The sequence below is a fragment of the Rana temporaria genome, chromosome 5 (genome assembly GCF_905171775.1).
Source record: "Rana temporaria chromosome 5, aRanTem1.1, whole genome shotgun sequence".
Lineage (NCBI taxonomy): Eukaryota > Metazoa > Chordata > Amphibia > Anura > Ranidae > Rana > Rana temporaria.
The window spans coordinates 378,703,050-378,847,228 of NC_053493.1; positions in this window are offsets into that span (position 1 = coordinate 378,703,050).

The following is a 144,179-nucleotide window of genomic DNA, read 5'->3' on the forward strand; positions in this document are numbered from 1 at the left end:
CATCAGTGAAAAAAAATAGAACCTGTTTTAAAATTTTCGTATGGTTAAAAAACTGATAGAAAAAAACGATCGTCTGTGGGGAAATCCATTGGTCAAAAACGCACGCATGCTCAGAATCATCGCATGTTCGGAAGCATTGAACTCGTTGTGTTTTACGTCACCGCATTGAACACAATCAGATTTTTAACCCATGGTGTGTAGGCAAAACTGATGAAAGTCGGCTTCATTGGATATCTGATGAAAAAATCCATCGTCCGTTTTCATCAGACGAACCGATCATGTGTACAGGGCATAACAGGTTTTATTCTAAGATTGCCCTGTATTTGACTCCATCCAACTTTCCATCAACTCTGACCAGCTTCCCTGTCCCTGCTGAAGAAAAGCATCCCCACAACATGATGCTGCCACCAGTGGGGATGGTGTGTTCAGGGTGATGTGCAGTGTTAGTTTTCCGCCACACTTATGCTGCATACACATGATCAGAATTTCCAATGAAAAAAGTCTGATCGTGTGTGGGCCTCATTTTTTTATAACCTAACCCTGCTTTAAACTTCTCCACAACTTTATCCCTGACTTGTCTGGTGTGTTCCTTGGCCTTCATTGTGCTATTCTTTCATCGGTTGGCTCGCCTCTCAATGAGCTGCTGAGAGCCTGAACCAGCGGCTTCCACCCCCTGCACAGCCAAGCACCCCATTGAGCACTGGAGGGGCACCGCAGAGAACTGGTGACTCATAGTCACCAGCTCTCTGCCGCCGGAAGAGAGTAAGAACTGACCAATCAGTGGTGTATGATCGCTCAGTTCTTGGTCTTTCGCCGGTGGGGGACAAATGCAGAATTGGACCAATGCTGCATCCACTTAGGTAAATATAATTTACTTTTTTTCACAAACCCCAATCTTCTCTTTTAACTATACTCTTGAAGAACAAGCCTTTTTCTGACACTTTTTGTTTACAGGTTTAATTAGTATTTTTTGCTAAAAAAAATTACTTATGACCCCCTTAGGGACCAAAAATTAGAGCTAAGCAGATTTTGGTGTAGCTGAGGCTTAGTCCATGGTGTCCATAGACCATGGGCTAAAGCAACCTTTTTCAACCAGGGTGCCCAGGCTCCCTGGGGTACTTAAGGTTTCTTTTTACTGGTGCTCTGACAAACTGCCTAAAAATTGCCCAACAATTGTATACAAGCCAGCTGGTGGATCAAGCCTGCCTTTTAGTTACTCAAAGCCACAGGTTTTCATTGTACACCATTACAACCTTCTAGCTGCCAGTGTCCTAATGACCAATGATGTCATTGCCATTATTAACATATGGAGGACATCAGCCCCTGCACAGCATCTTTGCTTACTCCTCCCCTGCCCCTCTCTGTCAGCACTAGGGTTATATTTACTGAGTGAGGGAGAAAAACTGAGAGAGGGGAGACATTGGAATACTAGTCAGTACCAGTGTAAATCACCTCTAATTGTGGGTGTCCTACATGCATGGATGTTGCTGCATTATGTAAAAATATTAGTTTCGTTTTTTCACATTTTACAATGGGGTGCCTCAAGAATATGCAGTACTTTAAAGGGTGTCCTTACTGAAAAAAGGTTGAGAAACGCTAGACTAAAGAATGGTGGCATCACTTAAAATGTAATGTCAGCATATAGTGCTGCAGTGCTGTACTCCTGTCTATTTTTATTTTTATCCACTTTGGTAAAGGAAACCTGTAACAAACAAATATGGAAGGCAGACTACGGGCACTCTACATGAAAATACTAGTTGATTGGCTGCCATGCTGACCCAGCAGCCTCAGTACAAAGCAGCGCTGCCAACCTACCAAAATAAAATTTACTGACACCCAAGTTTACTGGCACGGACACGTTTTTACTGGCATTTCCAAAAGTTACAAAATTACAGTTTTATGTATACTTTTCAGTATTTAGGCTACAAACAAGTATAATATGCAATTAGCAATGTGATTAACCACTTAAGACCCGGACCAAAATGCAGCTAAAGGATCAGGCCGGGTTTTGCGATTCGGCACTGCGTCGCTTTAACAGACAATTGCGCGGTCGTACGACGTGGCTCTCAAACACAATTGGCATCCTTTTTTTCCCCACAAATAGAGCTTTCTTTTGGTGGTATTTGATCACCTCTGCGGTTTTTATTGTTTGCGCTATAAACAAAAATAGAGCGTCAATTTTGAAAAAAATTCTATATTTTTTACTTTTTGCTATAATAAATATCCCCCAAAAATATATAAAAAAACATTTTTTTTCCTCAGTTTAGGCCGATACGTATTCTTCTACCTATTTTTGGTAAAAAAAATCGCAATAAGCGTTTATTGGTTGGTTTGCGCAAAATTTATAGCGTTTACAAAATAGGGGATAGTTTTATTGCATTTTAATAATTATTTATTTTTTACTACTAATGGCGGCGATCAGCGATTTTTTTTCGTGACTGCGACATTATGGCGGACACTTCGGACAATTTTGACACATTTTTGGGACCATTGTCATTTTCACAGCAAAAAATGCATTTAAAATGCATTGTTTACTGTGAAAATGACAGTTACAGTTTAGGAGTTAACCACAGGAGGCGCTGAAGGGGTTATGTGTCACCTAGTGTGTGTTTACAACTGTAGGGGGGGTGGCTGTAGGTGTGATGTCATCGATTGTGGATCCCTATAAAAGAGATCACACGATCGATGACACCGCCACAGTGAAGAACGGGGAAGTCGTGTTTACACACGGCTCTCCCCGTTCTTCAGCTCCGGAGACCGATCACGGGACTCCATCGGCGATCGGGTCCACTGGTCCCGCGGTCCCGGAGCTTCGGACCGGGTTGCGGGAGCCACGGTTAGGCTTAAAGATCAACGTACATATACGTTGATGTGCCCAGTCGTACCATTCTGCCGACGTATATGTGCAGGAGGCGGTCCTTAAGTGGTTAAGGGTAGATATTAAGGCAAAAAAAAAATAATAATAGTAATTTTATTTTCAATATAGTAAGTAACTCAGGGACATTACTCAGGAGGGCAACACAATCAGAATGGGCAGGTACACAGACATGAAATGACTCTCACAGTGACACTGACATCAGTGACATGACACATTCCCATCTTGATTCACAGTGACAGTCTCCCTCCATGCCAGGAGGTCCTTTCAGTCCAAACGCCACTGACAGTTCCACTCCAGGCTTGCCTTGTTCCTTTCCCACAGACCCGCACATGAGGCTCTGGCCACTCCGCTTGGCTCCCTTGCACCATGACATAAATTGACACGCTCAAGCACCGCCTTTGCCAGACCCACCCCCCCGCAGAAAAAAACAATATAAGACGGTTGGATTGTCTTGTCACAGCCATATTTTTTACTGGTAACTTTTTCCTTTGAGGCCCCGTACACACGTCCGAGGAACTCGACGTGCCAAACACATCGAGTTCCTCGTCGAGTTCAGTGTGGAAGCCGCCGAGATCTCGGCGGGCCGACTTTCCTCATTGAATAACGAGGAAATAGAGAACATGTTCTCTTTTCGGCCCGACGAGTTCCTCATCGGCTTCCGCGCTGAAAAGTGTACACACGACCGGGTTTCTCGGCAGAATCCAGCTCCGATCGAGTTTCTGGCTGAATTCTGCCGAGAAACTCGGTCGTGTGTACGGGGCCTCACTGGCATTTACTGGCAGGAGAAAAGTGCCAATTTTTTACTGGCTGCCAGTCAAAATACTGACGGTTGGCAACACTGGTACAAAGTCACCAATTCCAAACAGGTATGCCGAAAAAGTAGTTCTTTATTCTGCTCCCATCTTACTGTTTATTTAGAGAATTGAAAAAACCCCATTATCTTAAAACATTATGATACCCTGATTAATATGACAGGGAGTCTTAGATTTGTGGAAGGACTATGTTGTCTCTTGCCCTAGGAATAAAGGATTCGCACAAGAGAATAAAAAGACATTGGGGGTTATTTACTAAAGGAAAATCCACTTTGCACTACAACTGCAAACTACAAGTACAAAGTGCATTTGAAATTGCACTGAGGGGGACATGCAAGGAAAATAAAAACAGCATTTTAGCTTGCACATGATTGGATAATAAAATCAGTAGAGCTTCCCCTCATTTCAGATCTACCCCTCAGATTTACAGCGACTGCAATTCCAAGTGCACTTTCAGTGCAATTTCAAGTGCACTTGTAGTTTGCACTAGTAGTGCAAAGTGGATTTGCCTTTCGTAAATAACCCCCATTGTGTGCTTACATTTGTTGATACCCTCATTATGGAGTGTAAAGATGATATCCATACCTGATAACTCTCTAGATTTTGGATGGTATCTCCAGGTAATCAAAAACATTACTGGGTGTTTAAGCTGTAAGGACTTCCAACCAGCCTAGACACAGAGTTGCCACCTACCTGCTCAAACTGCCAATTTAGGCCCCTTTCACACCTGCGGACCGTATGTCCGCTTTTTCATCCATCTGTGTGCGGATAAAAAAGGGACACCCGCTGACACCCGATCTCACCCGCCTCCGCATTCCTCCAATTCTGCAGACGGAGAAATACCCTATTTGTCCTTCCATCTGTGGATCGGATCGGATGAACACGGACAGACGGTCCGTGTTCATCCAATCCCCCCATAGGGGGTCCGCCCTGTCATCTGCCGGCTCAGCGGGGATCAACGGAGCGATCCCCGCTGAGCAAACGGAGATTCACGAGGCGGATCATTACTGATCCGCCCCGTGTGAAAGGGCCCTTAGTGTATGCCACTGCCCCATCTGCATGCTGCTGAAACAGTCCTGTCCAGCATCAAAAGCAGGCACTCCAAACCCTGTATTGCAGCCTACAGCCAGTAGTTTTTTTCTTGATCCATGATGTTCAGCTTCTCCTTCCTAAACCATTCTAGTCCATTTGCATACCAGGGGCCAGATTCAGATAGATTAGCGGATCTTAGATCTGCGTAATCTATCTGATTTACGATCCGCCGGCGCAATTTTGAGAGGCTAGTGCAGTATTCACAAAGCACTTACATCAAAACTTGCACCGGCGGATCGTAACTCCCCCGGCGGAATTCAAATTCCGCGGCTAGGGGGAGTGTAGTATTTAAATCAGGCGCGTCCCCGCGTCGATTTAAATGCGCATGCGTGCATTGCTCACACTGACGTCGATGGTTTCGGCGTGAGCGTAACCTGCGTCAGGCCGAATTCTGAATCGACGTACGCAAACGACGTTATAATTTAAAACTCGGCGCGGGAACGACGGCCATACTAAACATAGGAAACGCCGCAGTTATCCCTGCTATAGCAGGGGTAACTATCCGCCGGAAAAAGCCGAATGCAAATGACGTGAAAAAAAACGACGGGCGGGCGTTCGTTACTGAATCGGCGGTTCTCCTCATTTGTATATCCGACGTGTAAAAAACCGAGGCGACCCCTTAGCGGCCGGCGGGAGATTGCAGCCTAAGATCCGACGGTGTAAGTCACTTACACCTGTCTAAGGGAGATCTATGCGGAACTGATTCTTATGAATCAGTCGCATAGATCAGACCGCCGGATCTCAGAGATACGACGGCGTATCAGGAGGTACGCTGTCGTATCTCTTTGTGAGTCTGGCCCCAAGTGTTTACAAAGACTGGAGAAGAAAGGAAGCACATGTGTAACAGCAGATTAAATACAGGCCATTTCAGAGGACGGCAGATGTCTATGCAGTGTTGGTGTTTCCTGAGAGGCACAAAATGATGGCAGACTGTTTTTGAGAGGGTTGTTTGGCTGCAGGGTGATAGGAGTGGTATGAACTGAAGAACAGGATTATGACAAAACTGCATGCTGCTGGGGGAAGACATTTTTTGGGGAAAAGGAATAGGCAACATTCGATGGGAGCAGCAATGTATGGGGCACAAATGGATCAGGACTGTGGTCACAATTAGCTACCTTGACTTTTTACTGCAGTAAGGGGGCAGAGAACATCTTTTTAATTATTGTGCTAATAATACAATCTCTGAGTGGTGGTTATTTACATGACATTATTACAATTATATCATTGTGTAATGAATCATGGTCCTTAACCACTTCCCGCCCATAGGTCATCCTGAAACTGAAGCAGAGATATTAGGAGGATACCTGCATCCTCCTGGTATATATTTTTTTTTTGGTGATTCCCTACCATGTTAAAGCCATTCTAGTTTCTGATTAGCCACTGGATTTCCTTTACGGGCAGTGGGAGGGGATGTCCCCCCTCCCGACACCCACCGGCGGCATCTACCATATACACTCTCTGAGTTTTCAGTTCCATTCACCCTGGAACTAACAAAACAAGGACACCCAGTAAACAATCATTTCCACGTATCATAACTTGGACAAAAAAAAAAAAAAGAACTACGCAAAAATACTAATGTACAATGTGTAAACTGCTAGATAGCAAGCATGTTAGCAAAGTACATCCAGCTAAGTTAATGTGCAAATGGGAACTATAATATATCAGAGTGTTAAAATACTAAATTAAGGCTTATGCCATTGAAAACAAACCCCTGGGGACGACAGATCAATGATCTATTCATAGCTCTTTAAAGAAAAAAGTAAACAGCAGATGTTCATTATGAATTAATCACATTTAAAAGGACTCCCTGGCGATTACAAACTTCATGAATAAAATGATGTACAGTGTGAATGATCGCCATCCCTGTGATAACTATCAAACAAAACAGATTGAACAGTTGACATTCTATCCATTCCGGTCAGCCATAATTATAACTCATCCTCTGTGTGTACATAATAATTCAGGTTTTCCTTCATCCCCCCCAGATTAACCACGCCAAGGAGAAGATCCATCGCACTGTAGATTTTGTTTATGTGGACCCTTTCATTCACTGTGAATTGGCATGTTTAAAGGGTACCTATTCACAAAGGAATGTGAACACTTCCACTGATGACTTGTTTAAGAAGATTTTGGGCTTAGACTGCTGTCATCCTTATCCTTGATTAAGCAAGCACTCAGTTAAAGTGGAGTTCCACCCAAAAGTGGAACTTCCGCTTTAAGTACTCCTCACCCCCTTACATGGCAAACTTGTAATATTTTTTGAAGGGGCAGTGGGTTCTTTGTTTTGAAGGGGACTTCCTGTCCCACTTCCTCCTTCCGCCTAGAGGGTCGCCTAGGTGACTCCTCCTCTTCCCCTAGGTGGCCCCTTCCTCTAGGCGATCTCCTGGGACACTTGACAGGTCCCAGAAGATTGCCTATCCACTCTGAGAGCGCAGCGCGACTTGCAAATGCGCAGTGCATGCCCGGCCGTGAAGTCAATAAAAATTGACTGGGGTCATCTTAAGTGTGGGCATCATGAAGCCAGACTGTATGACTTCCTGGATTTCAGCCTTGCAGATCTCGCACATGCTCAGTGCTGCACAAGCAGTGTCAGATCAGGTTTCAGCACCTGTGCTGTCCAAGTCACATGATTCTTTGAGACTGGGGAGTGCACAGACTCCTGGAAAGTTACACCCACTACATTCCCAGGAGTCTGTGCGGTGCATTAAGCACCTAGGTGCAGGAAGTGGGAAGATTAACTATTCTGCCTAGCAACAACATTTTGAAGGCATCTAAAAAAAAAAAAAAAAATTCCTAAAGGACTAATGACATTTTTTTAAAACTACTGATGTAATGTTATATTTATGGGCGGAACTCCACTTTAAGTACTCCTTGTCCCCTTACATGGCACATTTGGCATGTAATATTTTTTGGAGGGGCAGTGGGTTCTTTGTTTTGAAGGGGACTTCCTGTCCCACTTCCTCCTTCTGCCTAGAGGGCCGCCTAGGTGACTCCTCCTCTTCCCCTAGGTGGCCCCTCCCTCTAGGCGATCTCCTGGGACACTTGGCAGCTTGCAGAAGATCGCCTATCCACTCTGAGAGCGCAGCGCCACTAGCACAATCGCAGTGCACACCTGGCTGCAAAAGCTACAAGCTGTTACGGCCGGTCGCACACAGTTCCAATGGAGGTGCAGAGGAGAGGAGGGGAAGAGGAGCAGGCCTCCATCGCTGGGCTGTGGGACAGGTGAGTGACTGTTTATTAAAAGTCAGCAGCTATACTTTTTGTAGCTGCTGACTTTTAATAAACTAAAAATAGCCTGGAACTCCGCGTTAGGTTAGACTTGTTCCAGGTCAGTAAGACACAACACATTTAATCATTTTATTCTGTGAATGAAAAATATGGACTCATTTATGAACTTCTCCCATCTTCTTTATTCTTTATTATACTTTATTCTATTCTGCCAGTAAGGACACTCTTCATCGGAATAGTCCAATAATAAGACACAGGAGCATACAGGGTGGGTCTGGGCTCTTGATCAGGGAAACTCTCTGAAATTTTTCACTGTCATTTTCAACTGTACCAACTGTTATATTCTGGTACCGATCTGCCATGTTCTATTGGGACTTTCAGTTTGCTTTAGTGCATGTAAATCCTAATGCCGCGTACAGACGATCGGAAATTCTGACAGCAAAACAGTGGATTTTTTTCAGACGGATGTTGGCTTAAACTTGTCTTGCATACACACGGTCACACAAATGTTGTCAGAAATTATGAATGCCAAAAACATACAAGACGTACGACGGCACTATGAAAGGGAAGTTTAATACCAGTCGTGTTAGTAGCAGTTTGGTGAGAAATGATTCACGCTTTTCAGCCTCGTGCTTTTCAGTCCATTACAGCGTGATGAATGTGCTATCTCCATTACGAACGCTAGTTTTACCAGACCAATCGCTTTCGTCTCGTACTTGATTCAGAGCATGCCTGGAATTTTGTGCTTCGGAATTGCCCACACATGATCGGAATTTACCAGAACGGATTTTGTTGTCGGAAAATTTGAGAACCAGCTCTCAAATTTTTGTTGTCGGAAATTCCGACAGCAAATGTCGGATGGAGCCTACACACAGTCGGAATTTCCGACAACAAGCTTCCATCGAACATTTGTTGTTGGAATTTCTGACCGTGTATTCGTGGCATTAGACTCAACCTCTCTTGAGTAATAAACAATAAACTACTGCTCAAGGGAAGTCTGACACTGTTTTCCTCTACACCCATCACACGTTCAGGTGAAAGCCCAGTTCCTTTAACTGTACATGGAAAACTCCAATAATCTGGATGGCTGCACTCCGAAGAAACATGCAGATTTAATAGAAGAATGCATCAAAACTATAATTATAGTAAAATGTTTGAGACTTATGAGGCACAGCACCTTAGTAACAAATATAACATTTTATTTAATTTCCTTGTCTGTATGGGATACTCTTAAAGCGGATGTGCCACGGGAAAAATATATTAAAAGCCAGCAGCTACAAATACTGCAGCTGCTGACTTTTAATATAAGGAAGGACACTTACCTGTCCTGGAGTCCAGCGCCGATCGCAGCAGATGACGAGCCGATCGCTCGTCACCCTGCTGCTCCCCCCTCCATCCTCGGTGAGGGAACCAGGAAGTGAAGCGCTCCGGCTTCACTGCCCGGTTCCCTACGGCGCATGCGCGAGTCGCGCTGCGCCCGCCGATTGGCTCCCGCTGTGTGCTGGGAGCCGAGTGTTCCCAGCATACAACGGGGGACGGACGGGAAGGAAGGAAAAAACCCGTCCTTTGCCCGTATCGTAGGGCCGGAAGTGGGTGCAGATACCTGTCTGTAGACAGGTATCTGCACCCCCCTCCCCCCTGAAAGGTGTCAAATGTGACACCGGAGGGGGGGAGGGTTCCGATCAGCGGGACTCCACTTTAGAGTGGAGATCCGCTTTAAGTAGAAAGCAGTGCAGCGCTAAAAAAAACAACAAAAAAAAAAAAAACACATGAACAGTCCAAACGTATGGAGTACTGAGGCAAAAAATATTGACAGTAGAGAACAGCAGAGAGAGGGAGAAGACTCCTTAGGCAGTGAACAGAGTGCTAGGAACCATCAATGTGTATCCATATCAGTGTCTCCTCCACCAGAGATACAGGCCGCTCACCTTAACAAATAGACCTCTGAACAAACAGAAGGTCATTCAAGCAGTCCCTTGATATGGGTAATTGTAAAGATGAGAGGGATGTCTTCATATATAGTCCTTCACTCTGTTTGTTCAGAGGTCTATTCGCTAAGGTGAGCGGCCTGTATCTCTGGTGGAGGAGACACTGATATGGATATACAGTGATTGTTCCTAGCACTCTGTTCACTGCCTAAGGAGTCTTCTTCTTAGGCACTGCACTGCTTTCTATATGTGTTTTTTCTAAAGCCTTGTACACACGATTAGTCCATCCGATGAGAAAGGACCGATGGACCGTTGTCAAAAAACGATCGTGTCAGAACGCGGTGACGTGAAACACAATGACGTGCTGAAAAAAACAAAGTTCAATGCTTCCAAGCATGCGTCGACTTGATTCTGAGCAGGCGTGGATTTTTAACCGGTTGTGCCTACTAACGATCGGTTTTGACCTATCGGTTAGGAATCCATCGGTTAAATTTCAAGCAAGTTGTCTTTTTTTAACCGATGGTTAAATAACTTATGGGGCCCACACACGATCGGTTTTGACAGATGAAAACGGTCCTCTGGTTAACCTATTGTGTGTACGAGGCCTAAGGGCTTTTTTATATTGACCTCCAGTGTTCAGCTGCAATCGTTATGATTTGGTTTTGCACTGATTTGCTGATTTTCTTTTCTGTATACTTTTAACTAAAGTGGCAGGGTGTGAGCTGTCAGCTCTTAAGATGGTATTGCCTGCGGTTTTTTTCCCACACTGTGGGGACAGAGGACAAGGTCAACACAAGTCATGAGTAAGCTCTGATGCGTTGACCCTTTCCTCTATCCCCACATTGTTTAGGTGATGTACAAGTGATTTTATAGTTCTGATAGGCAAAATAAAAAAGTGTCACACTTTGGCCCCGTACACACGATAGAATCCATCCGCAGATAAATCCCAGCAAATGGGTTTCTGCGGATAGATTCTATGGTGTGTACACGCCAGCGGATCTGTTTCCGCGGAGAAATCTCCTCTGGGATGGATTCCAGCAGATCGAATATTTGTTGTGCTGCACAACATATCCATCTGCTGGAATCCATTCCAACGGATGGATCCGCTCGTCTGTACAGACTTACCGGATCCATTCGTCCAAAGGGATTCCCCGCACGCGTCGTAATGATTTGACGCATGCGTGGAATTCCTTATATGACAGCGTCGCGCCCGTCGCCGCGTCATAATCGCGGCGACGGCGCGACACGTCATCGGCAGAGGATTTCCGCGCGGATTTCAATGGGATGGTGTGTACACTCCATCCCATCGAAATCAGCGGATATCTTTGAGAGGATTTATCCGTGGAAACGGTCCGCTGGACCGTATCTGCGGATAAATCCTCTCGTGTGTATGGGGCCTAACACAAAATAGTGACAAATACAATACATGACAAAATCCTCAAAGAATAAGAAAGTCCCATAAGTCATAACAGTCTAACGATGAAGCTGATAAATCACTCCAAATGGATGAAATCTGGTGTTTAACATAAGTCCAATATACACCTTCAGACCGGGTTCACACTTGTCCGACAAACGCTCCGACATTGGGAACTCATGTCGCATGACGTGTGAAAATGAGGCTGGGTTCACACTGATACGACACGACAGTTATCCGACTTTCCTCCTACTTTGCACTGCGACATCAGTCCTACATCGGTCCTACATCGGTCCTACATCCATCCAACTTTCATGAATAGGATACTACTTTGATTCCACTTTGTGATATTCTGACTTGTTCTTTGACCAATCAAAACAATCCCAGTTTGAGATAAATTCATTTTACTGCTGTTGTAATCACCATGTCGGATGTCAAAAGTTGGATGGTAAGGACAGGGGGCCAAATCTTCAAAGGAGATACGCAGGCGGAACTGCTGTTTAGCCTGCGTATCCCTGTGGCTATCTTTGGAAACGATCCTCAGAAGGATTTTTCCAAAGATAGTCAGAAGATCCGACATCTGTAAGACACTTACACTGTCGGATCTTAGGATGCAGTACCGCATCCGCCGCTGGGGGCATTTCGAGTCGAAATGCCGCTTTGCGTATGCAAATGAGGACTTAGGCAGATCCACAAAGCTTTTTAGCTTTGTGTTTTCTGCATAAGTTACGTTTTGCATACGTAAAATTAGGGATGCTTTTACAAGGCCTAAACTGTTTAGACCTTGTAAAAACAAACCTTTTTTTCGATCGCCGTGTTTTTTTTAAAATTTCAAATTTTTTTTCCCGGTGCGTATTTTTTTTTTTACCCGACGCAACTTTATTGTCCCGTCGCGATCCACAAAGCCCGGCGTAAAGTACGTTCGCGCGATGCACGTCGGGAAAAATGACGTCACACGCATGCGCCGAACGTCCGGCGCGGGAGCGCGCCTCATTTGAATCGGAATCGCCCCCTTGAGCAGACGACGCCTTGCGACGGAGGCACTTAGGTTACACGGCGTGTAATTTCTAGGTAAGTGCTTTGTGGATCGGGCACTTAGGTAGAAATTTAACGCCTGTGTAACTTAACTGCTAAAAGTTAAGTTAGGCAGCTTTTTTGAGAATTTGGCCCAAGGATCCTACTTTGGTCTGACTTCAATGATATTCAATGGGCTGAAATGGGATCAAAGTCGGACCAAAGTAGTACAGGGAGCATTTTCAAAGTCGGACCGACTTGTGTCGGACCAGTTAAGAAGGGAACCATTCATTTTCACACGTCATGCGACATGAGCTCCCAATGTCGGAGCATTTGTCGGACAAGTGTGAACCCAGGCTTAATGTTTCCTTATGAGAGCTGTCTTAACTGGTCTGACAAAAGTCGGTCCAACTTTGAAAATGCTCCCTGTACTACTTTGGTCTGACTTTGATCCTACTTCAGCCCATTGAATATCATTGAAGTCAGATCAAAGTAGGATCCTTGTCCTAACCATCCGACTTGTAACATCCGACATGGTGATTACAGCAGCAGTAAAAATGATTTATCTCACACTGGTCGAAGAACAAGTCAGACTATTACAAAGTCGGATCAAAGTAGTATCCTCTTCATGAAAGTTGGATGGATGTAGGATCAATGTAGGACTGATGTCGCAGAGCAAAGTAGGATGAAAGTTGGATGACTGTCGTGTCGTATCAGTGTGAACCCAGCCTCAATGTGAATATCAAAGGAAAAAGGTCAATCATCCAGGTGTGCCTCCACCAAAGAAAGTGGACTCTAAATTACAAGAGTCATAAACACAATATGAAAAGTCCCGTAAGGTGGAACTTCTCAGCACCTTTCCTCCTTATCAATGAAAACGCTCACATGGAAAAAATCGAAATATTTCCATAGTGTAAAACTGTATACAGTATATTGATTCCCGGGACTGGTATATGCTGCCTATATGCTCATTTTTAATTGACTCTTTTTGAGTAGTTGGTACTTTAATACATTTTAAATACAGTTTTATACTATGGGAATATTTAGATTTATTTCCATGTGAGTGTTTTGTATGACCTGTTGGGGAACTACCTACCATTTCCCATATGAGAGTTCTCATTGATAGGAAGGAACGGCCCTTAAGCGACATCTTTTCATATTGCGTTTATGACTATAATTTAGAGTCCACTTTCTATGGTATGCAGCCATTTCCTATCATATGGTGGAGGCACGCCTGGCTGATTCACCTTTTTCATTTGATATTCACATTAAAGGTGTGTATTGACTTATATTGAACACTTAGGGCCAGATTCACATAGAATTGCCCTACGCTGCGGCGGCGTAACGTATCCCATTTACGTTACACCGCCGCAAGTTTTCAGCGTAAGTGCTTGATTCACAAAGCACTTGCCTGTAAACTTGCGGCGATGTAGCGTAAATCCGCCCGGCGCAAGCCCGCCTAATTCAAATGGGGCGGGGACCATTTAAATTAGGCGCGTTACCGCGCCGAACGTACTGCGCATGCTCCGTCCCTAAAATTTCCCGACGTGCATTGCGCTAAATGACGTCACAAGGACGTCATTGGTTTCGACGTTAAGGTAAATGGCGACCAGCGCCATTCACGGACGACTTACGCAAACGACGTGAAATTTCAAATTTCGACGCGGGAATGACGGCCATACTTAACATTGGCTAGACCACCTAGAGGGCAGGTTTAGTTTAAGCCGCGTATCTCTACGGAAACAACGTAAATTTACAGCGACGGGCAAAGTGTACATTCGTGAATCAGCGTAACAAGTCATTTGCATATTCTACGCCGACCGCATTGGAATCGCCACCTAGCGGCCGGCCTAGAATTGCAGCCTAAGATCCGACGGTGTAAGTCACTTACACCTGTCGGATCTTAGGGATATCTATGCGTAACCTGATTCTATGAATCAGGCGCATAGATACGCCGTCGTATCTCTGAGATACGATTGTTGTATCAGGAGATGCGCCGTTGTATCTCTTTTATGAATCTGGCTCCATATTTCTTTCATCACTTTGGAGTGATTTATAAGTTTCATCGTTGGACTTTTATCACTTATGGGACTTTATTTATTATTATTTTATTTAGATTTTTCATATATTGTATTTATCACTATTTTGTTGTAGCGCAGCAATTTTGTATTTTGCTTGTTGTTTTCAATCACATCTGGTGTTGCCAGCTGCTTATTGTTTTGATTTACCAGTGCAATAACATATAGGATTCTATTGTTCTAATAGAGCTGGATATTTCCTTTGAAGTGCAGCCGTCTGGATTTTTGGAGTTTTCCAATGGACACTTCTTATTGGCTACCCTTAGGACTGTTAAATATACGATTGAACATTTTTCTTATACAGCATATGCTTACTAATTGCAAAAAAAACACCTGTTCCCATTGCTATGATTTCAGAGCTGTCTTGTGTCATATGTACATGTCCTGCGTTATCCTAAAGAGTCTATTTAGCCCTCTCAGTTCTTTACTTGAACTATAACTGGATTAAATGTTAAATCAATAAATTATCTAAATTCATTAGCTACTTACAGACCTGAAGATTTTCCCCCTTAATGACCAGGCCATTTTTTGCGATATGGTACTGTGTCACTTTAATTGGGGATAGATTTATGTCATTTTTATTATTATTTTTTTTAGTAATGGCGGCAATCTGCGATTTTTATCAGGACTGCAACATTGCAGCGGTAAGATCAGACACTTTTGAATTTTTTTTGGGGTCATTGACATTTATATAGCGATCAGTGCAAATTATTTTTATAGCACTGATTACAGTGTTAATGTCACTGCCAGGGAAGGGGTTAACACTAGGGGACAATCAAGGGGTTAAATGCTCCCTGGGAGAAGTTTCTAACTTTGGGGGATGGGACTGACTTGAGGAGGAGAGAGATCGCTTTTGCTAATCACAAGGAACAGCAGATCTCTCTCTCTCTCCTCCTCTGTCAGAACGGGGGTCTGTCTGTTTACATTGACAGATCCCCGGCCTGGCTCTCTGTCAATGGTGACCAGCGGATATCGTGGCCACCGGCCACACGCATCGGGTTCCCGGCCATGCAGTCTGCGCATGCACGTGCCTGCTATGACTCTTAAAGGAGCCAACATACAGCTACGGCAATTTGCGGGAACGAGCCGACCTGACGCTGGTCGGCAAGTGGTTAAAGGGATTGATTAGTGTCTATGTTTTAGAAAATGGGATAGGGGGAAGGTTTGATTAAATAGATACAATAAAATAGGGCAGGGCTTACACCACTCAAAAATGCTGTGTCAGCCCACAACAAGCTGGCCAGAAGGGATCGGCTGAGATTCAAACCTTGTATGTGCAGGTTGATTGTACCCAAGTTGATTGGTCAATCAGCTTGGGAACAACCAGCCTGTGGAATTGTGCATGTGATTATTGCTAGCAGCTATTACAGACACTAGCAATAATTATCGTGTTCTCCTGGAGGGGTGGCAACGCCCCCCCCCCCCCCGGGAGGCAGGGGAGGGATTCCCTCATCAACACTGACTGTGTTGATGGGGGAATCAAGCTATTTTTTTCCCTGCAACTTGTGGTTGCCGGAAAGACAATTGCACTACTTAAGGCTTTAGGAAAGTCTCCTAATATAAATAGAAAATCAAATATTAAAGGATATTACAGAATTGTTATCGGCCTCAGTGTTGCAGTTTCCCATGTCTTTAGTTGTGGGAGACTTTAATATGTGGGCTGATGATATTCGTAATACAGAAGTTCAGCAACTTCTCCATTATGCTAATAGCCTGGGCTATACAGAGGAAGTAAGTAAACCCACCCATAGGGCTGGGCATACATTGGATTGGATATTGCATAATGGCTGTGTAACCAGGACTGATCCACCGCTAGAGGTGGCTTGGAGTGACCATTTTTTATAGGTTTTAAAATAGTGGGTAATGTACAAAAAAAAAACCTCATATACCTAATAGAGTTGTTAAACCATTTCTTACACGCAATTATTCGAAAGTGTCCGCAGATGTTTTCTCTAGAATATTTCCAGAGAATTCAGATATTAGGGCATTTAAAAAAATACATACTATTGAGGATAAAATAGAAGTATTTAACTCAGCAATATTGAAAACTTTAGATCTTCTGGCCCCAAAAATATAAGATCCCCAACAAATAACCCACTCTGGTTTAATCAAAATACTCGCACTTTAAAATGGAGCTGCAGAGCGTCAGAAAAAATATGGAGGAAAGACCCTAATTCCTTTACTAGAGAGGCATACAGATCGGCTTTGAAAAAATATAAAGCTGAAATAAAAAAAGCTAAAAAAAAACATACCTAACAGAGAAAATTAGGTTGGCGGAAAATAAGGCCGCAGAATTATTTAAAGTGGCCAATACTCTTGCAAATCCCATCTGCTTAGACATCAAGGAAGAATTCTCTCCGGAACTAAGTGAGAAGTTAGCAGAGTATTTTAAGCAAAAAATTATAGACATAAGAAAGAATATACCTGACTCTTGTTATACAGAAAGTTCTCCTGTATACAAAGGGGTACGTTTTACCTGTTTTTCGGCGGTAACGAGTGTAGAGATATTGACTATTCTTAAGTCACTCAGAGCTTCGTCTTCAGCGCTTGACCCCTGCATTGCGCAGCTGGTGAAAGACTCTGCTGTTAGCTTGGCACCGTTTATAGCAGACATTGTTAATATGTCTTTTGCTATCGGAACGGTGCCAAGTATTTTGAAGCAGGCGGTGTCTGTGGCCGGGTTTGAGGACATGGCATTGACATGGATGGCCTCATTCCTACAGAATAGGACTCAGAGGGTAAGACTAGGGACGTATTATTCAACTAACAGTTCCTTGTCCTGCGGGGTTCCTCAGGGTTCGGCGTTATCGCCGATATTATTTAATATCTACATAAGGCCGCTGTTGTATATTATTATATATATATTATTCGGCGCCATAATCTTAGCTTTCATGTTTATGCAGATGATACGCAGATTTATTTTAAGCTGCCTAAAAAGGTGGAAGTACAGGTCGATCTGGCATCCTGCCTGGAGGAGATACAGTCCTGGATGGGAGCCAATTATTTAAAGCTTAATGGCTCAAAAACGGAGTGTATTGTTATTAGCAATCAGAGCAAAACCAGTCTGAATGATTTTCCTTCCTGGCCGGTTTCGTTTATGCCATCCCCTACCCCGGCTACCCAGGTTCGGCACTTGGGAATCATTTTGGATTCCAAATTGTCATTAACTCTCCTGGCGGTATTCCCGAGCGTGACTCGGGTTGGATTTTTTCTGCTGTGATCGGTATCCCCGAGTCACGCTCGGGGTAGATATGCAGAGCCTGCAGCGTGCGCTGGCTTACATTCTCCTGGATCCAGCAATGTCACCGCGCTGTGTGAGCGAGCGGGACCTCGCTCGATTCACACAGCGTCCTCCTGTGCCGCCGATCTCCGTTCCCTGCGACGTTACGACGCACGGGAGCGGAGATCGTCGTCAAAAACGTAAACAAACACCTTACATACAGTATACTGTAATCTTATAGATTACAGTACTGTATGTAAAAAAACACACCCCCCTTGTCCCTAGTGGTCTGCCCAGTGTCCTGCATGTCATTTTATATAATAAAAAACTTTTTTTCTGCCTGCAAACTGTAGATTGTCCATAGCAACCAAAAGTTTCCCTTTATGTCAAAAATGGTTTTAGATCAGCTAAAAAACAGCGATGATAAATTATAATCACTTGCAAAATTGTGTGATAGCGATTTGTTGGGAAATTCGTCATAAAAAAAAAAAAAATAATGACAGCGACAATTCTGCAACTGAGAAAATTTCAGTGATTTTGAGTTGATTACATTATTGAATAATTTTTATTAGAATTATATTATTATTTGTTATAATTATTTATAATTATTTATTATATTATAATTTATCATTTCGTTTTTTTAAAAATGTCATACCCGGGATGCCCATTAGATTCTTGTTTGGTCAGATTTAAGTGAGTTATTCCTAAGAATTACAGGCCTACAGTATAAAACACCAAATTTCCTTGCAAATAATTGTACCGCTTTTGGTACGTAATTCCAGACAGAATCATACCGCCAGGGAGGTTAAAGCGGATGTGCCAGTATAAAAAAATATTAAAAGCCAGCAGCTACAAATACTGCAGCTGCTGACTTTTAATATTAGGACACTTACCTGTCCTGGAGTCCAGCGCCGACCGCAGCAGAGGACGAGCGATCGCTCATCTCTCTGCTGCTCCCCCCGCCATCCTCAGTGAGGGAACCAGGAAGTGAAGCGCTCCGGCTTCACTACCCGGTTCCCTACGGCGCATGCGCGAGTCGCGCTGCGCCCGCCGATTGGCTCACACGCTGTGTGCTGGGAGCCGAGTGTTCCCAGCACAAAACGGGCGACAGACGGGAAGTCAGAAAAACCAGTCTTTTGCCCGTAGCGTGTGGCCGGAAGTGGGTGCAAATACCTGTCTTTAGACAGGTATCTGCACCCCCCTCCCCCCTGAAAGGTGTCAAATGTGACACCGGAGGGGGGGCGGGTGCCGATCAGCGTGAGTTCCACTTTAGGGTGGAGCTCCGCTTTAAAGTCGCAGGTGAATCAGGTGGTGAGCTTATGCTATTACCAACTGAAACTTCTGCGTTCTACACTGCATTTTATTGACGAGGTGGAAAAAGTCCACGTGATTAATGCTTTTATTGGTAGTCGGCTGGACTACTGTAATGCGCTATACACGGGGTGTCCAAAAACCCTTCTAGATAAGCTTCAGCTGATCCAAAATGCCGCAGCTAGGTTATTAACTGGTGTGGGTCGTCGGGAGCATATTACACCATCTCTGAAAACCCTGCATTGGCTACAGGTTGCTGAACGGGTTTTGTTCAAAGTGGGTTGCATCGTCCACAAAGCTATCCATAAGATAGGCCCAGGGTATCTACAAGAAAAATTTACCTGTTATGTTCCCAACAGAGCGTTGAGATCTGCTAATCAGGCTAATTTGACTGTCCCCAGGTTTAGAAGAACTAGATGTGGGGGGAGGACACTGGATGCGCAGGGATCAATATTTTGGAATTCTCTACCTCTATATATAAGATGTGAGAAGGATTTATTAAAATTTAGGAAGTTTTTAAAAACTTTTTTATTTTCTCAAGTGTATGGCCCTAATTAGGGTAAGATATTAGTACTTCAGTTTTTAAATGTTTAGTATGTGGTTTTATATCATTATCGTACAGTAATAAGAGATTTTGGTTGTATTTGTATATGTCGGTTCTATGAGCGCATCGAGGCCTTTGGGTAATGACTGCGCTCTCAATAAGCATTTGCGCTCCCTTGCATACACACGATTGTGAAACAAATTCTCCAGCAAAGCGCGGTGCCGTACAACACGTACAACGGCACTATAAAGGGGAAGTTCCATTCGAAATGGTGCCACCCTTTGGGCTGCTTATGCTAATTTCCCAATCTCAAAACTTGCTTCTGAGCATGCACAGTTTTTTCCTCCTCGTTAAAGCCTACAAACTACGAGACAAAATAGAGCAGGTTCTAAATTTTTAACGGCCATTTTTCGCATCGAGAAAAATGCTCTGGAGCCTACACACAACCGTTTTTCACGACCAATTAAAAAAATTTGCATTTTTCTTGTCTTGAAAAAGGGTCTTGTGCACGCGGCATTAGAGTTGTAGGAGGAAATTAGACCACCCATCAACAAAAAACCTAGATGGGTAAACCCAAAAATCATAAGTTGACAGAGTTACAGAAAGAGAAGCAAACCTAGGACTGCAAGACAAGATATTCCAATATTATAATCTCAAACCGTTACGGGGAAAAAAAAAAAGGTTTTCTTGTTTTCAAATTGTAGAACTGTTAGGATGAAGTGCTTTTCATTACTAATGGAGACCATCTGCTTTTGTTCAAAATACCCAATGCTGCATTAGTGTTATTTCTGAACTGAAGTCAGGGCACCCTTATTTAGAACACGTTTAAGTAGGCTTTACAGACCTCTGTTGCTGGTTAAGATGGAAATGTGTTCATGCAGCTATTCAGGAAAACTGTAGTCAAAATCATTAATGTACCTTGATTCGAGATTATATAATAATAGCACAGTCTATAGAAAGGGCTGTCTTGCAGTGTGCGCTAATTTAATTTCATATTCTCTCCTTCTTACATGTGTCAGAGAATGAAGTGCAGAGACGGAATATTAATTCCATGTCTATTCTGTGTATTGAAAAACAGTGATGAATTGTCCTGACCTTTTCAAACTGACTGGCAAGGAAAGCAACGTGTTTTCACTGCATTTTCCGTTATAAATAATATTTTCCTTTTACGGCAGCGTCTGTGTAGCAGATGAAGTTATCACCGATAAATCACGTCCATGTTTTCCAACAAATGTTTCCGGTGAGATGCAAATAATGTGTTATATTTGCGGTGTCATGGTGTCGTAATGGAGAGATGAACGGTAAACTGTGGAAGAGCGTTGGATAGAACGCTTCGCCTGCGATGGCATTTTCTTTTATAGATTTCTGGTGTGCCTAATTAAACACTTCCTCGTACTGGGTAATAATGGAGATGAAACATTTGAGCAACAACTTCATATCAATCTTTCAATGTCGAGCAGTCTCGTAATATATTCTGTATTCACTGCAGATCTCCCGTTGTCTGTCTTATGGGATTGGTTTTCTCACACCCACACAACTGTTGCTGTTCAGTAATTATTTTAGGAAGGGGATTAATCTGATTTGTACAAAAAAAATAAAAAAATAATCAGCAGCCCACTAAGATTTTAACCTTTAAAACCCCAACACTAAAATAAGATCAGATTGGATCATTGATTTAGGGGCACTCTGAAAGTACTCCATCATTTCTTGGGGAGACATAGAAGCCACACGTAGGGGCCATCAAATGTAACCTTAGAAAACATTGGAGAATGCAGGAATCCATCATACCCATAAGTATGTCAGATGCAGATTCTTTGTAGCATTGTAGCCCTTGAAATAGGTCTGAGTCGCTCACCAGAAAGGTAAGTTCTTCCTCTTCTGTTGGAGAAATAATTAAAAAAAAAATTGTAGTGACATAGATGCTTTAACCACTTAAGACCCGGACCATTATGCAGGTTAAGGACCTTGCCCCTTTTTGCGATTCGGCACTGAGTCGCTTTAACTGACAATTGCGCAGTCGTGCGAAGTGGCTCCCAAACTAAATTGGCGTCCTTTTTTTCCCACAAATAAAGCTTTCTTTTGGTGGTATTTGATCACCTCTGCGGTTTTTATTTTTTGCGCTATAAACAAAAATAGAGCGACAATTTTGAAAAAAATGCAATATTTTTTACCTTTTGCTATAATAAATACCCCTCAAAAATATATATAAAAACTTTTTTTCCCTCAGTTTAGGCAGATACCTATTCTTCTACATATTTTTGGTAAAAAAAAAAACACAATAAGCGATTGGTTTGCGCAAAATTTATAGGGCCAGATTCACAAAGAGATACGACGGTGTATCTACAGATACACCATCGTATCTCTGACTTACACTGGTCCTATCTATGCGCCTGATTCATAGATAGGGCTTAGATCCGACAGTGTTACAATGTGTTACACTGTCGGATCTTATTTTCGATTTAAAAATGGCGCCAGGGGCGTTCCCGCTGATTTACCTTGAATAATATGTAAATCAGCGAGATACGCAAATTCACGAACGTACGCGGACCCGACGCAGTCTTCTTACGACGTTTCCGTAGCGGCTTTCTCGTCGTATACTTACCCCTGCTTTTATCAGGCGCAGCCAATGTTAAGTATAGCCGGCGTTCCCGCGTCGAATTTGAATTTTCTAACGTCGTTTGCGTACGCCGATTCACAAACACGCGCGTCGCAAGTCACGCTCACGTCGAAACCACTGACGTCCTAGTGACGTCAGTGGGAGCAATGCATGCCGGGAAATTCCCCGGACGGCGCATGCGCATTTAAATCGGCGCGGGAACGCGCCTGATTTAACTACTTGCCGACCGCCCACCGCCGTTATACGTCCTCACTTTAGAGATGAATATCTCGGTAACGGCAGCAGCTGCTGCCACAATCGAGATATTCATCTCTTCTGTGGGCGGCCGTGTTAACGATAATGGCGGTCTCCGCGGCGAATTCGCCGCGAGATCGCCGTTATCGGTGGCGGGAGAGGGGGCCCCCCCTCCCGCCGCTGTCCCGCGCCCTCCGCCGCTTACCGGAGCCGTCGGTAGCGGCGGAGGAGATCGCGACCATCCGGCAGCTGAGCGGGGACGAGACTGAAGGAAAAATCTCCTTCGCCCGTCCCCATAGCTCCGCTGGGCGGAAGTGACGTCAAAACGTCAGTCCCGCCCAGCGTCTTAAAGAAACATTTTTTTTTTTGTCATTTGAAAAAATGACATTTCCAAATTTTTTTTTTTTTTTTTTGCATTTAAGCCCAAATATGAGATCTGAGGTCTTTTTGACCCCAGATCTCATATTTAAGAGGACCTGTCATGCTTTTTTCTATTACAAGGGATGTTTACATTCCTTGTAATAGGAATAAAAGTGATAATTTATTTTTTTTTTTTTTTTTTCAGTGTTAAAAATTCTAAAATAAATAAAAATAAATGCGAAAAGCAAAAAAAAATTTTTTTAAAGCGCCCCGTCCCGACGAGCTCGCGCGTAGAAGCGAACGTATACGCGAGTAGCGCCGACATATGAAAACGGTATTCAAACCACACAAGTGAGGTATCGCCGCGATCGTTAGAGCGAGAGCATTAATTTTAGCCTTAGGCCTACTCTGTAACTCAAAAAATGCAACCTGTAGAATTTTTTAAACGTCGCCTATCAAGATTTTTAAGGGTAAAAGTTTGACGCCATGCCACGAGCGGGCGCAATTTTTAAGCGTGACATGTTGGGTATCATTTTACTCGGCGTAACATTATCTTTCACAATATATAAAAAAATTGGGCCAAATTTATTGTTGTCTTATTTTTTCATTTAAAAAAGTGAATTTTTTCCAAAAAAAGTGCGCTTGTAAGACCGCTGCGCAAATACGGTGTGACAAAAAGTATTGCAATGACTTCCATTTTATTCTCTAGGGTGTTAGAAAAAAAAAATATATAATGTTTGGGGGTTTTAAGTAATTTTCTAGCAAAAAAAAATGGTTTTGTCTCGTAAACACCGACTCTAAAAAACAGGCCCGGGGCTAAAGTGGTTAAATAGTACACTCCCCCTAGCCGCGAAATTTGAATTCCGCCGGGGGATTTAGGATCCGCCGCCGCAAGTTTGGAGGTAAGTGGTTTGTGAATTAGATCTTAAATCACGTAGATCGAGCGGATCTATAGATCCGCTGATCTACGTGAATCTGGCCCATAGTGTTTACAAAATAGGGGATAGTTTTATTGCATTTTTATTAATATTTTTTTTTTACTACTAATGTCAACGATTAGCGATTTTTTTCATGACTGCGACATTATGGTGGACACATCGGACAATTTTGACACATTTTTTTTTTTCACAGAAAAAAGTGCTATAAAAATGCACTGTTTAATGTGAAAATGACAATTGCAGTTTAGGAGTTAACCACTAGGGGGCACTGTAGGGGTTAAGTGTGACCTCATATGTGTTTCTAACTGTAAGGGGGTGGGGCTGGATGTGTGACATCATCCCTATATCAGGGAACAGACAATCGATGACTGCCACAGTGAAGAACAGAGAAGGTGTGTTTATACACACCTCTCCCCGTTCTTCAGCTCCGGTGACCGATTACAGGACACCAGCGGCGATCGGGTCCACGGGTCCCACGGGCGTGGTCACGGAGCTTAGGACCCCACCGCTGGGCATAAAGAGACACGTACAGGTACGTGATTGTGCCCAGCCGTGCCATTCTGCCAACGTATATCGGCGTGAAGGGGTCCTTAAGTGGTTAAAGTGGTATTAAAGCTTTGTTTCTTATTGTTAAAAATTAAGAAACATGTTATACTTACCTGCTCTGTGCAGTAGTTTTGCACAGAACATTTTCGATCCTCTTCTTTTTGGGTTCTCCCGCCAGTGCTCCTGGCTCCTCCCCCTTGAGCAGTGACTCTTGCCCTGGGGGGCACCGCTGCATGCTTGCTCCCGAGTTGCTGTTCTAGGTGTCCATAAGACACATAGAGCTGCAGCTCTGCCTCGCCCCCCTCCCCCGCTCTTAGTTACATAGTTACATAGTTACATAGTTAGTCAGGTTGAAAAAAGACACAAGTCCATCCAGTTCAACCACAAAAAAATAAACAAACAAAATAAAAAAACACAATACAATCCCATTCACCCAACTCCATACCCACAGTTGATCCAGAGGAAGGCAAAAAACCCCAGCAGAGCATGATCCAATTTGCTACAGCAGGGGAAAAAATTCCTTCCTGATCCCCCGAGAGGCAATCGGATTTACCCTGGATCAACTTTACCTACAAATCTTAGTACTCAGTTATTTTATGTACATTTAGGAAAGAATCCAGGCCTTTCTTAAAGCAATCTACTGAGCTGGCCAGAACCACCTCTGGAGGGAGTCTGTTCCACATTTTCACAGCTCTTACTGTGAAAAAACCTTTCCGTATTTGGAGGTGAAATCTCTTTTCCTCTAGAGTGCCCCCTTGTCCTCAGTGTTGACCGTAAAGTGAATAACTCAACACCAAGTACACTGTATGGACCTCTTATATATTTGTACATGTTGATCATATCCCCCCTAATTCTCCTCTTCTCAAGAGTGAATAGATTTAGTTCTTCTAATCTTTCCTCATAGCTGAGCTCCTCCATGCCTCTTATCAGTTTGGTTGCTCTTCGCTGCACTTTCTCCAGTTCTCCGATATCCTTTTTGAGAACTTTTGCCCAAAACTGAACTGCATATTCCAGATGAGGTCTTACTAATGATTTGTACAGGGGCAAAATTATATCTCTGTCTCTGGAGTCCATACCTCTCTTAATACAAGAAAGGACTTTGGTCGCTTTGGAAACTGCAGCTTGGCATTGCATGTTATTATTGAGCTTATGACCTACCAAGACCCCCAGATCCTTCTCCACTACAGATCCCCCCAGTTGTACTCCCCCTAGTATTGCCTCACTTGCTGTGATTGACAGCAGAGGGAGCCAGTGGGCTGTCCCAGCCAATGAGGTGGGAGAGAGACAGACAATGCCATTATGCATAGAATGCACAAAACTAAAAAAAACTCAGCCCTTTCAACCACTTTAAGTACATTCTTTAATGCCATATGTCCCGTACACACGATCGGAATTTCCGATGGCCTAAAATCCGATGGAATTTTTCAACGGAATTCCGTTCAAGCTGTCTTGCATATACACTGTCAGACCAAATTCCGACTGTCCAAAACTCGGTGACGTAAAACACTACGACAACTCGAGAAAAAATTAAGTTCAATGCTTCCGAGCATGCGTCGACTTGATTCTGAGCATGCGTGGGTTTTTTCTCCGTCGGAGTTGCACACAGACGTTATGTATTTCCTATCGTTTTTTTTTTCCATCGAAAAAAATAAAAAACATGTTCTATTTTTAAACACCAACGGAAAAAAAAGTCCGATGGGGTTCACACATGATCGGAATTTCCGATGAAAAAAGTCTGATGGACTTTTTTCATCGGAAATTCCGATCATGTGTGAGACCCATCGGACTTTTTTCCATTGGTGTTTAGAAATAGAACATGTTTTTTAACCTGGGCTTAACCTGGGCTTAAGTAGAACTTAAGCCCAGCCGTGGGGTCCTAAACTCTGTGACCGCGCCCGTGGGACCCGATCGGAAATTACGATCGCGTGTATGCGGCATAAAAGGGCAATTCCTATGAAAACCTTTTTTTTTGTGACGGAACTTTTGAACCACCATCAGATTATTACTGCTATATGAGGCCCTGTTAGAGATATTTCTACTCACTCTGTGAAGGAAATGATGGAGAATCTGTGATAGGGATACAGGCAGCAATTAAAAAGCATAAGGTTTCAGCCTACTCTACTTAAAAAAAATAAATAAATAAGGTTTTATTTCTGTCTGTGTTCATTTTAGAGATTTACCCTCCCTTTCTGTCTGTTTAACCCATTGAGGTTGATTTACTAAAGGCAGATAGATTGTTCACTTTGCAAGGGAAGTTTCATTTTGCATGAAAATGTTCATGAGAGTTTAGGGAATGTGTTGAAATTTCACATTGAAAAGAATAACCAATGATGTTCAAGGAAACAAAATCCATTTTGGCTTGCACATGATTGGATGATGGAAGTTAGCAGAGCTTCACTTCATTCAATCTAAATCTCTTGCAAAGTGAATAGTCTTCTTGCTTGGATTACAATAACATTTTAAAATGGGTTTGTCCTTCTCCAGATGTATCCACATTTAAAAAAAAAAAGGGTTTGGCTGAACATTCACTTTAAATGTTAGGTAGAACTATAGGAACATTTTAATTTTTTTTAATTTTGGATAGAGCACGGGACGGTTATAATCTGTGCCCCATTGAGGAGATTTCCATTCACTTCCTGTCCCATAGCCAAACAGGAAGTGAAAGCAAAACTGTGCAAATTAAGGGAATTTCATGGTGGCGCCCAGGTCACCAAAACTAGTGTCGCCATTCTAAAATTTCTGGAGACAACCCAAAATTGGCGATTTTCTATTACTTTAATTTAATGATAATGGTAAACAGGACAAATCGAGAGGGTGAATCTTCTTAAAGGGGTTGTAAAGTCAGAAGTTTTTTTTAATCTAAATGCATTCTATGCAAAAGCCTTCTGTGTGCAGCAGCCCCCCCAGCACCCCCTAATACTTACCTCAACCCCATCTCTCTCCAGCGTTGTCCATGAGTCCCTCGGCCATCCAAGACTCTCCCTCCTGATTGGCTGAGACATAGCAGTGGCGCCATTGGCTCATGCGGTTGTCAATCAAAGTCTGTTAGCCAATTAGGATAGGTGCCGAATGGCAGCTTAGTGTCTGAATGGACACATGGAGCTGCAGTTCGGCTTCAAGTTCCCCCATGGCGAGCTGCTTGCTGTGGGGGCACTCAACAGGAGGGAGGGGCCAGGAGCAGTGAAGAGGGAACAGAGAAGAGCAGGATCAGGGCTACTCTGTGCAAATCTATTGCAATAGAGCATGTAAGTATAACATGTTTGTTATTTAAAAAACAAACAAAAAAGCAAGACTTTACAATCATTTTAATGGGGGCACAGACAGCATTAAAAACTGACAAGCGTTCTAATGCCTCTCCACTCAAACCAAAACTAAAAATAAAATGTTGCCTTTAGTTACACTTTTAGACCCGGTTCACACTGGGGCGACACATGCAATGGAACCATTCTAATAGAAGCGAAAAAGGTTCCTGTACGACATCGGGGGCGGCTCGGGGCGACCTGCATTGACTTCTATACAGAAGTCGTTTTGCAAATCGCCTCTGAAGTCGTGCCGCTGCTGTGTGAACCGACTCTAAGAGTCGGTTCACACTGGGGCGACACGACTTCCAGCGCGACTTTCAGAGGCGACTCCGACACGACTTGAGCATGAACCACAGGGCGATCTGGGGCGATTTACAACACGACTTGAAGTCGTCTCCAGGACAGGAGACTTTCCAGTGGCCAATCAAACAACAATCAGCTCTAGGGGAGGGAGGGGGAGGGAGGGGTTTGCCTGAGAAATGTATGTTATCTTCCTGGAAAGTCGCTTCAGTTAAGACAGTGATCAGACTTGGATCAGACTTGGATCAGACTCCATTGAAATTAATGGGTACAAATCGCCTACAAGTCGGATTGAAGTAGTACAGGAACTTCTTTTGAAGTCGGAGCGCCTCGAGTCGTGTGTATTAAAACAGCTCCCATTCACTTGCATTGTTTTTCTCGACAGCGCGACTTGGGACGACTTGAGGCGACTTCAAGTCGGATCCCAAGTCGCCCCAGTGTGAACCGGCTGTTAAGCTTGATGAAGCAGGGCTAATGCTTCTCCCAGAAGAGGATTTGGTTCAACATAGGATCTCTGCAGTATTTGTGGAACTGGCCCGGTTATGGCCCGTACAAGCATGGAGATTGTTAAATACATATTATTGATAGTTCTTTGTATTCTATATAAAGTTTACTGGAACTTTTAATTCTGTTTTACAACGTCTTGCCTTGAAACATTACGCTTGCCTGTAATGGTGCACAAAACAGTATGAAATTTAAAACCCATACAGTTTAATGTGTTTTCTGCTTTCGTTTTTTTTTTTCTAAACATAACTTTTGATCTAATTGAAGAATAAAAAGAACATTCTTTCTAGTCTGTTGGTTACTTGTCCTTAATTAAAAAATGGATGGTTGATTTCTCATTATTTATCTTTCTAAGCCAACTCTAAACATCTATTTATACGCACGGGAAACAGAGTCAATTATACGGAGCAGACGGATAAAGTAAGAACAGAAAGCCACCACTTAATCCCCCAAGCAGAGTATAGCTTTTTAAGGACGAGTGAAATGGAGTTTGATCAAAGTAGAAAATGCACAACAATGCATTGTAATCCTTTGTCACGCCGGTTCTGGTTGTCATTCATTCTTGTACAATATGTTTTAATGGTTTTACAGATCTCTTTCTTGGTAATTGTCTGAAACCTTGATTTTATAGAATCAGTCAGAAAACATTCACTTTTCCCTTTGTATTCTTGTGTCTGTGGTTTCTGGTAAACAGCACGTCCAGCACGTCACACATATATTTAGCCATAAACTATTATATGCTTCATTGCTCCTGGCCCGTTGTGAAGGTGAATGAATAGGGTTAATTTAGCAAACATTATTAAGAACGCAGTTACTTTTTTAGCTGTGGGGAAAAAAAGACATTTTGGAAAATTGGCACAACTATTTTTAAATACATTACAGGGGTTGTAAAGGAAAACATTTTTTTTCACAATAAGCATTCTTTACCTGCAGACATTCCTCTTCACGGCTCCAAATATTCCTCAGTTGTGAATATTTTTACATTTCTTAACCATAGTAAAATTGTCATTCAAAGCGTGACAGTGCTGAAAGCTGAAATTTTGCCTGGGCAGGAAGGGGGTATATGTGCCCAGTAAGCAAGTGGTTAATATCACTTTGACCACTTCAATACAGGGCACTTCAAATCACAATTGCACGGTCATGCAACACTGTACCCAAATAATTTTTTTATCATTTTCTTCTCACAAATAGGGCTTTCTTTTGGTGGTATTTAATCATTGCTGGTTTTTTTTTTTGCAAAAAAAAAAACTATTTTGAAAAAAAAATTTAGTTTTTCTTAGTTTCTGTCTGAAAATTTTCTTAAATAAGTAATTTTTCTCCTTCACTAATTTGCACTGAAGGGCACTGATGAGGAGGCACTAATATGCAGCATTGATGGGCACTGATACAGTGGGGATCGAAAGTTTGGGCACCCCAGGTAAAAATGTGTATTAATGTGCATAACGAAGCCAAGGAAAGATGGAAAAATCTCCAAAAGGCATCAAATTACAGATGAGACATTCTTATAATATGTCAAAAAAAGTTAGATTTTATTTCCATCATTTACACTTTCAAAATTACAGAAAACCAAAAAATGGTGTCTGCAAAAGTTTGGGCACCCTACAGAATTTATAGTATGCACTGCCCCCTTTGCAAAGCTGAGACCTGCCAGTGTCATGGATTGTTCTCAATCATCATCTGGGAAGACCAGGTGATGTCAATCTCAAAGGTGTTAAATGCCCAGACTCATCTGACCTTGCCCCAACAATCAGCACCATGGGTTCTTCTAAGCAGTTATCTAGAAAACTGAAACTGAAAATAGTTGACGCTCACAAAGCTGGAGAAGGCTATAAGAAGATAGCAAAGCATTTTCAGATGTCAATATCCTCTGTTCGGAATGTAATTAAGAAATGGCAGTCATCAGGATCAGTGGAAGTTAAAGCAAGATCTGGAAGACCAAGAAAAATATCAGACAGAACAGCTCGCAGGATTGTGAGAAAAGCAATTCAAAACCCACGTTTGACTGCACAATCCCTCCAGAAAGATCTGGCAGACACTGGAGTTGTGGTACACTATTCCACTTTAAAGAGATACTTATACAAATATGGTCTTCATGGAAGAGTCATGAGAAGAAAACCTCTTCTACGTCCTCACCACAAAAATCAGCGTTTGAACTTTGCAAATGAACATATAGACAAGCCTGAGGCATTTTGGAAACTTTTTGGATGGTAACTTGATGCCATCTGTGAAAAAGCTGAAGTTAAAGAGAGGATGGCTTCTACAAATGGATAATGATCCTAAACACATCTCAAAATCCACGGGGGATTACATCAAGAGGCGTAAACTGAAGGTTTTGCCACGGCCTTCCCAATCTCCTGACCTCAACATAATTGAAAATCTATGGATAGGCCTTAAAAGAGCAGTGCGTGACAGACAGCCCAGAAATCTCAAAGAACTGGAAGACTTTTGTAAGGAAGAATGTCTAATCTGTAATTTGATGCCTTTTGGAGATTTTTCCATCTTTCCTTGGCTTCGTTATGCACATTAATACAAATTTTTACCTGGGGTGCCCAAACTTTCGATCCCCGCTGTAGGTGACAATGGTATATAGCACTAATGCGCACTGATAGGCGGCACTGATGGGCACTGATATGTGGCACTTATGAGCAATGATGGGTGGCACTGATGGGCAATGATGGGTGGCACTGATGGGCAGGTGCTAATGGGCACTGAAAGGCAGCACTGATTGGCATAACTGATGGGCACAGATTGGCCTCACCGATGGGCACAGACTGGTGTCACTAATGGGCACAGACTAGTATAACTGATCTGCACAGACTGGTGTCACGAATGGGCACAGAGTGGCATCACTGATGGGCACTGTTGGAGCTGCATTGTAATAAGGGCCCTGATGATCAGAGCCCTGATTACCTTTACATGTCTTCCCTGTGAAAAGATACCGCTGATTAGCTCTCCTCACCTCACACTGTCAGTGTGAGGTAAGGGGAGCCCATAAAGGGCACTTCCTGTTTACATGTGATCGGCTGTGATTGGACACAGTCAATCACATGGGTAAAGAGCCGCGGCTCTTTGCCAAGACTGGGGTAATGGCGTGTCCCAGGAACACAGAACGCCCGTGATCACCATTCTGCGCGCCCCCCCGTAGGCGCGCAATCGTGTCTAACTGGGCTCCGTCATATGATGCTGTCCAAAAACAAGAGCCCCACCGCTCCACCATCATTTTACTATAGTTAGGAAATGTAAAAATATTCACAACTGCTTCTGGTTGTTTCTCAAGCCTTACTCATTCAGGTTTGCCAATCTTAACCTTCTGGAACAAGATAGCGCACATTCTAACATGAAAAAAAAGATGTGCTCCTTTTCTTCTACATTTTCTCTTGGAGTCCTGAAGCCACCACAGTGAAATCTACAGCAGGGATGTTAGTGTCTTGCTTATCAGATACTAAGGTATAATTAGTCCACAGGGAACAATAAATGGTTATCTGGTTAATAGAAACCCCAGCGCAGATTCATTAGGATCTTTCCAGATGGACATATTTGAAGAGATTTGTGTTACTGTTTTATTTCTGAGCTCTAATCCTCTATGGGTAAACCTCATTTTAGTAACCATTTCAGAAAGGGATTATAATAGTGTAAGGTGTCCTGTAATGGTATTATTTTCTTTAAAACATTCTTTTAATTAGTGTCCAGCGTACATTTTTTTCAGAAGAAAAGTACAGTATGGTAAAAGGCTAAATGTGTTTTTTAAAGTGTAATACATTGTCTGTATCAGGACGCAGTGCCCCAAAGAGCTCATTAGTGCCAATATTAGAGATGAACATATAGAGCTTTATTTTCAGCATATTCAGAGACACTAAGGGCTCAATTACATTATACACTTTAGTAATTGCATGAATTAATGTTTGTGCATTTGCGATGCATTTGTAATTTTTTGGGGGGTGTATTTTTTAAGACCCCCTTCAACTGATTTGGATTACAAACTACATTGGAGGTTGAAAACTGTGTAGTATTTTCCTGTGTTAATCTCAGCATTCTAGTATGAATTAGGGTAGGGAAAATACTATATACACTGCTCAAAAAAATCAAAGGAACACTTTTTTGAATCAGAACTGGCATATTGAACTGATCAGTTAAGTAGCAGAGGGGGAGGGGTGTATACAGAGGGGGTTGTTAATCAGTTTCAGCTGCTTTGCTATTAATTGAAATTAACAGGTGCACTAGATGGGCAACAATAAGACAACCTCCAAAACAGGAATGTTTTTTCAGGTGGAGGTGTCTGACATGTTTTTCCCTACTCAACTTTTCTGACTATTTTTCACAAGTTTTGCATTTGGCTAGGGTCAGTGTCACTACTGGTAGCACTAGGCGATACTTGGACCCTATTAAGGTTGCACAGGCAGTCCAACTCCTCCAGGATGGCACATCAATACGTGTCATTGCCAGAAGGTTTGCTGTGTCTCTCAGCACAGTCTCAAGAGCATGAAGGAGATTCCAGGAGACAGGCAGTTACTCTAGGAGAGCTGGACAGAGCCGTAGAAGGTCCTTAACCTATCAGCAGGACCGGTATCTGCTCCTTTGTGCAAGGAGGAACAGAATGAGCACTGCCAGAGCCCTACAAAATGACCTCCAGCAGGCCACTGGTGTAAATGTCTCTGACCAAACAATCAGAAACAGACTTCATGGGGGTGGCCTGAGGGCCCAACATCCTCTAGTGTGCTTTGTGCTCACTGCCGGACACTGTGGAGCTTGATTGGCATTTCCTATTGAACACCAGAATTGGCAAGTCCGCCACTGGTGCCCTATGCTTTTCACAGATGAGAGCAGATTCACCCTGAGCATATATGACAGGCGTGAAAGGGTCTGAAGAAGCCGTGGAGAACTTTATGCTGCCTTTAACATCATTCAGCATGAGAGGTTTGGTGGTGGGTCAGTGATGGTCTGGGGAAGCATATCCATGGATGGACGCACAGACCTCTACAGGCTACACAATGGCACTCTGACTGCCATTAGGTATCGGGATGAAATCCTTAGACCCATTGGCAGACCCTATGCTGGTGAAGTGGGTCCTGGGTTCCTCCTGGTGCATGACAATGCCCAGCCTCATGTGGCGAGAGCATGCAGCCAGTTCCTGGAGGATAAGGAAATGGATACCATTGAATGGCCCCCACGCTCACCTGACCTAAATCCAAAAGAACACATCTGGGACATTATGTTTCGGTCCATCCGGTCCCGCCAGGTTGCACCTGTTAAGGAGCTCAGTGATGCTCTGGTCCAGATCTGGGAGTAAATACCCCAGGACACCATCCGTCGTCTCATTTGGAGCATGCCCTGATGTTGTCAGGCATGCATACAAGCACTTGGGGGCCATACAAATTATTGAGGACCATTTTGAGTTGTTGCAATGAAATTATAACTTATAATTTTTTCACTTTGATTTTCAGGGTGTCTTTGAATTCAGCCCTCTGTAGGTGGATACATTTTCATCAAACGATGTGCCATCCTTTCATTCCGAACACATTACCCAGTCCATACCAGTATAGATATCCAGCATGAGATTTTTGCTCATTGAGATCTTATATGTAATTTTTTTGAGCAGTTTATTTGGAAGACATAAAAAAAACAAAAAAACGTGGATTTTTTCTGCTCGTCCCCTCCCCCCTTCAAGAGGCTTTCTCCACACCAAGGAGAAAGCCTCTCATTACGGTGTGTAGTTACAGACAGAAGAACAGGAAGTGAGGATTTCTCAGAAGAAATAAGGACATTTAAAAGCAAAATCAAAGGATGAGGTAAGTGAAGGAGGACTGCACTAAGGTAAAGGAAGCTATTTAGGAAAACAATTGTACCTTTACAACCCCTTTCTGAGCCTTTGCATATATGGGATCTAGGAGACTTTCCTAATTTCACTCTAGTACAGTTCCTCCACTCAGAAGGGCTTTGGGCTTTAAAAGTTCAAACGCCTTCTAAGTTGAGGTGTCGCCGCGAACGTTAGAGCGAGAGCAATAATTCTAGCCCTAGACCTGTAACTCAAAACATGCAACCAGTAAAAAAAATTTAATCGTTGCCTATGGGGATTTTTAGGTACTGACGTTTGCAATTTTGAAGTGTGACATGTTAGGTATCTATTTACTCGGCGTAACTTCATCTTTCACATTATGCAAAAAAATTTGGCTAACTTTACTGTTTTTTTTTAAAGCATGAAACAAAAAAACGCGTTTGAAAAATTGCTGCGCAAATACTGTGCAAAACAAAAAAGTTGCAATGACCACCATTGTATTCTCTAGGGTCTCTGCTAAAAAAACATATATATTATTTGGGGGTTCTATGTAATTTGCTAGCAAAAAATATAAAAAAAATTATGATTTTTACATGTAGAAAATAAACTTTATTAAAACATCTATCATCAGTTGTGACCATTTTGCAGCAGGATCAAAGCGTTACATTGAAACAGTTGCTTAAGCAACAATACAGCAATTAAGCATAAAACAATCAAGATAAGAATGATGTAGTACATAATAGTGGATGTTAAAAAGCAATAATATGGTTGCCTCACAGCATGCTCGACGCGTTTCATGAACCATCACTCATCAGGATCAAGCACCAACCATCCATCTATAAATAACATCTATATATGCATGAGTAACACTGTATTCTAAGTAGTCATAAAGTAGAGAATTTATTTGCCCTTGTACAGGCAAAGGTCCGGAATTGGTTAGTGTTACTCACAAACACGGCTGCTGTTATGAGCACAAAGCAAACAGGCCATCCCAAAGGTGTCCTCCACAGGAGCTAAAGGGGCCATACTGATGCACAATGGGTTGCAGATTGTGGACCAACCAGGGAAAGCGAAGTGTCCATAATAGGGTCACCAGTGGTCAGTTGACCATCCGGAAATTTCTATACAGAAAATAGGATATATAGTATAGTAATTTAACCACTTCAAAACCGCACGGCATAATATGACGTCCAAAAAGGGGATCGGTTATCCCGGGTGGACGTCATATGACGTCCTGTATTTTGTGCGGTGATATCTGAATGATGCCTGCACCTAGAGGCATCATTCAGATATAATTTTGTTTCGGCGGCGATCCTGCGCACCATAAGAATGATCATAGTGGCGGTTCCACCGCTTGATCGTTCTTATAGGCGGCGGGAGGGGACATCCCCCCTCTCGCCACCATCCGGTGCTTCTCCGGGCTCTCCCGTGCCATCCGGGGCCCGGAGAGATGATCGCCGTGCGCCAGATGGGAGGCATAGAGATGACTGGTGACCAGATGGTCACCATTCATCTCTATGACCCTCGGAGGCCCGAGCGCGATGTGATGACGTCACGCCTGGGTACCCGTAAGTAAACAAACCGCAATTGCGGCTAGTAAGAATGAGATCTGTGAAAAAAATTTCACGATCTCATTCTTTCCAGCCTGGAGGAGAGATGTAGGGTCTTATTGACCCCGCATCTCTCCTTAAAGAGGACCTGTCACAGACTATTCCCATTACAAGGGATGTTTACATTCTTTGTAATAGGAATAAAAGCAATCGGAAAAAAAAATGTAAACAAAAGTGTAAAAAATAAATAAATAAGTAAAAAAATTAAATAATTAAAATGCCCCTGTCCCCGGTAGCTCGCTCTCAGAAGCGAACGCACAGTCCCTGGTAAAAGCAGAATAATTAAAACAGCCCGCACAGAGCTTGTCAATAGTCCTGCAGCAGCGCTGCAAACTCCTGGTTTGATAGAGAAAATGGCTAGTGTAGAATGGCCAGATCAGATGTAGTCAGAATATGTGCTCCAATCACCAAACAGGACAATCACCACGTGGGGGGGATATAGGGTCCCCTTCGGGGGAAACACTCACCAGACGGTTTCTTTTAAATAGCGTTTCAATCTATATCTCCTTGTGTGCTGCCCTTAGATGCTGACATCTGCATACCCTTCTTACTTCTGGATCACCGTGTATGTCTTTTTACTCTCAAGGTATCGTATCCACAGATGTATAAGGGAAGGAAAAAATCCATATAGTGCAGTATCGTTTAAAAGCTTTAATGTCACCCAAAAAATACATGAACACCAATCCCCTTAAAAAACATGCGTACCAGATAGTAAATCAGTCAGGCATATATATAACATATAGATGTGTCTTTGTGCAACTCTCACTGTTAGGGTCTGGATACCTGAAGACCGCTCTGAAGGCTTTCCTGCAGTGTTTAACTTCCTGGGTTCACAGACAGTGGAGCGCAGATGTCACTTCCGGTTGGATGCTGGATCGCAGCGCTCGACGTTTCGTCCGTTCGGACTTTTTCCAAGAACGCACAGTCCCGCCCACGTATGTAAATGTCGTTCAAACCACACATGTGAGGTGTCGCCGTGTGCGTTAGAGCATGTGCAATAATTCTAGCACTAGACCTCCTCTGTAACTCTAAACTGGTAACCTGTAAAAATTTTAAAGCGTCTCCTATGGAGATTTTCAAGTAACAAAGTTTGGCGCCATTCCATGAGTGTGCGCAATTTTAAAGCATGACATGTTAGGTATCTATTTACTTGGCGTAACATCATCTTTCATATTTTACAAAGAAATTGGGCTAACTTTACTGTTTTGTTATTTTTTAATTCATGAAACCATTTTTTTTTTTTTTAAAAAGGCGTTTGAAAAATGATTGCGCAAATACCGTGCAAGATAAAAAGTTGAAATGATCGCCATTTTATTCCCTAGGGTGTCTGCCAAAAAAACATATATAATGTTTGGGGGTTCTGAGTAATTTTCTAGCAAAAGAATGATGATTTGTACATGTAGGAGAGAAGTGCCAGAATAGGCCCAGTATGGAGGTGGGTTTTAAAGGCCTGTATTGAAGTGGTTAAGTATAAATATTATATTTCATTATATTATAAGAGTATACATTTTAATGTATAACAATTCAGTATAAATTCAAAACCCAGTATATCAAATTTAAAATATATCATGGGCCTGTACATAGTACAATGCATAATAATTTATACGTAAATATTGTATATAATTATGTTACAGAAATATAATTTTTCTTTACATTTTTAGTTGTTTATTTTTAATATATTATTATATATTTAAATAATGAATGAATTAATTGTACCTATACATGATTAAACATCCAATTCAGGGCTTGATGACAGCAGGACCCTGGACCACTGGAGCAAGGGGGAGAAGATGTTGTGGGAACCAGTCTAGCAGCACAGAGAATCATATAAGTAAATCTACTTTTCCATGCTGCAATCATACAACCAGTAAATATAAGGGACTTTCAAATCTGTACCCCATGAAGTCATTAAATCAAGACAGAATACATATATGTGAAAATATGTTTTTTTTTTTATTACAATTAATATTGAAAATGCACCATACATAAATAATAAAAACATTGTATATATGACAATGAGAAAATAACCCCAGGATAATGGTCATGAGTAGTCTACGCGTTTCACAGATGTTCGACTTCTTCAGGACTCAGAATATATTCTCATATAATGGGTCATAGAAACAGAATATATCCCACAATAACTGTTCCATATTTTGTAGTGAGGAGAGGAAAGGAAAAAAATATTCCCTAAATATATATATATACATCTCCCTCTCTCTCTCTATATATATATCTATATATATAGGGAGAGAGAGAGAGAGAGAGAGAGAGAGAGAGAGAGAGAGAGTGTCAGGGGATATTTTTAAACTATGGCACATCCTGTCATAGTTTACTCCACCTCAGTCCAAAGTTCTCCTTGACACTGGCTGTTCCTACACATAAGTGCTCATGTATGGGGCTGTTCAGGGAAGCAGCTCCAGTGTCCGAGGTGGCCCCATATAGGTTAGTAAAATAATCTATCTATCTATCTATCTATCTATCTATCTATCTATCTATCTATCTGTCTGTCTGTCTGTCTGTCTGTCTGTCTGTCTGTCTGTCTATCTATCTATTTAGAATAAAACCTAAGACAGACTAATTTTCACATTATTAAGGCTGTAAAATCTTAATTAAACTAGTTTCAAATGTATTGGAATAATTGCTTTAAATAACTGGCTATGTCATATTACCTATTACCTAGAATAATTATTTCTAATAACTTAGTGTGCTATGTTAATTGCTTTTTAGTGCATATTAAGTATATTTCCAATATTACCTTTTAAAAAAGAAACACATAAAATTGCCATGGAAAGCAATTACCTGCTTTCCATGCCCTGGGAGAGCAGCAAATGTATAGTCCAATATTCATTGTGGTGTGTATATATATATATATATATATATATATATATATATATATATATATATATATGTATATTTAAATTTGCAGAGCTATTCATTACGTGAAAATGTGAGTACATTTTGTTCTGTGTGAATGAGGGCTAGTCTATTTTGTTTCCAGGTTGAATGATATTCATTCCTACAGTATAGCGTTAATCAGGAGATTACCACAGTATGGTCACTAGATGACGATCATAGTAAAAAAGTACTGTATTTTTTTCCTATGATCATCAGCACCATCTAGTGGCCATACTGTCGTAATCTCCCGATTAACGCTATACTGTAGGAATGAATATCATTCAACCTGGAAACAACATAGCCTAGTCCCTATTCACACAGAACAAAATGTCCTGTTTTTTTTTTTGCAGCATATACAGCATTGTGGCCACTAGATTTTCTATGAATGGCCTTGGAACATTTGATTTAGGCCCTAGTTGTAAAAAAAATAATAATTTACATGAAGTTTCAGAAGATAAATAGCTTTTTGAACATGTAACTTTCAAATCATAAGCCCCCTTGCAGATCAGAGTCCCCCAATTTATGTCAAAGATCCCCCTTCACTTAATAAGCCCCCCTTAACATTAGAGCCCCTCCCTTCACATAAAATTCCACCCTTTCACTTCAGAAGACCTCCCTTCATATCAGTGCCCCCCGCTTTCACATCACATCCCCCTTTCAAATCAGAAGCCGCCCTTCAGAGCAGAATCCCCTTTTCACATTAGAAGCCCCTCTTCACATCAGAGTCCCTCCTTTCGCATTACTTTGTTGTATTATACAGCGTTTACCGTGGAAGCATATGGGCAAGTTCTGAGTCTCCATCTAAGAGTGCACTACAAGATATGATACACCAAGATAACAGTTTTTTAATTATATTTTCAAGTTATGCGGTTAATTTTGTTAACTGCTTGCCGCAGTTATACGGCTCTCGCGCACGACTCCTGTGCACGTGCCCGGTGGGCGCGATCCCTGCCGGGCACACGCGATCGCTCGTTACAGAGCGAGGCCTGGGAGCTGTGTGTGTAAACACACAGCTCCCGGTCCTGTCAGGGAGAGAAATGCTGATCTTCTGTTCATACAATGTATGAACAGAAGATCAGTCATTTCCCCTAGTGAGGCCACCCCCCTACAGTTAGAACACACCCAGGGAACACACTTAACCCCTTCTCTGCCCCCTAGTGTTAACCCCTTCCCTGCCAGTGGCATTTTTATAGTTATCCAATGCATTTTTATAGCACTGATCACTATAAAAATGCCAATGGTCCCAACAATGTGTCAAAAGTGTCCGAAGTGTCTGCCATAATGTCGCAGTACCGAAAAAAAATCGCTGATCGCCGCCATTACTAGTAAAAAAAAAATATTATTAAAAATGCCATAAAAATATCCCCTATTTTGTAAACACTATGGGCCAAATCCTCAAAAGAGATACGATGGAGTAACTGCTGTTACTCCGTCGTATCCCTGGTCCTAACTATGGAACTGATCCACAGAATAAGTTTTCCATAGTTAGGTAGAAGATCCGGCATGTGTAATTGAATTACACTGCCGGATCTTAGGATGCAGTACCGCATCCGCCGCTGGGGGCATTTTGTGTCGAAATGCCGCCTCGGGTATGCAAATTAGCACTTACGGAGATCCACGAAGCTTTTCTGCTTCGTTTTTTCTCCGTAAGTATTAAGTTGCATACGCAAAATTAGGGCTTCTTTTACATGGTGTAAAGTTAGTACACCATGTAAAAGCAGACCCTTCTGTCTAGCGACGCGTTTTTTTTTCAAATTTGAATTTTTTTTTTCGCGCCGTATCTTTTTTTTCCCGACGCAACTTTATTGACCCGTCGCAATCCACAAAGCCCGGCGTAACGTAATTTCGCGCTATGCACGTCGGGAAAATGACATCACGAGCATGCGCAGTACGGCCGGCACGGGAGCGCGCCTCATTTAAATGGGAATCGCCCCCATGAAATGAGGAACGCCTTGCGCCGGCGGAATTTAAGTTACAAGGCCAGAAATTTCTAGGTAAGTGCTTTGTGGATCGGGCACTTAGGTAGAAATTTTAAGGCAGTGTAAATTAGAATTTCGCCGTTACGCCGGGTCTTTGTGGATTTGGCCCTATAACTTTTGCGCAAACCAATCAATAAACGCTTATTGCAATTTTTTTTTACGAAAAATATGTAGAAGAATATGTATCGGCCTAAACTGAAATTTTGTTTATATGTTTTTGGGGGATATTTATTATTTGCAAAAAGTAAAAAATATTCATTTTTTTTTTAAATTGTCGCTCTATTTTTGTTTATAGCGCAAAAACTAAAAACCCCAGAGATGATCAAATACCACCAAAAGAAAGCTCTATTTGTGGGGAAAAAAGGACGCCAATTTTGTTTGGAAGCCACATCGCACGGCCGCGCAATTGTCAGTTAAAGCGACACAGTGCCGAATCGCAAAAAGTGCTCTGGTTTTTGACCAGCAATATGGTCTGGGGGTTAAGTGGTTAAAGTATTTTTTTGGTGTCTGTTAGTTATAGTAGACATTGAACTCAAAATAAAGAGACATCTTTATATCAACAAGAAAGTGGAAATATAATTGAATGTATTTTTTAAATAATCTCAAAATATGTATGTTTATTTTGAAGTAAATAGATGAGAAGGTGAAATACCTAAAATCTGTCTTTAGGCTCCTACAGGTTCATGGGCTGACAGATGCTGTGTGGGGTCCATACAGAAGCACACAATAACCACTAGAGTATCTATTCACAAAGCACGAGGATTTGAAAAAGGTAAAAGCAGTTTTTGTTTATGTAAAAATGGCAACTGTTTATGATACACAGTCGTTTTGCAAAGTAAGTGCCGGTTCACACTACCGCGACTTGGGATCCGACTTGTGTCGCCCCAAGTCGCGCGACATGAGAAATTCAATTGAAGTGAATGAGAGCCGTCTTAATGTACACTACTGAAGTCACTCCGACTTCAGAAAAGGTTTCTGTACTACTTCAAGGCGACCCATTGATTTCAATGGAAGTTGCCTCCAAGTCGGATCTCTGTCTTAACTGAAGCAACTTTACAGGAAGAGAAAATAGTTTACTCCGGTAAACCCCTCCCTCCCACAGAGCTGATTATTCTGTGATTGGCCACAGCCAAAGTCGCCCGTCCTGGAGGCAACTTTAAGTCACATTGTAAGTTGCTCCAAGTCGCGCTGAAGTCGCGCTGAAGTTGCCTTGCAAAGTTGCGCTGTAAGTTGGGTTGCCCATGTGTGAACCGGCACTAAATGTCTTCCATTTAGGGTTCAGTATGACTTTATTTAAGGCTGGCCATACATGGTCGAATTTTGAAAGAATTTTCTTTTAAAAATCAGAAAATTTGTGGGTTTCGTGATCCGATGGTGCCACCATTGATTTCGAAATTCGACCAACCAAACCTTCAATTTTACCTCATGTTGCTACAAAAAAGAATTTTCGTGTCTGGGAATCTTCTTTTCTTTCCAGGAATTTTCTTGCACATTCACATCTCTTTCTCGATAACATTTCTTGCATGATTCTCCCATCATTGATTAGAAAATCTTTTGTTTTTCAAAAAATGTCCAACATGTCTGATTATTAAAATTCAATGGCCGCACAAAAATTGGTTGTTGCTGTGGCCCACTAATGGTGGGAAATCCGAACCAAAATTCTTAGATAAGATTTTCTTTTTTTTGCAGCAGCAGAAGTATTGTAGACTTGTTCTGCCCCAGAGATGCACCAGGAGGTTAAAGGAAATCTACCAAAGTGAGGGGAATTCTCCTCTTAGACAGTTGTACCCATTTTAAGATTTCCCCTTTTGGATTTTCACTTGCTTTCTAATTGACAATGGTCACCAGTACATAGAAAACGGGTAAATCCCCAACACTGCTATAAAATTTTTTACTTTAACATACACTTTTTGGGCCAGATTCACGTAGAGGCGGCGCAGCGTAACGTAACCGGTTTACGTTACACCGCCGCAATTTTTCCAAGTTAGTGCCCGATCCACAAAGCACTTACCTGGAAATTTGCGGTGGTGTATCGTAAACGGGTCCGGCGCAAGGCGGCCCAATTCAAATGGGGCGGGTACCATTTAAATTAGGCGCGGTCCCGTGCCGGACGTACTGCGCATGCTCCCGTCGCAAATTTCCCGACGTGCTTAGCGCAAAATTACGACGCGCCGACGTTTTGTGAATCGCGACGCCAAAAAGCAGTTACGCCGGGAAAATTAAAACATTTAAAAAAAAATCAAAAGCGACGCGGGAAAGACGGGCATACTTTAACATAGTGGAGTAAATTTAAACTTTGTTAAAGGTGCCCTATGTTTGCGACGGGAAACTAACACTTGCGACGATGTAACGACTGGAAAAATCTTCGTGGATCGCCGTAAAATCCTAATTTGCATATCCGACGCTGGTTTACGACGCAAACTCCCCCCAGCGGCGGCCGCGGTACTGCATCCTAAGATCCGACAGTGTAAGTCCATTACACCTGTCAGATCTTCTGCCTATCTATGCGTAACTGATTCTATGAATCAGTCGCATAGTTAGAAACAGAGATACGACGGCGTATCAGGAGATACGCCGTCGTATCTCTTTTGTGAATCTGGCCCTAAGTTTTTAAGTGATTTCTGTAATCCAAAATATATATATATATATATATATATATATATATATATATATATATATATATATATATATATATATATTTGATAACTTTTAAAAGAACACATATTTAAAGTATGAGGAACTCAACATAATGAGGGTAGCCTCTTGTATAATTCCTGTCTGAGCACCCCTGGAAGATAACATAGTTATTAGACATGCGCACACTGAAATATTTAGTTTTCGTCCAAAAAATAAATTTATTTAGTTACTCCCGAAATTCGTTTTTATCTGTTTTGTTTCGTTATAAAATACATCCGTCCAAAAATCTGAATTAATTAAGGTTGAATTTGTCTTTGAAGGCTTATGGTGTCTGTCGAATGTTTAAGAAGATTCGACAGAGCAGCTAAACTCTACATTGCCGCAATAATACATTTCTGGTCGAATGTTCTGCCTACAAGCTATAGAAGAATTCTAATGTTGTATGACTAGTAATAATTATATTTATGAATTATTATTACTAGTCAACTAACATTCGTATTCCTCTATAGCCTATGGGCCGAGCATTTAAACCGAAAATGTATGATTGCGGCGTCGTACAGTTTAGCTGCTTGTCAAATCTTCTTAGAACTTTCGACAGACACCATAAGCCTTCAATGACAGATTCAACGTTTGTATGTTTTTCGCTGCTTCGTCGAATCTTCGTCGTTCATGTCGAATGGTCTACCCCAACACTGTCTCTATAATGTTGAATATTTTCTCTCTATGTCGAATCTTTCCTCTCTATGCAGAATAATCTTGGACTAATAGAACTAAGGTTAGGCACATTCGACCACAGGTTCAATACACAGATTGCTATTGTCACAGTCATGTCAAATCTCCTATCTATATCGAAGATAGGAGTAGCACTGAAAACGAAAATAAAACATTTTTTTTGTCGGATATTTCGGATTTCGGATTCTGCGCGTTTGTTTTCGTTTGTTAAAATGATAACGAAAATACCCGAAATTGAGATGAAAATGAATTCACATGTCTAGAAGTTATAAAGGCTAAAGGTTTTATTTTTTATACCTTAATGCATTCTCTTCATTAGTGTAAAAATACTTTTAGATGCAGCTGCCCCCCCTCTAAAAAAATTTCAGCGGATGCCCATGCCGGTCACACTTGCTGGTTACCAGCTCTCCATTTCTCACGTTGTGACAGCGACAAGGCTTGTATGGACAATGGTGGATGAGAAATGTAGTGCTAAAAAGGAAAACAGGGAATATGCAATAATCCTAAATCTTACATACAAATAATATGAGAGCAAATAATTAAAAGCAATCTCCAAAATATGTGAAAATGCATATATATATTTTTACGCCGGGAAAATTAAAACATTTAAAAAAAAATCAAAAGCGACGCGGGAAAGACGGGCATACTTTAACATAGTGGAGTAAATTTAAACTTTGTTAAAGGTGCCCTATCTTTGCGACGGGAAACTAACACTTGCGACGATGTAACGACTGGAAAAATCTTCGTGGATCGCCGTAAAATCCTAATTTGCATATCCGACGCTGGTTTACGACGCAAACTCCCCCCAGCGGCGGCCGCGGTACTGCATCCTAAGATCCGACAGTGTAAGTCCATTACACCTGTCAGATCTTCTGCCTATCTATGCGTAACTGATTCTATGAATCAGTCGCATAGTTAGAAACAGAGATACGACGGCGTATCAGGAGATACGCCGTCGTATCTCTTTTGTGAATCTGGCCCTAAGTTTTTAAGTGATTTCTGTAATCCAAAATATATATATATATATATATATATATATATATATTTGATAACTTTTAAAAGAACACATATTTAAAGTATGAGGAACTCAACATAATGAGGGTAGCCTCTTGTATAATTCCTGTCTGAGCACCCCTGGAAGATAACATAGTTATTAGACATGCGCACACTGAAATATTTAGTTTTCGTCCAAAAAATAAATGTATTTAGTTACTCCCGAAATTCGTTTTTATTTGTTTTGTTTCGTTATAAAATACATCCGTCCAAAAATCTGAATTAATTAAGGTTGAATTTGTCTTTGAAGGCTTATGGTGTCTGTCGAATGTTTAAGAAGATTCGACAGAGCAGCTAAACTCTACATTGCCGCAATAATACATTTCTGGTCGAATGTTCTGCCTTCAAGCTATAGAAGAATTCTAATGTTGTATGACTAGTAATAATTATATTTATGAATTATTATTACTAGTCAACTAACATTCGTATTCCTCTATAGCCTATGGGCCGAGCATTTAAACCGAAAATGTATGATTGCGGCGTCGTACAGTTTAGCTGCTTGTCAAATCTTCTTAGAACTTTCGACAGACACCATAAGCCTTCAATGACAGATTCAACGTTTGTATGTTTTTCGCTGCTTCGTCGAATCTTCGTCGTTCATGTCGAATGGTCTACCCCAACACTGTCTCTATAATGTTGAATATTTTCTCTCTATGTCGAATCTTTCCTCTCTATGCAGAATAATCTTGGACTAATAGAACTAAGGTTAGGCACATTCGACCACAGGTTCAATACACAGATTGCTATTGTCACAGTCATGTCAAATCTCCTATCTATATCGAAGATAGGAGTAGCACTGAAAACGAAAATAAAACATTTTTTTTGTTGGATATTTCGGATTTCGGATTCTGCGCGTTTGTTTTCGTTTGTTAAAATGATAACGAAAATACCCGAAATTGAGATGAAAATGAATTCACATGTCTAGAAGTTATAAAGGCTAAAGGTTTTATTTTTTATACCTTAATGCATTCTCTTCATTAGTGTAAAAATACTTTTAGATGCAGCTGCCCCCCCTCTAAAAAAATTTCAGCGGATGCCCATGCCTGTCACACTTGCTGGTTACCAGCTCTCCATTTCTCACGTTGTGACAGCGACAAGGCTTGTATGGACAATGGTGGATGAGAAATGTAGTGCTAAAAAGGAAAACAGGGAATATGCAATAATCCTAAATCTTACATACAAATAATATGAGAGCAAATAATTAAAAGCAATCTCCAAAATATGTGAAAATGCATATATATATATATATATATATATATATATATATATATATATATATATATATATATAATAGGTAAAAAGATTAAATAGAAAGTCCCAAGATTGAAAAAAAATCTTAAGGTAGGCTGATGTATAGAGTGCACCACAAAAGGATGTTGCTCAGAAGTGGAGCGACCTTGGCAGGCATGTAAGACATCAAAAATAATGTATCCTCCACCCAAGATGAGGGGTATGTACTCTTACAGGAACTAGTGGACTCGAATGTCAGCGACAATGAGTCGTTCATGCAAGAATGGTCAGATCGACAAACTTCCAGGGACGATCCAGGGAACTCCGGAATGGAATCCAGGGTATCACGCAAAAATATGGAGGGCTGGAACTCAGACGTTTAAGCAACCAGGTTGGAAGGCCACAAAGACTCTCATTAAATGGAATATGGAAAGGAAAGAGAATCCCTCCATATGGTTAAGGTCAAAAAGGTGGGTTTTATTGATAAAAGTATTCGGCCCCCTTGAACTTTGCGACCTTTTGCCACATTTCAGGCTTCAAACATAAAAATATAAAACTGTAATTTTTTTGAAGAATCAACAACAAGTGGGACACAATCATGAAGTGGAACGAAATTTATTGGATATTTCAAACTTTTTTAACAAATAAAAAACTGAAAAATTGGGCGTGCAAAATTATTCAGCCCCTTTACTTTCAGTGCAGCAAACTCTCTCCAGAAGTTCAGTGAGGATCTCTGAATGATCCAATCTTGACCTACATGACTAATGATGATAAATAGAATCCCCCTGTGTGTAATCAAGTCTCTGTATAAATGCACCTGCACTGTGATAGTCTCAGAGGTCCGTTTAAAGCGCAGAGAGCATCATGAAGAACAAGGAACACACCAGGCAGGTCAGAGATACTGTTGTGGAGAAGTTTAAAGCCGGATTTGGATACAAAAAGATTTCCCAAGCTTTAAACATCCCAAGGAGCACTGTGCAAGCGATAATATTGAAATGGAAGGAGTATCAGACCACTGCAAATCTACGAAGACCTGGCCGTCCCTCTAAACTTTCAGCTCATACAAGGAGAAGACTGATCAGAGATTTTTTGCAAGGAGGAATGGGCAAAAATTTCAGTCTCTCGATGTGCAAAACTGATAGAGACATACCCCAAGCGACTTACAGCTGTAATCGCAGCAAAAGGTGGCGCTACAAAGTATTAACTTAAGGGGGCTGAATAATTTTGCACGCCCAATTTTTCAGTTTTTTATTTGTTAAAAAAGTTTGAAATATCCAATAAATTTCATTCCACTTCATGATTGTGTCCCACTTGTTGTTGATTCCTCAAAAAAAAATACAGTTTTTTAACTTTGTTTGAAGCCTGAAATGTGGCAAAAGGTCGCAAAGTTCAAGGGGGCCGAATACTTTTGCAAGGCACTGTACATATTAAAAATTAAAACTGATCACTGAATAAAAAGCAATGTGGGGAGCTGAAAGCCAAGTCCTACGTGTTTCGTCCAAATGGACTTCAACTGGGGCATATGTTGAAACTGGTGACTGGAGCACCAGAGTGCTGGTATCAGTTGGGCAGTTGATAATGCATCAATGTACAAGATCAGATATGAGTCAGGTCAGTAACCAGGGTAGGTAGCAGGTAAACAATGAACAGCAAATGAAGAATTTAAGTCAGTAATAAGAAGAGGTTGGCAATAGTTAGTCAGAGAAGTATCACATGGACAAACATTTTCAAAAAGAGACCATGAAAATGTGGTCTCTATATCCATCTTAGTTAAGGATTCTTTTAAATTATAGTCAAAATACAAAAAAACAATGGGAATGAGAACTAATTTTTATTAATTTTTTTGAGAAAATTATGTTTAACAGACAATGCTTCATTTTAAAAGACGTGACTGTCAAGCGAATAAGGATACAGTGAAACCTTGATTTACGAGTAACGCAGTTTACGAGCGTTTTGAAAGACAGGCAACTATTTTTTTTTTTAAATTGCCTTGATCTGCGAGCGCTGTCTTGATAGTTAAGCCTTTTTTTGTTATGTAAAAAAAAAAAAAGAATTACACTCACAATGTGAAGGAGCCTGCTGCTCATCCATGTAAAGCCCGTGGGTCCCGTGGGCATGGAGCTGCAGAAAGGGGAGATGTCTATGTAAACAAGACATTTCCCTGTTCTGCCTAGTGACAGGACAGTGATCTACTGCTCCTTGTGATTGGGAGCAGTGATCTCTGTCATGTCACTTGTAGCCCACCCCCCACAGTTAGAATCACTCCCCCACAGTTTAACCCCTTCCCTGCCAGTGTTACACAGTAATCAGTGCATTTTTATAGCACTGATCGCTGTATAAATGACAATGGTCCCAAAATAGTATCAAAAGTGTCCGATGTGTCCACCATAATCTAGCAGCCAAAAATCGCTGATCACCACCATTACTAATATTAAAAAAAATATATAAAAAATTCCATAAAATGATCGCCTATTTTGTAGACGCTTTAACTTATGCGCAAACCAATCAATGTACGCTTATTGCATTTTTTTAACCAAGAATATGTAAAAGAATACATATCGGCCTAAACTGAGAAAGAAAGTTGTTGTTTTATATATTTTTTGGGGGGAAATTTATTATAGCAAAAAGTCAAAAATATTGCTTTTTTTTCAAAATTGTTGCTCTTTTTTTGCTTATAGCGCAAAAAATAAAAACCGCAGAGGTGATCGAATACCACCAAATAAAAGCTCCATTTGTGGGGAAAAAAGGACGTCAATTTTGTTTGGGTGCAATGTCGCACAACCGCGCAATGCCAGTTAAAGCGACGCAGTGCCGAATCACAAAAAATGGCCCAGTCATTGGGCAGCCAATTCTTCCGGGGCTGAAGTGGTTAAATAGATGAGCACCAACCTCTGACCACATACAGAGCTGTGTACACCAGAAACTTTACTCTACATACAGTACAGCGGCTTTAAATAGGTGAGCACCAGACTCTTTAACAATGTCAGTGTGCACATTCTTTTTTTTTTCCTTAAAACTTTTGCAACACAGTACAGTCTTCCTACCAATGTACAGTACTGTATTTTGAAGTGCAGTTTTATTTGTTTTTTGTTTGCAGTACACTTTGTACTGTATTTTTTTTGCCATAATCATTTTTATATGGATAAATGGTTGTGGAACGAATCATCTGAGTTTCCATTATTTCCTATGGGGAAATTTGCTTTGATATAAGAGTGCTTTGGATTACAAGCATGCTTCTGGAACTAATTATGCTTGCAAAGCCAGGTTTCACTGTATTTAAAAACACAAACCATGATGTATTTTGGTGCAATTTATGATATGTTTATGTAACAAGCCGAGCAACAGCCAAATTAGTGAAACACATCAATGGGCACTCTTCTATTTTGGAATCATTACTTCAGCACTTTCCTGTTAATGAAAGATATAACCTTTGATATTTAGCAGACCAGATGTTAATTGATTATGAAATACACTCAGCGGCTTGCATACCACTTGACTGTAACTTGGCACAGCAAAGACAATCCGGCTTTGCTTTCTACAAGCAATTACAGCTCAAGATACTCAGTGTTGTTGCTAGGTTGCATATTTGGTTGTTACGCTGTTTTTTTGCTTTCTAATGTTGATTATGATTATAGGAAACATTTGTCATTATCACAAACACTGCTTCCTTTTATAGAGGTTTTAATGAGTCCTAGATTTGGCACAGGAAGGGACTTTTTGCTTTCTTCCCTTACGATTTAGGAAAAAATAACAGGAAGGTAATGAAAAACGCATTTAATTGGCCTAAATGTTATTTTGGCTGTTATCTGGTCTTGTTTGGATTATGCAATGAAAACTATAAGTACGCCAATATATGGTTGCTAGATATAAAATGTTATGTTATCAAAAAGATTATCACATGTAGGGAACTGCAGATGTCAGAGGCTTTGAAAAACAATACAAATTATCCTTACCTCCTTAAGCTACCTTACCATGGGACTGAGACTAATAGGCACAGCAGACTTTGATGAAAAACAGGAACAGGATATGTAATATATGTCAATAATTATCAATATAACTAGACAGTGGCAATAGCTTTAACTGGGGATAAGGTCTTTGAAGGCATATAACATAAAAAGACATCTGCTGTTCCACACCACCTTGGGGGCATTAAAACAGATCCTTACTCTTCAAACAAACTTTTGCTCTATGCGTCACCTCCCCAACCTCACATTCAAAATAGTAACTTTTCTTTTGGTTGGCTTTGCTGTTTTTTTCCAGGTGGCCCTTCCACCATTCCGACCTAGGCCAGGATGACATATTCTGGTCTTTCATCCCCATGGGGAAAGCCCCATTACCAGATCGGTGTGTGGGAGGCGCTGTATGAACCTGGAAGAAACAGCTGGCTCAAGAAGACCAAGATAACAGGGCAGAATGCCGGCACAGACACCTGAACAGTGGATCACTGCAGGACAACACTGGATCAGTTTTGGCAGCAAATTTTGATTTCGATTTGGTCTTCTGCTGCGTACACACGCTCTGAATTTCCGACAACAAATGTTCGATGGGAGCTTTTGGTCAAAATTCCGACCATGTGTAGGCCCCATCGGACATTTGTTGTCGGAATTTCCGACAACAAAAATTTGAGCAAGGGGGGAGATTGGTGGGACTTTAAATGAAACACACTGCTAAAAATAAAAAATGTGTTTATGTTTATTGATTCCTGATACATTATTGTATACTGGTAATGACTGTAATAATAATAGCATTGGATAACAAATTAATGATTGATGTGTATACATATATATTCCAGCATAGATAAGGTTAGTAAATAAATACATATAACCATATATTGCCATAGCCACAGTAAACAGTTGAATCTTAGACATAGTTTTGCAATGTAATAGCATGTAACAGTCGTTGAGTAGCTCTACGCGTTTCATGGGTTTTCCCAATCATCAGGAGCGGTTAAAAGCAAAAATTATCTATAATAAAACATAATAATGAGAATAAGTGCCATATACCTTCATGGATGAGACAAGATGGAATGGTTGAAAGAGGGGGAATGAAACATTTCCCAAACCCTCTTACCTGAGGGTAATATAATGATATATATAGTAATGTTGACGGCTGGAGAAGCCATGGATATGCCATCTCCCCGGAGCTGAGGCTACATAGTCCAAGGTTTGGCCAACCAAACACAATGTGACAACATATCAATGGGTGTGAGACCCACGGGGCAGGATAAATAGTATTTGTAAATACTGTATAAGATTCCCAGACAGTTTCTGTGGAGGAGACAATGTATATATAAATGATACAGCCTGAAACGTGGGCGGAGAAATAGACTATAGCTCAAAGGGCGTAGAAAAATGTGAAAGCCTGTGTAGGAGAGAACCTAAACCTCACCAGGAATAGTGATATAGACAGTGCCAGAGCGAGCCCAGTAAAGGAGGGAAGAAAATGAGTGAATACCTTGGAACCTTGGAGAGGAGATAACCAGACCTTGTGCAGCCTGCACACTGTATAGAGGTAAAAGTGGGAGAGTGTTCCATCCATGAAAGATGTTGGTCACACCAGCAAACCGAGGGTATCCACCAACGTCATGTTGCGTGATCCGAGGGGGCTGCACACGTACACAAAGTCCCACCTTCATTCCCCCCTCTTTCTAAACAAAAATTTGAGAGCTGGTTCTCAAATTTTCCGACAACAAAATCCGTACTCGTAAATTCCGATTGTGTGTGGACAATTCCGACGCACAACATTTCACGCATGCTCTGAATCAAGTACGAGACGGAAGCAAATTTTGATTTAGATTTAGTCTTGTGCTGCGTACACACGCTCGGAATTTCCGACAACAAATGTTCGATGGGAGCTTTTGGTCAAAATTCCGACCATGTGTAGGCCCCATCGGACATTTGTTGTCAGAATTTGCGACAACAAAAATTTGATAGCTGGTTCTCAAATTTTCCGACAACAAAATCTGTTCTCGTAAATTCCGATTGTGTGTGGACAGTTCCGACACACAAAATTTCACGCATGCTCTGAATCAAGTACGGGACGGAAACGCTCGGTCTGGTAAAACTAGCGTTCCTAATGGAAATAGCACATTCGTCATGCTGTAATGGACTGAAAAGAATGAGGCTGAAAAGCGTGAACCGTCTCTCACCAAACCTCTACTAACATCTAACTGGTATTGAACTTTCCTTTTCTAGTGCTGTCATACTTGTTGTACGTCAATGTGTTATTGACATTCGGAATTTCCGACAACATTTGTGTGACTGTGTGTATGCAAGACAAGTTTGAGCCAACATCCGTTGGAAATGTATCTACGGTTTAGTTGTCGGAATGTCTGATCGTGTATACGGGGCATTAGTCTTTTGACTAAAATGGTATTTTAGTTTTAGTCCCATTTTAGTCATATGCAGTTGTTTAAGTTTTAGTCGTATTTAACAACTACAATTCCCATACATTGTAGTCGACTAAAATGTCCTACATTTTAGTTGACTAAAATCTCCAGTACATTTTAGTAGATTCAAAAATTTTAGCCAACTCTAAACTTTAAAATCTCAAGAGTTCAGTTAGCTACTTAAGGAACAGCTGCCCTCGTTATACTTTGCTATTTTGACATTAAATACCGTTGGTATGGCAGCATCAAGCTGCCATAACCCCGGTATTTTTAAAAATGGTGGACTGTCCTTTTTCGGATAAAAGTTGTCTCTGCGGCGGATATACAGCAAGATCATTTTCATTGGTGGCAGTAGAGGCCCTGCCCTCCTGCCACGCCCCGGTCATCTCCGTCGCTTACCGGAGCTGTCGATAGCGGTGGAGCCGATTGGTTCCTCTCCCCTCACTGCTTGGATGCTGAGTGAGGGAAAGATGGCCCCCGCTCGGCTCCATAGCATCGGAAGGCGGAAGCGACAGGTAAAAGGGAAATTATAAAAAAAAAGTTTTTTAAATGACATTTCATTTTTATTTATTTTTTTATTACATTTTAGTGTACATATGATATCTGAGGTCTTTTTGACCCCAGATCTCACATTTAAGAAGTCCCGTCATGCTTTTTTTATATTACAAGGAATGTTTACATTCCTTGTAATAGGAATAAACGGGACCCAACTTTTTTTTTAAAAGGACAGTTTCAAAAAAAAAAAAAAGGAAAATAAATAAGAAAAAAAAAAAAGTGCATGTTCCGCTGAGCTGGCACGCAGAAGCGAACGCATACGTATGTCGCGCCCACATATGAAAATGGTGTTCAAACCACACATTTGAGGTATTGCTGTGATCGTTAGAGCAAGATCAATACTTATAGCCCTAGACCTCTTCTGCAACTTAAAACTGGTAACCTGTAGAGATTTTTATACATTGTCTATGGAGATTTTTAAGGGTAAAAGTTTGTCCCCATTCCACGAACGGGCAAAATATTTAAGCGTGACATGTTGGGTATCAATTTACTCGGCAAAACATCATCTTTAATTTTTGGGTTTTTCCCTAATGCCGTATACACACGATCGGTCAATCCGATGAGAACGGTCTGATGGACCGTTTTCATCAGACCAAACTGATCGTGTGTGGGCCCCATCGGTTATTTATCCATCGATAAAAAATGTGAAACTTGTTTTAAAATTAACCGATGGATACCTAACCAATAGAAAAGAAACGATTGTTTGTAGGCACGTCCATCGGTTAAAAATCCACGCATGTCTGTAACTACACACCGTAATGCAAGCTTTCTCCCTGGTGTGGAGAAAGCCTCTTGAGGGGGGAGGGGGCGAGCAGGCAAGTCAGGACGCTCTCTACTTTGCAGATAGAGAAAAGATCTGTGTGTTAGTGGGCGTCCTGAGACTCCTGCACGGCCCTCCCCCTCAAGAGGCTTTCTTCACACCAGGGAGAAAGCCTCGCATTACTGTGTGGAGTTACAGACAGAAGAACAGGGAGTGAGGATTTCTCAGAAGAAATAAGGACATTTAAAAGCAAAATTGAAGGATGAGGTAAGTGAAGGAGGACTGCACTAAGGTAAAAGAGTTTTTATTTTTTATTTTAACGTTACACTTCTATCAAAAAAGCAATATTCTTGTAACAAAACTTGGTTTTACTTAAAGCGGAGGTTCACCCATGGAGAACACATTTTCCCCATAGCTGGATGCTCGTTTTGTCTAGGGGAATCGGCTATTTGTTTTAAAATATGATCCGTACTTACCGTTTACGAGATGCATCCTCTCCGTCACTTCCGGGTATGGGCTGCGGGACTGGGCGTTCCTTCTTGATTGACAGTCTTCCGAGAGGCTTCCGACGGTCGCATCCATCGCGTCACGATTTTCCGAAAGAAGCCGAACGTCGGTGCGCAGGCGCAGTATAGAGCCGCACCGACGTTTGGCTTCTTTCGGCTACTAGTGACGCGATGGATGCGACCGTCGGAAGCCTCTCGGAAGACTGTCAATCAAGAAGGAACGCCCGCTCCCGAAGACCCATACCCGGAAGCGACGGAGAAGATGCATCTCGAAAACGGGTAAGTACGGATCATATTTTAAAACAAATAGCCAATTCCCCTATACAAAACGAGCATCCAGCTATGGGGAAAACAGGAAAACTTAGAGAGGCGAGTACCGTATTCACAAAGAACTTGCGCCCTAAGTTACTTCTGTCTGTAACTCCACACAGTAATGCGAGGCTTTCTCCCTGGTGTGAAGAAAGCCTCTTGAGGGGGAGAGGCGTGCAGGAGTCTCAGGACGCCCACTAACACACAGCTCTTTTCTCTATCTGCAAAGTAGAGAGCGTCCTGAATTGCCTGCTCGCCCCCTCCCCCCTCAAGAGGCTTTCTCCACACAAGGGAGAAAGCTTGCATTGCGGTGTGTAGTTACAGACAGAAGAACAGGAATGCTAAAGCCTGAGTGCTTTCATACTGGAGCGGTACGCTAACTGGGCGCTCCAAAACTTCCGACAAGAAGCATCTTTGAGACACTGTAGGAGCGGTGTATACTTCCATATGTGGATGACACACATTTTTCTAGCAATAGGGATACAGTAGATGGAAAAATATGTTGCATACAGAAAAAGTAGATAAATAGAAATAAAATAAACAGGTGCAGCTCTTAAATCCCCTAATTTCCAAAATTAACTACATAATTACAATACCGTAAATGTAATTATCAATAACTTTACATAAATCAACACCCTCACAATTTAGTGCTCAGTGATGTGTGCAAAAAAAGCAAAAACACACAAAACAGTCCGAAAACACCTTCCAGTGCACTTCAAAATCCTTTGTGGATAACAATCAAATCACTGTTCAGTTTTGCAATTGGATAGTGATCACACCTCTGCCTTTTCATCCCCATTAAAGCGCAAAACATGGGAACTCCCCTTTGCTGATTAACTATAGAAGAAGACAATATGCACTTCAAAATCACTGTAGAGGCTTCCAACTCTCCTGAAGCACAGATCACCATTGATTTTCCTCAGAACCACTCCCAATTATGCCTTAGAATGTATCGTCAGTAAAAACAAAAAACATCAGTGCTCTCCATTTGTATCACATTTATTAAAATAAATAAAATATGCTACAAATGATGCTAAATGCTCACAAAGTGGCCCAAACACTGGTCTCCTTTCTCCCGGTGGCTGATGTGGCTCTCCCTCAAAAGCATAGTGACATCACAAACTGAAATTGTGACTCCGTTTAATGCGTTGTGTCCCTGATTGGACTTCAGCAGAAGTTAGGAGTCACTCTGTCATAGCACACTGTTAGGAAAGACCTCTCTCACTGCTGCCTAGGTTACAATAAACAACCTCACTACCCGATATTACTCTTTCTCTGTCCATGGACGGACACAGCTCCTTGAATCTTGACAAGTGGGTTATGTTCCTGTTCATAGGAGAGGAGAACATAACCCAAATGTCAAGATTTAAGGATCTGTGTGCGTCCATCGACGACAGAGAAAATAATTTTACGGTGAGTACAAAAAATCCTATTTTCTCTTTTTGTCCATGGACGGACACAGCTCCTTAAATCTTGACATTTGGGTTATGTTCTCCTCTCCTATGAACAGGAACATAACCCACTTGTCAAGACTTAAGGAGCTGTGTCCGTCCATGGATGATAGAGAAAGGGATTTTACAGTGAGTACAAAAAATCCTATTTTCTCTCTATCTCTCAGAGCTGGTTCTAACATGTGCATGGCTACTTAAAAAAGTGATTATACTAAAATATGGGAATACTACAATTCACAGATGTTTAAAACATGAAAGTGCCATACATAGTCCAACTGATCGCAGCCATTTTATGTGAATAACAGTTAAAAGCAAACGAAAAACTAATGGCACTTATACTCTCTGGTCTGTTCCCTGGACAAACATGTTTGGTTGAACTAGATGGATTTGTGTCATTTTTTAAACCAGACTAACTATGTGACAACTATGTGTTTTCTTAACACTTTCCGATAATAACAATAAATATTTTAAATATTATATGTATTAAAAAAAGGAACATATAAACTTACCATATCATATAGTGCTCCATGCCATAATGGAAAAAACAAACCTCTTATAAGTTAAAAAATATATTTCCATTTATGGACTACCTACTAAACTAAGCTGCGCTAATAAAACAACCAAGATCAAAATCCATATTTAGGCCCCCTGGTGTTAGGGTATGAGTGTTAAAAATCCAGATGGACTCCAATTGCCTCAGTTTTATAGTAAACTCTCCAGTATTGTTTTTATTTTTTCTTCCACCCAAAATTGTAAAACACTTGGATTCTTATTATGAAATAGTGTAATGTGATTGGGGTAGATCCACAAAGAAAGTACGATAGATATCAATAGATAGGTATCAATAGATACGCCGGCGTTATTTCAAAATTCCTGCGTCGTATCTTTGTTTTGAATCCTCAAAACAAGATACGACGGCATCTGAGAGAAGCTAGAGACTGCTCAGTCAGTCAGCCACTAGGTGGAGTAGGACGCTTCCGACGAGTCTGCTCCACTCAGGGACAAGCTAGACAGGCAGTCAGTCTGCAGACAGGTGCACTCCTCCCAGCCCCCAGCGGCGAAGCACACACCACCGCTTCCAGGACCAACCATTGTCTCTTTTCCCCTTGGCCTCCAGTAGTCCATCTCATGCCCCCCTCACAGGCTCCTTCCTTAAAGGTAAGCCCTGGTGTTTACCAGTTTGCCGCACGTCTTCCTGCCCTCTGTCCGGGGGTAGATTGCGGCCGTCCTTTTAAGGATAAAGCCGCAACTTTCCGCCCGGATAGACACCGTATCCTGTACCCCCACACTACCACCCCTACTCAGGGCACCCCTCCGCCATCTCTCCGCGTCAATTTCTGCCTTTTCGGGCGTTTTTTCAAAAAAACATCCGCGCCGGCCTGGAAAGAATAATCCGCGGCCTAGCGGTGCGCCGCTCTCCCCCCCCCCCCGGCGACCATCACCAAACTGCCCAAACGGCCCAATAAAGCCCCCCCTACCCCTGAGGAGCACCTTCTCCTCCCGGCAATCGATCAAATCCTCCCCAGCAGCACGGATCCTCTCAATCTGACAGCTCCTAGCTGGATCCTGCTGACTGATCGGCGGCCATCTTGCTACACCCAACTCCACTCTCTCCTTTCTCAATACTATTGAACTTGATCCAGGGTTCGCCCGATCGCCTCACAAGGGGTCAGGAAGGATTTTTTTTCCCTGTCGTAGCATATTGGTGTAGCACGGCCAGGTTTTTTTTGCCTTCCTCTGGACCAAGCCAGGATCGAGGATTAGTTAATCCTCCCCCCCCCCCTGGTGTTAAACGACCATGGCTAATCTGCAATATTCTGCAGAAACCATTGGGGATCTAAGGCGATTTGCCGCAATACTGCCAGCCATCACCAAAAAAGCCCTTAGAACTGAGCGACTTTTTAGAATCGGTCGACGATCGACTATCAAAAATCTCAGCCGTTTACCCCAGCTCAAGCACACTTCATGTGCTCTGATCAACACAAGATCGGCAGTAAAACACTGACTACAAATCCATGATTTCATTCTACAACACGATTTAGACTGCCTCTTTATTACAGAGAGCTGGCTCACAGCCGACTGTAACACCATTCTCGGAGAATTGGTGCCAGAAAACTATCGTATTATAACGGAAAACAGAACAGGGAAAAGAGGAGGAGGACTGGCGGTGATCCATAAGACTCATCTTGCGATCACCATACCAGCCCTTCAAAACCCTCTTCCATTCATGGAAACCCTCACTCTGCAACTGCAAACAAACTCCCAGAAGACCATCCACATTCTTCTCTGCTACAGACCACCTGGCCCAAAATCGCAGCTTTTACTATCATTGACGGACTTTATTTCCACTTATACCCTTAACGGCAAACATCTTTTGCTGCTCGGGGACTTTAATCTCTGGGCCAACTCCCCACAAGACCCCGTTGCCGACGCCTGTATTGACCACCTGGAAGGATTAGGGCTAGAACAACTAGTATGTGAGCCCACACATGCTTCAGGTCACACACTCGATCTTATTTTCAGACAAGATCTGGAAATAAAAATTTTGGAAAATGAACCGTTGCCATGGACTGATCACCATGCAATTAAATTCATTATTTCCAAATTCCCCCCCTTAACAAAAACATCAAAACCAGTGACAACACACTGGACTAGATGTCAGAAGAAGCTCCACTCGGAACTCTTCAAAACCACGTTAAGGAAAAAAATAAAAACAATTCAGCCGCATCAAACGGCTGAAGAAACACTGGATGCCATAAACACAGCCCTATTACAGTCAGCCGACTTAAAGCGGATGTGCCACTAAACAAATATATTAAAAGCCAGCAGCTACAAATACTGCAGCTGCTGACTTTTAATATAAGGACACTTACCTGTCCTGGAGTCCAGCGGTGATCGCAGCAGATGACGAGCCGATCGCTCGTCACCCTGCTGCTCCCCCCTCCATCCACGGTGAGGGAACCAGGAAGTGAAGCGCTCCGGCTTCACTGCCCGGTTCCCTACGGCGCATGCGCGAGTCGCGCTGCGCCCGCCGATTGGCTCCCGCTGTGTGCTGGGAGCCGAGTGTTCCCAGCATACAACGGGGGACGGACGGGAAGGGGAAAAAAACCCCGTCCTTTGCCCGTATCGTAGGGCCGGAAGTGGGTGCAGATACCTGTCTGTAGACAGGTATCTGCACCCCCCTCCCCCCTGAAAGGTGTCAAATGTGACACCGGAGGGGGGGAGGGTGCCGATCAGCGGGACTCCACTTTAGAGTGGAGATCCGCTTTAATAGCGCCGAAAACGTAAAACCTGCATCCGGAAAAATACCTCCAGCTGGTTCAACAACCAACTGGCGTTACTGAAGCAAGAGCGCAGAAGGGCGGAAGCTGCTTGGAAAAGAAGCACTTCAGATGAGAACCTCATCATCTACAAAGCAACAACACGAAAATACCACAAAGAAATTTTCAAAGCCAAGAAAAAATATTTTTCTGAGGCTATCAACAGCGCCCTTAATCGCCCACGCGAACTCTTCAAGCTGGTCACTCAGACCATGAATCCAGGATGTCTTGAAGCCCCCAATTCGGATACCCAAGAATTTTGCAATGAATTATCAGATTACTTCATTAATAAAATCGAGGGAATCCGGGAAAGCATTCAGCAAAACAACACCCCCCAACCACCCCCCCCATAATTATCCATACAATACCTGCAGTAATTTACCACAATTAGGTAAGTTTACGCTGGAACCCATCTCTATCCATGCCACAAAGAATATCATTGGTACTTTGCGTAACGGCACAGCGCCAAATGATATCATCCCCACTAAACTGCTGAAGGAATGCGCTGACATCTTGGCACCTCCTATCACGCAGCTTATCAACCAATCATTCAAGGAAGGCATAGTGCCCTCCCAGTTGAAAGAGGGCATAATCCTACCTATCTTAAAGAAACCCACCCTAGACCCCAAGGACCCAATTCACCGCCGTCCCATAACAGGCCTAAACGTTCTCTCAAAGGTAATGGAAAAAGTAGTGGTACAACAGCTGCAACAGCATCTAGATACCCACAACCTACTTGATCCATTTCAATCGAGCTTCCGTCCTGGACACGGGACGGAAACAGCATTGCTTAAAATATGGGACGACGCTCTTGAGGCAGCAGACGAAGGTTCTGTTGGACCTAAGTGCAGCCTTCGACACCGTAGACCACAAGCTACTTTTGACTCGGCTAGCTGAAGTAGCCAGAGACGCAGAAGGCGATTTATCTTGGTTCTCCTCTTTTTTGGACAACCGATCGCAAACAGTGAAATTAGGACCTTTCACCTCTGAGAAACGCACATTATCGTGCGGAGTCCCTCAAGGATCGCCTCTGTCGTCGGTGCTATTCAACATCTATCTTCGTCCTCTTTTTGAAATCATCAGCAGCCAAAAACTGCTTTATCATTCATATGCAGACGACACGCAACTATATTTCCGCATTTGCAATAAAAAGGATCACCACCTCAATCTAGAGACATGCCTCTTTTTGATAGAGAACTGGATGACAAAGAGTTATCTTAAACTTAACGGAGCGAAAACAGAACTTCTCCTGTTTCACGCCAAGCGTATGAAACAACCTGCAACAACTTGGACCCCCCCGCCCATTCTGGGCAAAATCATCACCCCTAGCGCCAAAAGTCAAAAGTCTCGGGGTCATCTTCGACTCCTACATGACAATGGATGCACAAATAGGGTCAGTAGTCAGCGGATCTCACCATCTGCTGCGCCTACTACACAGACTTACTCCTTTCATTCCCAAAGAAGACATAGCAGTCGTGGTGGGAGCAATTGTAAACTCCAGACTGGATTATGCAAATGCCCTTTACCTCGGACTCCCAAAGTACCAAATCGCTCGTCTGCAAGTCGTTCAAAATACGGCCGCCAGACTTGTGACTGGGAAAAAACCTTGGGAATCAATCTCACCTTCACTGAGAACCCTTCATTGGTTGCCAGTAAAAGACAGAATTGCTTTTAAAGCACTCTGTCTAACGCATAGATGTATCCATGGGAATGCTCCCCATTATAAAAGCTCATAATCCCAATCGCGTTTTGCGATCCACCAATCAAAATCTTCTTCAGATACCGAAAGCCAACTACAAATCCAAAGGAGAAAGGAGATTCGCGGTCCAGGGTCCCAGACTATGGAACGCTTTACCAACCAGTATTCGGTTGGAGGAGAACCACTTAGCATTCAGGAGAAAGATCAAAACTCATCTCTTTTGATACCAAAGGAGACAGGAATAACAAGCGCCCAGAGGCGATTAAGTTCACATGTGCTGCGTTATATACGTTTTCATTCATTCATCTGGGTTAGATCCGACAGGCGTACTTCGTACGCCTTCGGATCTTAGATGCAATTTTTCGGCGTCCGCTAGGTGGCGTTCCCGTCGTAATCCGCGTTGAGTATGCAAATGAGCTATTTCCGATCCACGAACGTACGACCGGCCGTCGCATTTTTTTACGTTGTTTCCGTTCGGATTTTTCCGGCATATAGTTAAAGCTGCTATCTGGTGGCGTACTCAGTGTTAAGTATGGCCGTCGTTCCCGCGTATAATTTTGAAAATTTTACGTAGTTTGCGTAATTCGTCCGTGAATGGGGCTGGACGCCATTTACGTACACGTCGAAAACAATGACGTCCTAGCGATGTCATTTGGAGCAATGCACCCTGGGAGTTTTGACAGACGGGGCATGTTCAGTTCGTTCGGCGCGGGGACGCGCTTCATTTAAATGAAACACGCCCCCTACCCGCCCAATTTGAATTCCACGCCCTTACGCCGCGAGAGATACACTACGCCGCCGTAACTTACGGTGCGAATTCTTTCAGGATTCAAAGAAAAGCAAAGTAAGTTACAGCGGCGTAGCGTATCTTACATACGCTGTGCCCTGCGCCGATGTCTGAGGATCTGCCCTATTGTTTATATCTGTAAAAACTTACCCCAAGGTAGATTTACTCAATGAAATAGAAACAAGCATAACTTGTTTCAAAATGCTTGACAGATTTGTACATTTACATTTTTGGATTAAAGGGCCTCTCTGCATAAATTGGCACATTTGTCAGGCTTCCTGCTGACTTCTTTTTAAGCACATTCAATTCACCTCTTGACAATTTTGTTATTGCACAATAGACAACGCTCCTTACAGTTATGTGATAGGCAGCTGACAACATTAAAGGCAGTGATTTTATTTTTGAGACAGAAAATGCAGCTTTTCATATAGAACATGAAAAAAAGCATTTATATGACTGAAGGCCATGCCACTTTTTTATGTGTTTCTCATCCATTTTAAAGTACACCTGTTATTAAAGTATATCTAATTCAAAAACCTTTTTATCATTTTGGATATAGTAGATAACGGTTAAAACCCTTATCAGTTTTCTTTTTCCGTCTGTGTCCCATTGGGGAGATACCCCATCTCTTACAGGCCAGAATCAGAATACGTTTTCCAATTGAGAAATATCCCTCTGTTTCTGTTCTGTTGGATTTTCTCTTATTTTCAGTCCTGGTGGGGATCCCAGCCTTTGCTTACTCTATCCAAAAACAGAAAAAAAAAAAAAGAAAAAAGAAAAAAACCTTGGTTTTACATACACCTTAAAAACTGTTGCTAAACTGAGTTTAGACATAAATCAGAGGCATCTTGGTGTGTCGGCACATACATTAAAATGGCTGAAACCATGTCACTCTTTGTTTTAAGGGCTGGATTTCTGTTATTTTTCCACAAACCCATCTATTGTGAGCTCTAAACAGTGGAACATGTCAGCAGATGGCACTGACCTCAGTCAGAAAACCCATGACATGGCACACAGCCGACCTGCTGGTAAAATCTTTCAGAGATAAAACCATTACCATTCCGACACAACCAGAAATATATCCGCAGAGACAGAACCATTACCATTTTGACACAACCAGAAACACGGCACATGCAACTCTAGAGCCCCATACACACGAGCGGAATTTTCGCCAGCAAAAGTCTGATGTGAGCTTTTCATCGGAAATTCTGACCACGTGTATGCTCAATCAGACTATTGCTGTCGGAATTTCCGGCAGTAAAAGTTTAAGAGTAGGTTCTCAATTTTTCCGATGGAAAAAATTCCTATCGGAAAATCTGTTTGTCTGTATGCAATTCCGACAGGGAAAAAAAAACATGCATGCTAGGAAACAATTTGGCGCATGCTCAGAAGCATTGAACTTATTTTTCTCGCCTCGTTGTAGTGTTGTACGTCACCGCGTTCTTAACGCTCAAAAGTTAAGAGAACTTTTATGTGGCCGTGTGTACGCAAGCCAAGCTTGAGCGGAATTCCATAGAAAAAAACATCCAACTTTTTTCCGACGGAAATTCCACTTGTGTGTACAGGGCATTAGTCATTGGGCAGCACAGTTCCTTAGTGGTTAGCACAGAAAACGAACAATAATTAGAACAATAAAATTGCTTACGAATACACCTGGATTAGGCGTTCAGGCAACACATTTTGGGGGTGGGATCCCTTTATCAAGCCTTGACCTTCTCAGGTTTGAGAAAGGGGGACCTGCCCCAAAACAGGCAGATGGGAGGACCAGCATGCCATGCATGGGAGGTGGGCAGATGCACACACCCAGCCATGCTCTGACTGTCATAAAAGACCTCTGGCTGAAATATAATTTCTGGTTCAGGTGCAGGTGCATACCATCTTCATAACTTTGCTGGGTCTACTAAGAAGCACTATAAGAGCAAGATTTAAATCACCATCACCACGGTGTTTGCTGTCTATCTGTCCTCTCCTACCTCTTCTAAAGAGCACTCCTCCCTCCTGTTAAGTGACTTAGTCCAGGAGTATGTGGGTGCATTTGATCACAATGTTAATCATTCTAATAAATGTAAGTTTTTATTGCACAATACAAAAGTCTGCGCACTTCCCCCCTTTCTAAATTATCCCCTCTGCAACCTTCTCTGGTGTGATTATAAGACAAGAATGATGGAGATGTGCTTAAGGAACAAAGACTAATAGCTACATTCAGAGAGAGTTAGGCCGATGTATCAGTAGATATGCCGACCTAACTCGAAATCTGCGCCGTCCTAAGTTTAAGTGTATTCTCAAACTGAGAAACACTTAAACCTAGCTAAGATACGACAGCCTGCGCTGTCGTATCTTAGGGTGCAATATTTAGGCTGGCCGCTAGGTGGCGCTTGCGTTGAGTTCGGCGAAGAATATGTAAATGACTAGATACGCCTATTTACGAACGTACGTGCGCCCGTCGTAGTAAAGATACGCCGTTTACGTAAGGCGTTTTCAGGCGTAAAGTTATTCCATCAAATAGCTGGACTAGTAATGTTAAGTATGGCCGTCGTTCCCGCATCGAAATTTGAAAATGTTATGTCGTTCGCGTAAGTCGTCCGTGAATAGGGCTGGACGTAATTTACGTTCATTTCGAAACCAATACGTCCTTGCGGCGTACTTTAGCGCAATGCACACCGGGATATGTACACGGACGGCGCATGCGCCGTTCGTAAAAAAACGTCAATCCCGTCAGGTCACTCCCATTGACATAAAACACGCCCCCTCATCCTAATTTGAATTAGGCGCGCTTACGCCGGCCCTATTTACGCTACGCCGCCGTAAGTTAGGAGGCAAGCACTTTGTGAATACAGTACTTGCCTCTCTGACTTAAGGCGGCGTAGCGTAAATACGATACGCTACGCCACCTTAAAGTTGCGGCGGCGACTCTGAATCTAGCTATAAGTTATTATGGACTTGGGTTTGTTTGGTGGTAAGTACTTCTGCCTTGCATCTCCAGTTCAAATAATGGCCAGGACACTATCTGTATAGAGTTTGCTTGTTTTCCCTGCACTTGTGCAAGTTTTCTCTAGGTACTTATGTTTACTCCCACACTTCAAAGACACATGGACCCCTTATGGAGACTATATGGTTATGCGCTAATAGCCGCAGCTGTCATAGTCAGGAAATCCCTTCTCAAAAATGCCATCCCAGTAATTGCCGGAGAGCATGCATGATAGGGAATGTTACATCTGCCCTAAATCTTTTCAGGGCAAATGTAACATTCCCTATCATTCAATTCTAAGAGAAAACTCGTCTTTAGAAATACTAAACGTAATCCTTATTCTCGAAAAATTATGCATGCATAGAGCAGAGACTGCGAGACGTGTCTTCTTGTCCAACATCAGTGCCTGACCTCATAAATGTGCTCCTGGAAGAATGGTCAAACATTCCCATATACACACTCCTAAACCTTGTAGGCAACCTTCCCAGAAGAGTTGAAGCTGTTATAGCTGCAAATGGTGGGCAAACTCAATATTGAATCCTACAGACTTATGCCGCGTACACACGATCGTTTTTCATGATGAGAAAAATGCAATTTTTTAAATTGGTCGTGAAAAACGGTCGTGTGTAGGCTCCAGAGTATTTTTCTCAACAAGAAAAATGCCCGTTGAAAATTTAGAACCTGTTCTATTTTTTCTCGTTGTTTTTCACATCGTGAAAAACGGTCGTGTATACGCTTAACTAAGGGGGAAAAAAATGCACATGCTCAGAAGCAAGTTATGAGACAGGAGCGCTCGTTCTGTCCATCCGTCGTACGTGTTGTATGTCACCACGCTATGCTAGAGCATTTTTTTTTCACGAACGTGTGTATGCAAGGCAGGCTTGAGAGGAATCACGACAAATCACGTAGAGAAAAACATTGTTTTTTTGCATGACATGAAAAACGATCGTGTTTGTACGCAGCATAAGACTGGGATGTCACGAAAATTAAAGTTCTTGTGCGTGCAAAGGCAAGTGTCCCAATACTTTTGGTAATATAGTGTGTGTGCTTTAACACTAATAGGCTAATAAAGGTATTATTTGTGACCTTTACTGAGACATTCACACTGCAACTTTATTTTTTATTTTTTTATAAATAGATTCTGTAGTATTTTAGGGTCACATAGCCTATGCTCTGCAAAGCAATCTGTAGTAGATCACTTTTTAGAGTGAGGTTAATAAGCAGCCATTGTCAGGCATTCAGGAGGCAATGAGTCTATTGAACATGCAGTATTAAATGTTCAGTGGCCTCAACCCACAGCAGTGTGAGCATGCCTCCTCTGGCTGTATTTTAGACTCTAGGTGGGTGGCCATGGGATGGTAAAGCTGCGACTCAGGTGCCTGTTTTTACTGTCGCTCCTGCGAAGAGGCCTAAATGTAATTTTGTTAAGGTGGTTCTAAAGTAAGGTGACCAGATTTTTTTAATGAAATCCGGGAACATATTATTATTATTATTATTATTATTATTATTATTTTTACTACTAATGACGGCAACCAGCGAATCTCTGCCATCGCCACCTGCCTTACAGCCTGTCAAGATAATGGAAAAAAAAAACTAAGCTAGTAGGAGCGGCGGAGTCGGGGTGTGTAATTCAGAATTTTTTTTATTTTTTATTCTGCACTGACTGTCTTTTAAATTGCCTGAGTCCCTGTTCAAATCCAATCAGGGGAAAAGACCAACTTGTTTCGGGGACAGTGTCCTCAATCCGCAGACTGTCCCCAGAAACCGGGTATGTCTGGTCACCCTATTCTAAAGGCTGTAGTTTTTTTTTACCTTGAATGCATTCTCTGCATTAAGGTAGAAAACCTTCAGAGTGCAGATTCCCCCCAGCCCCCCTTATACTTACCTGAGCCCAATCTCAATCCAGTGATGTGTATGAGAGCCGCTTTTTCCTTCCTCATAGGCTCAGACACAACAGTCACAACCAGTGAGGAGGCAGTGGGGGGGTGGGGGTGGGGCCTGAGCTGTTCTCTTTGTGTCTATGGACACACAGAGCCAACTTGGGAGTGAGCAAACACAAGTGCCCACATAGTAAGCGGCTTGCTATGGTGGGCACTCGGTAGGGGGGAGGAGCCAAGAGTCCCAGCGAGAAGAGGAAGATTAGGGATACTCGGTGTAAAATTATTGCACAGAGCAAGTACGTTTTTTATTTGTTATTGTTATTAAATGTTTGTTATTATTATTAATTTATTATTATTATTATAATTATTATTATAATTATTATTATTATTATTATTATTATTATTATAATTATTATTATAATTATTATTATTATTATTATTATTATTATTATTATTATTATTATTATTATTATTATTATTATGTTATTATTATTACTAATATTATTATTAATAGTAATAGTAATGTTTGTTATAAAATAAAATAAATTGGATTTATGATTATTTTAAGGTTTAGAGTGCTCTAAAAGCAGCACAGAAATGTATATTGATCAACCTTCAAACATTTTATTATAGATCAGTAAACATGAGTGCTTTAAATGCCCTATAGTGTCTTATTGAACTAGAAAGCATTGGCATTCATGTGAAAAATGCATATTCAAAGTGTACTCGCCTTGACAGAGCAAAGAGTTAATGAAATGAAGGCAGACTTGATGGAGATGTATAGGTTAGTGAGTCCTGACATTAGCAGTGAGATTTCTCTATGCCATTAGATGCCAGTGTTGTTCCACTCTCCTCAGTCTTAATCAATTTCATTACAATAAATATCACAGCAGGGGTTCAGCATCGACTGCAAGGGTAAGGCACTGGTAAGAAGGAAGAAAGGCAATTAATGAACTCCAAAAGCAGGCAGCTAAATAAACTCCCAAATAATCTCATAATAGCCGACAGAAATATTATGAATCACTCATTGTTGGATGCTGGCTGAATGTGAATCAAGGATTGTTTTCTGCATCTGATTTCCGAAGATATATGTGATTATAAATGTACAAAGGCTGAAATGTATGCATTAGGAGCATTTGATGTTTGGATTTTACACATTCAGCGCTATGAATACTTGTGTAAACAGCTTTGAAATGTATCCTCATGGTATGTATATAACATGCATTGTGATGTTTTAAAGTAAACGTGGCCTGACTTAAAGCGGAGTTCCACCCAAAAATGGAACTTCCGCTTTTCGGAACCCTCCTCCCATTTGAGGACCTTTCAGGGGGAGGGGGGTGCAGACACCTGTCTAAAGCCCCATACACGCGGTAGGACTTTTGTATGCTCCATCGGACAAACTTTTTAGTTTTTCATCGGACAAAAGTTCACTCTGCAAACGGACAAACTTTTCGGCAGCAAAAGTCCTACGTTGCAAAGTCCTATCGTGTGTACAGAAATCCATCGGACTTTTGTCCAAAGTACAAGCACGCATGTCCAGAACCAATGTTAAAATCAACCAACAATAGCAGAAGTTGATAAAAGGGTAGCGGTAAAGAGCAGACCACGTGATGTTGGGAAAGTTTTGGGAAAGTTTGCAGAAAAGTCCTGCGGTGTGTGTGCCCGGCCAACTCCCTTCAAACAAAAATCCACGTAAAAGTTTGTTTGAAGTCTGATCTTGTGTACAAGGCTTAAGACAGGTATTTGCACCCACTTCCGGGCATAGACTCCCGTGGGAGTCTACGCCACTTCCCGCCCCCCCTGCTGTCTCCTGGGAAACACACTGTTCCCAGGAGAGAGCGGAGACCAGTGGCGGCCCACGCATGCGCAGTAGGGAACGGGCAGTGAAGCCGCAAGTCTTCATTTCCTGATTCCCTCACAGATCATGGCTGAGCGATTGCTCAGCCTCGTCTGCCGACATCGCGGGCGTGCGACAGGTGAGTGTCCATTTTTTAAAAGCCAGCAGCTGCAGTATTTGTAGCTGCTGGCTTTTAAAAAAAAATTGGGTGGACCTCCTCTTTTTTTTAAACTAGGGCTTATTTTCAGGGTAGGGCTTATATTGCAGCCCTCCTGGAAAATAATGCTGGGCGGGGAAACAGGGTATATGTAGCCAGGTGCTGGGTTACAACTACATAGAGAAGTAGGCATCGCTCTTTGTTTGCCTCTCTCCCTCTACAGGGATTTTAATGTTATAAAAAAAGTATGTCCTATTGCACACCCCCTTAAGGCAGTAAACACTGAATGCATAGAACACAAGGAAAAGTGCCTTGTCTGTGTGGTGGGATATGTAAGGCAAGGCTGCCCAAAACAGAGAAACGCATTACTGTGTGAACAGGCCCTTAAATGAACACTATATTACCAAAAGTATTTGGACACCTGCCTTTAGAACAGGTGTGCCCAACCAGTGGCCCGGGGGCCACATGTGGCCCTCGGAGCCTTCTGATGTGGCCCACGACCTCCTGCTCTGGGATGGAGTAGAAAACTGTTATTAAATGTACGTTTTTATTACTTAAATCAGTGTGTTTATATTCGGGCATATCTGTTCTGCAGTGGTTACTGGCGTGTAGTGACATAATGTATAGTGTCCAGTAGATAATTGATATTTAGGTATTATGATGACTATAAATTGTGTTCCGCAGCAAAACACCAGGCTCCCCAGAGAGTGCATTTATTTGACTTCCAATACAGAATAAAGTCCAAATTCCACAGATGATACAAATCCAACAGAGTAATTCAAAGTCCCATTTGACTAGATCAGTTCTAGACCTGTGCCATATTCAGGGAATATACAGAGAATATTCTGAGTAACAAGATTGACCTCCAGAATTATATTCCCTATCCACTGAATAGCTGAGCAATTTGATTGGCCGTCTTTGATCTACATCCTGTCTTTCAGAGTGACAGATAATGACCCCAACCAAATGTTTCTCATGAATGAATACCCCCTCAAGTCTAATTACCATCAATAAATACTTCCTAATGTATGTAAACAATATAACCTTTGAGGTTAACGGGCCATACCTCACACACATAAGATTAACACATCTAAGGGTCTTCTGTACCTTTGATATGTTAGAATTCAGCTGGCTTGGACAGTTCAACGGAATTCCTGGTCAATATGGTAATGCATACAATATATTGTGCCATACATACCTAAACATATATATTAATATTACAACATGGCGCTGCTTTCAAACTGATCCACAGGCACAGAGAAGTGCACCTGTGGGTTACCTGCACTGAGCCATAGACTTCTATTACCAGCGAGTTTGGCATGCTGAGAGTAGAGTGGTCTCTGTAGAGACGAGTGGGCTGCTATTCACCCACTCCACTCATTGTGGCCTGCGACCGGTTACCAAGTCGCTTAAGTGGTCCTTGCTCTTCAAAAGGTTGGGCACCCCTGCTTTAGAAGCACATAAACTTTAATGACATCCCAGTCTTAGTCTATAGGGTTCAATATTGAGTTGGAAAACCCTTTGCAGCTATAGCAGCTTCAACTCTTCTGGGAAGGCTGTCCACATGTTTAGGAGTGTGTCAATGGGAATGTTTGACCATTCTTCCAGAAGAGCATTTGCCTGGTCAGGCACTGATGTAGACGAGAAGACCCGACTCGCAGTGTCCACTATAATTCATTCCAAAGGTGTTCTATCGGGTTGAGGTCAGGACTCTAGTGCAGGCCAGTCAAGTTCCTCCTCCCCAAAGTCACTCACCCATGTCTTTATGGACCTTGCTTTGTGCAATGGTGTGCAGTCATGTTGGAACAGGAATGGGCCTTCCCCAAACTGTTACCACAAAGTTGGGAGCATGAAGTTGCCCAAAATGTCTTGGTATGCTGACTCCTGAAGTTCCCTTCATGCCTTAAGAGTTCAGCCCCACACCATAATCCCCCCTCTACCAAATGATTTGGACCAGTGCACAAAGCAAGGTCCACAAAGACTTGGATTAGCAAGTTTGGGGTAGAGGAATTTGACTGCCCGGCACCTAGTCCTGACCTCAACCAAATAGAACACCTTTGGGATGAATTAGAGCGGAGACTGCGAGCCATGTCTTCTCGTCCAACATCAGTGCCTGACCTCACAAATGTGCTTCTGGAAGAATGGTCAAACATTCCCATAGACACACTCCTAAACCTTGTGGACAGCTTTCTCAGAAGATTTGAAGCTGTTATAGCTGCAAAGGGTGGACCAACTCAATATTGAACCCTACGGACTAAGACTGGGATGCCATTAAAGTTCATGTGCGTGTAAAGGCAGGCGTCCCAATATTTATGGTAGTACAGTGTATCTTAGTATAGACTCCTGGAAAAATCATTTTTGAGCCAATTAAACAAGGAAAAATGCGCATTACATTACAAAGCAATTTTATAGGCTATATTCCTTTTTAGATTAAATTTTAACAACAGTGTAGTTTTACTGACACCAATGTGGTGGAAATAGTGACCGTATTCTGAAACGAAACCATTGTTGGTTAAAAATGTTATCATTTAAATTAAAACAAAGTCCATGCCCTGTGTGCCACCATATGTTTTTTTTTACATTTAGTTCCTGTTGTATTCCTCACAATTATTGCAAAAGAAAAGCTATTTATGTCAATAGCTTGTTTGATGCCTTACAGGGCAGATGTCTGATATTTTCATATTGCTATGTGAACTTGCTTATTCAATACAAAAAGAGCAGCGTGCAAACTGCTATAACCCATAAAATAGCAGTCCATTTAAAGGAATCATCATGAAATCTGATTGGTTGTTGTGGATCACTGCACATTGACCCATCATCTTTGCTTTTTGCATTATTTTATTGACTAGGCCTGATGGTCTATGGCGTGGGCAGTTCAGCACAATGACAGCTCTCACACTGCTTGAATGTAGGTAATTGGGTACATATACTGAGTTCAGCTGTGCTTCATTCTCCAACTTCATTTTGATTTTACAGATTCAAAGATGGATACCGTATATACTCAAGTATAAGCCAACCCGAGTATAGGTCGAGGTACCTAATTTTACCACAAAAACTGGGAAAACTTAGTATAAACATAGGGAGCAGCTACTGTAAGCGGAACAGAGGGTCAACAATGCCCATTTGCAGCTTCACTGTGCCCATTGCAACCTCACTGTGTCAATTGAAACCTCACTGTGCCCATTGCAACCTCACTGTGCCAAGCTCACTGTGCCCATTGCAACCTCACTGTGACAACCTCACTGTGCCCAAACTCACTGTGCCAACCTCACTGTGCCCATTGCAACCTCACTCTGACAACCTCACTGTGCCCAACCTTACTGTGCCAACCTCACTGTGCCCAACCTCACTGTGCCCATTGCAACCTCACTGTGCCCAACCTCACTGTGCCCAGCCTTACTGTGCCTATCCTCACTGTGACCATTGGAGCCTCACTGTACCCGAGTCAGTGTACCTGAAATTATTGACATTCTGCGGGCATCCATTGTTTAAAACTCACGGTCTCCTCCTGGTCCCTTCCGTGATAGACATTTCTCAGCAGACACAGTTCCGCCTATCACGGATGTTCTCTCATCCTCGGACTCAGTTTCCCAGCAGACACTGTGTTCAGTGTTCCACCTATCATGGACGTCATCTTGTCCGAGGATGAAAGGACATCCATGATTGGTGGAACACTGAACACAGTGTCTGCTGGGAAACTGAGTCCAAGGATGAGAGAACGCCCGTGATAGGCGGAACTGTGTCTGCTGAGAAACGCCTATCACGGAAGGGACCAGGAGGAGACCGCAAGTTTTAAACAATGGACATCCGCAGCCTGTTGATAATTTCAGGTACACTGACTCGAGTATAAGCCAAGGGGGGTATTTTCAGCCTTAAAAAAAGGGCTGAACAACTTGGCTTATACTCGAGTATATACGGTAATTATTTGGTAGGCACAACCTAATATCCCATTATTGGAAGTAATCATTGTTAGCACATAGTAGCATAACACAATAAGTTACATAAATTAATGAATCTAACATGTTGCCAGTGTAAAGCATGTCTAAACCCAAAGCAAAAATGTAATACAGTAAAACCTTGGTTTGAGAGTAACTTGATTTGAGAAAAAAAAATTTTTTAAATAAATTTGAACTTGATATACAAGCGATGTCTTGTCTATAAGTAGCGTCATGTGACAGAACTGAGTATACATGGGAAGAGATGAGCCTCTAAGTGTAGCAATATGGTTACATTTAATGAAGGTACAACATTTAGCAACATATTGCTACACAGAGGCGCCTCTCTTCTCTTTTATACTCTGGAGCTCCTGCTGTATTTTGCATTGAATCACCTTGTGGAGGCTTCCATCTGTGGATGGACATTTTATGGTTACAAAATCTATCACATTGCTAAAATCTTTTTATAAAGACTATAAACTGAAATACCTATGAATAAATGATTGTGGAACAAATTATTTGAGTTTCCATTATTTCTTATGGAGATATTTGCTTTGATATACATACGAGCTTTGGATTACAAGCATGTTTCTTGAATTAATTATGCTCACAATCCAAGGTTTTACTGTATATTGCAGCTTAAAGAGCAAGTAAACCCTGATGGGTTTTACTTCCTTTTTTGCTCCCTGCAAACCCTGCAAATTAAAAGCATAATGGGCTAGGATGCAATGCATCCTAGCCCATTATGTGACACTCACCTGCAAACGGAGCCTGTGCTGCCCCCTGTGCAGGCTGCATCCATCTTCACCCCTCTTCCTTCCGGGGCCAGGGACTCTGTGTCACGGCACACGCTGGGGAAGAAACGGCACGGAGGTCTGTTTCTTCACAGCGCATTCGCCAGACGACATTGGCACACTACAAGTGAAATATCTCCTAAAAGGTGCACGTTTAGGAGATATTTCCACTACCTATCGGTAAACCTTATTATAGGCTAAATAAAAATAAATACTATAATAAAAATATGTAAGATTACATTTAAAAAAATTAAAAATGTTTTTATTCTGAAATCGGAATCAAACCATCTCATGATTAAATACATGATGCAATGAAGTCATATATTCATAACAAGCCATTAAAACAACTGACATATATCACATTCTATGTAAATTAGTTCATAGTGTACATATACATAGTAATATTTTGACATAAACAAATACATAGTAGATATTGGTTTATAAAAATCCAGACTGTCTTGACTAGTATAGAATTAAGCAAATGATTAGTAAAAAGCATACAAGATATTTAAGTGCATGATACTATTGGCATAAGCAATTTCATAAAAAATTGGGTCATTAAAGGGGTTGTAAAGGTACAATTTGTTTCCCTAAATAGCTTCCTTTACCTTAGTGCAGTCCTCCTTCACTTACCTCATCCTTCCATTTTGCTTTTAAATGTCCTTATTTCTTCTGAGAAATCCTCACTTCCTGTTCTTCTGTCTGTAACTCCACACAGTAATGCAAGGCTTTCTCCCTGGTGTGGAGTGTCGTGCTCGCCCCTCCCTTGGACTACAGGAGAGTCATGATGCTCTCTATTTTGCAGATAGAGAAAGGAGCTGTGTGTTAGTGGGCATCCTGACTCTCCTGTAGTCCAAGGGAGGGGGCGAGCATGACACTCCACACCAGGGAGAAAGCCTTGCATTACTGTGTGGAGTTACAGACAGAAGAACAGGAAGTGAGGATTTCTCAGAAGAAATAAGGACATTTAAAAGCAAAATGGAAGGATGAGGTAAGTGAAGAAGGACTGCACTAAGGTAAAGGAAGCTATTTAGGAAAAAAATGTAACCTTTACAACCCCTTTAAGATCAGATTGTCGTGATGTACCGGAATTCTAGGCGTTTCGTGGAACATGACCACTCATCAGGAGTAGGATGTAAAATGTCTTACAGACCTTATTATAGGCTTACCGATAGGTAAAAGTTAAACAAAACAGTTTACAACCACTATCAGTCCTTAGGTATGGTGTCTGTATTGGTTTTATTTTGTAGATTTTTCTTTTCCATTTATTAGCAAGACTTCTGTCTGCTGGAGGTCCTATTTTCCATCTGTCTGATGGATTGGATGGGATCAGATGAAAATGGACAAGCGGTCCGTTTTCATCCGATCTCCACTCTGCGCTCTGCTCAGTAAGCGTAAACGGACCTGTTCTCCTTGGGGATCAGCGGAGCGAAGGCGCTCGTGTGAAAGGAGCCTTAGGGTGGCTTTGCTCACCCCTGCACTGTATCAAGGAGATTTTTTAGCCTCCCTTGAATATTGTCAACCTGTGTTGAGGGTAGTGTTAGATGGACTAATAGTTTTATATATATGGAAAAAAAATGAAAATTATCTGGCACAAACCACAGTGACAAGCCTCCATCCCTAAGGCTGCGTACACACGATCAGTCCAAACCGATGAAAACGGACTGAAGTTCAGTTTCATCGGTCCAAACCGACCGTGTGTACGCCCCATTGGTCTGTAGTCATTCAGTCCAGAAACAGAGAACTTGCTTTAAAATCGGACCGATGGACGCCTGACCGACAGGTCAAAACTGATGGTTAGTACGCAAAAGCATCGGTTCCAAACTCGGGCATGCTCAGAATCAAGTCGACGCATGCTTGGAAGCATTGAACTTCATTTTTTTCAGCACGTCGTTGTGTTTTACGTCACCGCGTTGGACTTGATCGGTTTTTGAACTGATGGTGTGTAGGCACATCAGACCATCAGACCATCAGTCCGTTTTCATCAGTTTGGACTGATCGTGTGTACAAGGCCTAAGTGTTGTTCGGACAACACAGCAGCCAGGAGGCTCCCTTTGTGAGAGCGCTACAATCCCTTGTCTACAAGGTGAGATGAAGGTTTAAAGCAATTTTATCCTAATGTCAGAATCCACAAAGTAGAAATGAATGCCAACACAGCTTTAAGAAAATTAATGCCAGTTGAATAAGCTGAAGCATTCCAGGAAACACATATAACATATAGCAGAATTAAATATAGTTTGTGCAGTTATAACTATCGTATCAGTATCTGCCAAGCATGCATGCTTAGTATATCTCTTTTCAGTTGTCATTGATTTTCTGAACACAGTGAGGTTGATTTACTAAAACTGGAGAGTGCAAAATCTTGTGCAGCTGTACATAGAAACCAATCAGCTTCCATTTTTTTTTGTCAAAGCTTAATCGAACAAGCTGAAGTTAGAAGCTGATTGGCTATCATGCGCAGTGCACCAGATGTTGCACTCTCCAGTTTTAGTACATCAACCCCAGTGTTTCTCAAACCTGTCCTCACAGACCAGTAGCAGGGGCTGTTTTCCTGAATTTATGAACACTTGCTTATGTGTATTATTTAATCAAAGTTTAAATTCATATTGCAAAAAAAATGTTAAGCATAGGGTATCTTCCCATACCTATTCTGGCGCTCCTCTCCTACATGTACAAATATTTTTTTTGCTAGAAAATTACTCAGAACCCCCAAACATTGTATATGTTTTCTTAGCAGATAACCTAGGGAATAAAATGGTGGTCATTGCAACTTTTTATCTAGCAAGGTATTTGCGCAATAATTTTTCATGAATTAAAAAATCAACAAACCAGTAAAGTTAGCTCATTTTTTTATATAATGTGTTACGCTGATTAAATAGATACCCAACATGTCACGCTTTAAAATTGCACACACTCATGGAATGGCGCCAAACTTCAGGACTTAAAGGGGTTGTAAAGACAAAAATATTTTCCTCTTAAATTAAAGTCTGACAGTAGCTGATAAAGTAAAAAGTAATGTTTTGCATTATAACTAGTTTGATACCTGTTGAAATCGAGCTGTTTTATTCACCTCCGTCACTGAATCATTATTCTCACTGACTTCCTGGTTTGCGGTGCGCATTCATTCTTGCTACATCACGGCCTAATAGGAACTACAGTTCCCATTAGGCTTAGCCTCCATGCCTGTGAGGGATAAGAGAGCGTCTTCACGCAGGGCTGTAGTCATAGGGAGGGGGTGAGCACATTCTGCTTTCCACCATGCAAAACGGCTCAGATGCTGGTGGAAAGCAAGAAGAGGAGAGACAGGAAATGGCATTTTCAAACCTGGATTACTGTATTTTGGAGGTCAAAAGGAAAAACGAGGTAAGTGATATTTAAATGCTCTAGCTTACAGCAATCAATTGATCTAATAAAAAACAAACCTTTAGTGTTCCTTTAAAATCTCCATAGGCGACGCTTGATTATTTTTATTTTTTACAGGTTACCAGTTAAGAGTTTCAGAGGCGGTCTAGTGCTAGAATTGTTGCTTGCGCTCTAATGCCCCGTACACACCATCACTTTATGTGATGAAAAAAAACGACACTTTCTGTGAAGTAAAAAATGACATTTTTGAAACTTCAATTTTCAAAGACGAAGTTGCATACACACCATCGTTTTCTCACAATGATCTTGCAAAGTCAGGTTACGTTCCACCACGTTTTACCATTGAAGCTAGCTTCTGGGCATGCGTAGATGAAAAAACGTCTTAGAAAACGACGTTTTTTGCTACACACGGTCAATTTCTGTGAGGTAAAAAGTGCACTTTTGAAAAACGACACATAAAATTGAAGCATGCTTCAATTTTTTTCTGTCGTTTTTTAGAAGACATAAAACGACGTTTTTGCCCACACACGGTCAATTAAATTGACGTTTTTGAAAATGACGTTTTTTTCCATCGCAGAAAGTGATGGTGTGTACGCGGCATAAGGCCTTGTGGACACGACCGTTTTCCTCGTCAAAATCCATCAAGAAAAATGCTGGCAGAGCTTTTTTTGCCGAGGAAAACGGTTGTGTGTTTGTTTTTCATCGAGAAAACTGTCGTGGATCTCGACGAACATGTTCTCTTTTTTCTCATCGGGAGTCTCAATTTCCTTGTCGTGTTTCTCGTCGGGCTGGTTTACGACAAGAAACATGTTCGTGTGTATGCTTAGAAACACGTGCATGCTCAGAATAAAGTATGAGATGGAAGCGCACCTTCGGTAAAAGTAGCATTCGTAATGGAGATAGCACATTTGTCACGCTGTAACAGACTGAAAAGCGCAAATCGTCTCTCACCAAACTTTTACTTAACACGCAGTAACATGAGATTAGTAAAAGCAGCCCCAAGGATGGCGCCAGTGGAATCAAACTTCCCCTTTATAGTGCCGTTGTACGTGTTGTACGTCACCGCGTTTGAGAACGACAAGATTTCGTCTTGACAGTGTGTATGCAAAGAAAGCTTGACAAGATTTTTGACAAGCCTGACAAGAAACTCGTCGAGGAAAACAACGTTTCATTTACGACGAGATTCTCGGTTGTGTGTACGAGGCCTAACGCACACAACGATACCTCACATGTGTGGTTTGAACGGCATTTACATATGTGGGTGTGAGCGCAAGCTACCGGGGACAGGGGCATTTTAATTTTTTTTTTTACTTTCTTTTTTTTATTTTTACACTTTCTTTTACTTTTTTTTTTGATCACTTTTATTCCTTTTACAAGGCGTGTAAGCATCCCTTGTAATAGGAATCTATCATGACAGGTCCTCTTTATGGATAAGACCCCACATCTCTCCTGCAGGCTGGAAAGCATGAGATCGAATAAAAAATTTCACTGATCTCATGCTTACCGGCCGCGATCATGGCTTTGTTTGCATCCGCCGTCCGGGCGTGAATTCATAACATTGTGCCTGGTCCTCCAACGATCATAGAGATGACTGGTGACCATCTGGTCACCAGAAATCTCTATGGTCGTCATCTGGCACCGGACGATTCTTTTTTGGGGTCCCCGATGGGAGAGCACAGAGAAGCACCGGATAGTGGCGGGAGGGGGGATGCCGCTATGATCATTCTTGCTGTGCACAGAATTGCTGGCAGAAAATAATGATATCTGAATGATGCCTGTAGCTGTAGGCATCATTCAGATATCCCCCCTGAAAGTCAAGGACGTCATGTGACGTACCGTGGTAGGGAAGTGGCTAAAAACTTTGTATCACACCAATCAATACATATAGATAGCTACTTATTAGATATGCCATCCTAGCTTTTTCTGTAAAAACGAAGTCCCCCTCCCATGTTCTAAGCCTTCCCATTGAACAGTGAGGGTACCCATCACATTAAAGGACCAATCGGTTGGTTTAGGAAGTAAGAGATTGGTTCTTACAGGAAGAGTGAAGTTCTGTATTTACAGATTCTTCAGCTTACATCTGCAAGGCCTCTCACTGCCTGCCGATGGTGGGGAATTTTTCTCTATACTGTCACCAAAGCATTTTTCTCCCACATAATACTGACAGTGGGACATTATTTTCATCACCAAGCATTTTTTCTTTCCATAGATCACCCTTCTTCCTCCTACTGACCAATGATGCTGGAATATACTTCTATCTATTGACTGCTGACACTGGGACATTTTCCCCTTCTCATAGACTGAAAATGTAAGGGGCATTAGGGTACATACACCTAACCACTGCACTGTGTTGTGCTTTACATACACTTGACTCCATACACTATGTTGCAACTTAAACTGATCGGGCCCCTGTTTTTTATATGTTATATACTCATGGCCTCCCCGAATGTTATGATGTATGTTACAAGATTTATACGATAGACCAAGCTAAGCAGTTTTCAACTGTTTTAAACATTTTTCTTTTTCTTAGGTAATCTTATGTTGGCCATACACTATACGAAAAATTGCCTGGAATTCGGTCATTTAGACAGTATTTTTATTTTTTTGGACAGTTAATGGGCACACAATCGATAATCGTTGGGACGTTTTTGAGCCGAAAAACTGACAAGTTTGGAAATGTTCTGCCAAACTAACGATAAATTTAAAGGTTAAAGCGGAGGTTTCGCCAATTATTATTTTTTTTAAAACCAGCAGCTACAAATACTGCAGCTGCTGACTTTTAAAAAAAATGGACACTTACCTCTCCAGCGCGGCCGCAATGTCGGCAGCCAAGCATAGGGACGAGCAATCGTTTGTCGCTCGGCTGCACCCGCCGCCGTTCTTGGAAAAGTGAAGCATTGCGGCTTCACTGCCCACTTCCCTACTGCGCATGCGTGAGTAGCACTGTGCGACGTCACTGGTCCCCGCTCTCTCCTGGGAACAGTGTTTTTCCCAGAAGACAGCGGGGGGGGTGGGGGGGGGGCTGCCACACAAGAGTATTCCTGGAAGTGGGTGCAAATACCTGTCATAGGCAGGTACCTGCACCCCCCTCCCCCTGAAAGGTGCCAAATGTGACACCGGAGGGGGGAGGGTTCAGAAAAACGGAAGTTCCATTTTTGGGTGGAACTCATCTTTAATGTGTTTCCCGTCCAAACTGTCAGCACTAGGTATATGTAAAAAAACGAACAAAAAATGCATTAATTTATGTCCACTGAAAGATTTATTGGTCATTACATGATGGCACTATTCGTTTTTTCGTATAGTGTATGGCCAGCATTAGACTAAGTTGTAGTTTTTGTCATAATTCTATACAGAGCAGATGTACACTATATTACCAAAAGTATTGGGAGACCTGTCCTTACACCCACATGAATTTTAATGGCATCCCAGTCTTAATCCGTAGGATTGAATAATGAATTGGACCAAACTTTTCAGCTATAACAGCTTCTGGGAAGGCTGTCCACAAGATTAAGGATGAGAAGGCTTGGCTCGCAGTCTCCACTTTAATTCATCCCAAGGGGTTGAGGTCAGAACTCTGTGCAGGCCATTCAAGTACCTCCACCCCAAACTCACTTATCCATGTCTTTATGGATGTTGCTTTGTGCACGACACACAGTCATGTTGGAACAGGAAGGGGCCATCCCCAAACTGTTCTCACAAAGTTGTCCAAAATGTCTTGGCCAAGCCCAACCCCTGAAAAACAACCCCACACCATGATCCCCCTCCGCCAAATAATTTGGAGGGGTGGCCCAATACTTTTGGCAATATAGTGTGGATGAGCGAGTTTTGGTTGAAGGAACTTGACTGGCCTGTACAGAGTCCTGATCTCAACCCAACAGAACACCTTTTGGTTTAATTAGAGTGGAGACTGCGAGCCAGGCCTTGTCCAACATCAGAGCCTGACCTCACAAATATGCTTCTGGAAGAATGGTCAAACATTCCCATAGACACAATCTTAAACCTTGTGGTCAGCCTTCCTAGAAAAGTTGAAGCTGTTATAGCGGCAAAGGGTGGGCCAACTTAATATTGAACCCTATGGACTAAGACTGGGATGCCAATAAAATCCATGTGCGTGTAAGGGCCGGCGTCCCAATACTTTTGGCAATATAGTGTATTTAATGCTGCATGTGTGTGTGATGTACACTGCATGTAGGCTAAGACTGCGTCTCCTTAAACAACCCCATAAGTTCAGTGCAATATAGTCACACCCATGTTTTGCTTCAGCACAGCTTACACATTGCATATCTTCTATATGTTTATCTTTCCCAAGTTCTAAAGTTGGGAGAAACATGTGACCATTCAGAGCCAATCTGCTGGTCTCTCTGGCATGTTAGTAAACATTAAATATCTCTGACATGGTTCTCCACACTGAGCAGGCTCTGTGCACTCATCAATGCTTATTAGTAGGGATGAGCCGAACACGCCCCCGTTCGGTTCGCATCAGAACCTGCGAACAGACCAAAAGTTTGTGTGAACTCTAGAACCCCATTAAAGTCTATGGGACTCGAACGTTTGAAATCTAAAGTGTTAATTTTAAAGGCTAATATGGCCCAGAGGCGATTCAGTTTGCATGTGTTGCGCTATATAAGTCTCTCACTCACTCACTCAATATGCAAGTTATTGTCCTAAAAAGTGTTTGGGGACCTGGGTCCTGCCCCAGGGGACATGTATCAATGCAAAAAAAGTTTTAAAAAGTGCCTTTTTTTCAGGAGCAGTGAATTTAATAATGCTTAAAGTGAAACAATAAAAGTGAAATATTCCTTTAAATTTCGTACCTGGGGTGTATAGTATGCCTGTGAAGTGGCACATGTTTCCAGTGCTTAGAACTGTCTCTGCACAAAGTGTCATTTCTGAAGGAAAAAAGTAATTTAAAATGACTTGCGGCTATAATGAATCGTCGGCTCCTGGCAATTCAGAGAAAAGTCATTCATAAAAAAAAAAAGCGTGGGGGTCCCCCCAAATTCAATTACCAGGCCCTTCAGGTCTGGTATGGAAATTAAGGGGAAGCCTGCCGTCAATTTTTTTTAAAAAATGACGTGGGGTTCCCCCCAAATATCCATTCCAGACCCTTCAGGTCTGATGTGGATTTTAAGGGGAACTCCACCCCAAATTTAAAAAAAAATGGTGTGAAATTCCCCCAAAAATCCACACCAGACCCCTTAGCTGAGCACGCAACCTGGCCGGCCGCAGAAAAGAGGGGGGGACGAGAGAGTGCCCCCCCTCCTGAACTGTACCAGGCCACATGCCCTCAACATTGAGAGGATGCTTTGGGGGTCTGTGACCCCTCAAAGCATCATGTCCCCATGTTTATGGGGACAAGGGCCTCATCCCCACAACCCTTGCCCGGTGGTTGTGGGGGTCTGCGGGCGAGGGGCTTATCGGAATTTGGAAGACTCCTTTAACAAAGTGGACCCCCAGATCCCGTCCCCCCCATGTGAATTGGTAAATGGGGTACATTGTACCCCTACCATTTCACTAAGAAAGTGTAAAGAATTTTAAAAATAAAACACACACATCGTGGAAAAAAGTCCTTTATTAAAAAAAAAATGCAGCGGTGGTAATCCACTCTCAGTCCCCGCTCCAACGTTGTCGGTATCCTGCGACGGGTGATCTCCTCTCCACCGGGGTGCAGCGCTGAGAATATCTCTTCATCCGGGTCCGGGATCCAGAGCGCATGCATCCCCGGTCGCCTGTCTCCACCGGAGACAGCCCGGCGAATGATGAGGCTTGAGCCAGTGACAGCTCTTATATAGGCGAGGTGGGGCTACCCGTCACGTGACCCCAACAACGTTAGAGTGGAAACCGAGTGTGGATTACCACCACTTTTTTCTAATAAAGGACTTTTTCCATGGTGTGTGTGTTTTATTTTTAAAATTCTTTACACTTTCTTAGTGAAATGGTAGGGGTACAATGTACCCCATTACCAATTCACATAGGGGGGGGGGCTGGGATATGGGGTCCCCTTTGTTAAAGGGGTCTTCCAGATTCCGATAAGCCTTATTCAATAAAGCAATGGAAACATTAACTATATAAAAATGTATGTAAAAATTATGAGCTTCTAGCTGCCAAAATAATTGTATTTACTGATGTCTGTGAAACTGGTTAATGCTTTATTTAAGCTTGTATGTATCTCTCTAGATGACGTAAACTTAATCAGATATTATTACCAGCATCTTTCTATTGTGTATGAGCAACCTTTGATGTATCCTTCAAATCCAGGGAGATTGCTCATTAAAACTGAGATGTGTTGACACAGATGTTTACTGTAGTCTTTGGTTGTTCATTTGTCTAAACTTTTCCTTAGCAGCAATTGTTCTGTTGTAAGTGATGCTTTATGCAATTGAACATACCTCCCGAGACCCAGTCTGTGTAGACAGTGCAGCAACTTATTGACCTGACAGGATCCATAGGCAGCTTCAGCTCATCAAGACTTTGAGTGAAATACAACATAGTTTATTCCAGACTTGAAAGGTTACAAAGATGTTTTCTAAACATTTCTTGAATGTAAAAGAGCATCATAAAACTATATGCCTTCTAACTCTATAGGGGAGGTCTTTACAGAAACAAAAGTAATAAGAGAGCTACAGTGGCGTAGTGTGGGTTGTCAGCACCCTCTAACCCGTGGATTTTTAGCACTCTCTACTACTAGTACAGTAGTGCTGACCAACCTGACTCCTACACGACCTACCTGATCACTATACTAACCTACCTGATTCCTACACTGACCACTAAACTGACCTATCTGATTGCTATACTGACCACTACACCGACCTGATTCCTATACTGACCACTAAACTGACCTACCTGATTCCTATAATGACCTGCCCTCCTCCTTCCCCCCAGTCGCCGCAAGGTCACAATCCCTGGGATCATCATGGATGGTCTTCAGTGTACATTTAATCACTGCTGTGTCAGTGTCACTTCTGGAGCCTAAGCCGAGACTGCACCGCAACTTCTTTCTACGGAAGAGCTCACAGTCTCCTAGACAGCACAACGCAGGAGAAGAGCTGCAGGTAACCTGCCGCCTGCTGATGTGCCCCTCTGAATTTTGTGCCCGGGGCAACCCACCCTGCCCCCCCCATTCTATGCCACTGGAGAGTGAGGATAGAGAAGCAGGGAGTGGCAATGAAGGGCTGGTCTAACTAGTGCATAACAGGAGGGTAGAAACAGTAGAATATACCAAGGCACAAAACAAAGCAATAAACAACTATAAATGGGTTGCTAATGGCAGAATAGTAATCATAAGTCTGACCTTTTCTGAGTGCAACAGATATTTTAAGAGAATGTGCAAACTCTTGAGCAGGGCTAATGCAAGGATTTTTGACACCCAAGGCAAAAACCTAATTGTGATCCCCCTTTGCCCTTCCCAACCTTTTTAATGAAGTGCCCGTCAAATGCAGCTCACCAGCTCCCATCAAATGCAGCCTCACCAACGCCCATCAAATGCAGCCTACCAGTGCCCATCAAATGCAGCCTCACCAGTGCCCATCAAATGCAGCCTACCAGTGCCCATCAAATGCAGTCTCACCAGTGCCCATCAATGCAGCCTCACCAGCGCCCAATAAATGCAGCCTCACCAGCACGCATCAAATGCAGCCTACCAGTGCCCAGAAAATGCAGCCTACCAGCGCCCATAAATGCAGCCTACCAATGTCCATCAATGAATGTTTGCTTGCTTCCATTCATTCGGGAGTTGGGACACAGACACAGACAGGGGCAGACTGACAACTCATGGGGCCCCCGGGCAATAGAAGACTATGGGGCCCCCGGGCTTACAGATGGCCACCACGCCAGGAGGCAGTACAGAGGCGGGGCAGCTAAAATCTCTGGATTTCTACATCAAAAGCATGACGTTTCAGACATATCAGGGACATATGGAAAAAAAACACTGATTTTTACATACTGTCCCTGGTTTTATTGAGCCTGGCAACCTTGATGGGGCCCCCTAGTGGCATGGGGCCCTCGGGCAGTGCCCGAGAGCCCCAATGGTCAGTGCGCCCCTGGACACAGTCCTCCACCCCCGCTGTGCCTCTGACACTATGTGCGAACGGAGCAGTGGCTGCCTACTGATATGCTTGCTGAAGAGAGAAGAGAGTAGGAACACTCAGGTATGTGTTAGGGGGCCTGACGAGGGGCTGCTGCACACAGAAGCATTCACTTTGCAAAGAATACCCAATGAAGTACAAGTAAAAATAAAATAATTTAAAAAACAGTATTTTTGCTTCCATGTGATTGGATCAAGTCAGCAAAGCTTCACCTCAATCACTAAGCTAGAAGAAAATTCCTTTTCAAAGTAAACATTATCTGTCAAGACAACAGCCTATTTGCCTTTGATAAGTCAGCCCCATTGTTATCTTTCTTATTTATTACAAGCTTAAACCTCATATGTGTCAAATACAAGAACCATGGGCTGAAAATGGCCATTTCATGCGGTCCTCGCACCCAGAGGGAGTGGTGAAAGTGAGATGTGAACAGCCTGTGAAAGAGTGCTGATTCTTGCACACTGTACATAGCACAGCCCTAAACCCTGCACTCTGTATGTAGTTCACTCCTCAACACTGCTCTCTGTACATAGTGCACTTCGGAAATCTGCACTCTGTTCATAGCGCACCACTGAACTCTGCATTATGTATGTAGCTCACTCCTCAACACTGCTCTCTGTACATAGTGCATTTCAGAACTCTGCACTCTGCGTGTAGCGCACCTCTGAACTCTGCACTTTGTACTTGGCTCATCCCTAAACTCCGCACATAATGCACTCCTGGTATTTATTGCCCTTTTAAAATCCTCCTACTGTAATTTGGCCACAACAATTGTTCAATTTGATTCAGTGGGGGTGTGGTTGAGTTTCTGCACCTATTCTCTGAGAAAAAAGCCCTGCATATATTTACATAGTCTAATGCCCCGTACACACGATCGGAAATTCCGACAGCAAAAGTCCGATGTGAGCTTTTGAAGGGAAATTCCGACCGTGTGTATGCTCCATTTGACTTTTGCTGTCGGAATTTCCACCAACGAAAGATTGAGAGCTGGTTCTCCAATTTTCCGATGGAAAAAATTCCTATCGGAAAATCCAATCGTCTGTAGCAATTCCGACGTGCAAAATTCCGACGTATGCTCTGAAAGAATTTGACACATGCTCGGAAGCATTGAACTTGTACGTCACCGCGTTCTTGACGGACGAAAGTTCAGAGAACTTTTGTGTGACCGTGTGTATGCAAGTCAAGCTTGAGCGGAATTCCGTCGGAAAAAACATCCAATGTTTTTCCGACTGAAAATCAGATCGTGTGTACGCGGCATTACAGATACAACTGGCCCTTTGAGGACAACCATAGTGCTGATGCTGCCACAATGAAATTGAGGTTGACACCCCTGCCTTAAGAGATGCTGGGGCAGATCCACAAAGAGAGTACGCCGGCGTATCTAGTGATACACCGGCGTACTTTCAAATTTCCCGCATCATATCTTTGTTTTGAATCCTCAAAACAAGATACGACGGCATCTGGGTTAGATCCGACAGGCGTATGTCTTCGTACGCCTTCGGATCTTAGATGCAATTCTTCGGTGTCCGCTGGGTGGCGTTCCCGTTGTTTTCCGCGTCGAGTATGCAAATTAGCTATTTCCGACGATCCACAAACGTACGAGCGGCCGTCGCATTCTTTTACGTCGTCTCTAGTCTGCTTTTTTCGGCGTATAGTTAAAGCTGCTATTTGGTGGCGCATGCAATGTTAAGTATGGCCGTCGTTCCCGCGTATAATTTTAAAAATGTTATTTTGTTTGCGTAAGTCGTCCGTGAATCGGGCTGGACGTAATTTACGTCCACGTCAAAACAATGACGTCCTTGCGACGTCATTTAGTGCAATGCACGGTGGGAAATTTAGGGACGGCGCATGCGCAGTTCGTTCGGCGCGGGGACGCGCTTCATTTAAATGAAACACGCCCCCTACTCGCCGATTTTAATTATGCGCCATTACGCCACGAGAGATAGACTACGCTGCCGTAACTTACGGTGCAAATTCTTTCTGGATTCGAACCAAACAGAAGTAAGTTACGGCGGCGTAGCGTATCTCAGATACACTGCGCCAGGGCAGGTCTTTGTGGATCTGCCCCTATGTATTTCAGTAATACATAGAAAACAAACAGGAATTCCATTTTGAAAAGAAGAAATTACCGCTCCAGGATACCAATCAAGGGTCTCCTCACTGGATCCAAAGCCGTGTGGCAATGCATGGAATGATGCAAAATGAAGGGAAAACGTTCTGGACAGCCGCACTCGGGGGTACAAGCTGACTTGTTTCACACCAAACCTTAGTGCTTATTCATAGCTATGAATAAGCACTAAGGTTTGGTGTGAAACGCGTCAGCTTGTACCCCGTTTTCTGTGGCATGTATCCTGTGTGTTTTTTGATTTTACAATAAAAGCAATTCATTTTTGGAGTGCGGGTGTCCAGAACCTTTTCCCTTCATTTTGCAGGAATTCCATTTTGTTGTGATGGATTGTTGTAGTTTGATTTTTTCCAGTTTGGTAAGCTATTGATGATACTGTTGCTGTTGCTTGTTACTATGTATAACTGCACTATTTTTACACTCAGTAATTTTTTATAAATTTTAAGGCTTAATTTCCATGGACGTTTTTGGACGTTTTTACAGCCACTTTTCTGAGCGTTTTTTGCAGCCTAAAAACGTCTCTCCATGTTAGTCTATGGCCTCATGCCCACCATGACGTTTTTGAGCTGTAGATGGCTGAGCCGTTTTTAAGCTGCAAGAAAACCCAGGACCAGTGCATTCTGAAGCTCCAGTGTTAGGCCCCGTACACACGACCAAACATGTATGCTGAAACTGGTCTGCGGGCCAGTTTCAGCAGACATGTTTGGTCGTGTGTGGGCGCGAGCGGGCCGAATTCCAGCAAACATTTGCCCGCCGGGCCTTTTCCCAGCGGACAAATATTCCTGGACGTGTTTTAAAACCGTCCGCTGGAATCCTGCCCGCTCGGACATGTACGGTCGTCAGTACAGACCTACCGTACATGTCCAGGCGCCTGCCGTCCCTCGCATGCGTCGAATGACTTCGACGCATGCGTGGAAGCCTTTAAATGGCAGGGCCGCCCACGTCTCCGCGTCATCGCCGCGTCATCGTCGCGGCGACGACGCGGACACGCCCCGCGTAATGTTTACGCGCGGACTTCTGTACGATGGTTAGTACAACCATCGTACAGAAGCCCTCTGGCAGACATGTACGGTGAAAACGGTCCGACGGACCGCTTTCACCGTACATGTTTGCTCGTGTGTACCCGGCCTTAGAGCTGTAAAAACGGCAGACATTAAAAAACACTCAAAAACGTGCAAAAACGCTACCGCAAAAAAAAAAACATGGATAGGCGTTTTTAAACTGTAAAAAAGGCTAAAAAAAAGTGGCTGTAAAAACGTCCATGGAAATGAAGCCTAACTGGTAAATAATTTTGTCTGCTGCATCAGATGAAAGTCTTATATTTAGTTAATTATTAGTATATTAGAATAATACATGCAAGCAAAATTGGGAATACACACACAAAATTGAAGAGGGAATTAACACTGTGCTGATAAATAACGCAAATCACAGTCACTAGCAGCAATTAACCTTTTTGATTGCCCAATTCTGAGAAAGTGAAAAGAATAATGATAAAGTGTTTTCTCTATTTACAAAAATAAAATAAACTAATGAAAGAGGCAAAAAATGTTCATTTGAAGTATGCCATGCAGTAATGAATAAATGTAATTAAAGAGGAGCTGTAGTCTGCTCACATAATTTTTAATAATAACATCTTTGCCATTCTGAAGCTTCCCTCCAACCACTTTGCATATTATTTTATATATACTGTGATTCTGTACTTGTCAAAAGTGCTGCAGAAATCTCCCTCCACTGAGTCTGGTTGCAACCATTTTAAGTGGGCAGCTGAAGCTGCTGCCTGTTTAATTTACACAGACACATAGAGGCACACCTCCAACTATGCAGCCTTGCAGCTCTTATTGGCACTCTTATAACTCATCCCCAATCCCTTCATGGCAATCTCTCACGAGAGTAATGCCATGATCGTAATTTCCGTCGGAATAAACTCCGATGGATTTTTCTGACGGAATTCCGTTCAAGCTGTCTTGCATACACACTGTCACACCAAATTCAGACAGTCCAAAACGCAGTGACGTACAACACTACGACGAGCCGAGAAAATGAAGTTCAATGCTTCCGAGCATGCATCGACTTGATTCTGAGCATGCCTGTTTTTTTCTCCGTCGGAGTTCCATACAGACGAACGGAATTTCCGAGATAATTTTTTTTTTCATCGGAAAAAAAGAGAACATGTCCTCTTTCTAAATCCGTCGGTATTTCCGATGGAAAAACTCCGATGGGGCACACACACGGTCGGAATATCCAATGAAAAAAATTTGTCAGACTTTTTCCATCGGAAATTCCGATCTTGTATACAAGGCATTAGAGAGAGAGCTGTGCATGATGTCAACCAGACAAGAAACAGGAAGTGAGCTGTAGAAGGTATTTACTGGCAAAAAAAATGTTTTACTACCCAAAGTTAACCACTTCAGCCCCGGACCATATTGCTGGTCAATGACCAGGCCACTTTTTGCGATTCGGCACTGCGTCCCTTTAACTGGCAATTGCGCGGTCGTGCGACGTGGCTCCCAAACAAAATTGGCGTCTTTTTTTCCCCACAAATAGAGCTTTATTTTGGTTGTATTTGGTCACCTCTGCGGTTTTTAGTTTTTGCGCTATAAACAAAAATAGAGCGACAATTTTGAAAAAAAATAATATTTTTTACTTTTTGCTATAATAAATATCCCCCAAAAATATATAATAAAACTATTTTTTTCCTCAGTTTAGGCCGATACGTATTCTTCTACATATTTTTCGTAAAAAAAAAACGCAATAAGCATTTATTGATTGGTTTGCGCAAAAGTTATAGCGTTTACAAAATAGGGGATAGTTTTATGGCATTTTTATTAATATATTTTTTTACTAGTAATGGCGGCGATCAGTGATTATTATCTGTACTGCGACATTATGGCGGACACTTTTGACACATTTTTGGGACCATTGGCATTTATACAGCGATCAATGCTATAAAAATGCATTGATTACTATAAAAATGCCACTGGCAGGAAAGAGGTTAACACTAGGGGGCGAGGAAGGGGTTAAGTATGTTCCCTGGGTGTGTTCTAACTGAAGGGGGGGTGGACTGACTTGGGGAAATGACTGATCGCTGTTCATACATTGTATGAACAGACAATTAGGCATTTCTCCCCCTGACAGGACCGGGAGCTGTAACGAGCGATCACGGGTGCCAGGCGTTGATCGCAACCGCCCGGCACGTGCGTCAGAGGCGGGGGCCTATTGGCTGCTCGGCAAGATGACGGAGATCTATGCGATCTCGCCCAGCAGAGCCGACCTGCCGCCGTAAAACAGCGGCGGCTGGTCGGCAAGCGGTTAAAACAACAAAGGCAGAAGATTCAATAGATGAACAAATAACTGAAGGTCCGCTTTAAAAATGATTATACAATCAGTAAAGAGGCTTTAGTCCATTTTGTTTGTTGAAAGGCTGCAGTGGGACATACGGGAAGATGGGATGGGAAGATGAGTAACTAGCTCTTTCATATCATAGACCCACACATGTCAATAAGTCAACTGGTTAATCAGTTTGCTTCTCTATCCTCTGAAATAATGATTGCAGAACCTGGTTTGACAATCTGTTGATTGAGAGCTACTGGCAGATTAGCAACATGTATGAAAGCTGATTACCAGTCAATTAGGTTGTAATAATGGGAAAGTCAATGGTACCAGGGACTGGAGCATACTGTATAACATTACTTCAGGTGACCTATATGCTTTGTTTTTTTTGGATGTCTCTTTTTACTGTCCCTTGTCTGGCATCTGGTCTCCTGCTGTACATACTGGAGTTATTTTAATATATTTTCATCCCTGCAAAGTGAATGGTCACTTAGCTTAGTCTAATTATATTACAGCAGTAAGCTATGAGTATCAGTCATATTATTGTAGTAATGACATTATCATTGCTATTAATTTTATATTATATTAACACGGTATAGTGCTTAGACAAGTTATTGTCGCAGTGGCCGGAGGAATCCAGGACGTCAATAGACGTCCTGTTGGATTTTCAGAGCCACCGTGAAGACGTCATTTTACAATGACTCGGGGCTCAAGTGGTTAATTTAGGCCAATATGTATACTTCTATATATTTTTGGTTAAAAAAATCGCAGTAAGTGTATATTGATTGGTTTGCGCAAAAGTTATAGGGCCAGATTCACAGATATCTGCGGCGGCGAAACGTATGGTCTTTACGTTACACCGCCGCAAGTTTTCAGCGCAAGTGCCTGATTCACCAAGCACTTGCGTGTAAACTTACGGCGGTGTAACGTAAAGCCGTCCGGCGCAAGCCCGCCTAATTCAAATGGGGTGTGTACCATTTAAATTAGGCGCGTTCCCGAAATGACGCGAACTCCACCCCCCTGGCGGCCGAAATATTGCATCCTAAGATCCGAAGGCGTACGCCTGTCGGATCTTAGCCAAATGCCGTTGTATCTTGTTTGTGAATTACAAATTAAGATACGAAGCAGCAAATATGAAAGTACGCCGGAGTATCAGCAGATACTCCGGCATAATTTTTCTGTGAATCTGGCCCATAGTGTCTACAAAATAGGTTATTGATTTATAGCATTTTTATTATTGTTTTTTTTTTTTACTAGTAATGGCAGCGATCTGCAATTTTTATCAGGACTGCGACACTGTAGCGGACACATCGGACACTTTTGAATTTTTTTTTAAACCATTGACATACAGCGAACAGTGCTATAAATAGCCACTGATTACTGTATAACTGTCAATAACAGGGAAGGGGTTAATACTAGGGGACGATCAAGGGGTTAAATGTGTTCCCTCACTGTGTGTTCTAACTGTGGAGGGTGGGGCTAACTGGGGGAGGAGACCAATCGGTGTTCCTATATACTAGGAAGACACAATCTGTCTCCTCTCCCCTGACAGAACGTGGATTTGTGTGTTTACACACACAGATCCACGTTCCTGCTCTGTCAGGAGCAATCACGGATGCCCAGAGGACATTGCGGTCACCAGGCACCCGCGTCAGCTCCTCAGTGACGCAGCGGGCGTACGCCCCCTGTACCAGCGGTACGTCATATTACAATACGCTGGGAATGAAGGGGTTAAGGAATGTGTACTGGTGGTTAAGGATGGCGATGGCCGTCGGCTTCTTTGCAGTGCGGTATTTACCACTGTTAAAAAATACGCCGGCTACCGCATGTTTTCACTACGAAAATACCACATGACTTCATAAAAGAACTTATGCAGTATTTTATGTAATGTCGGGTGAATTGCGCTAACTTATTAAATATATATATATAAATTCCCACTCCTCTATCCCTATATGATGTATATGTGTAAATCATGTGAACCTTGTGCTCTATAGATATGGTATCTCAAATTGCTTATAAATACCAATCAAATTATACGTGCCCTCAACAATTCTTACTGCAATTTTCAAATAATAAAGTGCAATGTGCAAAAAAAATTCACATATGCAGTATTTTAGTAGTGTTTTTTAGTGAATACCAAAACTATTTTTTAAAACGCTGTGTAGTAACTTACCATATGCCGGATGTGAATGGAGCTCAATAAATGCAATAAAGAGAACAATTACAATATACTCTAAAAAAATTATATTGAGCCAGGAAATTGACCAGGTACAATGCAGTGCACAAAGAGGAATTTAGGATTAGGTATAATATTCAATATTTACAATAGAAAAAACATGTAAAATAATCCCAAAGGAATATTTAATGATGTTAAATTAAAGAAAGTTTTTATAATAATAAAAACTTCTTTAAAACCACTTAAGGCCCGCCCGCCTCCTACACATATACGTCATCAGAATGGCACAGCTGGGCACAAGCACGTACCTGTACGTCCTCTTTAAGTGCCCAGCTGTGGGTCGCGGGCACGCGCCCGCGACCCGGTCCGAAGCTCCGTGACCGCGGGACACGCGGACCCAATCGCCGCTGGAGTCCCACGATCGGTCCCCGGAGCTGATGAACGAGGAGAGCTGTGTGTAAACACAGCTTCCCCGTTCTTCACTGTGGCGCTGTCATTGATCGTGTGTTCTCTGATATAGGGAAGCACGATCAATGACGTCACATGTTCAGCCCCGACCCCCTACAGTTAGAAACACGTTTGAGGTCACACTTAACTCCTTCAGCGCCCCCCTAGTGGTTAACTCCCAAACTGCAATTGTCATTTTCACAGTAAACAATGCATTTTTATAGCATTTTTTGCTGTGAAAATGACAATTGTCCCAAAAATGTGTCAAAATTGTGCGATGTGTCCACCATAATGTCGCGGTCACGAAAAAAATCGCTGATCGCCGCCATTAGTAGTAAAAAAAAAATTATTAATAAAAATGCAATAAAACTATCCCCTATCTTGAAAACACTATAAATTTTGCGCAAACCAATCGATAAACGGATATTGCGATTTTTGTTACCAAAAATAGGTAGAAGAATACGTATCGCCCTAAACTGAGGGGAAAAAAAGTTTTTTTGTATATTTTTGGGGGATATTTATTATAGCAAAAAGGAAAAAATATTGAATTTTTTTCAAAATTGTCGCTCTATTTTTGTTTATAGCGCAAAAAATAAAAATTGCAGAGGTGATCAAATACCACCAAAAGAAATCTCTATTTGTGGGGAAAAAAGGATGCCAATTTTGTTTGGAAGCCATGTCGCACGACCGCGCAATTGTCAGTTAAATCGACGCAGTGCCGAATCGCAAAAACTGGCCAGGTCCTTTACCTGCATTTTGGTCCGGGTCTTAAGTGGTTAATTAATACCAGGAAAGTCCCAATTTCCTTTAATTTGATTTAATACTTTCACTCTTCACTCACAGCAAATGCTCCCTACAGTACTTCTTTATTGAAATGACTGACTGTCAGAACTGAAGAGAATACAATGGCACAATGCATGACAACAGATGACCTTACTAACCAGACTTGGAATGTATTTGTAGGTGCAGCGAGAGATTCATTTCTGTTAGTGGAAGTTTACAATTTAAAGGGGTTGTAAAGGAATTTTTTTTTTCATAATAAGCATCCTTTAATGCAGACATTCCTCTTTTCACTTCCTCATTGTTCGTTTTTGCTCAGAAGTTGCTCTATTTCTTCTCTGTTCTGTTCACTTCCTGCTTGTCTGATTGTTACTGACCACCGTGATGGGAGGCTTTACTGCAGTGGTCAGTGACATGCTAGCCCCCTCCTGGAAACTACATCTGTGTGGCAGGACGCTCTCTACATGTTAGAGACTTCAAGGAGGTGTGAATTACTGGGCATGCCGCAATTCATACTGGGAAATGTAGTTCTTACATGAATGAGCGCCGCAAACCAGGAACTGAATGAGAGAACAGAAACTAGAACGCCGGAGGTGATATAGATGAAGGAATTTAATAGGTATTTAATCATTTTTCTTTTTAACAGAATCATTACACTATTCTGTCTGTCTACCTTACAGACATAGGCCTGGATTCACAGAGACTTAGGCCGACGTATTTACAGATACGCCGTCGTAAGTCCAAATGAGCGCCATCGTATCTATGCGCTGATTCTTTAAATGAGTTACGCCTGAATTTTGCCAAGATACGACCGACGTAAGTCTCCGACGCCGTCGTATTTTGGGTGCATATTTACGCTGGCCGCTAGGGGCGCGTCAAATATGTAAATGAGTAAGATACGCCGATTCACAAACGTACTTGCGCCCGTCGCTGTAATCTACGTAGTTTACGTAAGGCGTTTTTCCGGCGTAAAGTTAAACCACCAAAAAGCTGGTCTAAGTCGTTTAGGGTATGGACGTCGGAACTGCCGTTGGATTTTACGTTGTTTACGTAAGTCGTACGTGAATGGGGCTGGGCGTAAGTTACGTTCACGTCGTACGCATTGAGCCGACGTATCTTAGGGAGTATTTGAGACGTGATACTGAGAATGCGTACGCATGCACCATTCGTTCGGCCATGCATTCACATGGGGTCACGCTTCATTATAATACTACACGCCCACTGCCTTGCTACTTTGAATTAGGCGGGCTTACGCCAGCCATTTTACGTTACGCCGGCGCAAGAAAGGGAGCAAATGCTTTGTGAATACAGTACGAGCCTCTCTATGTTACGTCGGCGTAGCACATACGCCGATCTCTCTGAATCTGGCCCATTAATTTTAGGCAAAAATGTTTTTTCTTTACAACTCCTTTAATATCACCATGATGGGCTCTTCAAAAAGTCTGTATTCAAAGAACTGTAACTGTTTTTATTTTTGTCCCTTTTGTTTTCCTATTAAATCTATTTTTACTTTCTGTCAACTTTTGCCTTGGGTGCCAAAACACCTCCTCACACCCCTGCCAAAGCCTATTCTCAGCCATTTACAAAGAAATGATTAGTGATTAGTGTCTGGGGTTACAGGAGGCTGAAGACTTGCAGGCATGTTGTGACAGAAGCAGAACTGGAGGTATATATGTGCTATGACAACCAGAGGAAAACTCTTCAGCGAGTGAATTACTCATCTGTTGCAAACCAAAACAATTTTTATAGTCCAAAATGCACTGCACTTTTATGAGAGATATTATGAAGTGAAGACATATCTTGCTGCTCAAATGTGGTTCACATAACGAAAGGGTCACCTACACTTTATCTTGGCTGAAGTACCGTATTTATCGGCGTATACCGCACACTTTTTTCCCCTTAAAATAAGGGGAAAACCGTGGGAGCACGATATACGCCGATACCCGCTTCCCGCGCTCAGTTTGAATGCCTGCGCCGACATATACCGAATGCAGTACACTCGGCTACATTCGGCCAGGCTCGGCTTCGCTCGTGCTCACACATAAACGTCACAGAGCGTGAGCACGAGCGAAGCCGAGCCTGGCCGAATGTAGCCGAGTGTACTGCACTCGGTATATGTTGGCGCAGGCATTCAAACTGATCGCGGGAAGCAGCGATTCGATGGGGAGACAGCGCGGGAGAAGCTGGGAGGACACCACTGAAGCCGCAGACGGACGCCGGACCCGACGAGGCCGCCGATGGACGCCGTGCAAGACACCAAAACTGTAAGTACTAAAAAAAAATTTACAGGAATTGCGGGTCCACATTAGGGGTGCGTGCTATACGCCAGAGCGCGCAATACCCCGATAAATACGGTAGTTTGCTAACCCAAGACAATATGGTTAGAAAAAAACATCAACACCAATTTATATACTAAATCACAAAACACAATCCATTATTCTACAGCTGGTGTATTTCTGTTGTAGTTTCTAGTAAAGTTGAATGATCTCATTTATACCACAGAAAGTCTTAACAAACCACAGATGAGGATTGTGGGACAGGAGGATTTTTGTGTGCCACAATAACATATATGAAAGGTCAAGAATAAATGACAATGCAATTTTATTAGTACATTCAATTCACAACACATCAACTACCTTCTAATCCAATAAGAGGGGTACATGAATCTGATATATAGGACAAGTAGATTTACATGTTTTTCTTGGCATTAAGCTTCCTCAGGATCCAAATTCTTGTCTCCAATGTTTCACGTGGTAGCTGACAAATAGCGCATACTGTTACAACAGCAATAACTAGACATGTGCAATTTGTTTAGTTCCGAATTCGTTTTTCGACAAGATTTGACAAATTTATTAAAGCGTAAATATTCAAATTAACAAATTCTTTCTGTAAATTTGGAAATTCAAAAATCCAAAAATTTGAAAAGCCGAAAATTTGAAAATACGAAAAATGTAAAATCCTAAATAACTAACTAAGTAATAATAATAATAATAACTATGACTAACTATTAAATTATAGGTATTGGAATTTCCTTTAAAATGTGGCTGTTAGTGAACATAACAAATACCAATTTTTCAGAAGTTACAAATTATCAGAAATACAGAATGCTGCATCTTAACGAATGGAATGTAATGAATTTAAAATACCGTATTTATCGGCGTATAACATGCACTTTTTTCCTCAGAAAACAGAGGGTAAACAGTGCATGTTATACGCTGATATCATGTTTTACCAATAGGGGGCGGGGATAGGACAGTCCGCCCCAGGAGCCACCCATTGGGGGGGTGTCAGGCCAGCCCTCCTGCCTCCCCTCGCCCTGGAACAATGCTCCCTGCATAGTCTGAAGTTGAGAAAAAAAAAGTCACTTGCCAGCCCCTTCTACACCGCTCCTCCTGTGTCAGAGTCATTGTAAAACAAAGCTTGTAAATATCTCTATAGCTCCGTTGTTCTGGCTGCTCTCCTCCTCCTCTGAGTGTAGCTTTGATTGGAGGAGGAGAGCGGTCACATGACCATCTGTGTAACATCAGAGGAGAGCAGTCATGTGACCAGATCAGTGAAAAAAAAACAGAGCTATTGAGGTACTGTATATGGAAGCTTCGTTTTACGATGGGAGTGGCACATGAGGAGCAGTGTGGAAGGGGATGACAGTGATTTTTTTTACTTAACTGTAGAGAATGCTGGCAGCACTGTCCCAGGAGACTGGGGGTCTTCTGGGAGTGCAGGGGGGCTGTGTACTGGATGGGAGGGATGTATAATGGATGGGGGGATGTACAATGGAAGGGGGGATGTATAATGCATGGGGCTGTATACTGGGGAGGGGGGCTGTATAATAAATGGGGGGCTTTGTACTGGGGAGGGGGGCTGTATAATGGATAGTGGATGTATAATGTATGGGGGGCTGTGTACTGGATGGGGGGATGTAAAATGAATGAGGTGGGCTGTGTACTGTAAAGAGGGCTGTGAATTTTTTTTCCCTTAAACTCCCCTCTTAAAATTGGGGTGCGTGTTATACGCCTGTGCGTTTTAATACACCGATAAATATGGTAATAATAATAATAAAAACTTGCTTTTATTATTATTATTATTATTATTATTAACAATAATTTGTTACATTTTTTGGCCCGCCGGGAAAACCGATCGTATGTATGAGGCATTACTTTTGTTTCCATCTTTTCTCCAAAGTCTCCTTCATTGGCTCTTTGCAAATAATTCCTGTGGGGGCTGCAGGGATATGTCTGTAAAGATGGAGGAACATTAACTAAAAATTCCAGTTTGGATCAATGTGAATATGCATATACTTTTTATGCATCAGTACTGGTAGGTTACACTGATGAGGCACTGATTGGCACCACTGGTGGGCATGATAGGTGGCACTCATGGGCATTGATAGGTGGCACTTGTGGGCATTGATAGGTGGCACTGGTGGGCACTGTGGGTACTGGCAGGTGGCACTAGCAGGTGGCACTGGCAGGTGGTATTTGTGGGCACAGATGAGGCAGATGTGCCTCCTTCCTCTTTGGGGCCGATGTCCCTTGCACATAAGCCGATTACTGTGGTAAGGGGCCGGGACCCGAGTCTCAGTGACTTGGTGATCACAGCGCACGCCACGTGTACCCTGCAGGGGGCGCGCACCGAGAGAGAAAAGGGGAGGTCGTCTATTGACGGCCTCCAGGAAATTCAGGTATGCGCTGTAGCCGTCATGCGTGCGGATGCCATGAGATTAAAGCAGAATTTAGGAATTATACATAATTGCATTGGTTAAGCATCAATAGCATCAACACAACAATCTTTGTTTTTACAGAGTCCCCCTGCAACATAATTGTACTGCCTGTGGATCTGCAGTAAGGTTTTTTCAATTTCCTTTAACAGGCCAAGCTTTTCAGCAAGAGTGAAAGTTAGATGGTTGAGAAAAAACTTTTAACACTGACAGGGCTGCTTACAATGGCCACCTTTTTATTAATGTATGTAAAACCTTTATCCCAATATGGAGAGAAAACTGCTTTAAGGGCTAGTTTACACTTGCTTCAAAACTTGGCTTCGGACACGTTTTGTTAAAGCTCTCTGAACGCGTCAACGCTTCTTCAATTAGCCTACAGTCCTGTTTACACCTTGTATTTGCTTGTTGCTTCGATGAGGCTACGGCTGGGCTTTGATGAGGCTTTGGTGGAACTTTGATGGGGCTTCAATGAGGCTTTGGTGGAGCTTCGATGGGGCTTCAATGAGCCTTTGGTGGGGCTTTGATGGAGCTTCGGTGGGGCTTCTGTGTGGCTTCAAGCGAGCTTTGTCATATACTTCTATGGAGGGTTTAAAGATGCTTTGAAGCACTACTAAAGCTACATGGGGTATCATTTTTGAAACAAAGCCGAAGCAAAGCAAAGGCAAGGAGTAAACAGGACTGTAAGCTAATCATTTTATTTATTTATGACAGGAGCTTTAACTAGTGTTCAGTGAGCTTTAACAAAGCCAGTCCGAAGCCATGTTTTGAAGCAAGTGTAAACTAGCTGTTAATGTATGTTGAAGACCAAGCAAGTGTAAATGAGCCCTTAGTCACTCATATAAAGTCCATCTACAGTAAATGTGCTAGTCTATTTAATACTCTCTCCACAGGTTCACAATGCTACTGTTCAAGAGTGGTAAATTGCTTGTCTATAGATACAGTGATGGAGTTAGTATAGCCACTCTCAGGCCTCGTACACACGGCCGAGAAACTCGACGGGCAAAACACATCGTTTTGCTCATTGAGTTCCTTGTGAAGCCGCCGAGGATCTCGGCGAGCCAACTTTTCCCATTGACTAACGAGGAAATAGAGAACATGTTCTCTTTTTGGCCCGACGAGATCCTCGTCGGTTTCCTCGGCGAAAAGTGTACAGACGTTTTCTCGGCAGAATACATCTCCCATCGAGTTTCTGGCTGAATTCTGCTGAGAAAACTGGTCGTGTGTACGGGGCCTAAGACAGAATGTATGTTACTGACCGGATCACCAGGTTAAATTAGTAGAAAAAGGGCCTAGTAATAAAAAAAATGAATGCAGACACCACCAAGACTTGGTAAGCTGCACTCATATGACAAAAATAAGCTGTGTCTAGAGATGAGCTCCTAATTTTTACTTGTTCAGCCATTCAACTGCAACATCATACTGAATATAGTAGCATGTTTTTTTTCCTGCTACTATATATGGCAGCTTTCTTCTTCTGCTGTCAATGATTATTAAGAAAGTTGCAGCTTCCTGCATGCACCACATATTTTAAAACTAGTGATATCACCCAGAACTATTCTTTTACTGGCCTGTGACACCAAGACCTTCCCCAAGCCATTCAAAGCCAGAGTGGGGCTGTCAGTCAAAGACCTGATTTACCCACCAATTCCTTTGGGTGGATAAGGTCCCTGATTGACAGTCCCAAACCACTTTATACTTGTGGGGAGGGCCTGGCAACCTCACACGGCATGTGACTCGCTTCAGCATAGCTCCACCCCCAGCTCAGCCGTAGTGACTGAGAGTTCCTCATCAGAAAGCCAAGTGGATACATGGCTTACAACGTACTTTTATTAACCACCTCAATACAGGGCACTTTCACCCCCTTCCTTCCTAGGCCATTTTTCAGCTTTCAGCGCTGTCCCACTTTGAATGACAATTGCGCGGTCATGCTACACTATAACCATGTGATATTTTTCTAATTTTTTTCATACAAATAGAGATTTATTTTGGTGGTGTTTAAAAACTTCTGAGTTTTTTACCCCCCCCCCCCCCAAGACCAAACATTTTAAGGGAAAAAATACTTTTTTTTTTGTTTCTGTCAGTAAGTTTTGTTAATAAGTAATCTTATTTACAAAATCTTCACTGATGGAGCAGTACCTATAGGCACTGATTAGATGGCACTGATGATATGCTTCACTTATGGGTACTGATAGGTGACACTGATAGGCGGCCCCTATGAGCACTGATAGGCGGCACTGATGGGTGGCACCGGTGGGCACTGATAGGCGGCACTGGTGGGCACAGATAGGCGGCACTGATAGGCACTGATGGGCACTGATGGGTGGCATTGATGGGCAGCAGTGATGGGCATTGATGGGCAGCTCTGATAGCCAGCACTGACTGGCATCACTAATGGCCACTGATTGCTGGCACTTGTAGGCACTGATTGCTGGCACTGGTGGGCACTGATTGCCAGAAGTGGTGGCCACTCATTGCTGGCACTGGTGGGCACGTATTGCTGGCACTGTGGGGGCTTTATTGTAATCAGGGCACTGATGATCAGTGCCCTGATTACATACCTAGATGTCTTCTGTGAGGAGATGCTGCTGATCAGCTCTCCTCTCCTCACACTCTGTCATTGTGAGGCAAGGAGTGCTGATTACTGGCATCTCCATGTTTACATGTGACTGGCTGTGATTGGAGACAGCCGATCACATGGTTTAAGAGCTGCGGCCGCAGCTCTTTACATAGATCGGGGTCACGCCGTGTCCTAGGAACATGGCGCGGCTGTTCTGGGAATCTGTCATATGACGTCCACCCAGAACAAGGCAGCAAGTGGTTAGAGAAACAGAGCATGTTCAGTGTGGGGGCAATGGTCCAGAGACTTTATGAGCCTGCATATTATTGCCACTACCAACAAGGTAGTAGATGAAATTGTCTATAGTGTCAAGTAATTTATACATATATACCGTTTTCATACCTAAACAAGGATCACAGAAAGATTATATTAATTATTAGGAAGGGTTTCCTTTTTTATTGTATTTCATTTTTTTTAATTAGTTTAGTCATCTTTTAGGCATTACTAAAATCTCTGCTCCCCAACAGAATTTTTTATGATTTTTTTCTCTTATCGTCTATGGACGGACACAGCCTTCTCAAGTCTCAAGTGGGTTATGTTCCTGTTTACAGAAGAGGACTAGGCAGAAACATGTTAGATATTTAAATACATGTTACTTTAACAAAGTTGAACAGCCCCGCCCAAGGGGCGGTCTCTCTGGACATTACCCTCCTCCCTGCAGCATGCAGCCTCAGTTTTTTTCTGCCTAGCAAAGGCGAAGGTCGTATGGCTCCCTTTGGGCCCAGCGCCCTGAGGAAATTCTTATTTTTCTTTTCTTTTATTCTTTGAGAATCTTCTATCAACTGTCGGCTGAGAGACAGGCTGGATATATAGATCCTTGTAGTCTCCTCAGTCCGGCCAGCGAGCATGAGCACACCATTGCTAAGAGGCTGGGCTGCCACGACATACCCCATGACTCCTGGGGTGGCCAGTGAGCTTTTGCTCCAGGGTCCACATGTGACTGGGCTGTGGTGTTGTCTCAGTCACAGTGGACCGGGCCGACAGCTACTCCAACGTGGTTGTTTGCCTGTCTGGAATGCGTCAGCGGGTCGTCGCATGGACGGGTAAGTACAGTCCTTCCTGCCATGGCAGATTGATATGGCTGAGCATTCCTGGGGTTAGGGGGTCCTCCTATCCTCCCTTCCCTGCTCTCTGTCATGTTTCCCTCTACTGCAAAGTTATTGCTGCTGCTGGGGTTGACCTGTGGGGGTGCTCCTTTTCCCTTCTGGGGACTGTGGGGTGTCTAAGCCTGCTTTTTTCTGTGGGGCTGTTTTTTACCACAATAGGGCCTCATTAGGCCTTCTCATCCACCATTAAGGGACAGATCTCAGCCCTGGCTGTGTTCTTCCAGCGGCCTTTGGCGGCCAATTCTCTGGTGGGTACTTTTGTGCAGGGGGTTCGTTATATACTTCCCCCCTCTTAAACCACCGCTTCCCCCTTGGTATTTGGATCTGGTGCTTTTCAGTTCTTCAGAAACCTCCCTTTGAAAACATCAGAGAGATTCATCTCTTGACGCTATCTCAGAAGGTGGCCTTTTTGGTGGCCATTACTTCTGTGAGACGTGTTTCTGAGTTGGCGGCCTTGTCTTGCAAGTCGCCATACTTGGTCCTCCATAAGGATAAGGCAGTGTTGCGCCCGCAACCTTTCTTTTTTTCCGAAGGTGGTTTCGTCATTTCATCTTAACGAGGACATTGTACTTCCATCCTTGTGTCCTCGGCCGGCACACCCTAAGGAGGTTGCGCTACATACTTTGGACGTGGTTCGAGGTTTGCAGGTGTACCTGTCTGCTACGGCTCAGTTTCAGAGGTCTGACTCACTTTTTGTGTCGGTCTCTGGTCCACAAAAGGGCCTGGCGGTCTCATCAGCCACCGTTTCTCGATGGATCAGGCAGACCGTCATACAGGCCTATGCTCTTAAGGGGCGGGCATCCACCATTACGGTCACGGCACATTCATCCAGGGCAATTGGTGCTTCCTGGGCTTTCTGACATCAAGCGTCTGTCTCACAGGTGTGTAAAGCGGCGACATGGTCGTCCGTTCACACCTTTTCCAAATTTAACAAGGTTGATGTGAGTGCATCTTCAGATACTTCCTTCAGACAAAAGGTTTTGCAGGCAGCTGTTTAAGGTTGCACCTCCTCCGCTGGAGCTCTGCGCGTTTGTGGTGAAGTTGTTTGTTTTTTACTGATACTGTTACCACCCCTCGTTTTTGACACTGCTTGGGGACGTCCCACTTGTCAAGACTTTAGAGGGCTGTGTCCGTCCATGGATGAGGACACAGCCCTCTAAAGAAGAGAAAATAGGATTTTTTGTACTCACCGTAAAATCCTTTTCTCTGTCGTCCATGGACAAACACAGCACCGACCCCTCCTTTTTAGATTTGTACTGCTTGTTACAAACTGAGGCTGCATGCTGCAGGGATGAGGGTTATGTCCAGAGGGACTGCCCCCTGGGCGGGGCTGTTCAACTCTGTTAAAGTAACATGTATTTAAATATCTAACATGTTTCTGCCTAGTCCTCTCCTGTGAGCATGAACATAACCCACTTGTCAAGACTTGAGAGGGCTGTGTCTGTCCATGGACGATAGAGAAAAGGTGAGTACAAAAAATCCTATTTTTTGCTTTGGTACATGTTCACCAGGGCAGTGCCCAGCCCCATGACATCTCTTGCCTCTAGTCAATGGTCATTACTACTTTTTAACATTCAGATCGCTTTGACTTTAATAGGGTTCACATTTTAGTTATGTTCATCTAATCTGCCCCAAAAAAAGAATCCACGTGATCTTAGCTCATTATTAGCTGTGTCATATGTTTTGCACTGTACTACTGATGGGGGCATCTTTTTAACCACTTGCTGACCACGCTACAGCCGAATGGAATCTACAGCACATTTGTCCAGTTCTGGCACCTATTGACATCCTTCCAGAACTGTGCCCGCTGCGTCGCACACCCGGAACGCTCTGTGATCGCTGTGTACTTTGGCAGCTTCATCAGCACACATCAGTGAAGGAAAATAATTACTTTTTGCAAAATTTTATAACAGAAACTAAGAACTTTTGGTATTTTTTTTGCTTGTTTAGCAAAAAAAAAAAAAAATCACATGGTGATTAAATATCACCAAAAAAAAGCTCTATTTGTGTGAAAAAAATTATACAAAATACATATGAGTACAGTGCTGCATGACCGCACAATTGTCATTCAAAATGCGACAGCGCTAAAAGCTGAAAATTGTCCAGGACAGGAAAGAGGTAAACATGCCCAGTAGGCAAGTGGTTGAATAATTACCATAAATGTACAGATAACCTGAAAATTGAAAAAAATAATACATATAATTATGTAGTTCCATGAGAATACTCTACTCTGCTCTTTGAAGCACAAATAATAACCAAAAGTTGTTCTGTTCTTGCGTTTGGGGCAGATCTTCTGGTGTTAATATGGGTCCTGAGATTTGATAGTGAGCTTCTATTATTAGACTGTTATGTTCGTTTATTTTAACAGACCATCCAAGACTCATTGATTTTAACATAAGGATTAAGCTTTACCGTCCTTTGCAGGCATATTTGACTCCTGCTTAACCAAGCCTCGTTGCTTTTCTATAATTATCATTCTGATAGTAAATGCTAAGAAACACCAACATGAAAGTGTGCTTTATTAGTTTAGTTGTCAATGAAGCTTTAAATTATCTTCAGCCTGATTCAGTATAGTGTGGATATTCTTCCAAATCTGGGTAGCTGCCATTCCAGAAAATTTTGGCAGTGTGCTCCTTAGGCGTAAAAATGGCATGAAAGGTATTTTCATCTGTGATGTAAAAGAGCATGTGGAAATCAACCATAAATAGAGAGAACATTCTATTCAGCAAATACTAAAAAAGATAAGAGCCTTCAGGCTATTCAGAGACGCTGCACTGCAGCCTGCAACTAAGACGACACTACTGGTCTAGCTCATTGCATTAGCCATTAGAAGGATATGGTTTATAGTTAGAGTTAGATATACATAGTAAAATGATTGCGGACTGAATAACTTACTATTATATAGCAGTGTGGATACAATGGAATACATTTTGATAAGGATTTTTTTTCTCTTATGCCCTGTACACACAATCGTAATCTCCGATGGGATAAAATTCCGTTCAAGCTGTCTTGCATACACACTGTCAGACCAAATTCCGACCGTCCAAAACACGGTGACGTAAAACACTACGACGAGTCGAGAAAAATGAATTTCAATGCTTCCGAGCATGCGTCGACTTGATTCTGAGCATTCAAGTTTTTTTTTTTCTCTGTCGGAGTTCCACACAGATGATCGGAATTTCCGATTAGGATCAGATGGGGCCCACACACAGTCGGAATATCCAATGAAAACCTTCCGTCTGACTTTTTTCATCGGAAATTCCGATCATGTGTACAATGCATAAAAGTGATTGTAAACAATCACCTTGTAAAGTGGAATAGACAAGTGGGTGACTAAAGCGCTAGCCAACAGTGAAAATTAAAAGTGACCAGTGAAAAACAAAATGCTGCTCAAATCTAAAATGTGCTAACAACAAATAAAGGTCTGAATAAAGAATGATGAGCGCAAACTGAAAATCTAAAAGTGAATATAAAGACAGTCCATAGGGGACTGATAACAATCAATAAAGATATGCAGTGAATTCAAAATTAGTGAAATAACCCAAAACTGATAATAAATCCAAAAATAAAAGTCCAAATATATAAATCAAAGTTTGGATAAATCAATCTAGTGTGCCAGTGATAAACAAAACTTCTGCACTTCGGGCATCAATGTGGACAATCTTGATAACTCTTTGCTTAGCCTGGGCTCGCAGTGCGCTTACCTCCAGACACTAGGTCATGCGTGTCAAGGAAATCCTCCCAAAACTGGAACAGAATCCAAACAGTGGGTAACACGTGTTGCACGGAATCTTCCCAGTGCTGAGATAGAATCGAGGGGCGTTCTCTGTATCCAATACCAGTATAGGTCCAGGCGCAGCGAAGTCGACTCCACAGGATAGCCACAAGGTGTATCAGGAGCAAATGTAGAAATAAAAAGCTCTCATGGTGAAGTATGCAAGCACTTTAAAATTTAATAAAGGTAAAAATGTGCTTACATTGAAAAAACGAATAAAACGCCAAACAGCGGCACTTCCGGTGGACGGTCAGGGTGTCACGTCACTTCCGGTCACATCTAACCTTATGCATTACGTCACGACACGTGACTTCATCGGAGGTTACTGAGTGACTAATGGATACTGCCTTATATTGATACAAACAGGAAATGGTCCAGCAGCCATTTTAGATTACAAAATGGCATTTGAACAGAGCTAGGCTGCGGCCATTTTGTAAATCACCTTGTAAAATAAATTCCATTTAAAATAAAAATGAAAGGCAAAGTTTTTTTGTATAAAGGGGAAATAACTGCGCTATTAACAAGTAAATAAATGAATTAAAAAAGTTGTCAGAAACAGAAAGCAGCAATTCTCATGTACAGTATGATATCACAAAAATACATAAACTAAAAAACAGAGTTGCACATAACCTTTAACCATTTAAGCCCCGGACCATTTTGCGATTCAGCACTGCGTCGCTTTAACTGACAATTGCGCGGTCGTGCGACGTGGCTCCCAAACAAAATTGATGTCTTTTTTTCCCCAGAAATAGAGCTTTCTTTTGGTGGTATTTGATAACCTCTGCGGTTTTAATTTTTTTCGCTATAAATAAAAATAGAGCGACAATTTTGAAAAAAAAATTAATATTTTTTACTTTTTGCTAAAATAAATATCCCCAAAAAATATATTAAAAAAACGTTTTTTTTTCCCTCAGTTTAGGCCGATATGTATTCTTCTACATATTTGTGGTAAAAAAATCGCAATAAGCGTATATTGATTGGTTTGGGTAAAAGTTATAGCGTTTACAAAATATGGGATCATTTTATGGCATTTTTATTAATATTTATTTTTTACTAGTAATGGTGGCGAACAGCGATTTTTATCATGACTGCGACATTATGGCAGACACATCGGACACTTTTGACACTATTTTGGGACCATTGACATTTTTTACAGCGATCAGTGCTATAAAAATGCACTGATTACTGTAAAAATTACACTGGCAGTGAAGGGGTTAACCTGTAGGGGCGCTTAAGAGGTTAAGTGTGTCCTAGGGAGTGCTTGGGTTGTCGTGACACGTCACTGATTGTTGTTCCCGATGACAGAGAACACGATCAGTGACATTGTCACCTAGGCAGAACAGGGAGATGTTGTGTTTACACTAACATCTCCCCATTCTTCAGTTCTGTGACCCGATCACGGGATGGCGCACGCCCGACCACGTGGCTCGTAAATTAAAGGGGACTTACCTGTATGCCCATTTGCGCAGCTATGCCATGCTGTCGACGTACATCGTCGTGCGCCAGGCGGAAACCGGTTAAAGAAGAATAATAATCATGAACATCTCAACAAATGCATTGTTAAAAAAAAAAATCGCAATAAGCATTTATCGATTGGTTTGCGCAAAAGTTATAGCGTCTACAGAATAGGGGATAGTTTTATTGCATCTTTTACTAGTAATGACTGCGATTACTGTATAAATGTGACTGTCAGTGAAGGGGTTAACCACTAGGGGGCTAGAAAGGGGTTTGGTGTGTCCTAGGGAGTGATTCTAATGGTTAGGGGCGTCGCACGACCACGCAATTGTAAATTAAAGTGACACAGTGCCAAATCGCAAAAAGTGCTCTGGTCTTTGACCAGCAATATGGTCCGGGGGTTAATGGGTTAAAATCAACAATTTTGATTTCTCCCATAGACTTTTAAAGGGCGTTTGGTCGTTTTTTGAATTTGCCGCGAACACCCCAAATTGCTCGCTGTTCGCCGAACAGACGAACAGCCAATGTTCGAGTCGAACTCATGTGTGACTCGAACATAAAGCTCATCCCTACTCCCAATATCCAAGATATAGAAATATGAAATTTCACCTCTTTTTAACCCAAAAGGTAAACAAAAAATTCTTATGCTTTGACTATTTGCTGAGAAGCATTTGATTGCTATTGCTTATTGTGCCCGTTGTTTTTAAGGGTAGAGTTTAAAAAAAAAAAAGTAAAATAGTAAGACATAAACTGATAACAAACATGCCATTATTGAACCCTCTTTCTAGTCTCATATATTTACATATGAGAAGATGAACAGTATCTATCGTTCAGCTATCTGTGATTCAAAACATAATAGCTTTGCTGCCCTAATTCCTGTTCACAAAAACCCATTATGCTAGTTGTTTGCTCAATCAACTCTACGTTTTTGTGTGCCCCAGCATAACAAAGGCTAAAAACATTTTCCAAAACTGAAAAAAGTGCCCTTTTCCTTGGACTGCGGCATTACAAAGAAAGCATACTTATGCTGCATTCTTCTTAGGCACTTAGACGACTTGAAGTGTGTTTGTACTTTTGGAGCCAAATTGGGATAATAACTACTTTATGTGTGTTACATATCCCCATTCACATACTGTAGCATACGTTAAAAAAATAACAATTGCTGCTAACCTTTTTATGTGCCTTTTTATTTTATCTAGTTTTCCCCTTCTATCTAATGTCAAAGTAGAACTACACTGCATCTGAACATCTCAAACCAAAAACCCATCCATCCATGTCTCCATGCTTTTATTTACAGAGAAATCACTCTGAAAAACAGCCCCTAACATTTCTGGCCATGGCCATCTTGCGTAAGGGCAGATGATTCATGCAGGATTTACTTCTGGAAACCCATCTACCCTTAGCTGAGGCATGCAGGCTCAAGCCTCGTACACACGACCGAGTTTCTCGGCAAAAAACAGCAAGGAACTTGCTGGGAGATATTTTTTTGCCGAGGAAACCGGTCGTGTGTACATTTTTGTCGAGGAAACTGTCGAGAAACTCGACGGCCCAAAAAGAGAGCAAGTTCTCTATTTCCTCGACGGGAATGGAGAAACTTGCATGGTCGAGTTCCTCGACAGCCTAACAAGGACCTCGACGAGGAAAACGATGTGTTTCGCCAGTCAAATTCCTCGTCGTGTGTACGAAGCTTAAGGCTAGAAAGGGTGTGCTTAGCTAGGAAAAAATGTTCTCCCATTCTGAAGACTCCTGGATTGGATGGCATAATTTTCTTAGACCTGGAAACCAGGATGTAACTGAAGAAAAGTAAAAAAAAAAAAGCTTAACCACTTAAGACCCGGACCTTTAGGCAGCTAAAGGACCCGGCCAGTTTTTGCGATTTCGGTACTGCGTCCCTTTTACTGACAATTGCACGGTCGTGCGACGTGGCACCCAAACAAAATTGGCGTCCTCTTTCCCCCACAAATAGAGCTTTCTTTTGGTGGTATTTGATCACCTCTGCGGTTTTTATTTTTTGCGCTATAAACAAAAATAGAGCATCAATTTTGAAAATAAATGCTAAATTTTTTACTTTTTGCTATAATAAATATCCCCCAAAAATATATAAAAAAATATTTTTTTCCCTCAGTTTAGGCCGATACGTATTCTTCTACCTATTTTTGGTAAAAAAAAATCGCAATAAGCGTTTATCGGTTGGTTTGCACAACATTTAGAGCGTTTACTAAATAGGGGATAGTTTTATTGCATTTTTTTTTTTTTTTTTTACTACTAATGCCTGCGATCATCGATTTTTTTCGTGACTGCGACATTATGGCGGACACTTCGGACAATTTTGACACATTTTTGGGACCATTGTCATTTTCACAGCAAAAAATGCATTTGAAATGAGAAATCTATAACAGCGTCGAGATAAAGGGGGAAAGTGGGAGGTAAATCACACCATGGAAAAAAAGGGGGGAAAGAGGAAAGTATGGTACTGGGTGGAAGGATATTGTATGAATGTTTCGAACAAGTAGAGGAATGTTATTTTAATGTAATTGAAAATGAATGTAATGAAGATGTATGATTTTATGTTTTGTATGAAAAAAAAAAAAAAAGAAGTTCTTTAAAAAATTAATAAAGAGATTTATAAAAAAAATGCATTGTTTACTGTGAAAATGACAATTGCAGTTTGGGAGTTAACCACAAGTGGGCACTGAAGGGGTTATGTATGACCTCATCTGTGTTTCTAACTGTAGGGGGTGTGGCTGTAGGTGTGACGTCATTGATTGTGGTTCCCCATATAAGGGTACACACGATCGATGACGGCGCCACAGTGAAGAACGGGGAAGCTGTGTTTACACACAGCTCTCCCCGTTCTTCAGCTCCGGGGACCGATTGCAGGTCTCCAGCAGCGATCAGGTCTTCAGGTCCCGCGGTCACGGAGCTTTTGACCGTGTCGCGGGCGCGCGCCCGCGACCCACAGCTGGGCACTTAAAAAGGACGTACCTGTACGTGCTTGTGCCAGCCGTGCCATTCTGCCGACGTATATGTGCAGGAGGCAGTCCTTAAGTGGTTAAAAAAATATATATATAACATACTTTCCTATCTATTTACTAATGATAGCAGCTTAAATCGGAGTTCCACCCAAAAATGGAACTTCCGCTTTTCGGAATCCTCCCCCCCCTTCAGTGTTACATTCAGCACCTTTCAGGGGGAGGAAGAAGCAGATACCTGTGTAATCCAGGTATTTTCTACCACTTCCGGACATAGGTCACTGCGGCAACCTACGCCACGTCCGGCGCCTACTCTGTCCCCCACACTGTCTTCAGGGAGACACACAGGTCCCAGAAGACAGCAGGGACCAGTGGGAACGCGCAGGGCGAATCGCCCATGCACAGTAGGGAACCAGGAAGTGAAGCCGCAAGGCTTCACTTCCTGATTCCCTTACAGAAGATGGCAGTGCCTCCACCCAAGAGCTGAGGGACAGATTGGCTTCGGGTGCCGACATCGCAGGCGCCCAGGACAGGTGGGGGTCCATATATTAAAAGTCAGTAGCTGCTGACTTTTTTTTTTTTTTTTTGCCGGAACTCTGCTTTAAGGATCAAAATAATACTGGCTAAGAGAGTGAAGCCTGTACTGGGCTGGCAGATCTTCATTATCAGTTGTAAACCAGACATTCACACTTTCTGTCCTAAATAAGGTTTGCCTTAATACAGCTGTCCTTTAATAATTATAATACATATAGGTAGATGGCGCATAACCAGAAGAGCACAGTCAATAATCGAAAAGTAAACGTATCATAAGGTCCATGTCAATAACCTAAAAATGAATAAATCAATAGTCCAATATAAGTCCAATAGCACTTTAGCGGCAGCAAATTCCTGAAGCAGAAGCGGACTCTGAAAGATATGTATAAACAAAAAGAGAAATGCGCCAAACTAAGTGCAGTAAGTGGGTATTTAATTCAAATAATTTGTACACAATAAGAATAGCTACTCACAAAACCAGTGATAACACAGGCATGTTAAGGAAAAACGGCTGGTCCGGTGTCACAACATGTCATTAACAGTTACAACAGGCTGGTCTCATATCCTGGTCCCCTGGGCGATGGAAATGGAGGTCCAAGGTGTTCAGGAGCCTTTGGGGAACCCCAGAGAGTACAGGAGCCGTGGATGCTGTTTCAAAAGCGGCGTGCGTTCCAGCGTGGAACGCAACGTATCGCCGTACGGCCGGAAGGGAATCTCCCAGTTCCAGTAATCTTTACTCTTCTGTTCTGCCTGGCACTGCCTTTCAACTGAAAACGTACCCTCCAGATCCTCTTCTTAACGTGGAACTTTATGTAAATTATAAAAATGGGCAAACAGTCATGATTTTTAATGCAGAAGAGACAAGCTTTATCTCTTCTGCATTAAACTTACCTACCTGTGTATCCACCCCTGTACAGTGAGCTGTGAATGTGCAGCTCACTGGAGAGATTTGGCAATGCTGAAGCTGACTGTACCCGACCCGACTTGATACCCAGAAGCTGGCTGCTTGAAGATCTCAGTGACCGGTTGAATGCTCCTGGACTTGACATAGCTGGAGCCAAGGTGAGTATAATGCCACTTTGATGTATATTTATAGTCTGTGTTCATTTTGGCCTCAAGCAAACCATCTGAGAGGCTTATCTGAGACTAGTGAGCCTGTTGTTCAGCCACAAGTAGCTGACTATTTATCCCACTATTCTGGAAACTACCATCTTGTCAATTTCACCACAGTAGTCCCACTATCCTCAATGCATTTCAAACTTAGACAGTTCTTGGAGGAGGCTTCATGACAGAGAACTGTCCAAGTTTAAAATGCATTGGCATATATATATCTGGGGATATCTCCTAAATGATGGTCACTGATAAACAGTAACCAGACAAAGTCTTTAAAGCTTACCAAAGACTTTGATATAATTGGGCTTTAAATTTTACCTGTGATCAGACCCTTGTTGGGGAGGAATCATATTAAACAATAGAAATGACTGACATACAAAAAACACTTTTTAAAGCTATAATAAACTGGATCCATATTATGTTTTATTAGACTTATTTTTATTTAATAAATCAACAACTGACATATGTTTTGCTCCAAACAAGTCTTGTAAGGGCCAGACCATGGACCTTTTATTATTAAAGCTATATAATAAAACAGACTGACTTGTCCATAAGCAAGGTTAACGGCCTTTGCGGAGGACATTTATGATTGCCGTTGTGTAAATCTGTCACACAACAATGGGTGACTTAAACAAAAGATTTATACAGCACTTTTAAGGTCTATTTTACCTCCAGGGCAAAGAATGTGATTATACTTATACACTTTTTTTGCTTTATTCAATCAGATAGAATAAATAAACAAACATATATCCCTTGGCTAAACCCTCTGGTGAATTTATTAGAAGGTTTTGAATGTGTTACTTACTTTAAGAACTCTGTTCTGCTGTAATTGTAGCACATTAGTAGGTAAAGCTTTAGTGAATAAATACATGAGCTTACTGAGGTGACACTCAATATTAACCGTGAGATATGAAAGCAGAAACCACAGATGCCCAACTTTAATATTCATTGACCGTAATTGGATGGGAAGGAACAGAATAGTCAAATATACCATTTTCTTAAACTGCTAAGATCTCATTTCAAAACATTAATGCTTACACTGATAGAGCCAATATTGCATTTTTGCATGCATATTGAAATGCACATAAAGGTCAGTTGCAGGGGGGGGTCACTTGGAGATGGAAGGGGCACATTGTGATTGTGTTTGTGCTGAAACACCTTTCCTTCCTCTCCATTCATCTTGCTGGTGCTTACCTAGGACAAATGCAAGAAGCCAGAGACAAGCATTCACTAGCAAGGCGACTGTCAAGTTGCTAGCTGCGATGTTAAGCTGCCATGCGCCAAGGGGGAGTGTGCCTTGTCTGACATCACAGCTAGCATTACAGGAAACCTAGGATAACAGGACAAAACATTAATTGTACTTTATCCCATTGGGAACTGACTAATGTAACAGAAATGTGACCTCCTAGCAGCTGTTTCTTCAAAAGTTTTGCAAGCCCAGTGATAATGTCACAGAAAGTAATAAAATACATTTTCCACTACATACTCAAGGTAAAAAAACAAAAACAAAGCTGGGACATGATCTGAAGGGGGAGAAGAGGGGTTGGTAGTAATTTAAGTAATGCCTGCACATACTCTTTAATTAGCTTAAGTTGGCTGTCGACATCTGCTCAATGAGCATTTGTTTCATCTACCATGTTTCTGCAATTTCTGTTTAATGTTTTTTTTTTGGTTCTTTTAATAAACGTTTTAATACATTATAAATGTGATTTATCCTGTGTGTTTAATGCTGCAGAATATTCTATATACAGTTATCTTCCAATATTGCATACCTCAAATCAAACTTAATTAAACACTCTATAGAATATTCTTTTATTGTAATAATTAAGTTTAAATTAAAGTTTTGTTAATACATAACATAATTGGCAATTTATAATTAACACGTTCATAATTTATTATTAACGCAGTAGCATTGTGGCTAAGTTCATAGCAATGTGATGCTAGTGCTGTGCTCATTAAAAAAATATATTTTAATGCATTTTACTAAAATAATTCAGGTTGACAATTAACTACAGGCATAGTAACCTAGGATTTTCTGCAATAATTGTACTTAGGCTTGCTGTACAATTGAAACAGCATCAGAAAAATCAGTTTCGGTACAGAAAAATCAGCATCAGGAAATTAAGGCCACACAAATTCAAAACAAATGGCAGATTGCAAAAGATAGGACAAACCCCAATAATTCTTGAAATATATTAATAGTAAAAAGGCTAGCTCTGAGCACGTAGGCCCTTTACAAAATAATCTAGAGTGGGTGACTGGGGACAAAGAGAAGGCAATTTTATTAAATACTTTCTTCTAGTTTAACTTATATAGTCGGGAAGATACTGGAGCATTTACTAAAAAAACACATAGATGAATACTTGCTGGGAAAAATATTTTAAACAACATACAGTATGGATTCATAAAACACAGAAGTTGTCAAAAAAAAAATTTCTTCTCATGAGGAGGTAAGGACTTTGCAAAAGCATTTGATACAGTTCCCCACACATGGCCAATGTGTAAGGCCTCGTACACACGACCGAGTTTCTCTGCAAAAACCAGCAAGAAACTTGCTGGGATTTTTTTTTTGCCGAGGAAACCGGTCGTGTGTACATTTTTCATCGAGGAAACTGTCGAGAAACTCGACGAGCCAAAAAGAGAGCAAGTTCTCTATTTCCTCGACGGGAATGGAGAAACTTGCCTTGTCGAGTTCCTCGACAGCCTAACAAGGAATTCGACGAGGAAAACGATGTGCTTCGCCCATCGAGTTCCTCGGTCGTGTGTACGAGGCTTTAGGTAAAGTCTGCAGGATTGGAAAGATCAGTTTGTAAATGGATATAAAACTGGCTAAAAGATAGAATTCAGAGAGTAGGGGTTAATGATTCTTACTCTGAATGGTCATCAGTTTTCAGTGGTGTACCCCAAAATTCAGTGTTGGGATAGTAACCCTTACTCTTTTTTTGTTTTTTGGATTACAATATTTTTTTTTTAAGAAGAATAAGATAGAATACATAAGCAATGTTGTACAGATATGTTGTATAAATAACATCAATGCATATACAATTATATATAGTGGAAATAATTAACAACAATAAAACAATACAAAATTAAAAAAAATAAAAAGAAAGGAAGGAAAAAGAGAAGAAATAAAGAAGAGTAGAAGAAAAGGTGGATTAAGATATGCTGGGTGTTATATGAATGGTGGATGTAACCTTATAATTTTAGAAAGCAAAGAATTATCAACATTAGGTGTGTTGGTAAAGTCAAGCCATGGAGACCAGATTTGTAAAAAGTTAGAATGGTTATCAAGTAGGATAGATGTTAATTTTTCTTGAACCATGGCGCCTATAATTCTTTGCTTCACTTCTCTAACATTCAGGAATGGGGTTCTCCAAGCTTTAGCAATAATTTGTCTTGTGGCCAAAAAAATAAAAGAGATCAATTTTCTCTCCGGTTTTCTAGAACTCATATGTGGTTTAGGTAGTAAGGCTTCCCATGGTCCTAAATGTATGGGTTTGTTAAAAATGTTGTTAATCATATCATAAATGTGTGTCCATCGTTTCTTGACAATAGGGCATTCCCACGAGATGTGTAATAAAGTTCCTCTAGAATTACACCCTCTAAAGCAAAAAGGGGAGATTGAAGGGGAAATATGCAATAGTTTTGTTGAAGTCATATAACAGCAAAGAAGTATTTTATATGCATTCTTTTGGGCTAGAGCATTAATTGAACATTTAGCTACATTGGTCCAGATTTTACTCCATTCAGTGATGTCTAAAGAATCAACTAGATCAATTTCCCAAGCAAGAGTGTAGGCAGGTTTACTAATAGAACGGGAAGAAATTTGTGAAGTGTAAATAAGAGAAATAATGCCAGAGAAATGTGGATTTAATTTGCATATTTTTTCAAAATGTGTTAAGAGGGTCAGACATGTTATTGAAGAAGGAGAGAGAAGGGTATTTATATTATCTGTAATTAGAAATAAGCATGGTGATTCTGATAGAGGACGATGTCAATGTTTTGAAAGATGAGATTGTGTTTTGATCCCTTCTAACGAAAAGAGGTCATGTATAAATTTATCATGCCACCAAATAAAATTTTGTTAAGAATCGCAGGTAAGGGAAGATGTGAAGATATTAGATGGCTAGAATATTTGAAACGGTCCCAGCAAGAGATAATGGAGTAGAGTAGGATCATCTATAAAGGGGCGTTTGGAAGGGGGAAGCCAAATTAAATTATTGATCGGGATTGGTGAACTTTGAATAATAGCGAGATAAGTCCAGATAGGGAGTTCTGAAACCGCATGAAGTAATGTAAGAGGTGCAACTTGAGCAGCCAGATAATATTTAGAGATGTCGGGGATACCAAGGCCACCAGCATATTTACTTGAGTATAATATTTGGGTTTAGATGCAAGGTTTTGTGGAACCCCAAATAAATGTAATTATCTTTCTTTGTTTAATTTTGAGAATATAGGTTGGGATGGGGATGGGTAACACTCTGAACTAATAAAGTAGATTTGGAAGGTATGACATTTTTATAGCATGTAGATGGCCAAACCAATATAAAGGATATGCATTCCAAGCAGATAAATCTTCGAAGAAGGGTGGATAATTGGCAGAGTAAATAGAATCTAAAGAAGGACAAATGTGGATACCTAAATAAGGCAAAGTGGAGGGCCATGAAATGTTTCTATTATTTTGGATATTAGTGAGGCAGCGAGAGGTGAGAGGTATTTAGGGCTTTCATTTTTTTTTCATTAACAGAGAGGCCTAAGAGAAGAGCAAATGTATTCATTAGATGAACAAGATGTGGTGAAGTGATGTGAGGAGGTGATAAGAAGAAGAATGTCATCAGCAAAATGAAGAATCTTGTGATGGATTTCAAGTCCTTAAATGGATAAATTGTTATGGATCGCTATTGCTAGAGGTTCTAAGGCTAAAATAAAGAGGATAGGGGATAAAGGGCAACCTTGCCTAGTGCCTCGCAGGATTGTGAAAGAAAGATTAAGTAAAGTGATGTGAGAAGAAGTGATAAAAAGAAGAAAGTCATCAGCAAAAATAAGAATCTTGTGATGAATAGACGATTTGAAGTCTTTAATGGATAAATTGTTACGGATCACTATTGCTAGAGGTTGTAAGGCTAAAATAAAGAGGGCATTTATCTAAGTTAGAAAGTTATCTCCAAATCCCCATTTAAAATAAATATTGCCAAGATAAGGAATCAAATGCTTTGCATATGTCAAGTGATAGAGACATAGTTAAGTGATCACATTTTTGTAAGATGAATCAATAGTAAAGCTCTATGAATGTTGTCACTGACTTGTCTCTTTGGCACAAAGCCTACTTGGTCTTTGTGGATAAGTTCACCCAAGAAGACATTGATCCTATTAGCCAAAATGTTGGCCACATTTTTGATGTCATTATTTAAAAGTGAAATTGGGTGGTAATTAGACCAAAAGTGTAAATCTTGATGAGGTTTGGGGAGCATAACAACTGAAGCTTTCAAAGTTCCTGGGGGGAAAATATGACCTTTGCATAGGAAATTGAAGAAGGATAGAAGATGGGGTGCAATGATGTCTAAGATTTTTTTTATAAAATAGTGATGTCAGGACGAGGTCTCTTATTAGATTTAAGATAATTTATAGTAGTTGTGATTTCTTGTAATGTAATTTCTATTTTCTATTTTTTTTAAATATTTTAGAGGAAGAACAGGTAGATTAACTTGGCGAAAGAATTGTTCAGCAGAGTCAATAGAACATGCAGATGTGTTGTTACAGAGTTGTGAAAGGTGTGAGCATCATTAGTGAGTTTATTTTTAGAATTGACAAGAGTTTTTTTGTAAACAACAAAGACGTTTCGCAAGCATAATGGTGCGCATATTACTCTGGGCAAAAAAAAGGTTGGTCCATCTAAGTTGTTTTTCAGCCTCATCGGTAAGGTTTTAATTTTATCAAGGTTGATGCAGTTTTGTTTTGAGGTATTCGATTTATGTAAGTTAGTTAAGTGTTATAGTTGTTGTTCTAGGTTAATTTTGCTTTGTTCTCTCAATTTTTTCCTGGTTGAAGAAATTTGTATAATATGTCCCCTTAATACAGATTTATAAGCTTCCCAAAGGACAAGAAGGACAAGTGTTGAAGAGATAGAGTCTCTGTTTATGGAAAAGTATTCAGAAGAAATGGATTTAAGTTTGTCCAGAATTGTAATGATGGATAAAAGAGAATCATTTAATGACCAGAAAGGAATTTGAGGGTAGGTATGAAGTGAGTTACAGTAAATTATCATGGGATCATGATCTGACCATGGTAAGGATAAAATCTTAGCCTTAGATGTAGAAGAAAAGAAAGAGTGAAAAATCCAAATATGATTGATGCATGTATAAAGGTTATGAGAGCTAGAAAAATATGTATAATCTCTAAGAGTGGGGTTTAATGAACGCCAAGCATCAACATAGCGAGCATTGGAGCATTGAAAGCGAATGGGATTTTGATCAGAAAGATGATCATTAGATTTAGAACAATCCAATACGGGATTAGTTACTAAGTTGGAGTCTCCACATAGAAATTTGGGGCCAGATTCACAGCCAGGCGGCGCAGCGTAACGTAACCGATTTAGGTTACACCGCCGCAAATTTTCTGGCTAAGTGCCCGATCCACAAAGCACTTACCTGTAAATTTGCGGCGGTGTATCCGGACGTACTGCGCATGCTCCCGTCGCAAATTTCCCGACGTGCTTTGCGCGAAGTTACGACGCGCCAACGTTTTGTGAATCATGACGAGTAAAAAAGACTTGCGCCGGGAAAAATATTTTTTTTTTTTAAAAATCGAAAGCGACGCGGGAAAGACGGGTATACTTTTACATGGTGTACTAAGTTTACACTTTGTAAAAGGTGCCCTATGTTTGCGACAGCAAACTAACACTTGCGGCGACGTAACGACGGGAAAAAAATTGTGGATCGCCGTAACTTCTAATTTGCATACCCGACGCTGGTTTACGACGCGAAATACCCCCAGCGGCGGCCGCGGTACTGCATCCTAAGATCCGACAGTGTAAAACGATTACACCTGTCGGATCTTAGGGATATCTATGCGTAACTGATTCTATGAATCAGTTGCATAGATAGAAACAGGGATACGACGGCGTATCAGCAGATACGCTGTCATATCCCTTTTGTGAATCTGGCCCAAAGTGCCTTTAGAATGGGTAGAGATCAAATCTAGGATATGTGTAAAGAAGGGAATTTGATTTTGATTAGGGGCAGAGTAAAATAGTACAGTAATTTCTGAGCCCCGTGCTAAACCTTGTAGAAGCAGAAAGTGACCTTCTGGGTCTGAAATGTGTTTTTTGCAAACTAAATTGTTACGTTTATGGACACTAATCAAAACTCCTCTGTGTTTAGTAAGAGCAGAAGTCAAAAAGGTAGAGAGATATGAGGGGTGAAAGAAATTTGGAGCAGATTGAGATGAAAAGTGGGTTTATTTGGAGACAGTCAATGTCAATAGATTGAGTTTTCAGAAAATTAGATGCCATACGCCATTTAGAAAGAGAGTTCAAACCCTGAACACTAAGGCCCCATACACACGATAGAATCCATCCGCAGATAAATCCCAGCAAATGGGTTTCTGCGGATAGATCCTATGGTGTGTACACGCCAGCGGATCTGTTTCCGCGGAGAAATCTCCTCTGGGATGGATTTCAGCAGATCGAATATATGCTGTGCTGCACAACATATCCATCTGCTGAAATCCATTCCAACGGATGGATCCGCTCGTCTGTACAGACTTACCGGATCCATCTGTCCAAAGGGATTCCCCGCACGCGTCGTAATGATTTGACGCATGCGTGGAATTCCTTTTATGACAGCGTCGCGCCCGTCGCCGCGTCATAATAGCGGCGACGGCGCGACACGTCATCGCCAGAGGATTTCAGCGCGGATTTCAATGCGATGGTGTGTACACGCCATCGCAGAGAAATCCTCTGAAATCCTCGAGAGGATTTATCCGCGGATACGGTCCGCTGGACCGTATCTGCGGATAAATCCTCTCGTGTGTATGGGGCCTTAGAGTTAGGATTTTAAATGACCTAAAGAAAATGAGGGGATAATAAAAGTATTAAGGAGCCCAGCAAATAATAACAAAGTAAAATAAAAAGGAGAGGATGGAAAAGAAGGAGATACAAAAAAGAGTGAAAAAAAGGAAAACAGAAAGGAAAAGAAAATTAATAATGAAAATAAAATAGTATCCCTGAACAGGGCTGTTGAAATATCGCTAGAATATGGCGAGTGAAACAAATCACATTTAAAGGGGCTGTAAAGGAATTTTTTCCCCCCCTAAATAGCTTCCTTTACCTTAGTGCAGTCCTCCTTCACTTACCTCATCTTTCCATTTTGCTTTTAAATGTCCTTATTTCTTATGAGAAATGCTCACTTCTTGTTCTTCTGTCTGTAACTCCACACCGTAATGCAAGGCTTTCTCCCTGGTGTGAAGAAAGCCTCTTGAGGGGGAGGGGCGAGCAGGCAAGTCAGGACACTCTCTACTTTGCAGATAGAGAAAGTTAGTGGACGTCCTGACACTCCTGCTCGCCCCCTTCCCCCCCAAGAAGCTTTCTCCACGCCAGGAAGAAAGCCTCGCATTACGGTGGTGAGTTACAGACAGAAGAACAGGAAGTGAGCATTTCTCAGAAAAAATAAAGACATTTAAAAGCAAAATTGAAGGATGAGGTAAGTGGAGGAGGACTGCACTAAGGTATAGGAAGCTATTTAAGGACAGTAGGCCTTTTTGGAGAAAAAACTCCACGGGGATAACTCCACTAAATGGATAAAAAGAATCACCTTAATGGAAGATTAATCTTGGAAGCGGTGAATTGCATAGATAAAGAAGGACAAAGGAATATTGTTATTAAAATATGTGTGAAACAACATTACATAAGATATTCATATTCATACTAAATATATACAGACATACCCCGCTTTTAAGTACACAATGGGGTTTATTTACTAACAATGTAAATCAGTACATACTATATATAACAACATATAGTGTGAGTATAGGTAAGCAGATGATACTGCCATAAAAGAGATGTCAAAGAGCATACCATAAGTACATATAGCAGTATAAATAAGTTTAACAATAAATATTGTCTAGTAAGTATGACAATTAGTAGACAACAGAAATATGTCTTGTGGCATAAAGTCTAACAAGCATATAGTAATTATGAAATGTATGTACTAAGTAATGTCAAATAATGTTCAATCTGTCTTGAGGTTTATGATAGAGCAGTGGTTCTCAACCTGGGGGTCGGGACCCCCTCAGGGGTCGAATGACGATTCACCTGGGGTCACCGAATCCTGAGCTGTTCCTGAAGCCCGCACCACTCTTCCAGCCTTTTCGCAGCCGCCCAGCTGGGCTGTTCCTGGAGCTCGCAGCCTCCCACTCAGTCTCTTTGCAGCATTCAGTTCACGGCATAGTTGGGGGGCAGAGAATAGAGGTCTACAAGACACCACATAGCTGGAGACATAGTGAAGTCGGAGACAGAGTAAGTAACACTACCTGTGATTACAGTTGCCATTAAAAGTCCCTACTACAGTTCTCAGATCAGCAGATGACTTTGATCAAGAGCACCTAAGTTGGCTGATCAGAAGTCCCCGCCAGCGCTGCCACTCATACCAACTCCCCGCCAGCACTGCCACTCATCCCAACTCCCCACCAGCACTACCACTCATATCAACTCCCCACCAGCACTGCCACTCATACCAACTCCCCGCCAGCACTGCCACTCATACCAACTCCCCGCCAGCACTGCCACTCATCTCATTCCCCCCACCAAGGAGTAAGAGAAGGAATAAAATCAGAGAATATATGGAAGGGAGAGGAAATGAGCAGGAGGAACAAAGAAAAAGGGAGAGAAAGATGACTATAGAGAGGGATGGGGGGAAAAGCACAAAATTAGGATAGAGAGAGATGAAAGGGAAAGAAAGGAGAACAAAAAGAGAGTGCTACATCCTAACATGTACTATAAGGTGTTTTAATACTGTACGAGTGGAGGAGACTCAGGGAGCGCTAAATGTCCCTGGATTAGGGGCGCAAATTACCTGTCTTGCCTTGGGTGCTGACAACTTATGTTACGAAAATGTTACTGTTAGGGGTCCCCACAACTTGGAAAAAAATTTCAAGGGGTCACGGCACTAGCAAGGTTGAGAACCACTGTGATAGAGGAACAATGGGATATATTTAAAAGAGGTAATAATGGGACCCTTACTTTTTAATATATTTATAAATGATATATGGTCTGAGATTAAAGGTACCGGTCCAGTCTTTGCAGATGACCCCAAGCTATGCAGCAGAATAACGCCAAACTTCAAGCCAACCTCAATGCACTGTTTAATTGGACAACTGTGTGGCAAATTAGGTTTAATGTTTATAAATGTAAAGTTATGCACTCGGGCTAAGAATATGCATGTATTATACATTCTAGGGGGGGTACAACTATGGGGGGTCAATAAACGAGAAGAATCTGGGGGTTTTGGTAGATCATACGCTTGATATAAGCATGCAATGCCAAGCTGCAGTTTCCAAAGCAAGCAAAATACTTTCTTGTATTAAGAGAGGTATGGACTCCAGAAAGAGAGAGATATAATTTTGCCCCTGTACAAATCATTAGTAAGACCTCATCTGGAATATACAGTTCAGTTTTGGGCACCAGTTCTCAAAAAGAATATCGAAGAAACTGGAGAAAGTAGAGAAGGTCAATCAAACTGATAAGAGGCATGGGGGAGCCCAGCTATGAGGAAAGATTAGAGCATGGGTCAGCAACCTGTAGATCGCAATCTACCAGTAGATCGCAAACAGGTTACTGGTAGATTGTGGTCTGGGCTTGCTGACCCACTATCCCAAAGCATCAAACAAAGTGCATGGCAGAGGGTCTACTTGTAAAGTTGGAGCTATAGTAGGGAGCAAGAGTTGCATATGCTGATGCCTTCTTTGTAGTGCTGGCTCCTCTCCCATGTGGAGTGATACCAACTGCACTCCACCTCTTATCCCAGCTAGCGGTCTCCAGAGTGGTGCCAGCAGCAGGCAAGAGGAGATCTTCAGGTCAGTGTAAAGCAATACACTGGGCATAGCAGTACAGGGCTACTTTCACACTGATGTGCTACAGTCCACCCACACCACTAGTGCAGTGTACCTGCAGCTTTCCTGTGGGCTTGCTGTGCTTAGCCACAGACTTCTATTATATCCTGCGGGTTTTGTGCACTTTCTGAATGGAGGAGTTTAGTTTTATGAAAGTGCACCACACCAGCAGGATATGATAGAAGTCTATGGCAAAGCACAGCTAGCCCAATAAAATCACAGATGCACTGCTTTGCACCTACGGTGAAGGTAAACCGCAGCACATACAGTACAGACCAAAAGTTTGGACACACCTTCTCATTCAAAGAGTTTTCTTTATTTTCATGACTATGAAAATTGTAGATTCACACTGAAGGCATCAAAACAATGAATTAACACATGTGGAATTATACATAACAAAAAAGTGTGAAACAACTGAAAATATTTTTCATATTCTAGGTTCTTCAAAGTAGCCACCTTTTGCTTTGATTACTGCTTGGCACACTCTTGACATTCTCTTGATGAGCTTCAAGAGGTAGTCACCTGGCACAGCACCCCATCACTCTCCTTCTTGGTCAAATAGTCCTTACACAGCCTGGAGGTGTGTTTGGGGTCATTGTCCTGTTGAAAAATAAATGATGGTCCATCTAAACGCAAACCGGATGGAATAGCATGCCGCTGCAAGATGCTGTGGTAGCCATGCTGGTTCAGTATGCCTTAAATTTTGATTAAATCCCCAACAGTGTCACCAGCAAAGCACCCCCACACCATCACACCTCCTCCTCCATGCTTCACGGTGGGAACCAGGCATGTAGAGTCCATCCGTCCACCTTTTCTGCGTCGCACAAAGACACAGGGGTTGGAACCAAAGATCTCAAGTTTGGACTCATGAGACCAAAGCACAGATTTCCACTGGTCTAATGTCCATTCCTTGTGTTCTTTAGCCCAAACAAGTCTCTTCTGCTTGTTGCCTTTCTTTAGCAGTGGTTTCCTAGCAGATATTCTACCATGAAGGCCTGATTCACACAGTCTCCTCTTAACAGTTCTAGAGATGTGTCTACTGCAAAAGGTGGTTACTTTGAAGAACCTAGAATATGAAATATATTTTCAGTTGTTTCACACTTTTTTGTTATGTATAATTCCACATGTGTTAATTCATAGTTTTGATGCCTTCAGTGTGAATCTAAATTTAAAAAACAAATGACGTGGTGTTCCCCCAAATATGCATTCCAGACTCTTCAGGTCTGGTGTGGATTTTAAGGGGAACTCCACCCCAAATTTAAAAATAAATGGTGTGGAGTTCCCCCAAAAATACACACCGGACCCCTTATCCGAGCACGCAACCTGGCCGGCTGCAGGAAAAGAGAGGGGGGGCGAGAGAACGCCCCCCCTCCTGAACCGTACCAGGCCACATGCCCTCAACATTGGGAGGATGCTTTGGGGGTCTGTGACCCCTCAAAGCATCATGTCCCCATGTTGACGGGGACAAGGGCCTCATCCCCACAACCCTTGCCCGGTGGTTGTGGGGGTCTGTGGGTGGGGGGCTTATAGGAATCTGGAAGACCCCTTTAACAAAAGGGGACCCCAAGATCCTGGCCCCCCCTATGTGAATTGGTAATGGGGTACATTGTACCTCTACCATTTCATTAAGAACGTGTAAAGAATTGTAAAAATAAAACACACACACCGTGGAAAAAGTCCTTTATTAAAAAAAAAAACAGCGGTGGTAATCCACTCTCGGTCCCCGCTCCAACGTTGTCGGTATCCTGTGATGGGTGATCTCCTCTCCGCCGGGGTCCAGTGATGAGAAGATCTCTTCATCCAGGTCCGGGATCCAGAGCACATGCTTAGCCGGCCGCCTGTCTCCACCGGAGACAGCCTGGCGAATGACGTGGCTTGAGCCAGTGACAGCTCTTATATAGGTGAGGCGGGCCACCCATCACGTAAACCCGCCCCCCTCTGACGCAAAGGAGAGCCTGGGCTTCCCCAGTGATGTAGTCAGAGGGGCACAGGGTCACGTGATGGGTGGCCCCGCCTCCACCTATATAAGAGCTGTTACTGGCTCAAGCCGCGTCATTCGCCAGGCTGTCTCCGGTGGAGACAGGCGGCCAGCGATGCATGCGCTCTGGATCCCGGACCTGGATGAAGAGATCTTCTCATGGCTGGACCCCGACGGAGAGGAGATCACCCGTCACAGGATACCGATATCGTTAGATTTTTTTTTAATAAAGGACTTTTTCCACGGTGTGTGTGTTTTATTTTTACAATTCTTTACATGTTTTTAGTGAAATGGTAATGGTACAATGTACCCCATTACCAATTCACATGGAGGGGGCCGGGATCTGGGGGTCCCCTTTGTTAAAGGGGTCTTCCAGATTCCAATAAGCCCCCCGCCTGCAGACCCCCACAACCACCGGGCAAGGGTTGTGGGGATGAGGCCCTTGTCAACATGGGGACATGGTGCTTTGAGAAGTCACAGACCCCCAAAACATCCTCCCAATGTTGAGGGCATGTGGCCTGGTATGGTTCAGGAGGGGGGTGCTCTCTCATCCCCCCTCTTTTCCTGTGGACGGCCAAGTTGCATGCACAGATAAGGGGTCTGGTGTGGATTTTTGGGGGAACTCCACACCATTTTTAAAAAAAAAATTGGGGTGGAGTTCCCCTTAAAATCCACACCAGACCTGAAGGATCTTTGGGATATTTGGAGGAACCCCATGTCATTTTTTTTTAATTGACGGCGGGGTTCCCCTTAATATCCATATCAGCCCTGAAGGGCCTGGTAATTGAATTTGGGGGGACCCCCACACCTTTTTTTTTTTTATGAATGACTTTTCTCTGGATTTCCGGGAGCAGACAATTCATTATACCTGCAAATGATTTTAAATTACTTTTTTTCCTTCAGAAATACACTTTGTGCAGGGACAGTTCTAAGCACGGAAAACATTGCGCTGCTTCACAGGCATACTATACACCCCCCCCCCCCATTTTACGAAATTTAAAGGAATATTTAAATTTAAAGGAATATTTAACTTTTATTGTTTCACTTTAAGCATTATTAAAATCACTGCTCCCGAAAAAACTATCGTTTTTAAAACTTTTTTTTGCATTGAAACATGTCCCCAAACACTTTTTAGGACAATAACTTGCATATTAGCCTTTAAAATTAACACTTTAGATTTCAACCGTTCGAGTTCCATAGACTTTAACGGGGTTTTAAAGTTCACACAAACTTTTGGTCTGTTCGCAGGTTCTGGTGCGAACCGAACAGTGGGGTGTTCGGCTCATCCCTAATGGACGTGATATGCTAAACACAACAAATATGTGCAAAAATTCTTTATCACAAATCCATATGTGAAAAAAAAAGTGAATACTGTAAACAAAAATACGGTGTCCAAACCTACTGCAGTTGTCTCCACATGCAATCTCCAGTGTTGTTCCATATACTCCTTAAACAGAAAGGGCCAGATTCACAAAAGAGATACGACGGCGTATCTCCTGATACACCGTCGTATCTCTGAGATACGATTGTCGTATCTATGCGCCTGATTCATAGAATCAGTTTACGCATAGACAGCCCTGAGATCCGTCAGGTGTAAGTGACTTACACCGTCGGATCTTAGGCTGCAATTCTAGGCCGGCCGCTAGATGGCGATTCCATTGCGGTCGGCGTAGAATATGCAAATGGGGGGGCGTGGCCAAGAGCGGCATGTGAGCGGACGTGTCTCACAGAGCTCCCAAACAGCACACTGCAGCGATCCTTCTCCCGGCCGAAATACCGATCGTTTCCAGAAACGGACACCACCCAGCTGTACATCAGCACTCGGTGCACACAGCGACCTGCTTTCCAGCCCGATTACCGGTATGATGACCCGTAAACAGCTCAAAGGAGATGAGCTCCCTGATTTCCAAAATGGCGCCGCGGCGGCCTGGAAGACACGCGCTGACAAACGGGACCACGGTAAGATCCCCCCCAAGACACCTAAAGCCATGGGAAAAGAGGCCCCTAAGGACATGGTGTACTATGCACAAAAACTGAACGGCCTGGCTGACCGCCCCTCGGACGAGGAGTTGGACGCCACGCCTGATATATTTAATACAATGGCGCCGGGGCCTTGCTCTGCCCGGACTTCACAGGCCTCAGCACAAGTCACACATGCAGAGAGCGCAGGAGAGGAGGAAGAGGACGAGGGTGCTGAGCAACCCACACTGGCCCAGATACTGCAGGCAGTGAATAAGTGCACGGCCACAGTGCAGACATTGCAGCAACACTTTGGGGGGCTGAAGGAGGAGGTGGGACTGATCCGACAAGACTTTCAAAAAATCAGAGAGCGCACCACTGCGGTGGAAAGTCGTGTAAGCGAGGTGGAGGACAGGATGGCCCCTCTTATTAGGGAACTGCAGGTCACGGCTAGAGTCGCGACAGCTAACGAAAGCCGTAATGAAGATATTGAAAACCGCTTGAGGAGGAGTAATATCCGCATAGTGGGCCTGCCAGAGAAGACAGAAGGCCGTGACCCCACTGCATTTGTGGAGACCTGGCTGCAAGAGGTGTTTGGCAAGGATGCCTTCACGCCCTTCTACTCAGTTGAGAGGGCACACAGAGTACCACCTAGGCCTCTCCCTCCTGGTAACCCACCACGCACCATGCTAGCCAAACTGCTTAACTTTAAGGACAAGGAAATCATCCTGAGACTGGCCAGGGAACGCCGCAATGTCCAATATAATGGAGTAAGGGTGTCATTCTACCCCGACTTCTCTGCGGAAGTACAGAGGCGCAGGGCCAAATTTGGAGAGGTGAAGAGAAGGTTGCAACGCCTGCGAGCCAACTACGCGATGTTATACCCTGCTAAGCTCCGGATTATTGCAGGAGGCAGGGCCCAATTCTTTGAATCAGCTTCGGAGGCCTCATCATGGCTGGACCAGAATGAGCATCAGATTCGACAAGCAGAGGATCCGGGTGCAGATGCGGACTGATGTGCTTCGAGTTTATGGACTGCAGAGTTTGATGGTAAGCCGGTTCATTTCCCCCTTTTTTTTTTTTTTTTTTTTTCTTTTTTCGTTTACCTACCATTGGACTGTGGGTCTATCTCTATTATTACCCACATGGTCTAAGGACCGGGAGAACAATATATGCAGAATTCTTTTCTGCACAGGAACGGAGCGAACTGACTATTTTTGCATTCTATTTCCTGATTTTGCCTGTTCCACATGCGATTTGGATCACGCGAGGAGTGCCCCTTGAGGCGCAATGTTAGGGCCACGGACTGCCTGTTGCATCCATGGCATATTGAGGGCAAAGGTTATGCCCGGCGGCTTTTGTCCGCAAAGTTGATAAGTTTGTTTTTTTGTCTGGTGCTGCTGACTCTGCTCCCCACTTTTCTGGAAGCCACTCTCTACTACCTACGCTCAGTGGAGTTCCCGCTCCGGACTTGTGCTACCTGCCACGGAACTGTACCGGGCGAGGAGACACGGACTACTACCCTGCAATGGCCCACCTCGGACTGTGTGGAGATGCCGACACAAGTAACATTTTTCTTTTTTCTTTTTTTCCCTTTTCTCAGTTTTGCCTTTTTACTTTTGAGCTCCCGGGAGCTTACCTGCTTTTCCTGGAAAACACTGTGTGATGTGACGCCATTGGGCGAGAGGGAAAGACACAGTGATCTAAGAGGCGGGTGGAGGATTGTTATGTCATGTATTGATATTATAATGAAGGAAGGATGTCTGGAATTGCTGTAGTCTCATGGAATGTGAGGGGCTTGGGAGAACCACTTAAACGCACTATGGTTTCCACCTCCCTTAGGAAGCACTTCCCGGCCATTTGTGTTTTGCAGGAGACACATTTAACTCTGGACACTAGGTCGTGGCTGGGATTTGCCTGGGCAGGTTGGACTTATCATTCCACTCACACCTCATATTCCAGGGGTGTGAGTGTATTGATACACAAATCCCTGGATTTTCACTGTATGGATTCTAAGATTGATCAGGAGGGAAGATATGTATTTCTGCTGTGTAGGGTATACCAACTGTCATTCATTCTGGCTGCAGTATATGTCCCTCCCCCATTCAGCCTGCAGGTGCTGAGGTCCCTCCTTGCTTTTCAGCTATCACATCCTGGAACCCCGCTAGTGGTAGTGGGAGATTTTAACGGGATAATGAATCCATATTTGGACAGACACCCTCCCCCGAGGGGACCCCCGGGGACGACTAGAACGGCCATGGCTAAGTTTACGGAAGAGGTGGGCTGGGTAGACCCCTGGAGACAAAAAAACCCCCTCGAGAGGCAATTCTCTTGCTTCTCCAAGACACATATGTCCTTGTCTAGGATTGACCTGTGCTTGTGCTCGGCGTCTGCCACACAGTATGTTGAGGATATACATTACCTTCCCCGGTGCGTCTCGGATCATTCCCCCGTTTTACTTTCTCTGAGGGTCAGGCCTCCTTCTACTCTTCCCAGAGCACCATGGAAGCTTAATGCCTTTTGGCTCAACCTCTTCCCTTCTCATGAAAAAATTGAGAAGGACATAGTGGCTTACTGGCAGAGACATGCAGATCATCCTGCAACAGACACTGCTTGGGATGCTTTTAAGGCCTACTTGAGGGGAGTTTTTATTGCTGAGGTGAACGCCATAAAACACAACACGACCGAACAAAGGGACCAGGTAGCTCAGATGGTGAAACGCTTGGAGGCGGAGTACATAGCTAACTCGAGGGAGGGCTCCCGGGAGGCGTGGATATCGGCTCAGGACGCATTGACTAGACTAGACGCTTCTAGAGCTGACAAAAAACGTTTTTTTTCAAAAATGGCGTTCTATGAGGAGGGGGAGCAAACGGGCAAGCTCTTGGCCAAAATAGTTCAATCACAACAGACGTCCCCATCGATTGGAGCTCTTAGAACTGAGGGAGGTAGGTTGGTGAACACCCCCGACCTGGTAATGAGGGAACTGACCAGATTTTATGCCAGTCTATATGAATCGAAGCAAACACACACTGGAGAGGAGACTCGGGACTTTCTGCAGGGGATAGAGCTACCGTGTTTAACGGAGTCCCAGGCGGAGTCCCTTGAGACTCCCATTACCATTGAGGAGATGATAGAGGCGACCAATTCTTTCCCCAATACTAAGGCACCGGGGGACGATGGCATACCAGTTGAAGTATACAAGCAATATGGGAACGTTGTGCTCCCGAAGCTGCTCCAAACTTTGAACGCGGCCAGGGAGGCACGGCGGCTTCCAGACTCTATGAGACAAGCAAGCATAGTACTCCTGCTTAAACCGGGAAAGGATCCATTGGATCCTGGTTCCTATAGGCCAATCTCACTTTTACAAAGTGATATAAAAATCCTAGCAAAAGTCTTGGCAACAAGACTGAATAAGGTGATCTCAGCGATAATACACTCAGACCAATCAGGGTTCATACCGGAACGATCTACAGCTATTAACCTGAGGAGACTATTTGTAAACATGCAATCGACGGCGGATAATGGGGGGGATAGAGCATTGCTGTCGCTAGATGCCCACAAGGCATTCGACAGCATTGAGTGGCAGTACCTGTGGGCGACGTTGTCTAGATTCGGGTTCGGGCCTGTGTTCCAATCATGGGTGCGCCTCCTGTATGACTCCCCTCTGGCGGTTATTAGGGAGGAGGGCAGAGTGTCTCCTCCCTTTCCGCTACACAGGGGGACTCGGCAGGGGTGCCCTCTGTCGCCCTTGCTGTTTGCGGTTGCCATAGAACCGCTGGCAGCACTGGTGCGCTCTAACCCCCTAATCAAGGGATTTCAGTACGGATTAATACATGAAAAAATTATGCTCTACGCGGACGATACCATGCTACTACTGGGAGATACGTCGGGTTCTCTCCGGGAGGCAATGTCGGTGATTCAGACCTTCGGGTCCTTTTCGGGACTATTGATAAATTGGACTAAGTCCGCAATTATGTTTTTGGATGCGTCGAATCCGCAGGATCGTACGCTGCGTGACATTCCGGTGGCGACTAAATTTAAATACTTGGGCGTCTGGGTCACCCCCCAACTGCTTGATTATGTCTCCCTAAATCTCACCCCCTTGATAGGCAGGATTAGAGACAAAATTAAGATATGGTCAAAATTAAAAATGTCCCTGGTTGGTAGAGTGAACCTCACGAAGATGGTATTTATGCCTCAGTTGCTGTATATTCTGCACAACACCCCCATGGTTATCCCTCTCAGGATTTTTAGAATTATTAACTCCCTGTTCAGAGTGTTTCTCTGGCTTAATAAACCTCCCAGGATTAAGCTAGAACAACTACAAAAGCCAAAGGAGGTGGGGGGGCTTGCTCTCCCGAACCCCTGGGTATACTACCTGGCATCACAACTACAACACATAGCTCGGGCTATGAGTAAGGGAAGGGGAGACCCGGTGGTCGACATAGTAAATCACATGACAGGCATGGCTAATATGGTAACTGGTCTAGAGTCGCTGCAATGTGCTAAGTCCAATAAACTTTTCCCTACATATGCATTAATGCAGAAAGTCTGGAATAAAACCCGCCAACTACAAAACATAGAGGGGTTTACCGGTCACAGTCCAATTTGGAACAACCGATACTACGAGGAACTACTGTCTCTGACATGTGGTGAGCAGTGGAGGAGGTATGGGGTTACACACTTGGTGCATATCTTCTCTGGGGGCCGCTTGCTTTCTTTTGCGGAGCTCCGAGAGAAGTTTGATCTTCCCCAGACCATGTATTTTCCCTACTTACAGTTGAGGCATGCCATCAGGGCCCAGGCTGGAAATAACTCTTGGACATTGTCCCCTGCCCCGATCTTCCACTTTATGACTGGGGTAGCTAGCTTCAGGGGCTTCATTTCAAGCTCATATGCCATGCTACTGACAGCTGTGCTGCCGGCCCTTCCCTCTAGGGTGGTGGACTCCTGGGAAAGAGATGTGGGTGTTTTTGAGGAGGAACAATGGGAAGAAGCATTATTGGCCATACAGGGAGCCTCGCTCAACGTAGCACACCGTTTGTCACAACTGTACATTGTTCTACGGGTACACTTTACCCCGGCCAGACTGCGTAAGATGGGGCTGACTGAGGATGACAACTGTCCTAGATGTGCTAGGGACCATGGTGACCTCATCCATTTAATGTGGCGGTGTCCCAAGCTGCATCTATACTGGACGGGGGTTCTCACAACACTAAACAGGGTATTCATGATTCAAATACCCCAAACCCCTAAAGTATGTATACTGGGTATTATAGAAGACATACCGCTGGAGGATAACCACAAAAAGGCAGTTGGTAGGGCCCTTTTCCAGGCCCGCAAACTAATACTAAGGCACTGGAAGGACGCGGAGCCTCCAGGGCTGGGAGAGTGGATAGCCCAGATGGGATCCACTCTACAGGCAGAGAAATACATATATCAGCACAGAAAAAGGAGGGGCAGGTTTGAAAAGTTGTGGGCCCCCTGGCTAAATTCCCCGGGTTTAGCTCCACTCGAGTTGGTGTTGGACAGATTACTAATGTAAGAGGTCAGGGGCAAGGACTTAAGACTGGATTTGGGGCACTCTGCAGGGGAGGGAGAGGGCAGGGTACAGCACAATGGAGTAATAATGGAGTAGGACCAGGAATGCGGGAGCTTGATGATACTTATACACTGCCTTTTATGTATAATGAGTTGGTCTAGTGGGCAGAGAAGGTAGCATTCCAGAAGTTTATGTGTGGATTGTTCTTTTTGTTATTTTATTATTTTACGCTTATGTATGGATGTAATACAGAGACTGAGAAATGAAACTGATGCAATTTTTGTAACCATGCATGATTATTCTATTCAATAAACATCCTTTTTTGAGAAAAAAAAGAATATGCAAATGACTAGTTACGCCGATTCACGAACGTCCGCTTTGCCCGTCGCTGTAAATTTACGTCTTTTCCGTAGAGATACGCCGCGTAAAAAAACTAAAGCTGCCCTCTAGGTGATCTAGCCAATGTTAAGTATGGCCGTCGTTCCTGCGCCGAAATTTGAAATTTCACGTCGTTTGCGTAAGTCGTCCCTGAATGACGCTGGATGCCATTTACGTTAACGTCAAAACCAATGACGTCCTTGCGACATCATTTAGCGCAATGCACGTCGGGAAATTTTAGGGACGGAGCATGCGCAGTACGTTCGGCGCGGGAACGCGCCGGCGCAAGCCCGTCTAATTCCCCGCCCCATTTGAATTAGACGGGCTTGCGCCGGGCGGATTTACGCTACGCCGCCGCAAGTTTACAGGCAAGTGCTTTGTGAATCAAGCACTTACGCTGAAAAATTGCGGCGGTGTAAGGTAAATGTAATATGTTACGCCGCCGCAGCGTAGGGCGATTCTACGTGAGTCTGGCCCAAAATCTTCAAACACTTAGTGGAAATAGATTTGTGCTCACCTCTTTGGTTGGACCTCTAAATTACACAAGGTCATCAAGTGCTTCTGTCCCCACAGATGTTAATACTTTATGTGCATCAGACACCATTACACTCTACCAAAGCATTAGGCTGATTTCTACTTCTAGAGAGTCCACTCCACTCCTACATCACAGGATCACTATATAATCGAATTGTGTTTGCTCTGGGGACAATGATGAGACCAGTGCTGAGGACAGAGGGGCTCCAGACCCCTGACACTACATCGGCTCTCACACTTTCATGCTCAAAGAGATGCATATCATGGTTCATCTAGGCTTGGTTCTTTAACTCATCCCTAGAGAATGAAAAAAATGCAATTTTGGGTTATTTGGGTTATAATATATTGGTTTTTAAACATCCCAAAAAAAAGAAATTGTGCTTTTTGTGAAATGCTAGCATAACATGACCAGCAGTTTATTTATGTTCTAAGTTCACATTGCTTTGTAAAATTGGTGAAGTTTTATACATGTTTTCCAGCCCAGAAGCATTCAATTATACTAGATTATTCGACCGTGGTCAAGAAAAGTCTATGCTAAGTGATTATCATTTATCTTACAGCACGACCTTTTATTGTTATGGATGGCATATGAAAGTATTGTGGACCAAAGACTGCATGGCTAAATATTAGCCTGTTTAAAAACAGTGTTTTTTAATCATTTCTGAAATAGTGAGACTTTAGTAAGGGTAACTGTTATAAATTGTGGATGGCATATAAGGTTTTGGAAACCAAAGACTGCATTGTTTAATATTCGCCTCTTCATAAATGGTGTTTTTTTATAATTTCTGGAATGGTGACATTTTACTAAGGGTGGTCCCAACTATTATAAATTGTAGCATCAGAAACATTGATCTGTTGACACTAATATAGGCTTTCATTAGTTAAACATCTTTCTACACTCAAAAAAAGTATTCACTGGAAGATTTTTTCTTTTCTTTTTTTGCTTTAATGACCAGTACAATAAACAGGTTTTTAGTTTGTTCAATATGTTCCCCGTTTTATAGTAAACAATTTGCTAAATAGGATGTTCAAGTAGGAATGCTTTGTAAATAATTCTTCCTTTAGTCTGGGCTCACACTTGTGTTATGTCAGACATCGCATGTGATTTGTACCCTCACTGCGGTGCCGATCGCATGCGATGTCTGTGCAGTGCGGGTTCAACCATACAGATGTATGGCTAAACTCACATTGAATTTGCCTAAAAAAAGTTGCAGGGACTTTTTTTTGCTCGCACTGGAATCGGATCGCATGCAATCCGATTCCTGTCCGAATCCCCAGTTACACTGTGATCCGTGAACCGATCTGGGGATGTCATTAACATTGTATTGGAATCGTGCTGGTTCACGCATCACTACAGTGTTAACCTAGGCTTACTTACAAAATTCCATTACCTTAATTGTACAAAAAACAAATCTCCAAAGTACAGAAAATGTAAGAGCTTTCCAGAGATGCCAAGTTCCATGGGACAGATTGCCTCTAATTTAAGTGTAAACACTTTGCAAACTTTTGTGATAGACAGTGTTCCAGTAACAGGAATGCAAAAAGGATTTTTTGGGGAATCCTGTCTATTTTTCTTAAAGTGTATCCAAAATAGTTTTTTTGATTAATAGACTAATAGCTGGATTCAGAAAGCCCGCCCTAACTTTGCAGCAGCGTAGTGTATCGTGTTTACACTACGCCGCCGTAAGTTAGCGAGGCAAGTACATGATTCACAAAATACTTGCCCGCTAAGTTACGGCGGCGTAGCGTAAATTGGGCGGGCGCAATGGCGCCTAATTTAAATTTAGCTGAGGGGGCGTGTTTTATGGTAATGGGGGTGACCTTACGTGATTGATGTATTTTACGAACGGCGCATGCGCCGTCCACCTACATATCCCAGTGTGCATTGCGGCAAAGTATGCCGCACGGTCGTATTGGTTTCGACATGGACGTAAATGACGTAAATCCCTATTCACGGACGACTTACGCAAACGACGTAAAAATTTCGAATTTTGACGCGGGAACGACGGCCATACTTAACATTACTATTCCAGCTATTTGACACTTAAGCCGCTCGTATCTGAGCCTAATTTAAGCATATCTGGTTTCCAGAATACGCTTAAATTAGCGCCGGTGCAAATTCAGACTTAGGCTGGCGTATCTACTGATACGCCGGCCTAAGTCTTTCTGAATCCACCTATAGGAGAGGGTTATGAACCCTGTCAAGTTTTTACTGTGGCATGTGCCCCCTGGTGGAGACAGAGACTCTCTTTATTTATCCTATTGATACTGCATATCATACACTTCAAGAATAGGTTATGCACAAATGAGCCCAAAAAAACAATATAGACAATCTTGATGGTGATAAACCTATAAACTCTTTGAGTAAAGGCCTCGTACACGTCAGACGACACTGTATGCAAACGCACAAACATGAATATGCGTGACAAAACGCCAGAAAGAAACGCCAGAAAAAACGACCAAACAAGCTACGCTCAGGTGTGAATGCAGCCTTATGCCTCATACACATAATCAGAATTTCCGATGGACACTTTCAGACTAAATTCCGACCGTCCAAAATGCGGTGACATAAAACACTACGAAGAGCCGAGAAAAATTAAGTTCAAAGCTTCCGAGCATGCGTCCACTTGATTCTGAGCATGCATGTTTTTTTCTCGGTCAGAGTTGCACACAGACGATAGGAAATTCCTATCGTTTGTTTTTCCATTACAAAAAAATAAAACATGTTTTATTTCTAAGCACCAATGGGAAAAAGTCTGATGGGCACCACACACAATCGGAATTTCCGATGAAAAAAGTCCATCGGACTTTTTTCATCGGAAATTCTGATCGTGTGTATGCGGCATATCTTGTCTCCATTGACCATTAGTGGGGTTACAGTATGTTTTTTCCAGATATTTTTCCAGAGTCAATAAACTGATTAATGTGCATTTGTTGAATGAAAAGGGTTAGGAAAGATTAGGAAAACAATCATCTAGTTTGTCAAGGAATTAGGAGGTGGACACTTCATACTTAGCAGAATTTCCCATATTGCTGTTTAGCATTGGTGTTTGGTTTGACATTGGAAGACATCTTGAAGACTTTTGTCTTAAGGTGCACTAAACCATATCTGAGTTTGTTTTATATTGTTTATGTGGATATTACCATCCTGGAATAAAGGACATCATAGGGTGTACCTGGAACTATCACCTTGTATTGCTGGGTCTCAATTATATCTTGCCTCCTTTACTATCCTAATAGTATAATACCCAGAGTCAGATGTGTAGTAAGCAGCATTGTTAGAGAAAATACCAGAAGCTTTGGGATCAACTGTTTCATGCCCTGGACCTAAGTGAGCCACCCCCCATCACTACCAACAGAAAAAAATAATAATAATGTTATGTTTAGAAGAGCATCCCTCGTCTAAGCTTCATCACATTTAAGCATTTAGAACTTCCCTAAACCGTGTATTCTTCATCAGCAAAGATAACTTAATTAGTTTAATGCAAGTTAGAACTCAATGTGGGTGAGGTCTAAACAAATAGACATTGTACTTCAAAACTCATGGAGTGTACAGTATCCCCCATCACTTCCAGAGGGAACCCAAGTTTTCTTTTAGCATGTTCAGTTACCCAGTAGGATCCAATGGGATCAACCGTCACTGCAGAATGGAAATCAGTTGTTTATTCTTGTATCACAACAAAGAATAAAGTTTTTGTGTATTAGTATACTTCCCTTTTAGGAGCTCTCCTAATAAAGAAATATAGTACTACTTTATTAGAACAGTAACATTACACAGGGGGTGGGCTTTTTTCCTTCTATAACCCCCTTGTTGCATTTCCAGTTGACAAGAAGTGGTTTAGAAAGAGGGTGCATATACTTTTATTAAGCATGGGGATGTTCTGTGCATTTATCCAGTGCTAAAATGGTAAGTAGTCCTTTAAACCACTTTTTACCCTTTTCCTAATATGCAGGGTGAATATTCTTTTTGCCTTTTTAAAAAAAAAAAAAAAAAAATCCATTTCATTTTTCTATTACTTGCTAATCTCTACTCCTCTACAATAAATTAGAATTATATTTTCAGTTATAGGCTCAGTTTCCTCCACCAGCTATCAGTTGGAATTGAAACACTAAAGTTAAGGACAAAGCTTGAACATCTAATATTGTATTTAGAGAAATTTGTGTTGGATCAGGGAGAGATGGATTGACTGCTACCCTAGATCAAAGATAAAGAGAATTATATAATCTTGAATACATTTTAAAGGCAAAATATATTCAGCCAACAATATGAAATGCTTGATCCATGTGATGCTAACAGTTAATAAATATATATAAATGAGGCACAGATACTCAAATCAATGAACACCACATCCCAATATGGACAAAAAATGGAAAATACAGAGAAGGGTGACAAACCCTGGGATTTTGGAGGTGTTGATAGTGGAAAATTCAATCCAAAACAATGAAATACATATAAAAATAATTTATTCAAACATATATATATAGGTATTTAGATAACACAGAATATCAAACACGACATGGATGATCTCATGGATGATGTAAGCGACTAAAACAGTAGCAGAGGAACCCGTTGAAAGAAGCCCAACATGTTTCGCTCGAATGAGCTTTATCAAGGGCGATGCAACAAGCTACAAGATAAAAGAAAAAGAAAAGGTAACAAAATAAGGCATTATGAATATTGCCACCAACAACAGCAGTCTGAAAGAACAAACAAAGCACAGACTGTTGTTGTTGCGATACAAAATAATCTGTATGTATATATAAATAAATAGTATTTGGGGGATACACATTTGTAATGAAATAGTTCATGAAAATACCCAGGTCACATACACAAGTGGTACAGTGAAAGAGACCCAGAGCACACTTACCCGTCCAGGTCCAAGAACATCCAATCACAATTTAAAAAAAGCTGTGTGCCAATCAATCACACTGTTGGAGAAAGTTCCACAGTATTTGTACCGAATCTAGCAAACATCCCAACGGAAAGCCACACCAACCAGTCAGTCCAAATGCGGTTATCACAATGCTATAGTAAAAAAGGTATAAAGTAGTAAATAGTAGGGAAATGCACCCCCAAAAGAAAAATCTAGGAGGGAAGAGATCTCAATTAATAAAATTCAAAAATAGTTATATTCAAAAATAGTAGAACAAAGTTTCTGGGTAGAACTATGATAAAGTAGTTATTATGTAAATACCTTGAACGGGCAATTGGATCGGATCAAAAAAGAGAAAGGGACTAACAAAATTGCGTCCAGCACAAGTAGGGTTAAACAACCAGTTTGCATTTGTTCAGTTGAGGGGAGACCTCTAACAACATTGATTGCTGATAAAAAGAAAGAGAAAGAACAAATAGTGACTAATAAAGTCAAAGTGAACATCCAATATGGTAATATTGGAGTAACAAAAAAGAAGAAAGACTTTGAAATGTAAAAAAAAGAAATAACCAAACCTGTTTGAAAAGGTAGAAGTCAAATGCCTGGAAAATCAAAAGGCAAGGACAGCCTAGAGCTCTGACATTTCAGAGCCATGGCAGAAGCAAAAAGGATTGACCTTTAAATACCCCCCAGCTGTGATGCAAAGCTGCTGGGGGTGGGCCTGAATCACCAAGGTGTCCAATGACAGCGGTGCTCAAGAAGGAAATCCAGGGTAGCCGCCCCTAGGTGGTCAGTACACGGTTCAAGGGAACACTGCGCAGGCGCGGTGACATCATGTGGGCGTCATAGACCTGGCGCTGATCGCATCCGCCATCTTAGATGAGGGATTGATCACCTGGCAGGCTGAAAAACACCTGCCAGTGACGATGGACACCCCGCCAACCCCCCACATCGCAGAGATCGATACACTGGCTGGGACACCAAGGAGGGAAAAACCTCCATGCGTGCTGGCCCACCGGAGCGATTCGGCGGTACCCGCACATGCACAGTGACAATCGAATCGTCTCCATAATGGCGGTGAAGAAAATCGCCATCTTAGATAAGGGAACCCAAACTGGCAAAGAAGGGGTCCAAAAACTCCAGACACACCGAACCCCGAGCGGAACGGTGCGGCAACTGGGCAAAAAACATTGGGGACCAGAAAAAACACAAAATAGGGAAATCCTAAATGGTTAAGACTATTATAGGGGCGAGATGACTGCCTGTATTCCAATAAGGATCAGAGTGGTAGAGAGTGAAAAAAGTCACTCTGGCCGAACGGCAACCAATGGCAAGGGCACCATGGAGAAAAGTGGGATCACCCGTGCGGACTTGCCGATCATAGACCGTGAATCGGGTGCGCCCCTCGTGCCCATATAGCATGTGAATAGCCATGCGAAAGCTGGAGAGAGTGGGACCCGAAGGGAATGAATGCTTGGTGGATAAAATTGATATAAAAGGTAAAGAGTTATTATTCCATATGTGTGAGAACACAGGGGTAATGTACCCGATAAACATGAAAGATGTTTGATCAAAAACATTTTAACATCCAACACAGGAGAAAAATTATGAAAAATATCTCCCTAAAACAAATCAAAAGGAAAAACAACCCAGTGAAGAGGATGGACCGGACCTGGACAAATAAAGAATATGCTCAGTATAAACATGAGTCATTAAACAATAAGTACAAGAAAATTACAAAAATAGCATCAAATACATTTCAATTAAAAAAAACGGTCAATGGAAAGACAAGATGAGAAATCTGAGAGAGAAAAAAGGAAAAAGGAGCATGATCGGCTCCCTGATTCACCTGTACCTGGTGCAGAGACTAGAGCAAGTGCAACTTGGCTTGAAGTGGAGGAGATTGTTTTTATCTATACACCCGTTAAATATGAGATGCTTGTTAGAATTATTTAGCTGCTGGTATTTAAAAAAATTGTGAACAGCAGCCCTTTTTTGCTGCTGCTGCCACCACCTTCACTATTACCCCTGACTTTTCCGTTGAAGTCAGAATTGATGCTGGAAATACGTTTTCAGTCTCACGCCCACTACCACATGTAACTCTATATGAGTACGACATTTTATTTGAAATAACGGATTGCTTCCTCAAAAAATATATTTTTTTATATAACTTTTTAGTGTGTCTATTTGTCTGAGACACTTGCTGCCTAAACAGGAATGTCAGAAAATATTTTTTATCATTGTGATCTGAAAGTCTTACGATATTCTAAATGTGTTCAATTAAATACTTTTGCATGGATTCACACATGCTTGGGATCATGACAAATAAAATCATCAGAATATTGGTTGTATTTTGAACAGTCATAAACTGATAATGTGTGTGTGTTTATATAAAACAATGACTACGTTCAGGATTGGTTGAAATGTACCATCAGGGAAGACGTTTTTCGGTTTGCTGCAATTTGGGAAGGGTGCTGCTATATATTAAATAAAAAAAATATCTATATATATATATATATATATATATATATATATACACAGTACCTGTCTGCGAGAATATGTTTCCAGCACGACGGCATTGTGCTGATTCTCGGCGACAGGGTGCCGACATCTCGCACTCACTGGAATAGGAAAAGCACATTCCAGTGAGCGCAACATAGAAGCAACGGGGATCCGACTTGGATTCCTGCCAATTCCAGACGCAGCGTTTGGTATGAATCATGAGGGGGAACTCCATGCTAAATTTTAAATAAAAAACTGGCATGGGTTCCCCCCCAGGAGCATACCAGGCCCTTAGGTCTGGTATGGATTATAAGGAGAACCCCTACGCTAAAAAAACGGCATGGGGGTTCCCCCACAATCCATACCAGACCCGTATCTGAGCACGCCGCCCGGCCGCTCAAGAAAGGAGTGGGGGCGAGCGAGCCTTAGCAGGCCGCATGCCCTTAACAGCGGAGAGCTGAGAGCGGAGAGCGGAGAAGACCCCTGGAGCTGACTAATAAATTATTTAAAAAACCTGTGTTGTGTGGTAGTTTTATTGACACTTTTCCTCCAGGTGAATGGGTAGGGGTATGATGTACCCCACACTCATTCACCTAGGGTGGGGGGCTGGTATCTGGGGGGCCCCCTTATTAAAGGGGGCTCCCAGATTCCGATAAGCCCCCCACCCACAGACCCTGTCCTTAACATGGGGACAGGGTGCTTTGGGGTGGGGGGCCGCAGGGTGCCCCCCCTGCCCCAAAGCACCCACCCCCCATGTTGAGGGCATGTGGCCTGGTACGGCTCAGGAGGGGGGGCGCTCGCTCGTCCCCACTCCTTTCCTGACCGGCCAGGCGGTGTGCTCGGATACAGGTTTGGTATGGATTGTGGGGGAACCCCCACATCATTTTTTCGGTTTAGGGGTTCTCCTTACAATCCATACCAGACCTAAGGGCCTGGTATGCCCCTGGGGGGGAACCCATGCCATTTTTTAATTTAAAATTTCCCCCTCATAATTCATACCAAACGCTGCGTCTAGAATTGGCGGGAATCCAAGTCGGATCCCCGTCGCGGTGAGCCGAGGGTAGTAGGTGGTCAATCTCGCCGAGAAAAGGAGCGAGATTGACACAATATCACGGTCATCTACTGTATATGTATTCTGACAGAAGGATATGCTGTCAAGATAAAATTGGTAGTTTGGGGGTCACAGGGTGTACACATTTGCTTGGTGCACGACTACATAGAGCATATGTGGACTGGAGAAAACTGCTTTTGCAGCTTTCTCCAGGTTTTGGTATTCCGGCATGGGGCTCTGTAGTTTGGAGATTCCATAGTGTCTTGGGTGGGACAGGATCTCCAACCCTGTATCCAGATTTTGTGGATGACCAGCAGGTTGTGTGCTCAGGTGAGCAAAACCCTTATAATGAGAGTATGGGAAGACCTCATGGCTCCCAGTTGGAGACTGCTCCACACCTAGAGAGAACGGAGGGCGCACCGACCTACCCTCCGTTCTCTTTTTTCTTTTTTAGTCTCATGAATTCCCACGATTCTGAGGAGGGCTGCATGACTCTGTAAGATACTTTTTAATTGAATTTTACCATCTCTTAAACATCTTCCAAAAATACCGGAGCGCAGGAGATTTGTCTTTGTTTGCCACACCTAGAGAGACAGGAGGTGTCCAGAAATCAGAGGGGCTGCAGAATGTAGCCAGAATATGTGACTGCAAGAGGCAGTGCAACAGCCTGAGGACTAATGCCAGAGCGAAGTTGTGGCAGCTAAAGTGAAGCCATCCAGATTGAGGAATACTGTGGTCTGTGTGACAAGGATAAAAATCAGAGGTACTTCTAAAGACAGCCAGGTGGGCTAGCATTTTCTGTTGTGTTTATTTGCTGGAGAAGTACCCCTGCGTGGGAAACCTTAATGGTATGGACTTTGATTTGCCTTTTTTAATAAAAATGGGCTACTATGCCCTTAAAATATAGTTCCTGACTGGCATGAATCACAAACAAGCACGAGAGCTAATGGATCCTATGTTACAATAAATATATATATATATATATATATATATATATATATATATATATATATATATACATACAGTATATATATTAATAAGACAGAATGAGTGAAGAGACGGCAGCAAAAAAAAGTGAAAAGTCTGAGGGATAAAACATGTGGGACTTCAGAAATGTAATATGTACAGTCTGGAGGAAAGAAGAGAAAGGCAGGACAGGGCCAAAACATTTAACTATGTAAAGGGGGTGAATAAGGTTCAGTAGCGCAGTATTTTCTACATGAATTTAGGATTAAGGGCACAGGGCCATGACCTCAAACTAGCAGGAGGAAAGTTCAAAACTAGTCTTAGAAAGAATAATTTTATTGAAAGAAGAGCTTGGAACAGACTTCCATCAGAAGTAGTGTCAATCTGGGTCATGCTCCGGCAGGTACCCACGTGGTGGGTGCCTACCCACGTGCACCCACCACGTGGGTACCTACCGGAGCATGATGGGACGGTAATGCCTATATAAATGGGATGCAAGGCGCGCTTCCATCATTGCAGTGACAAGAGGCGACGAGTCAACATCGGAAGAGGGGAGAAGAAGAACCTGACGTCACAGAAGACCGCGCCGGCTGCCTGTTAGTAATTGAGCTAACACACAAAGATAGCAGGCAGCCAGCGCTGAAGAAGAAGGCACCGGACAGCTGGAGAAGAACCGGGGTTCGCCGAGTCAACAGCGGAGAGCGGCGAAGAGAGAAGAAGACCCCCGGAGAGCGGAGAAGCCCCCCCCCCGGAGAGCGGAAGAAGAAACCCCCCCCCGGAGAGTGGAAGAAGACCCCCGGAGAGTGGAAGAAGAAGCCCCCCCTGGTATTAGAGCTAATAAAGAAGACAGGGGGGGCCTCCGGAGCAGAATAATAAATTATTTTAAAAACCCTTGTGTTGTGTGTTTACTAACTTTTACTTTTTGCCTCCAGGTGAATGGGTAGGGGTACGATGTACCCCATATCCATTCACTTAGGGTGGGGGGCCGGTATCTGGGGGCCCCCTTATTTGAGGGGACTCCCAGATTCCGATAAGCCCCCGCCCGCAGACCCCGACAACCAACGGCAAGGGTTGTCGGGAAGAGGTCCTGTCCTCATCAACATGGGGACAGGGTGCTCTGGGG